A 144,179-nucleotide genomic window follows, 5' to 3' on the forward strand; every position below is an offset into this window, starting at 1 on the left:
GATGAAACTGGCTCTCATGAGGACCGCCACAGGAATGGAAGACCCAGAGTTACCTCTGCTGCAGAGAATAAGTTCATTAGAGTTACCAGCCTCAGAAATTGCATCCCAAATAAATGCTTCACAGAGTTCAAGTAACAGACACATCTCAACATCAACTGTTCAGAGGGGACTGTGTTAATCAGGCCTTCATTGTCAAATTGCTGCAAAGAAACCACTACTAAAGGACACCAATAAGAAGAAGAGACCTGCTTGGGCAAAGAAACACGAGCAATGGACATTAGACCGGTGGAAATTTGTCCTTTTGTCTGGAGTCCAAATTGGAGATTTTTGGTTCGAACCGCCTTGTCTTTGTGAGACACGTTGTGGGTGAACAAATGTGTAGTTCCCACCGTAAAGCATGGAGGAGGAGGTGTTATGATGTGGGGGTGCTTTGCTGGTTACACTGTCTGTGATTTATTTAGAAGTCAAGGCACACTAACCTGCATGGTGACCACAGCATCCTGCAGCGATACACCATCCCATCTGGTTTTTCAACAGGACAATGACCCAACACATCTCCAGGCTGTATAAGGGCTATTTTACCAAGAAGGAGAGTGATGGAGTGCTGCATCAGATGACCTGGCCTCCACAATCCCCCAACCTCAATCCAAATGAGATGGTTTGGGATGAGTCGGACGGCAGAGTGAAGGAAAAGCAGCCAACAAGTGCTCAGCATATGTGGGAACTCCTTCAAGACTGTTGGAAAAGCATTCCAGGTGAAGCTGGTTGAGAGAATGCCAAGAGTGTGCAAAGCTGTTATCAAGGCAAAGGGTGGCTATTTGAAGAATCTCAAATATAAAATATATTTTGATTTGTTTAACACATTTCAGCTGACTACATGATTCCATATGTGTTATTTCATAGTTTTGATGTCTTCACTATTATTCTACAATGTAAAAATAAAGAAAAACCCTTGAATGAGTAGGTGTGTCCAAACTTTTGACTGGTACTGTAAGTATTCAGACCCTTTACTCAGTACTTTGTTAAAGCACCTTTGGCAGCGATTACAGCCTTGTGTCATCTTGGGTATGACGCAGCAAGCTTGGCAGACCTGTATTTAGGGAGTTTCTCACATTCTTCTCTGTAGATCCTCTCAAGCTCTGTCAGGTTGGATGGGGAGAGTTGCTGCATGGAGATGTTCGATCGGGTTCACGACATTCAGAGACTTGTCCCGAAGCCACTCCTGCTTTGTCATGGCTGTGTGCTTAGGGTCGTTGTCCTGTTGGAAGGTAAACCTTCACCCCTGTCTGAGGTGCTGAGTGCTCTGGAGCAGGTTTTCATCAAGGATCTCTCTGTACTTTGCTCTGTTCATCTTTCCCTTGATCCTGACTAGTCTCCCAGTCCCTGCCACTGAAAAACATCTCCACAGCATGATGATGCCACCACCATGCTTCACCTTAGGGATGGTGCCAGGTTTCCTCCAGACGTGACGCTTGGCATTCAGGCCAAAGAGTTCAATCTTGGTTTCATCAGACCAGAGAATCTTGTTTCTCATGATCTGAGAGTCGTTAGGTGCCTTTTGGCAAACTTCATGCAGTCTGTCATGTGCCTTTTACTGAGGAATGGCTTCCTTCTGGCCACTCTACCATAAAGGCCTGATTGGATGAGTTCTGCAGAGATGGTTGTCCTTCTGGAAGGTTCTCCCATCTCCACAGAGGAACTCTAGAGCTCTGTAAGAGTGACCATTGTGTTCTTGATCATCTCCCTGACCAAGGCCCTTCCAAACTTCTTCCATTTAAGAATGATGGAGGCCACTGTGTTCTTGGGGACTTTGAATGCTGCAGAAATGTTTTGGTACCCTTCCCCAGATCTGTGCCTCAACACAATCATGTCTCGGAGCTCTATGGACAATTCCTTCGACCTCATGGCTTGGATTTTGCTCTGACATGCACTGTCAACTGTGGGACCTTATATAGACAGGTGTGTGCTTTTCCAAATCATGTCCAATCAATTGAATTGACCACAGGTGGACTCCAATAAAGTTGTAGAAACATCTCAAGGATGATCAACGGAAACAGGATGCACATAAGCTCAATTTCATAGCAAAGGGTCTGAATAATCTTGATAAACTTGTTTGAAGACAAATTTTACATAAAACAAGATTATCAAGATTATCATCAAGATTATCTTCTCAATACCTGTCAGTGTCCACAGGTTCAGAGCTACCTCTAATACTAAAGCTTTTTGCAGTAATGAAATTGATAGTGATTATGAAAAAGGCTCTTTAATCTGAATGACTACATTCTTTTTAAAATGTTTTTCCCCTTTTGGGCATAAGAAACAAGGTACTTAAAGAAGGATGTGAAAACCACAGTGAGGAAGCAAAATAGTTACAATTCCTCTCATCACATTGTAAAGTTAATTTTATAACAAAACAAATAAGAGTGTGACGAAAAACTTGATTTGATAAAAGAACGACAGAAAATAATTAAAACATCCACCACTTTCATGAATGGCTTTCAATGTGTGGTAAAATGAGCCAGTGGAGCCGTCAGTCTTACTGTCTCCTGTCTGATCTGCATAGGACAAGAAGGGCTGTGAGCAGAGCCAGGAGCACGGTGATGGGGACCAGGAGGATGGCCACAAACAGGAAAACTGGTTGAGGAAGCACCTTCTCTACTGATGAAAAACACGAGGAGCAAACATAGGGTTGTGTCAGTCATTGAGTGATACTGTAGATATGGAGTGAGAGTTAGTTCATTTCATTCCGATCTCCTTTGCATTATTGTAGCCATTTTCTGTAGCCTGTCAACTATGCCTCTGTCTATCCCTGTTCTCCTCTCCGCACAGACTATACAAATGCCTCACACCGCGTGGCTGCTGCCTCTCTAACCTGGTGGTCCCTGCACGCACGACCCACGTGGAGTTCCAGGTCTCCGGCAGCCTCTGGAACTGCCGTTCTGCGGCCAACAAGGCAGAGTTAATCTCAGCCTATGCTACCCTCCAGTACCTCGACTTCTTGGCGCTGACGGAAACATGGATTACCACTGAAAACACTGCTACTCCTACTGCTCTCTCCTCGTCTGACCATGTGTTCTCGCATACCCCGAGAGCATCTGGTCAGCGGGGTGGTGGCACAGGAATCCTCATCTCTCCCAAGTGGACATTATCTATTTTTCCCCTGACCCATCTGTCCATCTCCTCATTTGAATTCCATGCTGTCACAGTCACTAGCCCATTCAAGCTTAACATCCTTATCATTTATCGCCCTCCAGGTTCCCTTGGAGAGTTCATCAATGAGCTTGACGCCTTGATAAGTTCCTTTCCTGAGGATGGCTCCCCCTCACAGTTCTGGGTGACTTCAACCTCCCTACGTCTACCTTTGACTCATTTCTCTCTGCCTCCTTCCGGCGCGGCTCACTCTTGGATTGCGTCCTACCTGACCGGTCGCTCCTACCAAGTGGCGTGGCGAGAATTTGTCTCCGCACCACGTGCTCTCACCACTGGTGTCCCCCAGGGCTCAGTTCTAGGCCCTCTCCTATTCTCGCTATACACCAAGTCACTTGACTCTGTCATATCCTCACATGGCCTCTCCTATCATTGCTACGCAGACGACACACAACTAATCTTCTCCTTTCCCCCTTCTGATAACCAGGTGGCGAATCGCATCTCTGCATGTCTGGCAGACATATCAGTGTGGATGACGGATCACCACCTCAAGCTGAACCTCGGCAAGACGGAGCTGCTCTTCCTCCCGGGGAAGGACTGCCTGTACCATGATCTCGCCATCACGGTTGACAACTCCGTTGTGTCCTCCTCCCAGAGTGCGAAGAGCCTTGGCGTGACCCTGGACAACACCCTGTCGTTCTCCGCTAACATCAAGGCGGTGACCCGATCCTGTAGGTTCACGCTCTACAACATTCGGAGAGTACGACCCTGCCTTACACAGGAAGCGGCACAGGTCTTAATCCAGGCACTTGTCATCTCCCGTCTGGATTACTGCAACTCGCTGTTGGCTGGGCTCCCTGCCTGTGCCATTAAACCCCTACAACTCATCCAGAATGCCGCAGCCCGTCTGGTGTTCAACCTTCCCAAGTTCTCTCACGTCACCCCGCTCCTCCGCACACTCCACTGGCTTCCAGTTGAAGCTCGCATCTGCTACAAGACCATGGTGCTTGCCTACGGAGCTGTGAGGGGAACGGCACCTCCGTACCTTCAGGCTCTGATCTTTCCCTACACCCAAACGAGGGCATTGTGTTCATCCACCTCTGGCCTGCTGGCCCCACTACCTCTGCGGAAGCACAGTTCCCGCTCAACCCAGTCAAAACTGTTCGCTGCTCTGGCACCCCAATGGTGGAACAAGCTCCCTCATGACGCCAGGACAGCGGAGTCACTCACCACCTTCCGGAGACACTTGAAACCCCACCTCTTTAAGGAATACCTGGGATAGGATAAAGTAATCCTTCTACCCCCCTTACCCCACCCCAAAGAAAGAAAAAAAATAAAAGAATATATTGTAAAGTGGTTATCCCACTGGCTATAAGTTGAATGCACCAATTTGTAAGTCGCTCTGGATAAGAGCGTCTGCTAAATGACGTAAATGTAAATGTTAATGTTAAACTTCATTGCAATACACCGACCCAAATGGCTGTATACTGTATGATATACTTGAATATAGATGTGACACACTGTAACTGAAAGGTCTGTGTATGTAATGAGAAAACACTACCTGCCATCTCAAACGGCTGTTGGAAGGGCTGCCTCATTATCATGGTGGAGCCCAGGTGGATTTGACACTCATAGTTCATGCCCTTCTCCAAGGGGAGGATCACAGACAGGGTAATAGACAGTGGCATGTTGGGGTAAAGAGGATCCGTGTTCTTTTGGAATACTTTATATCCGTCTTGTTTCAAGGATAAAACAAACCGATCATCCCGGGAAACATTCACAGCACACATGAGTTTGGTGTTATTCTCAGGGTCAAGTCCAAAGAACATGGAATCTGTATTAGACATACAGAAAGACACACACACACAAACACACACATACATTTGTATCCTAACATGGTGTGGTATAGGACATGAAAAACTGCAATTAGTGGACAACATGGCAAAAGCATAGAAATTGTATCATTACCATGTATCAGCAGCTTAACGCCGCTCCCTTTCGTCCTCTTAGCTTGTCCGGCGGCCCAATAAGAAAGTTTACACTCATACTTTCCACAGCTATCCTCCCACTGGACATTCTTCAGAAGTACAGATCTGTTTGGTGAGTTGCGGTCACTGTCCAGAACCTCCACACGATCCTTGTACATTAACTCTGGGTCAGGCCACAGTCTTGTCATTTCGGTCTTACTTTCTCTACTGGTAATTTGATGCCAGTAGAGAATGGGATTCTTTGCCACCTGCTGGTCTGGAGTGTGGATGAACTGGCAGTCAAACGAGGCATCCTGAGCCAGTTTATACACAACCTCATCAGGTCTCTGGGTAACACTCTGGGCCCAGGCTCCTAAGAAAGAAAGTGTATATGGAGGCTATTCCAGAAAAATTATATTTTTAGCCTACAACATACAGTCTGAAATTATTGGCAGCCTTGATAAAGATGATCAAAAAAGACTGCATCAAATAAATAATACAAATACTGAGATTTATTGTATGCTCCAAAAACTTGAGAAATTATATTATTTTATTCTAATACAATTACTCTGAGATTTTTTTTTTTTAAACAAGTGATAAAAACAATCTAAAAAAGAAAGGTTCCAAAATCATTGTCACCTCGTTTTCCATAATTTGTGCACCGTCCCCCTGCGAGGTGTGAGAGAACAATTAACATTTAACATGTTTACCTGCCTTGTTTAATATTAATAATTAATAATTATATACTGTTCTACTAATGCTGTGTTTTTGTAAAGGGATGGTTTCTACTCCAGCTCCCTGCAGCTAGTCTAGGCATGTGATCAAGGACATGGGTTTAATTTGAGATAGGGGTATCTGGAGCTGACAATTGATTTATGAATGGTTTGGTGATAAAACCTACAGCATGTATTCCATAGAATGAGTTGGTGTTTGTGTAATGTAAGGTACCAGGGAGAGATGGCTCGGGTATGGATAATGATGAGAGGAACCTTGTCTTGGGGGCCAAACTCTGGTTTCCATGCAATAAGAACAGTCTTTATAGCAAATGCTATCTGGATGGGAGATACTCCTTTCTCATACATCAAGTCTCACCTTTTGACTTATTCCACACATCTGCTGTTTGTCATGTAGACTGGGAGGGTGTATCGTGCTATAAAATATATTGGTATTGTCTGTATGTCAGAGCTTTTCGGCCCGCGGGCCTTGTGTTTGACACGTGTGCTAGCCTATTAGCCACCTTTTGACTGACTTGTGATTGTCACGCCCTGACTCAGGGGACGCTTATATGTTGAGTCAGGGTGTGTGTATTCCTTGTTGTGTTAGTTCTATGTTGTAGAATCTAGTATGTCTATTTCTATGTTGGCCGGTGTGGTTCCCAATCAGAAGCAGCTGTCGCTCGTTGTCTCTGATTGGGGACCATACTTAGGCAGCCTATTGGCACTAGTGGGTTGTGGGATCTTGTTCCGTGTGAGGTATGTTGTTTGTGTACCTTGGACTTCACGTTTCGTTTCGTTTGTTGTTTTGTCTGTGTTTATTTGTGTAAATAAACATGTATGCATATCACGCTGCGCCTTGGTCTGACCCGTTCATCAACGAACGTGACAGAAGATCCCACCAAACGAGGACCAAGCAGTGTGCCCAGGAAGAGCGAATTGCCATGTCACAGGTGGGCAAATGGTGGTCATGGGAGGAGATATTTGCGGGGAAAGGGCCATTGGCAAAGGTAGATGCCCAGGCAGGAGAGGAGCAACGGCAGCACAGAGGAAGCCGGTCGAGGAAGAAGCCCGAGAGACAGCCCCAAGAAAAAAAAATTGGGGGGCTAAGAGGGTGGTTGGCGGAGCCTAGGGTTAGAGCAGAGCCAACTCCCCGTACTCACGCGAGAAGGCGTATGACTGGGCAAGCTCCATGTTATGCGGAGCTACGTACTGTGTCGCCAGTGCGCCGGCACAGTCCTGTACGTCCTGTGCTTGGAAGATGGGCATCCAGCCAGGACGGGGTGTGCCGGCTCAACGCTCCTGGTCTCCAGTATGCCTCCTCGGTCCCGCATATCCTGCGCCAGTTCCATGAGCTGTATCGCCAGTACGCGTGCACAGCCCAGTGCGTCCTGTGCCAGCGGCCCGCACGTGTAGTGCGAAAGTGGGCAGCCAGCCAGGACGGGTTGTGCCAGCTCTCCGCTCCAGACCTCCAGTCTGCCTTCGCAGCCCGGCCCGGCCTGTTCCTGCCCCTCGCACCAAGCCAGTGGTGCGCGTCGCCAGCCCGGCCCGGCCTGTTCCTGCCCCTCGCACCAAGCCAGTGGTGCGCGTCGCCAGCCCGGCCCGGCCTGTTCCTGCCCCTCGCACCAAGCCAGTGGTGCGCGTCGCCAGCCCGGCCCGGCCTGTTCCTGCCCCTCGCACCAATCCAGTGGTGCGCACGCCAGCCCGGCCCGGCCTGTTCCTGCCCCTCGCACCAAGGAAGTGGTGCGCGTCCCCAGCCCGGTCCGGTCCGGCCTGTTCCTGCCCCTCGCACCAAGTCAGTGGTGCGCGTCGCCAGCCCGGCCCGGCCTGTTCCTGCCCCTCGCACCAAGCCAGTAGTGCGCGTCGCCAGCCCAGCCCAGCCCGGCCTGTTCCTGCCCCTCGCACCAAGCCAGTGGTGCACGTCGCCAGCCCGGCCCGGCCTGTTCCTGCCCCTCGCACCAAGTCAGTGGTGTGCGTCCCCAGCCCGGTCCGGCCTGTTCCTGCCCCTCACACCAAGGCAGTGGTTCGCGTCGCCAGCCCGGTCCGGCCTGTTCCTGCCCCTCGCTCCAAGCCAGTGGTGCGCGTCCAGTGGTTCGCGTCTCCAGCCCAGCCCGGCCTGTTCCTGCCCCTCGCACCAAGCCAGTGGTGCGCGTCGCCAGCCCGGCCCGGCCTGTTCCTGCTCCTCGCATCAAGCCAGTGGTGCGCGTCGCCAGTCCGGCCCGGCCTGTTCCTGCTCCTCGCACCAAGCCAGTGGTGCGCGTCGCCAGCCCGGCCCGGCCTGTTCCTGCCCCTCGCACCAAGCCAGTAGTGCGCGTCGCCAGCCCAGCCCGGCCTGTTCCTGCCCCTCGCACCAAGCCAGTGGTGCACGTCGCCAGCCCGGCCCGGCCTGTTCCTGCCCTCGCACCAAGTCAGTGGTGTGCGTCCCCAGCCCGGTCCGGCCTGTTCCTGCCCCTCGCACCAAGGCAGTGGTTCGCGTCGCCAGCCCGGTCCGGCCTGTTCCTGCCCCTCGCACCAAGCCAGTGGTGCGCGTCCAGTGGTGCGCGTCTCCAGCCCAGCCCGGCCTGTTCCTGCCCCTCGCACCAAGCCAGTGGTGCGCGTCGCCAGCCCGGCCCGGCCTGTTCCTGCTCCTCGCATCAAGCCAGTGGTGCGCGTCGCCAGTCCGGCCCGGCCTGTTCCTGCTCCTCGCACCAAGCCAGTGGTGCGCGTCGCCAGCCCGGCCCGGCCCGTTCCTGCTCCTCGCATCAAGCCAGTGGTGCGTGTTCCTAGTCCGGTCCGGCCCGTGCCTGCTCCTCGCACCAGACCAGTGGTGCGTGTGTCCAGTCCGGCACGGCCGTGCCTGTTCCACCGGTGCCTGGTCCGGCACCGGTCAACTGCTCCACTCCGGAGCCAGAGCAGTCCGCTCCACCGGTGCCTGATCCAGCTCCGGTTAGCTGCTCCACTCCGGAGCCAGAGCAGTCCGCTCCACCGGTGCCTGATCCAGCTCCGTTCAGCGGCTCTACTCCGGAGCCAGAGCAGTTCGCTCCACCGTCGTCGGGTTCAGCTCCAGTCAGCGGTTCCAGTCCAGACCCAGACGTCAGCCCCTCTCCAGGTTCGGGGTCTCCCACACCAGGGGGCCACTGTGTTCTTGGTAACTGTTACGGATACAGGTATCCTGTGTCTTTTTGTGTTTTTTCTCTCCTTCTGCCCTAATCACAGGTGTCCTGTATGTTCCTGATTGGTGGTCGTTGGGGTTTCTGCTGATTGCTAAGGTGGACCAATCAGTGAACATTCCTCTGCATTGCACCACCTGTTTCTGGTTTTTCAATCACACATCCCATTGTTTAAAAGCCGGTCAGTTGTGTTTGTTGTGAGAGACTATTTCCGTATGTGAGTATGGATACTGTGGTGTCCTGTGTTTTGTTAACTCACTTAGTTGCTGGTTACTCTGTTTGGTAATTTTGTTAGAGACTATTTCCGTATGTGAGTATGGATACTGTGGTGTCCTGTGTTTTGTGTACTCACTCATTTGCTGGTTACTCTGTTTGGTAACTTTGTGTGTTTCTGGGAAAAGGGGAATTTAAGCAAGTTGCCTTTGGGCGTACATTACCCGTAGGAAGAAAATTGTCTAAAAACACTAGCTAGACCTGAGCGGACCACCCACTGTAATTTTTGCATGATTAGCAGTAGCTTAGCGGTTCTTGAGGTAGGCAAGATCAGTTTAGGGGTGTTTTACACTATTGTTTCATTTCTTGGGTCCTGCTCAGCCCTTTTTCCCAAACCTTTACCGTGTGTTCAAAAATAAACCTTTTATGTTTGACGGTAGTTTATGGTTGTCGTGTAGTTTTTGTTCTCACTGTTCCATGTCACGCTTATAATTTGCATGAATTATGTTACGGGTCTCATGTCCATCCACCCTAGACGTTTAAAGCCACGGGGTTCGTAACATAATGTGGGGGCTCGTCTGGGATCAATCTCATTGATACCCATGCTACTCATGCAAATTAGTTAGTGTCTGGTTCAGTGTTGAGCTTGGCAGCTGTAACTACCTGTTTTTTTTGTGTTCAGAATTCGTCGGCTCGTGTTGCTAGTTTAGGATGGCTACTTTTGAGTTGGATGCATTTTTGGAAAACCCTACGTGGGAGGTTTTTGAGAATTGCCGTAGAGTGGATCTACAGGCTTTGGCTGACCAATTTTCTGTACCCATATCAAGGGTTTTAGTGAAAGCCGAAGTGAGGAAAGCAGTGTTAGAGATATTGTTGAACGAGCGAGTGCTTGAGTTACCGCCGCCTGAGTCTGCTGCTCCTGTAGGGGATGTGGCTGCTGCTCCTGTAAACCCATCGATGTCTGAGGACGAGGCTAAGGCTCCAGCCACATTGCCCCGTTTTGACCCACTCTCCCCACTGACTGACAGTGATGCTAGGATGGATGTCCGCTCGACACGGCTCCAAATGGAGGCGGAAGAGCGGGCACAAATCAGGCAAGACAAGCTGGAGATGCATAAGATGGAACTAGAGGCAGAACAGGAGACGCGTAAAATGGAACAAGAGGCAGAACAGGAGACGCGTAAGATGGAACTGGAGACACGTAGGCTTGATCAAGAACTGGAGATGCGTAAAATGGAACTGGAGGCAGAAACAGCGAGGTTAGTCTCTGCTCATACTATGTCTTCTAGTGAGCCGTCCTCACCAGCTGTGGCATCTGCTACTTTAGATATTAGTAGACAGATCACCTTGGTACCTGTGTTTAGGGAGTCAGAGGTTGATTCCTATTTCAGTGTTTTTGAACGTACATTGCCCAATTCAGAGATGCTGCTGTCTCTCCCGTCAAGCCTGATTCATTTAACGGACAGTCAGATGATATTGTGAGACTATTACACAGCTTTCCATGTCTTTTTAATGATGTTCCTACATGCACAAATGTGTTAGAACATGACATTAATGTTGGAAACGCTGCACCTATCAAGCAACATGCTTATCGTGTCAACGTCTCTAAAAGAAAGATAATGAGGGATGAGGTCGGTTATTTGCTGGAGAATAACCTGGCTATGCCAAGTTCAAGTCCTTGGAGTTCTCCGTGCATTCTGGTTCCTAAACTTGATGGGACATCCAGATTATGTACGGACTATCGGAAGGTCAATGCTGTCACAGTGCCCGACTCGTTCCCGTTACCCAGACTGGATGACTGTATTGATACTGTTGGTGCTGCTACTTATGTAACCAAACTAGATCTTCTAAAAGGTTACTGGCAGGTGCCGTTAACCTCACGTGCCTCCGACATCTCTGCCTTTGTGACCCCAGATCACTTCCTACAATATGCTGTCATGGCATTTGGGATGCGGAACGCACCAGCCACTTTCCAACGCCTGGTTAACACAGTATTGGCTGGAGTTCCTAATTGTAGTGCTTACCTTGATGATCTGGTAATTTATTCAACTGAGTGGTCTGATCATGTTAACACTCTAAGGGTAGTGTGTGAACGTCTAGCAGCCGCTTCTCTAACCCTGAACTTAGCAAAGTGCGAGTTTGGGAAGGCCACTGTTACTCATCTCGGTAAACAGGTCGGCCATGGTCAGGTGCGCCCTGTAGATGCCAAGGTCTCAGCTATAAATGCATTTCCCGCACCTACCACCAGAAGAGAGCTACGCCGCTTTTTAGGGATGGTTGGCTACTACCGTAGTTTCTGTAAAAATGTATCTGCGGTAGTTGCTCCATTAACGGATTTGCTCAGTCCGGCGAGAAAATTTGTATGGTCTGAAGATTGTAGTACTGCTTTCAACACTGCTAAAGCACTCTTATGTAGTACTCCTGTTCTTGCTGCGCCAGATTTTGAAAGACCGTTTAAACTGGAGGTAGATGCAAGTGCCAGAGGTGCTGGTGCTGTTCTACTACAGCAGGACCAGAGTGGAGTGGACCATCCTGTCTGTTATTTTTCACGGAAATTTAACAAATGTCAGACAAACTATTCCACCATTGAACAAGAAGCTCTAGCTTTGTTGTTAGCTCTGCAGTACTTTGAAGTTTATGTTGGTTCCAGTGCATTACCAGTGATAGTGTATACTGACCATAACCCCTTAGTTTTTCTCTACCGGATGTACAACCAAAACCAACGCCTTATGCGTTGGGCACTTGTAGTGCAAAATTATAATTTGGAGATCCGCCACAAAAAGGGGTCGGATAATGTGTTGGCAGATGCTTTGTCTCGTGTTTAAAGATCTAGGTTGTTTTTTTTGTTATCCCGTCAGGATGCTGTTGATCTTTGAATTTTGGGTGTTGTGATGGTACGTGTGTCGCAAACCATTGTGGTTTGTTCTTTTTAAGGGTGGGAGTGTTACGGATACAGGTATCCTGTGTCTTTTTGTGTTTTTTTCTCTCCTTCTGCCCTAATCACAGGTGTCCTGTATGTTCCTGATTGGTGGTTGTTGGGGTGTCTGCTGATTGCTAAGGTGGACCAATCAGTGAACATTCCTCTGCATTGCACCACCTGTTTCTGGTTTTTCAATCACACATCCCATTGTTTAAAAGCCGGTCAGTTGTGTTTGTTGTGAGAGACTATTTCCGTATGTGAGTATGGATACTGTGGTGTCCTGTGTTTTGTGTACTCACTCATTTGCTGGTTACTCTGTTTGGTAACTTTGTGTGTTTCTGGGAAAAGGGGAATTTAAGCAAGTTGCCCTTGGGCGTACATTACCCGTAGGAAGAAAATTGTCTAAAAACACTAGATAGACCTGAGCGGACCACCCACTGTAATTTTTGTATGATTAGCAGTAGCTTAGCAGTTCTTGAGGCAGGCAAGATCAGTTTAGGGGTGTTTTACACTAGTTTCATTTCTTGGGTCCTGCTCAGCCCTTTTTCCCAAACCTTTACCGTGTGTTCAAAAATAAACCTTTTATGTTTGACGGTAGTTTATGGTTGTCGTGTAGTTTTTGTTCTCACTGTTCCATGTCACGCTTATAATTTGCATGAATTATGTTACGGTCTCATGTCCATCCACCCTAGACGTTTAAAGCCACGGGGTTCGTAACAGTAACTTCAATGCTGCAGAATATTTTTTGTACCCTTCCCCAGATCTGTGCCTCGACACAATCCTGTCTTGGAGCTCTACGGACAATTCCTTCAACCTAATGGCTTGGTTTTTGCTCTGACATGCACTGTCAACTGTGGGACCTTATATAGACAGGTGTGTGCCTTTCCAAATCATGTCCAATCAATTGAATTTACCACAGGTGGACTTCAATCAAGTTGTAGAAACATCTCAAGGATGATCAATGGAAACAGGATGCACCTGAGCTCAATTTCTAGTCTCATAGCAAAGGGTCTGAATACTTATGTAAATAAGGCATTTCTGTTTATTTTTTATAACTTTGCAAACTGTTTTCACTTTGTCATTATGGGGTATTGTGTGTAGATTCATGAGAAATACTTTTAAAATACATTTTAGAATAAGGCTGTAACGTAACAAAATGTGGAAAAAATATTTGTTATTGATCTTTATCAAGGGTGCCAATGTCTGTACCCGTAACTAGCCATGATATTTAAACATTAAAAGGCCCAGTGCAGTCAAAAACGTGATTTCGCTGTGTTTTATATATATTTCCACACTATGAGGTTGGAATAATAAGAGCTGTGTGAAAATGTCTGCCTGTTTTGGTCAGATTGAGTTTTGGCCTGCCTGGTGTGATCAAATTGGTCTTTGCTAATAAGCTTATTATTTGTATTTATTTTTCCATTTTGATTGAAAAACATCACAGTAAGTTACTTAATTGTTACCAGAAATGATTTTATATTGAGATAAAAAAACAGCTGCATTGGACCTTTAATCAATCTTGCCATAACATTTTAAATACAAATTATTTTTAAGAGTGTTTAAAAATCTCACCTGCAGCGATGAGGAGGGCAATACTCACAATGTTCCATAAATCTGTCTTTGAATTTGAGGCCATCAAAACCTTTGCCATCTTCCTTTTTACAACAATAATGATCTGAGTTTGTCAGCACAAATGAAAGTGAGCTGTGCTGAAAAGTATAATTTCCTGTAACTGTTTGTATGATAAAGTTTTCCGTCTAGATAGAACTGCCAAAGGGGGTGGAGTTGCAATCTACTGTAGAGATAGCCTGCAGAGCTCTATCATACTATCCAGGTCTGTGCCCAAACAGTTTGAGCTTCTACTTCTAAAAATCCACCTTTCCAGAAATAAGTCTCTCACTGTTGCCGCTTGCTACAGACCCCCCTCAGCCCCCAGCTGTGCCCTGGACACCATATGTGAATTGATTGCCCCCCATTTATCCTCAGAGTTTGTACTGCTTGGTGACCTAAATTGGGATATGCTTAATACCCCAGCCATCCTACAATCCAAGCTAGATGCCCTCAACCTCACGCAAATTATCAACGAACCTACCAGGTACAACCCTAAATCCGTAAACATGGGTACCCTCATAGATATCATCCTGACTAACACACCCTCTAAATACACCTCAGCTGTCTTCAACCAGGATCTCAGCGATCACTGTCTTATTGCCTGCGTCCGTAACGGGTCCGCGGTCAAACGACCACCCCTCATCACTGTCAAACGCTCCCTAAAACACTTTAGCGAGGAGGCCTTCCTAATTGACCTGGCCCAGGTATCCTGGATGGATATAGATCTCATTCCGTCAGTAGAGGATGCCTGGTTGTTCCTTAAAAGTAATTTCCTCTCAATCTTAAATAAACATGCCCCATTCAAAAATACAGAACTAAGAACCGATATAGCCCCTGGTTCTCCTCAGACTTGACTGCCCTTGACCAGCACAAAAACATCCTGTGGCGTACAGCATTAGCATCAAATAGCCCCCGCGATATGCAACTTTTCAGGGAAGTTAGGAACCAATATACACAAGCAGTCAGGAAAGCAAAGGCTAACTTTTTCAAACAGAAATTTGCTTCCTGTAGCACTAACTCCAAAAAGTTTTGGGACACTGTAAAGTCCATGGAGAATAAGAGCACTTCCTCCCAGCTGCCCACTGCACTGAGGCTAGGAAACACTATCACCACCGATAAATCTACAATAATCGAGAATTTCAACAAGCATTTTGCTACAGCTGGCCATGCTTTCCATCTGGCTACCACTAACCCGGCCACCAACTCTGCACCCTCTGCTGCAACTTGCCCATGCCCCCGCTTCTCCTTCACACAAATTCAGACAGCTGATGTTTTGAAAGCGCTGCAAAATCTGGACCCCCTACAAATCAGCTGGGCTAGACAATCTGGACCCTTTCTTTCTAAAACTAGCCGCCGAAATTGTCGCAACCCCTATTACTAGTCTGTTCAACCTCTCTTTCATAACGTCTGAGATCCCCAGAGATTGAAAGCTGCCGCGGTCATCCCCCTCTTCAAAGGGGGTGACACTCTAGATCCAAACTGCTACAGACCTATATCCATCCTGCCCTGCCTTTCGAAAGTATTCGAAAGCCAAGTTAACAAACAGATCATCGACCATTTCGAATACCACCGTACCTTCTCCGCTATGCAATCCGGTTTCCGAGCTGGTCACGGGTGCACTTCAGCCACGCTCAAGGTCCTAAACGATATTATAACCGCGATTGATAATAGACAGTACTGTGCAGCCGTCTTCATCGACCTGGCCAAGGCTTTCGACTCTGTCAACCACCGCATTCTTATTGGCAGACTAAATAGCCTTGGTTTCTCAAATGACTGCCTCGCCTGGTTCACCAACTACTTCTCAGATAGAGTTCAGTGTGTCAAATCGGAGGGCCTGTTGTCTGGACCTATGGCAGTCTCTATGGGGGTGCCACAGGGTTCAATTCTTGGGCCGACACTTTTCTCCGTGTATATCAATGATGTCGCTCTTGCTGCTGGTGACTCTCAGATCCACCTCTACGCAGACGACACCATTTTGTATACATCTGGCCCTTCATTGGACACTGTGTTAACAAACCTCCAAACGAGCTTCAATGCCATACAACAATCCTTCAGTAGCCTTCAACTGCTCTTAAACACTAGTAAAACTAAATGCATTCTTTTCAATCGAACGCTGCTAGCACCCGCCCACCCGACTAGAATCACCACTCTCGACGGGTCTGACCTAGAGTATGTGGACAACTACAAATATCTAGGTGTCTGGTTAGACTGTAAACTCAACTTCCAGACTCACATAAAGAATCTCCAATCCAAAGTTAAATCTAGAATCGGCTTCCTATTTCGCAACAAAGCCTCCTTCACTCATGCTGCCAAACATGCCCTCGTAAAACTGACTATCCTACCGATCCTTGACTTCGGCGATGTCATTTACAAAATAGCCTCCAACACTCTACTCAGCAAATTGGATGTAGTCTATCACAGTGCCATCCGTTTTGTCTCCAAAGCCCCATACACTACCCACCACTGTGACCTGTACGCTCTTGTTGGCTGGTCCTCACTACATGTCCGTCGTCAAACCCACTGGCTCCAGGCCATCTATAAATCACTGCTAGGCAAATCCCCGCCTTATCTTAGCTCATTGGTCACCATAGCAGCACCCACCCGTAGTCTGCGCTCCAGCAGGTATATCTCACTGGTCATTCCCAAAGCCAACACCTCCTTTGGCCGCCATTCCTTCCAGTTCTCTGCTGCCAATGACTGGAACGAATTGCAAAAATCTCTGAAGCTGGAGACTCTTATCTCCCTCAATAACTTTAAGCATCAGTTGTCAGAGCACCTTACCGATCACTGCACCTGTACACAGCCCATCTGAAATTAGCCCACCCAACTACCTCATCCCTATATTGTTATTTATTTTGCTCTTTTGCACCCCAGTATCTCTATTTGCACATAATCTCTTGCACATCTAGCATTCCAGTGTTAATACTATTGTAATTATTCTGCACTATAGCCTATTCATTGCCTTACCTCCATAACCTGCTACATTTGCACACACTGTATATATATTTTCTGTTGTATTTCTGACTTTATGTTTTTTTTACCCCATATGTAACTCTGTGTTGTTTTTATTGCACTACTTTGCTTTATCTTGGCCAGGTCGCAGTTGTAAATGAGAACCTGTTCTCAACTGGCTTACCTGGTTAAATAAAGGTGAAATAAAAAAATAAAATGATAAAGTTGTGTCATCTATTCTAGAGGGCTTTATAGGAAACACACCCCCTCTCCAGTTTGGCTGGTCTGTGATTCACTGACATATTTCCAGGTCAGAGGATTAAAGGGACATTTCACTCAAAAAACGATATTTTGGTATTTGTATCATTAATCCACTGTTGATACAGTCCCAAAAATATATAGTTTTTGAGTGAAATGTCCTTTTAAAGCAACCTCAGAGAGTTACACATAATAGTGAACTTTGTTTCCAGAGGACATCTGAGATGCAAAAACTAAGTGGCAGTGTGCACCCTTTCCAACTTATAGAAGTAGTAGAAGAAGAAAATTGACTACTTCAAAATGGAAATTGCCTCAGTGGCGCTGCCTGTGCGCTCACATAAGCCATAATGGGACCTACAGTACAGTGGGGGAAAAAACGTATTTAGTCAGCCACCAATTGTGCAAGTTCTCCCACTTATAAAGATGAGAGAGGCCTGTAATTTTCATCATAGGTACACGTCAACTATGACAGACAAATTGAGGAAAAAAAATCCAGAAAATCACATTGTAGGATTTTTAATGAATTTATTTGCAAATTATGGTGGAAAATAAGTATTTGGTCACCTACAAACAAGCAAGATTTCTGGCTCTCACAGACCTGTAACTTCTTCTTTAAGAGGCTCCTCTGTCCTCCACTCGTTACCTGTATTAATGGCACCTGTTTGAACTTGTTATCAGTATAAAAGACACCTGTCCACAACCTCAAACAGTCACACTCCAAACTCCACTATGGCCAAGACCAAAGAGCTGTCAAAGGACACCAGAAACAAAATTGTAGACCTGCACCAGGCTGGGAAGACTGAATCTGCAATAGGTAAGCAGCTTGGTTTGAAGAAATCAACGGTGGGAGCAATTATTAGGAAATGGAAGACATACAAGACCACTGATAATCTCCCTCGATCTGGGGCTCCACGCAAGATCTCACCCCGTGGGGTCAAAATGATCACAAGAACGGTGAGCAAAAATCCCAGAACCACACGGGGGGACCTAGTGAATGACCTGCAGAGAGCTGGGACCAAAGTAACAAAGCCTACCATCAGTAACACACTACGCCGCCAGGGACTCAATTCCTGCAGTGCCAGACGTGTCCCCCTGCTTAAGCCAGTACATGTCCAGGCCCGTCTGAAGTTTGCTAGAGTGCATTTGGATGATCCAGAAGAGGATTGGAAGAATGTCATATGGTCAGATGAAACAAAAATAGAACTTTTTGGTAAAAATTCAACTCGTCGTGTTTGGAGGACAAAGAATGCTGAGTTGCATCCAAAGAACACCATACCAACTGTGAAGCATGTGGGTGGAAACATCATGCTTTGGGGCTGTTTTTCTGCAAAGGGACCAGGACGACTGATCCGTGTAAAGGAAAGAATGAATGGGGCCATGTATCGTGAGATTTTGAGTGAAAACCTCCTTCCATCAGCAAGGGCATTGAAGATGAAACGTGGCTGGGTCTTTCAGCATGACAATGATCCCAAACACACCGCCCGGGCAACGAAGGAGTGGCTTCGTAAGAAGCATTTCAAGGTCCTGGAGTGGCCTAGCCAGTCTCCAGATCTCAACCCCATAGAAAATCTTTGGAGGGAGTTGAAAGTCTGTGTTGCCCAGCGACAGCCCCAAAACATCACTGCTCTAGAGGAGATCTGCATGGAGGAATGGGCCAAAATACCAGCAACAGTGTGTGAAAACCTTGTGAAGACTTACAGAAAACGTTTGACCTGTGTCATTGCCAACAAAGGGTATATAACAAAGTATTGAGAAACTTTTGTTATTGACCAAATACTTATTTTCCACCATAATTTTCAAATAAATTCATTAAAAATCCTACAATGTGATTTTCTGGATTTCTTTTTCTCATTTTGTCTGTCATAGTTGGCATGTACCTATGATGAAAATTACAGGCCTCTCTCATCTTTTTAAGTGGGAGAACTTGCACAATTGGTGGCTGACTAAATACATTTTTTCCCCACTGTATGTGTTTCAGGCTAGTGTATTGGGGCGGCCTGTTCTGTATTTCAGACAAAAGGAAGACAATCTTAAAGCTCACTATAGATCTATAAACAGGTTAGCCTCTATAAAGTCTTTGGATGTATTTGCAGTGTGACTATACTGTGTTCTGTGTTATTTCTTTGTCTTTTCCAATACTAACTGAATGGTGAATGAATGTATTTACAGTGTGATTATTTTGTGTTCTGTTTGTCCTGTCCTCCATACTTTCCCTCTACATACTTTCTTGTCATAATCACTGCAGCTGATAGCATAGCACATACTCAGCTTTTACTTGATGATAGTCAACGCCATCAACCAATGTAAAATAAAATACAATTTTATTGGTTGCATACACATATTTAGCAGATGTTATCGAGGGTGTAGTGAAATGTTTGTGTTCCTAGCTCCAACAGTGCAGTAATATCTAACAATTCACAACAATACACACACATCTAAAAGTAAAAGAATGGAATTAAGAAATATATCAATATTAGGACGAGCAATGTCGGAGTCCGGAGTATAAATATATACATACAGTACCAGTCAAAAGTTTGGACACACTTACTCAGTCAAGGGTTTTTCTTTATTTTTACTATTTTCTACATTGAAGAATAATAGTGAAGACATCCAAACTATGAAATAACACATATGGAATCATGTAGATTCTTCAATGTAGCCCTGCGGTTGTGGGGGGTGCAGTTGCCGCACCAGGCGGTGATACAGCCCGACAGGATGCTCTCAATGGATGGTGCATCTGTAAAAGATTGTGAGGGTCTTCGGGGCCAAGCCAAATTTCTTCAGCCTCCTGAGGTTGAAGAGGCACTGTTGTGCATTTTCACCACACTGTCTGTGTGGATGGACCATTTCAGATTGTCAGTGATGTGTACACCGAGGAACTTGCAGCGTTTTACCTTCTCCACTGCGGCCCCGTCAATGGGATGCTCCCTCTGCTGTCTCCTGAAGTCCATGATCAGCTCCTTCGTTTTGTTGACGTTGAGGGAGAGGTTATTTTCCTGGCACCACTCCACCAGGGCCCTCACCTCCTCCATGTGGCTGTCTCGTCATTGTTGGTAATCAGGCCTACTACTGTTGTGTTGTCTGCAAACTTGATAATAATAATAATATGCCATTTAGCAGACACTTTTATCCAAAGCGACTTACAGTCATGCGTGCATACCAATTTTTTTTGTGTATGGGTGGTCCTTGGCGTTACAAGCGCCGTGCCTACCAGCTGAGCTACAGAGGACCATTGAGTTGGAGGTGGAGTTGGAGGTGTGCATGGCCACGCAGTCATGGGTGAACAGGGAGTACAGGAGGGGGCTGAGCATGCACCCTTGTGGGGCCCCTGTGTTGAGGATCAGTGTAGTGGAGGTATTGTTTCCTACCTTCACCACCTGGGGGTAGCCCGTCAGGAAGTCCAGGACCCAGTTGCACAGGGCGGGGTTCAGACACAGGGCCCCTAAGCTTAATGATAAGCTTGGGGGGTACTATGGTGTTGAAGGATGAGCTGTAGTCAATGAACAGCATTCTTACATAGGTATTCCTCTTGTCCAGATGGGATAGGGCAGTGTGCAGTGCGATGGCAATTGCATCGTCTGTGGATCTATTGGGGCGGTATACAAATTGAAGTGGGTTTAGGGTGACAGGTAAGGTGGAGTTCATGATGACAAAAGTGAGTGCTACGGGTCATTTAATTCAGTTACCCTTGCTTTCTTGGGTACAGGAACAATGGTGCCTTTAGTTCTCTTATATATTGCTGACACAGACAAGTTATATTTGCATGATTTACATTATTCATTATTCATCATTAATTCATCATGAACTTTAGTTCCTGCACGTGTGTCACACCCTGGCTCTGGGACTCTATATGTTGAGCCAGGGTGTGTTTATTCTATGTGTTCTGTTTCTATGTTGGGTGATCTAGGTTGTGTATTTCTATGTTGGCCTGAGTGACTCCCAATCAGAGGCAACGAGTGTCAGCTGTTGGCTGGTTGTCTCTGATTGGGAGCCATATTTAAACTGTCTGTTTTCCTTTTGTGTTTGTGGGTTCTTGTTCCGTGTTCGGTCATTGATACCGTGGACTTCACGAGTCGTTTCTTGTTTTGTATTTTGTTGACACTTTAACTAATTAAAGTATGTTCGTTCAACACGCTGCGCATTGGTCTGTTCCCTATGACGATCGTGACAGAAGAACCCACCATGCAACGACCAAGCAGCGTGTCCAGGGGCAGCTCTTGGGCTGGACATGGGAGGAGGCGCCGGGAGAAGAGACGGTGGAGGCGCGCCGTAGAGAGGAGCAACGGCGTGATCAGGGTCGTCGTCGGGCGGTCGAGAGGCAACCCCAGAAAATTTTTAGGGGGGGGCACACGGCATGGACGACGGGGCTGACGGAGGCAAAAGAGGGGCGGATTCTGGAGGCCACCAGGTTACGGATACACCGCCCTGTACGTCCTGTGCGGATGCCTCACACAGAGTGTGTGAGGGTAGGCATTCAGCCAGGACGGGTTGTGGCCGCTCTTCACTCCAGGGCTCCTATCCGTCTCCACAGCCCGGTTCGGCCTGTCCCTGCTCCACGCACCAAGCCTACGGTGTGCGTCGCCAGCCCAGTCCGGCCAGTCCCTGCTCCACACACCAAGCCTACGGTGTGCGTCGCCAGCCCGGTCCGGCCTGTCCCTGCTCCACGCACCAAGCCTACGGTGTGCGTCGCCAGCCCAGTCCGGCCAGTCCCTGCTCCACGCACCAAGCCTACGGTGTGCGTCGACAGCCCAGCCCGGCCTGTCCCTGCTCCATGCACCAAGCCTACGGTGTGCGTCGCCAGCCCGGCCCGGCCTGTTCCTGCCACTCGCACCAAGTATACGGTGCGCGTCGCCAGCCCGGCCCGGCCTGTTCCTGCCACTCGCACCAAGTCTACGGTGCGCGTCGCCAGCCCGGCCCGGCCTGTTCCTGCCACTCGCACCAAGTATACGGTGCGCGTCGCCAGCCCGGCCCGGCCTGTTCCTGCCACTCGCACCAAGCCAGGGGTGCGCGTCGCCAGCCCGGCCCGGCCTGTTCCTGCCACTCGCACCAAGGCAGGGGTGCGCGTCGCCAGCCCGGCCCGGCCTGTTCCTGCCACTCGCACCAAGCCAGGGGTGCGAGTCGTCAGCCTGGTCCAGCCCGTTCCTGCTACTCGCACCAAGCCAGGGGTGCGAGTCGTCAGCCTGGTCCAGCCCGTTCTGGCTCCACGCACCAAGCCAGGGGTGCGAGTCGTCAGTCCGGTGAGGCCCGTTCCGGCTCCACGCACCAAGCCAGGGGTGCGAGTCGTCAGTCCGGTGAGGCCCGTTCCGGCCCACGCACCAAGCCAGGGGTGCGAGTCGTCAGTCCGGTGAGGCCCGTTCGGCTCCACGCACCAAGCCAGGGGTGCGAGTCGTCAGTCCGGTGAGGCTCGTTCGGCTCCACGCACCAAGCCAGGGGTGCGAGTCGTCAGTCCGGTGAGGCCCGTTCCGGCTCCACGCACCAATCCAGGGGTGCGAGTCGTCAGTCCGGTGAGGCCCGTTCCGGCTCCACGCACCAAGCTAGGGGTGCGTATCGTCAGCCTGGCCCGGCCCGTTGCTGCTCCACGCACCAAGCCAGGGGTGCGCATCGTCAGCCCGGTCCGGTCAGTTCCTGCCTCACGCACCAAGCCAGGGGTGCGCGTCGTCAGTTCGGCACAACCCGTGCCTGGGTCACCGGTGCCTAACCAGGTACCGGTCAATGGCTCCACTACGGAGCTGAAGCTAACCGCTCCTGCTACGTCCAGTCCAGCTCCAGCCAGCGGGGCCAGACCGGACCAGGGGCGCTATGGGGGGTTTGTTGGAGGGTGGTGGGCAAGGCCGGAGCCAGAACCGCCGCCGAGGAGGTATGCCCACCCAGCCCTCCCCTGTTTTGCTCTTATTGAGGCGCGGTCGCAGTCCGCGCCTTTAGGGGGGGGTACTGTCACACCCTGGCTCTGGGACTCTATATGTTGAGCCAGGGTGTGTTTATTCTATGTGTTCTGTTTCTATGTTGGGTGTTCTAGGTTGTGTATTTCTATGTTGGCCTGAGTGACTCCCAATCAGAGGCAACGAGTGTCAGCTGTTGGCTGGTTGTCTCTGATTGGGAGCCATATTTAAACTGTCTGTTTTCCTTTTGTGTTTGTGGGTTCTTGTTCCGTGTTCGGTCATTGATACCGTGGACTTCACGAGTCGTTTCTTGTTTTGTATTTTGTTGACACTTTAACTAATTAAAGTATGTTCGTTCAACACGCTGCGCATTGGTCTGTTCCCTATGATGATCGTGACAACGTGACTGACCAATACCTCACGAGGCCTCCTCTCTCCAAAGCTGGGACCTTGAAACTGAGATACCTTTCGGTTCTCAAAACAATCTGTCAAATTGCTTATACTGATAGTAAGGATTCCTCCCAGGCACGTTCAATCAGTCACTTGCATGAACAAAATTGGTTATTAGAAAAGCACAAACATAGAACACAGAAATTGGTTACTAGAAAAGCACAAACATACCATTTTTCAGCACATTCCCCCCTCTTATCACTCACTCTGTGATAATTATCATTACATTTTATTAATTTGGTTATTACTTAAACTATCAAAGGAGTAAGTAAACAAAATTAACACATTAAACCACAGACACTTTCAAACCCTTCCTTCTGGGTTGTAAACAAAATCAGCACATAAAACCAGACACCATCCTTTCAAACCCTTCCTTCTGGGTTGTACAATCCAACTTGTAAAACCATTGCAGTAGAATGTTTTAACTTAATACCTTCACTTCATACAGTTACACATATGCTTCATTACACAATTTCATTTATGGATTCTGGCAATGACATTTCAGCTGGAGCTTTTGTCGCGAGTGGCATGTTAATGACAGATCGGTATCTTAATGCATTTTTAGTCTAAATTACTATACATTTCACGGTGTGCAGACCTCCACAATCAACCGGATACCCCAAATAAACAATTTTGAACAAGCCTAAATCAATTACGGGCACATTGACCACCCCCTCCCTCCCGGTACTCATTCTTCTGGCGTTTCTTCATTTTCTTCTTCAGATAGTGTTTCAGTTTGTCCTCCCAATGGCACATGTTCAAAGTGGATGGCCCTTGATAATGTCCCGATTCCAATATCTGGGGAATAATCTGATTTCCCCCATTAGATGAAACTCTCACCTGAGCCGCCACCATCCTTTACGGTCCATTATGTCCATTTTCCGACCAGTACTCCAGCAGCATGAGAGAAGTTTGGACAGGTTCTCCCTCCATGCTCAATCCATAGTACTCATATCGCACTCCTGAGAGAAAAGGCATGAGAGAAAAGGCAGTTGATAGCTTTGATTGGATGCTCTGTAAAGGTTGCTGGCTCGGACTCAGGTCTCACGGTAGAAGTGGTGAATGCCATTGTCTCCATTACTTCAGCCAGAACAACAATTTAGTTTAGGGCATTTCTGATTCAGGAAATCCTGACAAACTATTTACTGTATGACAAATTATTACTACAACCAATATTCTTAATACAGATTTCTAAGAGAAATGTCAAAGAGAATAACAACACATAGTTGAAACCATTTTTGCAAATTGGCTTATACTCCCCTATCATGTTGGCGGGTCAGGGAGTTAGAGGGCTAATCCTTAGGGAGAAATCCCAACCATCCAGCAGACCCAATCTGGTAAGATTTCTATTGAAGCAAGACAAAAACAAAACAAACCAAACAGCAACAACAATACACACAAAACAAACAAAACAACAACAACAATACACTTCTTCAATTAGAATTACAACCCTTGATAACTCCATCTTTAAATAATTGTATCCTGTAAGGTAATTCAAGGAATAGTAAAATAGACTATAGACAGGTTTCCCTCATTCAGGGGCAGCGCTCTCTCTCGCGCCTTCTCGTGGTCCAAATCACACATAGGACTATTGATCAATTATAAACTTCTACCTAATTATCAGTGTTTACATATTACATTTAAATCTCACCCAATGTCTCTAGCCTTTCTAGTGATGGTGATCAGGCCTCACCGGAAAGTCAGAACAGAGGTCAGAGGTCATTCAACCCTATTAAGTGATTGTTTCTTTCCCTCCTCTTTCCCTGTACCTCAGACTCATTATTTAAAGACATTTCAAACATTTCAAACATTTTTTGTACCAGGTTTACATTGGGTTTTTCAGTACATTTCTTATCAAGAGAATGTGTGCAACCAAAACTCAGACAATAGATACTTCAGAAAATTTCATTTGTGTGCCCCTTTAAGGTGCATCCTTTCTAACCTGTGAAAAAAACACTAAAACCAAAATAAAAAGACCCCACACAATAAATCAATCACAATATTAACACCACTAACAAATGTACATAACAGGTGGGTTGTGTGTGGGTGCTGGTGTTTGTGGTAAAACGTAGGGTAAAAACAAACAAAATGGCCAGGCCTTACTTAAGCTCCCTTAACAGCCGGTTCCGGGTACCTTTATACCCAAGGCACCTGCCTCAGAAAGCATTTCAAAGGGAGAGATACAGAATCATTGGTAAACTCATCAGAAAACTTGGTAGTGGACATTCCATAAGTCATGGAAGAAAGAAAATAAACATGTACTTAGTTTTTACTCTTGCAACATCTTAATCAGTCCTAAAAATTCTTAATCTTAATCGAGATTACTGCATCTTGGGCAGGAATTCTTGATAAAACCATGCGTATACAGAATCATACTTCAGACACATCAGATGATACAGTGTCCCGTTAAGCTGAATAGGCACCTTCTAAAGTAAACAATCCCAGAGCCCCTTTCTTGTAATCTTATCATTTTGACCTGTTGCATTAGCATATGTCCTGTACTGACTGTCCGATCAACTAGTCAAAATATGAAACCTGTTGTTTAACAAATCTGCTAGGTTCTTCAAAAAGTTGGTGCTGGCTTATCAGCTCAATATTCGGTACTTGGATCTACTTCAATTTTGGACATAGTTCCACGTAATGGAAACAGATTATTGTTTTAGATGACATTATCTTCTTACTTAAATCACTGGTGCTACCCAAACAATAGAATTGAGTAATAATAATTGGAAATGGTCAAAAACGTATCTTATTCAATTATTCATACCTCTGCTCCAAATTTCCCACTGTGTACCTTACAGCCTGTTTGAGTTCAGTGAGTCCTGGTGGCCCATCTACTTGTCCACAGGAAGCTTATCTCTAACCCAAACGCCAGATGGCGGCCTCTAATTTAATATCTGTCCCAATGCTCAATCCGTCTGTTCATTATGTGACCTTGTATAGAAACCTCTGCATCTTCAAATTGACTAAAATATTGCATTATTAGAGTGCTATCTGAAAGCCACTAATATTACCATTCACTATGTTCTTTTCACTAGTCTCCATATCTGTTTCCTTCAACTAGAACTCTCAATACCCTCCCAATCACTACTACTAATACACACAAATCACTCTCAAACAATGTTCTGCTTTTACCCCTATTGCAAGGTTTAAAAACAAACAAAACACACATGAGAACTTTCTCCATATTGGAAGGCATTGTTTTCATTTTAGTCTACCCTAACAATGTTACTCTTAATATTTATTACCAATTTCTGTTGGATATTCACTTTCTGCTTCACACCTATTAAATGTCTATTATTTTGAGATTCATATTTAATGCGCCGAATTTGGATTCCGATTGGTCAGACCAGCATTGAATAGACTTTAGCATGGGTACTTCCTGTTTGAGTTTCTGCCTATAGTAAGGGAGGAGTTGCGATCTGATTTGCCGAAGGGAGGGCGGGGGAGGGCCTTGTAGCTTTGTTAAAGTCCCCAGCTACAATAAATGCGGCCTCGGGATATGTGGTTTCCAGTTTGCGCAAAGTCTCTGGAAGGAGATCCTCGCCCTGAGCTCATCTACTTTATTGTTCAGGGACTGAACATTAGCGAGTAATATACTCGAAAGTGGTGGATGGTGTGCACGCCTCCTGAGTCGGACTAGAAGTCCACTCCGAATACCTCTTCTCCGCTGGCGGCGTCTTGGAGCAGGCTCTGGTGTAAGTTCAATTCGGAACTTCATATTTTTGGTCGGAATGCTGGTGAGTTACTGCTGCTCTGATATCCAAAAGTTATTTTCGGCTGTATGTAATAACACAAAAAAACGTTCTAGGCTAATAATGTAAGAAATAACACACCCCCCAAAAAAATATACTGCAAATTTGCTTAGGAGCTAGAAGCAGAGCAGCCATGTCTATCGGCGCCATCTTGTCATTTGTATTACAAACAGAATTGTTAGTATAAATGTAATCTTGTATGTTTCTTTTTTGATTTAGGTACCCCACTACCCGGCAGTACATCGATGTGTGCACAACGCTCATTCAAAAGTACTCCTGGTTGAGAGACCAAATGGGAAGGGATAGGGTACTATGGGTCGAGACGCCACCTGGGGTAATTCTCACAAGAACCACAAGATTGCGAGAAAAAGAAATTCAACAGTTCCTCTGGCTGCCACTAGTCTTGATCAACTACAAATTATTACATCAAAATTATTTTGAGGTAAGTTTATCCATTTTTTTGTCATTTAGAAAAAGTTGTAGATATAATCCAATGAAGTTAGATCCATAAAAAAAAATATATATATATATATTTTTTTATGGATCTAACTTCATTGGATTATATCTACAACTTTTTCTAAATGACAAAAAAATGGATAAACTTACCTCAAAATAATTTTGATGTAATAATTTGTAGTTGATCAAGACTAGTGGCAGCCAGAGGAACTGTTGAATTTGTTGAATATATATATATATACACACACATGTAGGGAAGCCTTAAGATAAATCATCCACTTGTTTAGAGAGAATTTGTTTTATTGTTTTTGAGTAAAGTAGTAATATGTTAGGTGTTGGGGACAAGATGCCCCCCCTCCAATGGTTTATTATTTGTTTCTAGCTGTAATTTAGTCACTGGCTAGCCCCCAGTTAGCTAACTAGCAACCTCACTAGCAGAAAGTATGAGGTCAGAGTTAGAATAGGGGTCAGGGTTAGGGTTAGAATAGTGTTAGGTTAGGGTCAGAATAGGGGCCAGGGTTAGGATTAGAATAGGAGTTAGGTTAGGGCCAGAATAGGGGTTAAGGTTAGAATAGGGGTTAGGTTAGGGTCAGAATAGGAGTTTGGGCTAGGGTTAGATTAGGGGTCAGTTCTCCACCGTTCCTAAAATACTTTAAAAAAATATATTTTCAGATGAGCGTTTACAAGAAAATACAGTGGGGAAAAAAAGTATTTAGTCAGCCACCAATTGTGCAAGTTCTCCCACTTAAAAAGATGAGAGAGGCCTGTCATTTTCATCATAGGTACACGTCAACTATGACAGACAAAATGAGAAGAAAAAAATCCAGAAAATCACATTGTAGGATTTTTAATGAATTTATTTGCAAATTATGGTGGAAAATAAGTATTTGGTCAATAACAAAAGTTTCTCAATACTTTGTTATATACCCTTTGTTGGCAATGTCACAGGTCAAACGTTTTCTGTAAGTCTTCACAAGGTTTTCACACACTGTTGCTGGTATTTTGGCCCATTCCTCCATGCAGATCTCCTCTAGAGCAGTGATGTTTTGGGGCTGTCGCTGGGCAACACAGACTTTCAACTCCCTCCAAAGATTTTCTATGGGGTTGAGATCTGGAGACTGGCTAGGCCACTCCAGGACCTTGAAATGCTTCTTACGAAGCCACTCCTTCGTTGCCCAGGCGGTGTGTTTGGGATCATTGTCATGCTGAAAGACCCAGCCACGTTTCATCTTCAATGCCCTTGCTGATGGAAGGAGGTTTTCACTCAAAATCTCACGATACATGGCCCCATTCATTCTTTCCTTTACACGGATCAGTCGTCCTGGTCCCTTTGCAGAAAAACAGCCCCAAAGCATGATGTTTCCACCCCCATGCTTCACTGTAGGTATGGTGTTCTTTGGATGCAACTCAGCATTCTTTGTCCTCCAAACACGACGAGTTGAGTTTTTACCAAAAAGTTCTATTTTGGTTTCATCTGACCATATGACATTCTCCCAATCCTCTTCTGGATCATCCAAATGCACTCTAGCAAACTTCAGACGGGCCTGGACATGTACTGGCTTAAGCAGGGGGGACACGTCTGGCACTGCAGGATTAGAGTCCCTGGCGGCGTAGTGTGTTACTGATGGTAGGCTTTGTTACTTTGGTCCCAGCTCTCTGCAGGTCATTCACTAGGTCCCCCCCGTGTGGTTCTGGGATTTTTGCTCACCGTTCTTGTGATCATTTTGACCCCACGGGGTGAGATCTTGCGTGGAGCCCCAGATCGAGGGAGATTATCAGTGGTCTTGTATGTCTTCCATTTCCTAATAATTGCTCCCACAGTTGATTTCTTCAAACCAAGCTGCTTACCAATTGCAGATTCAGTCTTCCCAGCCTGGTGCAGGTCTACAATTGTGTTTCTGGTGTCCTTTGTCAGCTCTTTGGTCTTGGCCATAGTGGAGTTTGGAGTGTGACTGTTTGAGGTTGTGGACAGGTGTCTTTTATACTGATAACAAGTTCAAACAGGTGCCATTAATACAGGTAACGAGTGGAGGACAGAGGAGCCTCTTAAAGAAGAAGTTACAGGTCTGTGAGAGCCAGAAATCTTGCTTGTTTGTAGGTGACCAAATACTTATTTTCCGCCATAATTTGCAAATAAATTCATAAAAAATCCTACAATGTGATTTTCTGGATTTTCTTTTCTCAATTTGTCTGTCATAGTTGACGTGTACCTATGATGAAAATTAGAGGCCTCTCTCATCTTTTTAAGTGGGAGAACTTGCACAATTGGTGGCTGACTAAATACTTTTTTTCCCCACTGTATCTGATCGTGGTTGCTATGGCGAAGAGGCGCTTCGTTGTGCCCTAAATGCAATTGAAAATGGGCAGGGCATTAAGGCAGCTGCCCGTGCTTTTAATATACCACCCAAAACACTGAGGCGCCACCGAGACAAGCAGGTCAAAACCCCAGGCCACAGCCATTTAGGTGGGTTACCAGTCTTCACTGGCTCTTTTGAATGTGACCTGGTGAGTCATATCTAAAAAATGGAAAGAGCCCTTTTCGGACTTACAAAATGGGACGTCCAAAAACTTGCCTTTGACCTGGTGGCAGTGCTTAATTTGAGCCTGATACTGACAGAACAGTATCCGACACCTCTCAGATTTGACCTTGTTTGTTCCGGCACCTATTTGCCCAGCTCCGGTACCTCACGTGGCATTATTTATACAATTTGTTCACTGTTTGCGCTGTAAACATTTTTAAAAAAGCGATCAGAGTTAAATCAAGTTGCCTCCTGGTTATTTCTCCCGCCTCCCAGAAAAACCATAATGTAAAAGCGCAGTGATCCTTCTGTGCAATCATCCTAATCCTTCCACACTGATTTCAGACCTGCTCTCTTATTTGTACATATAGGTTATGGGGCGGGCCGGCGAGGTAAGTAACTGATCTTGAAACAGGTCTTGGCAGTGGTGGTCAGCTAGTGAAGAGGTCCCTATGTAATCACGCCACGTAGCCTAGGCTAGTCGTCTCTCTACTGAATTTGAAACTGTGGGAAAACCAAATCAAAAATAAATAAGAAAAGGAAATCAACTTTGAGGATGTTTTTCAAGTCCCAAAATCTTGAAAGATATGGTGAATCGAACTCGAAACGAGCCAGAGAACTGTCAGTGCCGGATGAGAGGAGTGAGAAGCAAACTAATCCTGATGCCGATGCCTTAGCTAGCAGTGCTGCTTATCCCGCCAGTTCAGCATCACCACCGACGCCTCCACTAGCTAGTAGGCCTACTAGTGAGTCAGACTCGGCGGGAGAGGCAGACGGGGAGCGGTGGGTGGGGGGGGGGGGGGGCAGTGCATCCCCCGACGAAGTGCCCGGAGCAGGTGCAATTTGGACGGAGGCTCAGTTCAAGACCAAGCAAATTTAGAACCCCTGGCTTGTAAAGCAAAATTCTAAACTGGGCCGTACAACATGCAAAAAGGTAGGGAGTTTGGGCCCAGAAAAGACTGGAGGGATGAAACTAGCAAAAGAGTGGGTGTTAATGTACCCTCTGCCTCCGACGTAAAAAAGCAACAAAGAGCCCTCAGAAAAAAAGGTTTTTGAACATGGCCAAACCAAGGCCCATTTAGTGGCAGCAAGCATTGTAGACAAGGCTAAAGAGGACACCTTAACACAGGTTGTAGTTAACACTCAAAATAAAAACATAGACACTACAGCCAGAGTCTTCCGAACAGCTTACAAGGAGGCTAAACATCACAGACCTACTCACTGTTTTGAGCAAGAAATTGACTGTCAGGAGTTAAATGGACATGACATGGGGAGAATTTTCCATTCCAATGTTGCTTGCTCCTTTCATACAGCAACATATTTCATCCGAAATGAAGCAAAAACTATTTGAAAGAATAGTACACTGCTCTCTCAAAATCAGCCTAATGCTCGATGAGGCTACTAGTTTGAATAAAAAGAGTGCCTTGATTGTATACATCAGACTTCAGCTGGCAGATATGGATGTACCAGCAAACGTTTTTGTTGATCTTGTGGAACTGGAGGATTTATCTGCTGGGGGAATTGTCCGTAATCTGTTATCTGCATTACAGGGTGTAAAGTTTACTGAGGACTTTCTCTCCAAAACCCTCATTGGAATTACGTGTGATGGAGCGTCTGTCATGCTGGGACGCAAGAGCGGAGTAGCAACAAGGCTCCAGGCTCTCTCCCTAATATAACTGTTTGGCACTGCTCGGCACACAGGCTTGAGCTCGCAGTAGGCGATGTGGTAAAAGAGATGGGAGCTATCAATCATTTAAAAATCATTATGGACAAGCTATATGAGCTTTATACCGTATCCAACAAAAACCGAATGGAGCTAAGGGAGTGCACAGAGAGTTTAGACATTCAGCTGTGCAAAATCGGCTGTAGAGTCTGTGTGGAAAAATTACCCGGCTCTTCACAAGCATTTCACCACAGCAGCTGAGAATGCCTCCCGCAACGGCGTGACCCGTCAGAGCTGTAGTGCCCTTGCCATGCGCATATCCTCGCATGTGTTTGTTAATCTAGGCCTTATGTGTGATGCACTTCAAGAACTATCTGAATTGTCACTCAAGCTCCAAAAGAGAGACTGCACAAAGGGCAGTCACCAGGGAAGCGCAATGGCATAGCAGCCAGGCCAACACACACGACTCAGCCAGAGAGGGATTCAGGAGAACTCTTTCCTAGGCTCAAACTGAATGGTGGAAGACCCAGCAACAGAGTCCTTAAACAGAGGGAGTTTTTAGAGAGCTTGGCAAGGAACATGGAGGATGGGCGGTGGACAATACAGGATACAGCCAGTTCATAGAGGAGCTGAAGGTGGCCGGAGGATTATGTAATTTAGCAGACACTCTTATCCAGAGCGACTTACAGTTAGTGAGTGCATACATTATTTGTAATACTGGCCCCCCGTGGGAATCGAACCCACAACCCTGCCGTTGCAAACGCCATGCTCTACCAACTGAGCTACATCCCTGCCGGCCATTCCCTCCCCTACCCTGGGCCAATTGTGCGCCACCCCATGGGTCTCCCGGTCGCAGCCGGCTACGACAGAGCCTGGATTCGAACCAGGATCTCTAGTGGCACAGCTAGCACTTAGATGCAGTGCCTTAGACCACTGCACCACTCGGGAGACTTAGATAGAATCTCTCTGCCAGTGGTTTGGCATTGACAGTCCATGTACAGTCAAATGGGCCAACAGGCAGTACAGGGACACTAATGGTAATGATAAAGGAGACATTCCAGATGGACTTAAAGAGCTGTTGATGGCGGTCAGCACCATCCCAATCTCCAGTGCAGAATGCGAGTGGGGATTTTCTCAAATGAATCTGCATACCTCCACCATATCAGTGCCAACCCAGTTAATACATATTGATCCCTCCAAAGCATTACACATGAATCTTAAAATAATAGACATTTAATAAATATTGAAGCAGAAAGTGAATATCCAACAGAGATTGGTAATAAAAATATAGAGTAACTTTTTGAAGGTACACTACCGGTCAAAAGTTTTAGAACACTAACTCATTCAAGGGTTTTTCTTTATTTTTACTATTTTCTACATTTTAGAATAATAGAAATGCATTCCAGGTGACTACCTCGTGAAGCTGGTTGAGAGAATACCAAAAGTGTGCAAAGCTGTCATCAAGGCAAAGGGAGGCTATTTGAAGAATCTCAAATATAAAATATATTTTGATTTGTTTAACACTTTTTTGGTTACTACATGATTCCATATGTGTTATTTCACAGTTTTGATTTCTTCAATATTATTCTACAATGTAGAAAATTGTAAAAAGAAAAGAAAAACCCTTCAATGAGTAGGTGTTCTAAAACTTTTGACTGGTAGTGTATACTAAAATGAAAACAATGTCTTCCAATATGGAGAAAGTTATCATGTTTTTTATTTTTTTTATTTTTTTTTAAACCTTGCAATAGGTGACAGAGGAGCCTGAATCAGTTGTCGGTAAGATAAAGTAATCTTATTTTAGGAAAAGTAGCAGAAGTAGTGTAAACATGGTAGCTGGGCAAAATGCCCCTTTCCTAAAATATACATTTGATTAAATAACAAAAAAGATGTCAACTGTAGCCATTTATTTTCCTTTATAGTTTGTTACCCTAAGCATGGCCATTATCCACCTAAATGTATTTTCTACAAACTTTGCTTATTTGTGTCAACAATTAGACATTCAATCTTATTAGACATTGCCACAATTAGACATTGCCACTCAATCTTATTTTTATTATTATTATTGTTAATATTACTATTATTCATAATAGAATACATTGGACAGGAAACTGTGAAGGAACATTTTATGTTTGTGCTTTTCTAATAACCAATTCGACTGGGTTCATGCAAGTGAATGATTGAGCTTGCCTGGGAGGAATCCTCACTATCAGTATAATGCAATTTGGCAGTACGCCAAGAAAATTGTTTTGAGATCCAAAAGGGGTGTCTCAGTTTGAAGGTTTCAGCTTGGAGACAAGAAGCCCTGTGAGGTATTGGTCGGTCACATGCATGAACCAAAAGTTAATGATGAATTAATCATGAATAATTAATAATGTAAATCATGCAAATATATCTTGTCTGTGTAAGCAGTACATAAGAGAACTAACGGGACTGCCCCGACGGAACTCCTGACAGACGTGTACTACTTGATGCATTAAGTTTGTAGGAACCTCTCCAGGTTGCTGATAATAAAGAAGGATTCATTGAATATTGACTTAGAGTGTCCCTGTGTTGAATTTCCACAACAAGCCTTAAAACCCTAGAAGGTTATTTGAGAAAGGTTCCTCGGGGAAAATGTTCCACCAGTGTTGCAATCTGAGGAACCCCAGGAACCTTTTCATTTTAGAGACCTCAAACTCAACTCTGGAACTCGAAGCCAGTTCTATTGCATTGTTTTAATTGTTCCCCTCATATCAGGGACTGATTTAGACCTGGGACACCAGATGTGTGCAATTAATTATCAGGTATAACAGAAAACCAGCAGGATCCGGAACTCGTAGGGCAAGAGTTGAGTACCGCTGTTTAGAGTATACGGTTTGCTCAATTAAGTTTGCTCAATACATTTTGATAACTAAAAGACTAATTGTGGGCCTTTCCAACTGTAGGCAATGAGATTTATATGTATAGACAGGAGTAAGCTAATTAGGCTATATAATTCTGGCAATTTTAATAAAAGGTACTTTAGGGGAAGCTTAGTCTATGGGGGACAGTGCTCCACTATGTATTAAATCCCTCGAAAACAACTGAATGTTATTGTGTTAGATTTGGTACCAAGCATATTTTTTTAAAGCTGTGGACAGACTTGAAATTCAAGACAAAAATAAAAAGCTATGCAACAGAGGACAGATGCAACAGACTAGGTGTGAAAGGTGCAGCAGCAGTCGAGTCATAAAGTATATTATTGCCACCAGCTAACTGACAGGAAAACCACAAACCTCACCTAACCTATTGAAAGTCACTGTCAACATCCTTTGCCCAACTGTTCTGCTGCACATAAAACTAGGATTCTGCAAAAGAGAGCATGAGCAGACATTCACCTGCTGTCCATCATATCTATCATCATCAGTATTCATCTTATTCATATTGATGTAAGGGTGCTTGCTTACTACATCAGATGGAGGCAAGGTTTTGAAAACAAATTACTCAGAATAACACACAACATTTTATTTGTGGCGCAATCTCTCAATGAATTTGCATCTGTTGATGACACTTGTCCACAGAAACTTCATTACCCATGACTCCCACAAATGTCGATTGGGTCCTTACGTAGAACGTCACATGAGAGGGAATTCAACATGGAGGACATTGGAGTAACTGTTGAAAGAATTCAGGTACGATTCATTTTGACCCGGTACATTTTAACGCCGTTTGACCGTTGTTTTTGATTATACGAAACTTAAAAAAGTATAGACAATTTAAAACGTACTATCTTTAATCTAAAGTGTTATTTGAATACATGTAATTCGTCCGTCATCCAAGTAAACGTGCCAATTCATTCACGGCACTGTAAATGCTCTGTCATGCAAGCTAACATTAGCTAGCAAGCTAGGCAACTTTAGCTAGTTAGCTAAACGTTTGCATATTGGTGTGGCTACGTAGCTATTTATGTTGTGTGTGTAGTATTGGTAAGCTTGAAGCTACAACGTCAACAAAATAACACAAAGTCAACGGCCGGCAGCTAAGGTTAGCTAGCTAGTTAACAAGTCAGATAACAACCGAATGTAACGCTAGTTAGCGAGCTAGCGAAGTAGTTAACTAGCTAGTGAGATACATTCGATTGGATATGACTGAGCCTAATGTTAACATTAGCTTTTTCTAAATGGCTTATTATTGAAATTCTTAGCCAAGACAGAATTCGGCTACCTACCGCAGTCATTTCGTATCCTACGGAACAGCACTAAAACATTGTCGTGGATTTGAATATCTGCCAATCCACGTCTCACATTTTCTATCGGTCATCACTCACCCAACATTAGGCAAGTAACAAGCTAGCTAACAACACAACAAACAACACGTTTTATTTAACCTTTATTTAACTAGGCAAGTAAGTTAATAACAAATTATTGTTTACAATGACGGCTTACCCAAAGGCCTCCTGCGGGGACGGGGGAATAAAAATATAGGACAAAACACACATCACGACTAGAGACATCACAACACTACATAAAGAGAGACCTAACAACATAGCATGGCAGCAACACATGACAACACATCATGGTAGCAACAACACATGACAACAACATGGTAGCAGCACAAAACATGGTACAAACATTATTGGGCACAGACAACAGCACCAAGGCAAGAAGGTAGAGACAACAATACATCACGCGAAGCAGCCAGAACTGTCAGTAAGAGTGTCCATGATTGAGTCTTTGAATGAAGAGATGGTGATAAAACTGTCCAGTTTGAGTGTTTTTGCAGCTCTTTCCAGTTGCTAGCTGCAGCGAACTGAAAAGAGGAGCGACCCAGGGTTGTGTGTGCTTTGAGGGCCTTTAACAGAATGTGACTGGCAGAACGGGTGTTGTATGTGGAGGATGAGGACTGCAGTAGGTATCTCGGATAGAGGGGAGTGAGGCCTAAGAGGATTTTATAAATAAGCATCAACCAGTGGGTCTTGCGACGGGTATGCAGAGATGACCAGTTTACAGAGGAGTATAGAGTGCAGTGATGTGTCCTATAAGGAGCATTGGTGGCAGATCTGATGGCCGAATGGTAAAGAGCACCCTTACCTGTCAATCTATAAATTACTTCTCCGTAATCTAGCATGGGTAGGATGATCATCTGAATCAGGTTTAGTTTGGCAGCTGTGGTGAAAGAGGAGCGATTACGATAGAGGAAACTGAGTCTAGATTGAACCTTAGCCTGCAGCTTTGATATGTGCTGAGAGAAGGACAGTGTACCGTCTAGCCATACTCCCAAGTACTTGTATGACTACCTCAAGCTCTAAACCCTCAGAGGTAGTAATTACATCGGTGGGGAGAGGGGCATTCTTCTTACCAAACAACACTAAACCACTGTGCCCAAGAACACTAAGATAACCTGCCTAAATGACTACCTACCCGTAGCACTCACGTCTGTAGCCATGAAGTGCTTTGAAAGGCTGGTCATGGCTCACATCAACACCATTATCCCAGAAACCCTAGACCCACTCAATTTGCATACCACCCCAACAGATCCACAGATGATGCAATCTCTATTGTACTCCACACCTCCCTTTCCCACCTGGACAAAAGGAACACTTACGTGAGAATGCTATTCATTGACTACAGCTCAGTGTTAAACACTATAGTGCCCTCAAAGCTCATCACTAAGCTAAGGACCCTGGGACTAAACACCTCCCTCTGCAACTGGATCCTGGACTTCCTGACGGGCCGCCCCCAGGTGGTAAGGGTAGGTAACAACACATCTGCCATGCTGATCCTCAACACAGGGGCCCCTCAGGGGTGCGTGCTCAGTCCCCTCCTGTACTCCCTGTTCACCCATGACTGCATGACCAGGCACAACTCCAACACCATCATTAAGTTTGCAGACGACACAACAGTGGTAGGCCTGATCACCGACAATGATGAGACAGCCTATAGGGAGGAGGTCAGAGACCTGGCCGTGTGGTGCCAGGATAACAACCTCCCTCAACGTGATCAAGACAAAGGAGATTATTGTGGACTACAGGGAAAAAAAGAGGACTGAGCACGCCCCCATTCTCATCGACGGGGCTGTAGTGGAACAGGTTGAGAGCTTCAAGTTCCTTGGTGTCCACATCACCAACAAACTATCATGGTCCAAACACACCAAGACAGTCGTGAAGAGGGCACGACAAAGCCTATTCCCCCTCAGGAGACTGAAAAGATTTGGCATGGGTCCTCAGATCCTCAAAAAGTTCTACAACTACACCATCGAGAGCATCCTGACTGGTTGCATCACCGCCTGGTATGGCAACTGCACGGCCTCCGACCGCATCCAGGACCTCTATACCAGGCGGTGTCAGAGGAAGGCCCTCAAAATTGTCAAAGACTCCAGCCACCCTAGTCATAGACTGTTCTCTCTGCTACCGCACGGCAAGCGGTACCAGAGCGCCAAGTCTAGGTCCAAAAGGCTTCTTAACAGCTTCTACCCCCAAGCAATAACAGCTAATCATGGCTACCCGGACAATTAGCATTGCCCCCACCCCAACCCCCTCTTTTACGCTGCTGCTACTCTGTTTATTATTTATGCATAGTCACATTAACTCTACCCACATGTACATATTACCTCAGCTACTTCGACAAACCGTTGCCCCCGCACATTGACTCTGTACCGGTACCCCCTGTATATAACCTCCCTACTGTTATTTTATTTTACTGCTGCTCTTTAATTATTTGCTCTTTTAATTGTTTTCTTAAACTGCATTGTTGGTTAAGGGCTTGTAAGTAAGCATTTCACTGTAATGTCTACACCCGTTGTATTCGGTTCATGTGGCAAATAAGATTTGATTTGACCTTTGTTTTGGAGATGTTCAGAACAAGGTTAAGGGCAGAGTAAGCTTGTTGGACACTAAGAAAGCTTTGTTGTAGAGCGTTTAACACAATCCGGGGACGTTAACACTAGCTACAGAGTTTTCACAGGTTTGGGGTTATGCTCACAACGTAGAATTTGTGTAAATGTTTGTGTTGTCTTATGTCTACACAGGACGAAGTGCCTGCCATGCTGAACTCACGACCCCAGACGGGGCTTTCTTTCCTGGCCCCAGAACCAGAAGATCTTGAAGACCTTTACAGCAGATACAAGGTATGTACTGGGAACAGCTTCTGTGTGTCTGTGCTTGACTGTTGAGGTCTATTTCTGTCAGCACAACAAGAAAAGCAATTTTAAATCGTACAGGCCCTTTCTGTGATTTCTTCAATCACAGTAAAGATGTTAACTATTACAGTGCCCAGAGAAAGTATTCACACAGACTTTTTCCACATTTTGTTGTTACAGCCTGAATTTAAAATGGATGAAATTGAGATTTTTTGGTCACTGGCCTACACCCAATACCCCATAATGTCAAAGTGGAATTATGTGTTTCGTTTTTTTATTTTTAACAAATTAATTAAAAATGAAAAGCTGAAATGTCTTGAGTCAATAAGTATTCAACCCCTTTGTTATGGCAAGCCAAAATACTTTCTGAAGTAAAGATTTGCTTAACAAGTCACATAATAAATTGCATGGACTCGCTCTCTGTGCAATAATAGTGTTTAATATGATTTCTGAATGACTACCTCATTTTTGTACCCCACAGACAAGTATCTGTAAGGTCCCTCAGTCGGACAGGGAATTTCAAACACAGATTCAACCACAAAGACCAGGGAGGTTTTACAATGCCTCACACAGAAGGGCACCTATTGGTAGATGGGAAGAAAAAATCCCTTTGACCATGGTGAAGTTATTAATTACACTTTAGATGGTGTATCAATACACCCAGGCACTACAAAGGTACAGGCGTCCTTCCTTGCTGGAGAGGAAGGAAACCGCTCAGGGATTTCACCATGAGGCCAAGGGTGACTTTAAAGTAGTTACAGAGTTGAATGGCTGTGATAGGAGAACTGAGGATGGATCAACAATGTTGTTATTACTACACAATACTAACCTAATTGACAGAGTGAAAAGAAGAACGCCTGTACAGAATACAAATATTCCAAAGCATGCATAATGTTTGCAACAAGGCACTGAAGTTATACTGCAAAAAATGTGTCAAAGCAATTCACTTTTGCCTGAATACAAAGTGTTATGTTTGGGGCAAATACATCACAGTACCACGCTGTATTTTCAAGCATAGTGGTGGCTGTATCATGTTATGGGTATGCTTTTAATCGTGAAGGACTAGAGCTAAGCACAGGCAAAATCCTAGAGGAAAACCTTGTTCAGTCTGCTTTCCACCAGACACTGGGAGATGAATTCACCTTTCAGCAGGACAATAACCTTACCCAGAAAGACTCGCTGCCTAATATGCTTCTACAAAGTATTGACTTAAGCGTGTGAATACTTATGTAAGTGTGATATTTCTGTATTTCATTTTCAATAAATTTGCGAAAATTTCTAAAAACATGTTTTCCCTTTGTCATTATGGGGCTATGTAGGTAGATTGGTGAGAAAAAACATAAATTTAATACATTTTGAATTCAGGCTGTAACACAACAAAATGTGGAACAAGTCAAGGGGTATGAATACTTTCTGAAGGCACTATATCACCATGATTCATCAATAAACATACATTCTCCATGACACCTTTCCCACCCTCCCCTTCACTATTGTAGAAGCTGCAGCAGGAGCTGGAGTTTCTGGAGGTGCAGGAGGAGTACATCAAAGATGAACAGAAGAACCTGAAGAAGGAGTTCCTCCACGCCCAGGAGGAGGTGAAGAGGATACAGAGTATCCCCCTGGTCATCGGCCAGTTCCTGGAGGCTGTGGACCAAAACACAGCCATCGTGGGCTCCACCACAGGTAGTTTTTACATTCTTGTCTGTCCTCACATAGTGTAGGTAAGCCTCTGGTAGTTGGCTCCAGAGACTGGAGACTTCCTTTAGAGTGGTAGCTTCTGACTGTACACTATAGTTTCTAGAGAACAACCGATAATCGGCTGAGTTGATATATCAGGCCGATATCGGCCCTTCTCTATCGACATTGCCGATAGTCCCGCTACATAGCAAAACTGCTGCTATGCCAGCTGCCACTCACCACCTGAGCCACGAGCACTGCACAATGCCGATGAATATCAAGCTGGGTAAATCATCAGCAGCGGAAAGCTAGCTCATCCTCCCAACAGAAAGGTGCAGTATTGAGAAACGGATGAATTAACACAGTGACCAAAATCGCAGATGAGCTTCCCTAAGACGGTTTGTGACAGTTTGTGCAGAAATTCTTCAGTTGTGTAAACCTACAGTTTCATCAGCTGTCCGGGTGGCTGGTCTCAGACGATGCCGCAGGTGAAGAAGCAGGATGTGGAGGTCCTGGGCTGGCGTCGTTACACGTGGTCTGCGGTTGTGAGGCCGGTTAGACGTACTGGCAAATTCTCTAAAACAGCGTTCAAGGCTGCTTATGGTGAAATGAACATTCAATTCTCTGGCAACAGCTCTGGTGGACATTCCTGCAGTCAGCAAGCCAATTGCACGGTCCCTCAACTTGAGACATCTGTGGCATTGTGTTGTGTGATAGAGCAAGACAACTGCACTTTTTAGTGGCCTTTTCTTTTCCCCAGCACAAGGTGCACCTGTGTAATGATCATGCTATTTTAATCTGTTTCTTGATATGCCACACTTGTCAGGTGGATAGATTATCTTGGCAAATGATAAATGCTCACTAACAGGGATATAAACACATTTGAGAGAAATAAGCTTTTTGTGTGTATGGAACATTTCTGGGATATTTTATTTCAACCCATGAAACATGGGACCAACACTTTACATGTTGCGTTTTATATTTTTGTTCAGTGTAGTTATCATAGTAGCAGTAAACAGCAGCAAGTGATATGAGCGTTGGGGAGATGTGAAAGGGAGCGGAGTTACAGCCTTGCTCTATCCAATTGTAGCAGTAGGATCAAGTTACAACCCGCCCATTTCTTGATAGATAGCTGAGCTAGCCAATTGAGTTGTTTATAATTTCAGCCTGGCAGCTGAAAAAAAATACTAGTTGACAAAAGACATACTAGTTTCATAAGCATCCGTGATCACAAATCATAACGTTACGTTGGAACCATTTGCATTGAATAGATGTTATTTTATATTCTCAAACTAACAGCAGTGCCTATATGATGTCCTTCCATACAGGCGTGACATGCTGGAGTGATGCTTCTATGCAAATGTTGTTGATCAGTAGGCTAATATACTGTAAGTCCCAAATGAAGGGCAAACAGATTGTCATCTGTAGCACCATAGACTCCACTGATCAGCCAAAACAAACTCAATAACTCAATGCATGCACACACTCCTATTGAATATGGATTCACCTGTATTGTGAGTGTGAGTATGTCTATGACATCTTAATTTACCCAGTCAAGAGATTTTCCCATTCAAATAAAATTATAATTATATTGTTATTTAGTTAGATTGGTAAAAACGAAGTCAAATCTATTGTTTGATTTTTAAATTGATGCATTAATGCGTACATGTCTGTCTTTGGGAAATATTTTGATATTGTATATCTGCCTAAAATATCATCCATCTTTCTTTCTTTAGCCCCTAAAAAAATCCATATAGGTCATTCTCTAATAGCCACACTCCCATAAGCTCCCATATTTTGCACTGTAACACCAATGCCTCATTCTTACTGTATAGGCAAAACATGTCTCTAATATTCCCTAATGACATTTCCCCCTCTTTCCCTGTGCCACCCTCTTTCTCTGATTCTCTCTCTGTCCACCCTCTTCTCTCTCTGTCCACCCTCTTCTCTCTCTGTCCACCCTCTCCTCTCCCTGGCTCAGGCTCTAACTACTATGTGCGTATCCTAAGCACCATCGACAGAGAGCTGCTGAAGCCCAATGCATCGGTGGCCCTGCACAAGCACAGCAATGCCCTGGTGGATGTGCTCCCCCCAGAGGCTGACAGCAGCATCATGATGCTTACATCAGGTACACATGCACACTATTCTACCCCCTGGTATACATATCCCTTTGTAATACATGTTGCAGTGGAACAAACATGCATTCATGCGTGCTTACATACGTTGCATGCATATTCCACTCATTGATACCTTAGTGCAGCTCCTCTCCTCTGTGTTATAATATAATAATAATATACCATTTAGCAGACGCTTTTATCCAAAGCGACTTACAGTCATGCGTGCATACATGTTTGTGTATGGGTGGTCCCGGGTATCGAACCCACTACCTTGGCGTTACAAGCGCCGTGCTCTACCAGCTGAGCTACAGAGGACCAGAGGATGTTGTTATAGCATTATTTTCCTGTATCTCTCCTTGCAGACCAAAAGCCAGATGTGATGTATGCTGACATCGGAGGGATGGATATCCAGAAGCAGGAAGTGAGGGAAGCAGTGGAGCTTCCACTCACACACTTTGAACTCTACAAACAGATTGGCATTGACCCACCAAGGGGGGTTCTGATGTACGGGCCTCCTGGCTGTGGGAAGACCATGCTGGCCAAGGCTGTGGCTCACCACACTACAGGTAGGCCATTCACCATGTTCACCATTATCTATAGGATGCACTGGTGCTAACATGATTAGGCTATATTGTCATTTTTTTGCAGCAAATAATTGTAATCATGCTACCATATCAGTATTTGGTTATTTTCTGACTCTCGGTCTCTCTCTCTGTTGCTCTCTCTCTCTCTCAGCGGCGTTCATCCGCGTGGTAGGCTCTGAGTTTGTGCAGAAGTACCTGGGCGAGGGCCCCCGCATGGTGCGTGACGTCTTCCGGCTGGCCAAGGAAAACGCCCCCGCCATCATCTTCATTGACGAGATCGATGCCATCGCTACCAAGCGTTTTGACGCACAGACCGGAGGTATGAGCCATTGTGTACCTTTTTAGAATCAGCTGCACTTCAGAATAGGCTATGTAATGGACTGGTCATTTACTAATCTCTAGTATTGCACATAGTAGCCAAACCCAGTAAGACATGCAAAATAGAGCAGATTTACAGATTGGCATTCCTGATATCAAATGTCTCCACCTGTGATCTTCAGGGTTCACACAAGGTGATTGAGGTGCTTAAAGTACTTGAATTTGGCACTCTGAAGTTCAAGTACTGGAATGCCTTGAAAATCAGAAATTTTCTCAAGTTGGTACTTGAAAAGTACTTGAATTAAAATGAGAGGAGAACAGATAATCAAATATGTTTATGAAAAATATAATAAAAATGTATTGGTCTTGCGAATTAATTTCCAGGCAGACTACAGAGTTGTATTTCCTCACGTGTTTCGCACTGTGGTTGCCAGGGGAGCTCGCTCATTCCACCCATACTGCCACTCAGCCAGGCAGGTACAGAACTGACTGATTAGGCGCAGCCAAACGTCACATCGATAGCAAAAATGGCGGGAAAATGTAGATTCAATTCTGCCTTTTGTACGTATGGAACATTTCTGGGATCTTTTATTTCAGCTCATGAAACATGGGACAACACTTTACATGTTGCGTTTTATATTTTTGTTTAGTATAGTTTACCCACTCTCTTTTGTACCACTACATCACTGGACTACATCACTGGACCCAACCAACTGACACTGTGTAAGGTGCAAAAAATGCGTCAGACTTTGACATTGCGAGCATGGGTGAATTGGCCCTGAAGAGCCACATGAAGGGGGAAAGACACAACGCTGCATCCTGCACTGGCGCCAGTTCTACATGTGACTTTTTCTCTGCAACAACCTCCAGAGCTTTTTTGCCAATCGCCTCATTCACAGAGTGCCCGCGATATTCCGCTTTATCAAGCAGCAGCCATGCTCCGGCCGTTCAAGTGCCGTTTTCCTCACACAGCCCACCCACCCGACTGGCGACACTAAAGCTGCCAGTCGGAAGCAATACTTTATTGTAGCTATTAAGTAGTAGATTCCCAAATGCCCAATAAAAACAGTCATTAAGCTGGAATTGTGTACATTTTACATTTTAGTCATTTAGCAGACGCTCTTATCCAGAGCGACTTACAGTTAGTGAGTGCATACATTTTCATACTAGCCCCCCGTGGGAAACGAACCAACAACCCTGGCATTGCAAGCGCCATGCTCTACCAATTGGTAGTAATGTGAATAGGAAATGTGTGTTCACCAGTAGGCATCTCCCAAAACTCTCCTCATCACTACTCAAATTACAAAATCATCAGTACTGACTTACCACTTATGTAGTGAAACAATGTATTATTGATGAGTGCTAAGTAATTATTACTTTTTTATGAGGTTGTGGCGATATACTGCCATCTGGCGGCAACTAGAAACAATTACATAATATGAACTGGACCTTGAAAATATATTTTAGTGCTTGAAAAAGTACTTGCCACTGTCTGTATGAACCCTGGGTCTTGTCATGCCAACACACATTTGAGCTGTTTACATTGCAATATTTCAATCAAACAATGTTAAAATCAGCCTTAACTAAGCAGGTGAAACATGTTTCCGTAAAGGCCCCCTAGTTGCTGTGAGTGTTAGATAGGATATGATTTATCCTTGGCCCAGATGGAGACACAAGGACACAACAGCTCACTGATCAGTCAGCTTCTCTAAAGCAATGGGAAAATAAATAACCTTCACATTTTGTTTTGACTGCCACCACCATAGAGTTGGTAAGTTTAAGGTCAGGGTAGTTGCAGTTAACATCAAGTTAGAGTTGGGAATCAGAAGTTGCCCACAAAACAGAACTACTTGTAAAGATGTCGGTTAATTTCATTGTTTAAAGCGTCCAGGCGAACAGATTCACAGATATCCACAATAGAGACCAACTTAATTGTGACCGTAGTATCTTGAGTGGGATTGATTATTAGGACTGAAAATAAGACCAAGCAGTTATTAGTGTGGTTGAACCCTGACATTGGTATTCCCTCATTGTATTCTCTCCTTCCCTTCCCAAACAGCTGACAGGGAGGTTCAGAGGATTCTGCTGGAGCTTCTCAACCAAATGGACGGCTTTGACCAGACCGTCAACGTCAAGGTGAGCGAAGTGTGAGAGCGCTGTGGGCTTCGTTATTGTAGGCTGCAGACCCATTAAGGCAGCTAACCTGTAACCTTGTGTGTCACAGTGAGAATACGTAAAAAATGTAGTCACACTTAAGCTAATCCTATAGTGAGTGATTTACTAATATGGGTCTCAAAACTTCCGGTTAAGCCTTTGTCATGTGACTTCCGGCCTCTCTGACCCACCTGTTTGTTCCCTCGTCAGGTGATCATGGCCACCAACAGGGCCGACACCCTGGACCCCGCCCTCCTGCGTCCTGGCCGTCTGGACAGAAAGATTGAGTTCCCCCTGCCTGACCGCCGGCAGAAACGCCTGGTCTTCTCCACCATCACCAGCAAGATGAACCTCTCTGAGGAGGTGGACCTGGAGGACTGTATCCTTATTATACCCTACTCAACAGTGTCTCATGACGTGTGTGTGTTAATTGGGGCAGGTCTGTATTGTATTCACTTTTTATCAATGTGTCTCAAGAAAAAACTAGCAGCATCATGCAATCTTTTCCTGCTCAGAACAAAGCACAGGAGCACTAATCCTATTCTGTGTCCGGTTCATTAAGTGTGCTTTAAGTTTTCATCAAATATTTACCTCCTTGAATACCGCTCTGATCTAGTGCAATAGTCTCATTAAAGGTCAAATGAACCATGACTTTAGTACTCCAACTGAATGCCTTTGTAAAGTCTAATGCACTTCCCCATACCTTTCTTTGGTTGCTAAGTAACCGAAAGAACACTACATTGTTCAGTGTCGTATGAGTTTGTATTTGCAGTTGTCCTTAACCAGTGTGTAGATGTTGCCAGACCAGACAAGATCTCCGGAGCAGACATCAACTCTATCTGCCAGGAGGTGAGTGTGACCCCGGACTGTTCGGAGGAATTCTACCATGGGAGGTCAAACTACTCAAAAGACTCAATGTCAAAGAGTAGCAAGTTATTGCGTTCGCTAACTCTTGTTCCAAAGATAACTAAATATCCTCTGTTACATCACCTGTTGTCGGTGTGAGAACTGGAAACTCTCTCTGATAGATGTGCTTATAATTCTTTCATTCCTCTCACTCAGGCTGGCATGCTGGCTGTCCGTGAAAATAGGTACATCGTCCTGGCCAAGGACTTTGAGAAGGCCTACAAGACTGTTATCAAGAAGGACGAGCAGGAGCATGAGTTCTACAAGTAGAAAGTAACCTCTTCCCCCTCTCCCTGAAAAAAGAAAAGGCATTCAGAGACAAGTTTTGTTTGATTTATGTGTGTTTGTGTCTACTACCGTGTCCATGTGTCATTTGCCAGACTCTGACTAACATTGACCTTGGACTGAATTTTGCTTAATTTACTAAAGGCCCATCGTCATCTCGACTGTGATAACAACCTTGAACACACACACACATAGTGAATGGAGTGTCTTTTGATGTGCTCTGCAGGTTCTTAAGTATGTTTGACTTGACTGTAGCTAGTATAATGGCAGAGAGTTTGTACCTGTAATGTACTCCCTGATAAAACAGTACTCTAAAAAACATTAAAGAAGTTTTCCATAAAAATTTAAGAAAAGTATGCAGTCTGTCTTTATTTTTCACGTGGACTGAAATATATTGGTTTAAAATCTATTGATGTGACAAGACAAACACTAACATGCCCAGGGTCATCTGCAGTGGTAACCATACATTTGATAGATAAACTGACTGTTGGTCATAGATCCTCTACTCTCGCTTGGCATTCCGTTCCTAGTCAGTCTAGACAGGCAGGCACCACTGATGCGGGGTCCTCCATAAGAGGGGACATGGCGGTGTCTCGCCCTCCCTCTTTCCCTCTCTCTCTCTTGGTCTGCCCACGAGTCAAAGCAGTTCAGCCTCAGGTTGAAGTTCAGCCTTACACCACAAGGGGGAGAAAGGCTTTCTGTTAGTAAATATATATCTCCAGGGAGCTTGACTGACTATCAAGGGCAAGATTGTGGTTTAGAAAGTAGAAGGCCCCTCTTATGGTATATTTACATTTACATTTTACGTCATTTAGCAGACGCTCTTATCCAGAGCGAAATATTTTTATTTTATACTGCCCCCCCCGTGGGAATCGAACCCACAACCCTGGCGTTGCAAACGCCATGCTCTATCAACTGAGCTACATCCCTGCCGGCCATTCCCTCCCCTACCCTGGACGACGCTGGGCCAATTGTGCGCCGCCCATGAATCTCCCGGTCGCGGCCGGCTGCAACAGAGCCTGGATTCGAACCAGGATCTAGTGGCACAGTTAGCACTGCGATGCAGTGCCTTAGACCACTGCGCCACTCATATCTATTGGAATGGTACCCACTTGTGTCCCAATGGGAAACTGTTGGGCAGGTGGTCAGTGATGGGGTCAAAGTAGTTGGTGTAGAGGGGCATGGTTGCAGACTCCAGGTCCTGTGACATATTGGCAAAGATTGGTCCCAGGTCATGGTTTGGTAGCATCCTTTGACCAGGGCAGAGACTGCGCCACATTGCTGACGCTACAGCATCCAGGGTGGACTGGGTCTTCCAGGGGTGGAACGGAGGAAGGTGAGGTGGAAGCTGGGACATTCTGAAGAAAGCTTTGGACAACCAAATTAAAATGCCTGTGTGATCACTAATAGGCCATAACTATTTGTGTCCATAACTGTACAGTTTCAGAGGATCAATCATCACCTTAAAGTGGCATGTAGTTATTTGTCAGATTATATAAATATATTTAGTTTAGATATGTTTGTGATCACGAAAAAGCAATTCATTTTGGTAACTGCTTCACTGCCTTTGTTTAACTCCTGCCAGTGGACCAGTAACTTTCCCTACATTGAACAACTACCCAATCCCATAATGTTGAATACTTAAGTATTGAGTGGAAAAATAATTCCTTACCTTTTAAATAAGATGTTTTGTGGTGAAATATGGCAAAAAGTCAGTACTTTGTCTTTGACCGCAATTTGTTTACACTTGATTTTCCAACTGAGAGATGAGTGATGCACCATTCTAGAATCTAGAACACATCTACTACAATATAATACTTTATTTTCTCCCAGCTTGGGTGTGCCATTTGGTATAAAATCTATATTTTATTAGAAAGTACAATTACTACATAAAAGCACAACTCTGAACGTGTACGAAAGATACAGTAGTAGGTCTAAGATAAACAAATGTAATTTGTATTACACCATTTCTGTAATTTCACTTTACCATGTCTCCTCGAGTCAAGCATGTCGTGTTTTCCTCGTTCTATGTTAAGTAAGCCATAACACAAAAGGGTCGTTATGTCACTGTGTACTCAGCGTCACCCCATTCAATTGTATTGCCAGTGCATTCATTGAATTATTGTGAAACCAAACCAGCAAGTAGTGGTGAAAATCAGGACACGCATACAACATGAAGAGGTTGGAGGAGGTGCGCTAAACAAAACCTTAGACCGTACCATTCCTTACTACATGCAACACCAAACAGCTGTGTACATCACTTCCTGTACTAGTTCTACATGTGAAGTGTGGCTGAAGAAGCTGCATTTCAACTTCGAAATGCAGTCCCAGAGCAACTGGAATTGTCAAAGTGACGTTTAGCAATACCGTTGCCTGGAATAAATGAGAAAAGGAACAATTGAGCTATCCACGAACAAGAGGAGTGGAATGGTAAACACCATTCCGTGCGTTTAGTTGGTAAGCTGGCCACAGTTTATTTATTTTTTATCTAGCTAATCATGCTAACTAGATAGCCAGCTAACGAGACGTTAACAAATCATGCCCGTGTATGAAAGAAGTTAGCTAGTCGTTAGCTAGCTAGCAAAGCAGAATGAAATGGAGTTAGTAACGTTAGTTTGCCGTCTTTTACAGCTTATTTATCCGTCACATTTGCTAGCTAGCCAGTAGCTAACGTTGGCTATCTAAAATGTTAAGTATTTATTGTGGCCGCTTCAACAATAACGTTAGTTGTTGAGGCAAGGCTCGAGCCCAGGTAAATTAGCTACGCCAGAAATGGTGGAATCTTTGGTTACATCATCATGACTCGGACAAAATCTAAAGTAAGTCATGAATTGTCTAATAATGTAAAAACACAAAACGGATCAGTATACTGAACACCATAGTGGCAGTGGATGCATGTCTCTCTCTGTCACTGTGTGTGTCTGTCTGTCTGTCTGTAGGCTACATGATATTGTCGCATCTGTTCATGTCTGTGTGAACAAGCAAGGAATTAATCTTATTCCAAAGGAATAGCTGGGTGATTTAGCAAATACGTCATTTTTGTGTCTCAGGGTTAGATTTATAAGATAAAATGTTTTTTTCCCCCTTTAAGTAAAGACTAAAATAACCTTAAACTAATTTTTTGTCAGTTTTCAATGTTTTAAAAAAATCTTCTAAAGCATTTCATGTCTGGATTTCACTGTTTTGCACTGTTTTAGTCCTGTCTCACATCCAGACTTTTGACATTCTGCTATGTATTGCACTTACAAAAGTCTTTAATTAGAAAATATTTAAAGCACCTGTTTAAAAAAAGAGTTAAAAAAATGGAAAATATATACATATTAGATGTGCATAAGCCATTGAACTTGTCTTTTTTTTTTTTTTACAAACAGTACGGTCGTCTCTAAGTATTGTCATTGCCACCATGACAAGCAAATTAAATCACTTTTTTTCAAAAGTGTGTGTACTTGGTTGTACAGCACCAGTCAAAAGTTTGGACACACCTACTCATTCCAGGGTTTTTCTTTATTTTTACTATTTTCTACATTGTAGAATAATAGTGAAGACATCAAAACTATGAAATAACAACTATGGAATCCTGTAGTAACCAAAAAAGTGTTAAACAAATCAAAACATATTTGGAATTCTTCAAATAGCCACCCTTTGCCTTGATGACAGCTTTGCACACTCTTGGCTCCTTACACATCAGTGTTGTGATGCAAAAATTCTAGCAAAATGTATAGCGCATAGAATAAAAAAGGTATTGTCGGACATTATTCATTCTAATCAGACAGGTTTTTTACATGGACGAAACATTGGCGATAATATAAGGCAAGTACTGGAAACAATAGAACACTATGAAAAATCTGGGAAACCAGGCCTGCTATTCATAGCTGACTTTGAAAAGGCATTTGATAAAGTTAGACTGGAGTTTATATATAAATGCCTGGAGCATTTCAATTTGGGAGAATCTCTTATAAAATGGGTTAAAATCATGTATAGGAACCCTAGGTGTAAAATAGTCAATGTCTATTTGTCAGACAGTTTTAAACTGTCAAGAGGAGTAAAACAAGGTTGTCCACTCCACTATCGGCATATCTATTTATTATGGCCATCGAAATGTTAGCTATTAAAATCAGATTTAACAATAATATCAAGGGCTTAAAAACAAAGGTGTCATTGTACGCTGATGATTAATGTTTTCTTTTAAATCCACAACTTGAATCCCTCCACAGATTCATAGAGGATCTAGATACATTTTCTAACCTCTCTGAATTACAACCAAATTATGATAAATGTACTATTACATATTGGATCAGTAAAAAATACAACTTTTACATTACCGTGTAGTTTACCAATAAAATGGTCTGATGGTGATGTGTGTATATACTCGGTATACATATCCCAAAATAAATAAATGATCTTACTCCAATACATTTTTGTATTGAAAGTGGGTCACCTTCTCCTTTAGTTCACCTGTGGGGCACAAAACCTCTGACATACCGGTGTGGTTAATAAACTACCTTCTCACTTTTTCTGCTAGGGTGCTCTTAATTTCTATTTCTGCCTGTTCCGGTCCTCCTAACTCGGGCATTCTATATGGTCTACCAAATCCCTCCTCCAATGGCAATAACCCTTCTTCATCTGGAGTTCTCCTGATCGTCATTAATACTATCGGTAGACCTTGTACCCCATTTCTTCCTGCTCTCCTGTGTGTTTTCCTTAACCCCTCTCTAATCATACCGTTCACATCAGTATTCTCTTTCTAGACTGTATCTAAAAAAAAGTATTTTGTCCTCTCCTTCGTATATTTATTATTTAATCCTACCATCTACTATCATCCCCCCTTTTTTGAACACGAGTCACAACGTCACTCATGCTTTCAAAAACAAAATACCAACATTGTTTATTAAACCATAATAAAAATGAAATAAAAATGACATCTGATAATACCTCAATTTACTTCTATCCCGTAAAGTAATCCAAGATTAGTACAATTGACTAGCAAAAAAAATTCAAACTCTATGTTCGTGGATTAACCCAGTTAATCTTTCTTAATCATGACCAATGTCATATATCCCTCTTTACTCTACCATTTGGGTAAAATCCCTGTTATATGTAGGAAAAGCTAAGACTGTTTGGGAAGTGAGCAACTTTTTTATCTTCATAAATTGCTCCTCCTCAGAGTTCCAAATTATTTTACCATGGGCTGCCATTGCCTTCCCATAGATAAGATCACTTAATTTACCAGTATGCAGTACATAATGGAGTACCCAAGCTCTACAGTAGTCTATTATTCCCAAAAAGCTCATAATTTGTTTTTTGTTTAACGGTTTTGGTACTTCAAGTATAGAAGAACACTTCACAACTCTTTCTGTATTTCGTCTCTGCATTTATTCCTTAACTCATCCTTCTTCATCTATTTCTGGACAGCTAGTCCCCATCTTAAATTATCCTATCCATCTTCCTATTATTACTATTTTCCTGATCTTATTACTAAATCAATGATCTAGGTAATAGCTGTTTCACATTAGATTGTGCCTTCCTCTGATTTCTGCAGCTCATTGCATTAATTTAGTTTCAAATACCAAGTTGTTGTTTATTAAAACATAATAAAAATGAAATTTAAATGACAACATTTGATAATATCTCAACTTACTTCTATCCCGTAAAAGTAATCCAAGATTAGTACAATTGACTAGCAACAGGTATCCCTCAATCAGGGAAAGCTCTCTCTCTCTTCCGTTATTTTATGGTTCAAATCATATTATTACCAAATTATAATCTTCTTCACACTTTTCACAGTATTATAAATGACCCTCAACTTGATAAAATAAATGTATCTTAATCTTAAAGTCCTCCTCTCATGCCTTTAGAATTACCAGTGTGGATGATTAATTAACACCAGAAAGTCAAGAGTTCAGAGGCCATTGAAATCATTCAACCAACTATTCCATCCCATAGTATAGTAAACATTACCATCATTCTAAATACAGTGGGGAAAACAAGTATTTAGTCAGCCACCAATTGTGCATGTTCTCCCACTTAAAAAGATGAGGCCTGTAATTTTCATCATAGGTACACGTCAACTATGACAGACAAATTGAGATTTTTTTTTCTCCAGAAAATCACATTGTAGGATTTTTAATGAATTTATTTGCAAATTATGGTGGAAAATAAGTATTTGGTCACCTACAAACAAGCAAGATTTCTGGCTCTCACAGACCTGTAACTTCTTCTTTAAGAGGCTCCTCTGTCCTCCACTCGTTACCTGTATTAATGGCACCTGTTTGAACTTGTTATCAGTATAAAAGACACCTGTCCACAACCTCAAACAGTCACACTCCAAACTCCACTATGGCCAAGACCAAAGAGCTGTCAAAGGACACCAGAAACAAAATTGTAGACCTGCACCAGGCTGGGAAGACTGAATCTGCAATAGGTAAGCAGCTTGGTTTGAAGAAATCAACTGTGGGAGCAATTATTAGGAAATGGAAGACATACAAGACCACTGATAATCTCCCTCGATCTGGGGCTCCACGCAAGATCTCACCCCGTGGGATCAAAAGGATCACAAGAACGGTGAGCAAAAATCCCAGAACCACACGGGGGGACCTAGTGAATGACCTGCAGAGAGCTGGGACCAAAGTAACAAAGCCAACCATAAGTAACACACTACGCCGCCAGGGACTCAAATCCTGCAGTGCCAGACGTGTCCCCCTGCTTAAGCCAGTACATGTCCAGGCCCGTCTGAAGTGCATTTGGATGATCCAGAAGAGGATTGGGAGAATGTCATATGGTCAGATGAAACCAAAATAGAACTTTTTGGTAAAAACTCAACTCGTCGTGTTTGGAGGACAAAGAATGCTGAGTTGCATCCAAAGAACACCATACCTACTGTGAAGCATGGGGGTGGAAACATCATGCTTTGGGGCTGTTTTTGTGCAAAGGGACCAGGACGACTGATCCGTGTAAAGGAAAGAATGAATGGGGCCATGTATCGTTAGATTTTGAGTGAAAACCTCCTTCCATCAGCAAGGGCATTGAAGATGAAACGTGGCTGGGTCTTTCAGCATGACAATGATCCCATACACACCGCCCGGGCAACGAAGGAGTGGCTTCGTAAGAAGCATTTAAAGGTCCTGGAGTGGCCTAGCCAGTCTCCAGATTTCAACCCCATAGAAAATCTTTGGAGGGAGTTGAAAGTCTGTGTTGCCCAGCGACAGCCCCAAAACATCACTGCTCTAGAGGAGATCTGCATGGAGGAATGGGCCAAAATACCAGCAACAGTGTGTGAAAACCTTGTGAAGACTTACAGAAAACGTTTGACCTGTGTCATTGCCAACAAAGGGTATATAACAAAGTATTGAGAAACTTTTGTTATTGACCAAATACTTATTTTCCACCATAATTTGCAAATAAATTCATAAAAAATCCTACAATGTGATTTTCTGGATTTTTTTCTTCTCATTTTGTCTGTCATAGTTTACCTGTACCTATGATGAAAATGACAGGCCTCTCTAATCTTTTTAAGTGGGAGAACTTGCACAATTGGTGGCTGACTAAATACTTTTTTCCCCCACTGTATTTCATAAATGTTACTTATCCCAAGTGTTCATTAAGTCCTCATGACATTTATTCTCATAAGAAATAATGTATACCCTAAACTCAGTAAAAAAAAAAAACAGGAAAAACTCCATAGAAATTCACTGTGTGCTCTTTTAAGACCCATCACCTATGAACTGTTGAAAACCCCCTAAATTCAACATAGCAACCCTTTATAAACATCATACTAGGTGTGTTGTTTTTTATTTGAAAAACCCAATTGAAAAACAACAACCAAAAATAGCCAGGCCCCACTTAATTTGGTAGCTCACTTTTACGACCTAAATACTGCCTAACTTCACTACTGCTCCCCCTAGCCCTGGGCAACATTCCAATGAGATAAGCTAATCTCTTTCTCCTGGTTATACATTTTGTTAACCTTCAATTACCATCAGTAATCTAAAGATGGTAAGTACACACAAAACATGATACAGATATCCCCAGTCCTAACTCATCAATAATCGTTTGTATCAATCTAATTCCTCATAACTAATCTCACAATGATTATTGAACCCCTAAATCTGCTCCATGTGATCTCATCTCAAATGATCCATTATCAATTATTTTACCAACACCATAGGAAAATCTGTCTCCCCTGCTATTGTTCCTTTCGCCCCTGTAAATGTCATATTTCATTCATTAGCCAATACAATCACATACTCCGTGTAAGTAAGACATTATATTTTATTCCAGGCATCCCCTTAACATAATGCTATAGGAGACTTCCATCAATCCTGGAAGACACTATATAATACCACGTTTCATTAAGTTCACTACACCTTCTAATATAACCCTATAACACCTTTCTATTAATTTTATCATCGCAACCTGTTGCATTGATGTTTTAAAAAATATAAACCTATTGTTTAATAACTTTATACTTATAACCTAAGTTTATTCAATCCATCATCCTAATAGTCACAACTATATCCCATTGTTCAACGTACCATAACCAGATTATCGTTTTAGAAATCACCAATTATTTTCATACACCACTGGTGTTACCCAACCTATACAATAAAGTAATAACCATTAGACTTTGTCAAATAAATTCTTTTCATTCAACTATTCAAACTTCTGCTCGATACAGTCAAGCAAGTACAACTCTTTTACCCGGGAACTAGAACCATAAATTATTTTCCTTTGTCCTCAACTTAAATAATTTTCATAGCTCTATCGCAATTTCAGTTTGCTATTCAATTTCTTTAACTGTTCTCTCTGATTAGGCCCTAATTAATAAAACAAATACTTGCTATCGTTGATAAGTATACATTTAGTTATATTCCTATCATTTGAAATATGTACTGTCTCTCACCCCTTCCCCCCCTCCCTGCTCCTTCCTACACAACGGGGGAGGTGCGGGGACCTGCCCTAATCATCTTCCTTCTTAGGAAATCATGTCATTCGTACTTGTAACATACACTGCTCAAAAAAATAAAGGGAACACTTAAACAACACATCCTATCTCTGAATGAATGAAATAATCTTATTAAATACTTTTTTCTTTACATAGTTGAATGTGCTGACAACAAAATCACACACAAATTATCAATGGAAATCAAATTATCAACCCATGGAGATCTGGATTTGGAGTCACCCTCAAAATTAAAGTGGAAAACCACACTACAGGCTGATCCAACTTTGATGTAATGTCCTTAAAACAAGTCAAAATGAGGCTCAGTAGTGTGTGTGGCCTCCACATGCCTGTATGACCTCTCTACAACGCCTGGGCATGCTCCTGATGAGGTGGCGGATGGTCTCCTGAGGGATCTCCTCCCAGACCTGGACTAAAACATCTGCCAACTCCTGGACAGTCTGTGGTGCAACGTGGCGTTGGTGGATGGAGCGAGACATGATGTCCCAGATGTGCTCAATTGGATTCAGGTCTGGGGAACGGGCGGGCCAGTCCATAGCATCAATGCCTTCCTCTTGCAGGAACTGCTGACACACTCCAGCCACATGAGGTCTAGCATTGTCTTGCATTAGGAGGAACCCAGGGCCAACCGCACCAGCATATGGTCTCACAAGGGGTCTGAGGATCTCATCTCGGTACCTAATGGCAGTCAGGCTACCTCTGGCGAGTACATGGAGCACACGGCCCCCCAAAGAAATGCCACCCCACACCATGACTTACCCACCGCCAAACCGGTCATGCTGGAGGATGTTGCAGGCAGCAGAACGTTCTCCACGGCGTCTCCAGACTCTGTCACGTCTGTCACATGTGCTCAGTGTGAACCTGCTTTCATCTGTGAAGAGCACAGGGCGCCAGTGGCGAATTTGACAATCTTTGTGTTCTCTGGCAAATGCCAGACGTCCTGCACGGTGTTGGGCTGTAAGCACAACCCCCACCTGTGGACGTTGGGCCCTCATACCACCCTCATGGAGTCTGTTTCTAACCATTTGCGCAGACACATGCACATTTGTGGCCTGCTGGAGGTCATTTTGCAGGGCTCTGGCAGTGCTCCTCCTGCTCCTCCTTGCACAAAGGTGGAGGTACCAGTCCTGCTGCTGGGTTGTTGCCCTCCTACGGCCTCCTCCACGTCTCCTGATGTACTGGCCTGTCTCCTGGTAGCGCCTCCATGCTCTGGACACTACGCTGACAGACACAGCAAACCTTCTTGCCACAGCTCGCATTGATGTGCCATCCTGGTTGAGCTGCACTACCTGAGCCACTTGTGTGGGTTGTAGATTCCGTCTCATGCTACCACTAGAGTGAAAGCACCGCCAGCATTCAAAAGTGACCAAAACATCAGCCAGGAAGCATAGGAACTGAGAAGTGGTCTGTGGTCACCACCTGCAAAACCACTTCTTTATTGGGGGTGTCTTGCTAATTGCCTATAATTTCCACCTGTTGTCTATTCCATTTGCACAACAGCATGTGAAGTGTTTTGTCAATCAGTGTTGCTTCCTAAGTGGACAGTTTGATTTCACAGAAGTGTGATTGACTTGGAGTTACATTGTGTTGTTTAAGTGTTCCCTTAATTTTTTTGAGCAGTGTATTTTCATAGACCTTTCTAGAATACTTCTAAAGCTATCTAATTCAACTTTTCACATTTCTCAATCCACGTAGTAATCTAGGTCCATAGCCCCAATGCGAAAGCTTTACCCACTGTCTCTACCTGGGTTCGAACCAGGGACCCTCTACATACATTGCCAGTCACTCCACAAAATCCGCGATCCTTTCAAAGCAACTACTTCCAGTTCATAGAGCAAGTGACGTCACCAAATGAAAACCGCACTAGCTCTCACCTCATTCAGCAACACAAAAACTACCTCTCCCTGCACCTATTCCTGTTGAATAAGTGAGTCTTTCTATTTAACCCAAACCACGCTGCAAATCTTCCATTCATCATCACCAAACCAAATACTCAATAGTATCCGGTTACCACCCATACCAGCCGTTGAATTCACTCATACATACAGATTTCACCTTATGCCATTGAAATGCCCAATAAACCATAATAGTTCAATGAAACCCTCTTGGCTCTCTACTATATTATACATTACTTCTATAACCACATTAGTTATGGTCCGATTACCCATTAAACCTTATCACATAATCAAACAATGGCACAACCTTAAACTCATATGGGGCGGCAGGTAGCTTAGTGACTAAGAGCGCCGTGCCAGCAACCGAGAGGTCACCGGTTCCAGTCCCCGAGCCGACCAAGTGAAAAATCTGTTGATGTGCCCCCGAGCAAGGCACCCAACCCCTGTAAATCGCTCTGGACAAGAGCGTCTGCTAAATGACTTGTAAATGTAAATATTCTCTACTTTCTCACCCATGACGTACGTCTACGTTTGGGTGAGAAAGTTCATACGTATACAGTGGGGAAAAAAAGTATTTAGTCAGCCACCAATTGTGCAAGTTCTCCCACTTAAAAAGATGAGAGAGGCCTGTAATTTTCATCATAGGTACACGTCAACTATGACAGACAAAATTAGGAGAAAAAAATCCAGAAAATCACATTGTAGGATTTTTTATGAATTTATTTGCAAATTATGGTGGAAAATAAGTATTTGGTCAATAACAAAAGTTTCTCAATACTTTGTTATATACCCTTTGTTGGCAATGACACAGGTCAAACGTTTTCTGTAAGTCTTCACAAGGTTTTCACACACTGTTGCTGGTATTTTGGCCCATTCCTCCATGCAGATCTCCTCTAGAGCAGTGATGTTTTGGGGCTGTCGCTGGGCAATACGGACTTTCAACTCCCCTCCAAAGATTTTCTATGGGGTTGAGATCTGAAGACTGGCTAGGCCACTCCAGGACCTTGAAATGCTTCTTACGAAGCCACTCCTTCGTTGCCCGGGCGGTGTGTTTGGGATCATTGTCATGCTGAAAGACCCAGCCACGTTTCATCTTCAATGCCCTTGCTGATGGAAGGAGGTTTTCACTCAAAATCTCACGATACATGGCCCCATTCATTCTTTCCTTTACACGGATCAGTCGTCCTGGTCCCTTTGCACAAAAACAGCCCCAAAGCATGATGTTTCCACCCCCATGCTTCACAGTAGGTATGGTGTTCTTTGGATGCAACTCAGCATTCTTTGTCCTCCAAACACGACGAGTTGAGTTTTTACCAAAAAGTTATATTTTGGTTTCATCTGACCATATGACATTCTCCCAATCCTCTTCTGGATCATCCAAATGCACTCTAGCAAACTTCAGACGGGCCTGGACATGTACTGGCTTAAGCAGGGGGACACGTCTGTCACTGCAGGATTTGAGTCCCTGGCGGCGTAGTGTGTTACTGATGGTAGGCTTTGTTACTTTGGTCCCAGCTCTCTGCAGGTCATTCACTAGGTCCCCCCCGTGTGGTTCTGGGATTTTTGCTCACCGTTCTTGTGATCATTTTGACCCCACGGGGTGAGATCTTGCGTGGAGCCCCAGACCGAGGGAGATTATCAGTGGTCTTGTATGTCTTCCATTTCCTAATAATTGCTCCCACAGTTGATTTCTTCAAACCAAGCTGCTTACCTATTGCAGATTCAGTCTTCCCAGCCTGGTGCAGGTCTACAATTTTGTTTCTGGTGTCCTTTGACAGCTCTTTGGTCTTGGCCATAGTGGAGTTTGGAGTGTGACTGTTTGAGGTTGTGGACAGGTGTCTTTTATACTGATAACAAGTTCAAGCAGGTGCCATTAATACAGGTAACGAGTGGAGGACAGAGGAGCCTCTTAAAGAAGAAGTTACAGGTCTGTGAGAGCCAGAAATCTTGCTTGTTTGTAGGTGACCAAATACTTATTTTCCACCATAATTTGCAAATAAATTCATAAAAAATCCTACAATGTGATTTTCTAGATTTTTTTCTCCTCAATTTGTCTGTCATAGTTGATGTATACCTATGATGAAAATTACAGGCCTCTCATCTTTTTAAGTGGGAGAAGTTGCACAATTGGTGGCTGACTAAATACTTTTTTTCCCCACTGTATATGTATGTATGTATGTATGTGTATGCATGTGTATGTATGTGTATATATGTATATGTGTGTGTCTGTATATGTTTGTGTGTATGTATAGTGTGTGTGTATATATATATATATATGCGAAAAAATTATATGTGGGATTGGAAGTGATTCAGATAGATTGTAACTTCTATCAATGTAACTATCTGCAGTATTAAAGCTGATTTACCCCCTTAAAAAAATTAAATAATTTAATGGTAGTTTTCATCAGTTTTATATGAAATTTCATTTCCACCACACTGCCATTACCACAATGCTAAGTTATTACCATCACGGTAAGGTGTATTATATTACAATTCATATTGAAAATTTTCCCCATATGTGAACCTTAAATGCTTGTTATTAAGATAATTCCAAAATTAATGTAAAATATTAAAATGTTGACGTGGTAAATACATGTTTCTGAGTATCATCGAGGCATATACAGTGAGGGAAAAAAATATTTGATCCCCTGCTGAATTTGTACGTTTGCCCACTGACAAAGACATGATCAGTCTATAATTTTAATGGTAGGTTTATTTGAACAGTGAGAGACAGAATAACAACAACAAAATCCAGAAAAACGCATGTCAAAAATGTTATAAATTGATTTGCATTTTAATGAGCTAAATAAGTATTTGACCCCTCTGCAAAACATGACTTTGTACTTGGTGGCAAAACCCTTGGCAATCACAGAGTTCAGACATTTCTTGTAGTTGGCCACCAGGTTTGCACACATCTCAGGAGGGATTATGTTCCACTCCTTTGCAGATCTTCTCCAAGTCATTAAGGTTTCGAGACTGACGTTTGGCAACTCGAACCTTCAGCTCTCTCCACAGATTTTCTATGGGATTAAGGTCTGGAGACTGGCTAGGCCACTCCAGGACCTTAATGTGCTTCTTCTTGAGCCACTCCTTTGTTGCCTTGGCCGTGTGTTTTGGGTCATTGTCATGCTGGAATACCCATCCACAACCCATTTTCAATGCCCTGGCTGAGGGAAGAAGGTTCTCACCCAAGATTTGACGGTACATGGCCCCGTCCATCGTCCCTTTGATGCGGTGAAGTTGTCCTGTCCCCTTAGCAGAAAAACACCCCCAAAGCATAATGTTTCCACCTCCATGTTTGACGGTGGGGATGGTGTTCTTGGGGTCATAGGCAGCATTCCTCCTCCAAACACGGCGAGTTGAGTTGATGCCAAAGAGCTCGATTTTGGTCTCATCTGACCACAACACTTTCACCCAGTTCTCCTCTGAATCATTTAGATGTTCATTGGCAAACTTCAGACGGCCCTGTATATGTGCTTTCTTGAGCAGGGGGACCTTGCGGGCGCTGCAGGATTTCAGTCCTTCACGGCGTAGTGTGTTACCAATTGTTTTCTTGGTGACTATGGTCCCAGCTGCCTTGAGATCATTGACAAGATCCTCCTGTGTAGTTCTGGGCTGATTCCTCACCGTTCTCATTGATCATTGCAACTCCACGAGGTGAGATCTTGCATGGAGCCCAAGGCCGAGGGAGATTGACAGTTCTTTTGTGTTTCTTCCATTTGCGAATAATCGCACCAACTGTTGTCACCTTCTCACCAAGCTGCTTGGCGATGGTCTTGTAGCCCATTCCAGCCTTGTGTAGGTCTACAATCTTGTCCCTGACATCCTTGGAGAGCTCTTTGGTCTTGGCCATGGTGGAGAGTTTGGAATCTGATTGATTGATTGCTTCTGTGGACAGGTGTCTTTTATACAGGTAACACACTGAGATTAGGAGCACTCCCTTTAAGAGTGTGCTCCTAATCTCAGTTTGTTACCTGTATAAAAGACACCTGTCCACAGAAGCAATCTGGGAGCCAGAAATCTTTCTGATTGAGAGGGGGTCAAATACTTATTTCCCTCATTAAAATGCAATTCAATTTATAACATTTTTGACATGCGTTTTTCTGGATTTGTTTTCTGTCTCTCACTGTTCAAATTAACCTCCCATATAATTATAGACTGATCATTTCTTTGTCAGTGGGCAAACGTACACAATCAGCAGGGGATCAAATACCTTTTTCCCTCACTGTATGGACATTTTAGACATGACGATGAATACATATAATCAAAACTTCCAAATAGTAAAAAAACTAACACTTTTTTGGGGGGATGTTGTATAAAATACCTTAGGCAAAATGTCTATAATTTCCTTTTCAATTAAAATAGCACATTTTATGACGTGGTGGTAATTACATTTCTCCTCGGGTATTTGTAGAAACCGATAAAAAATCTTCATATTCTTAAATAGTCTCAGCCACTATTACTGTTTCCAGACAGTGAAGAAAATATTCAGATATAAAAAGCAGTTTCAAGAGGTTTAATTTTCAAAAACATTTAACGTCCAAAAGTGCCCCTATTTGCAAAATCAACCAGCTATGATGGAAAACTTGTATACTCAAGGTTTAGGAGTATCCTGTGTACAGTTCCTGAACCAGCCCCTTTGCAAACAGTGGTTTGTGCAATCAAGTTCAGAATGTGGTCTCTCTTGTGTTTTCTATATTTGCCCAGCCAAGGCCGTTTGCCATCTTTTGAAGGTGTACACCTGTTCTGTAATCAGTGCTGTGGAAAGCATAATTTGAGCTGGGCAAACCTTCCTCCCTACTCTCCTTTCTGTTTAAATAGTTACCAGAGTGAGAAAAATAGCCACAAAAGCCCCGTCACAGGAGCTGTCAGGTTGACTGAGTAGATACTGATTCTAACGTTAGACCAGCGGAGGGGACTGTACTGCAGGACTCCACGGTGTTCATGGGATAAGAACAGCCAGATCCTATCTTCTATCACAGTGTTTCCCAAACTTGGTCCTGGGCCCCCTCCTGGGTGCACGTTTTGGTTTTTGCCCTAGCACTACACAGCTGATTCAAATAACCAACTTATCACGCATTGATTATTTAAATCAGCTGTGTAGTGCTAGGGCAAAAACCAAAATGTGCACCCGGGGGGCGGGCCCAGGACCGAGTTTGTAAAACCCTGTTCTGGTGCGTTCAGTTCGCTTGAACGTTTGCTGCGTTGCGTAACTGTTTGTACTGAACGACACGTTTCCCCAGAACGTTCTTGAACAGACTTTGAGGTACGTTTGGTGGGTGTGGCTTGAAGCAATGACTGACGTATTTAAAGGGCAGTGGTCATGCTGACAGCGTTCCCGAACCCACAACCCAACCCCTCCCTGTTTTTCAACTGGTCGTTCAGGACAGCACCATTTACAATCAATTGAACGTTCCAGAACGTAAAAACGTACTGAACTCAACCCTGGTCTGTGTGTCTCTCCATTTGTGGAAGAGACTGCGATGACATGTTTCACCTATTTGGGCTTTGATGCATACAGTTTGATGCTAAACATGCAAAAACAGGATTTTAACAACATACTTACAACAGTTAGCAAAGTACTGTTTACACAAGCAGCCAACCAGTGATGTGTGAACATTCATTTGCTACCCTTCAACAGGTATTTGACATTTTTAAAGGGATACTTCAGGAATCTGGCAATGAAGCACTGTATCTACTTCCCCATAGTCAGATGAACTCATGGATACCATTTTTATGTCTCTGCATCCAGTATGAAGGAAGTTGGAGGTTGTTTTGCGAGCCAATGTTAACTAGCGTTAACGCAATGACAAAGTCTATGATATCTACTAGTATACTAACAGTTACCATAGACTTCCAGTCATTGCGCTAACGCTAGTTAGCAATTGTGCTTTCCAACTGCACTAAGAGACATAGAAATGGTATCCACAAGTTCATCTGACTCTGGGGAAGTAGATAAAGGGCTTCATTGCCAAAATCAATCCTGAAGTATCCCTTTAAGGTCTGAAGTGCACTTGCCCATCAGCCAAGTAAGGAGTAGGCTATTGGTTGCCTGTCAGATATGATCACTTACATGCAGAAATGCGATAAATTCTGTATTTTATGTGACCATAGTGTGTGGTTGTTTTCAGTATAAACGGTCACCTGCCCAATGGAACAACCTGACTGCTCAGTTCACTTGCCCCAGGTGATAAGGCAACCCGTTATGTCAATCCCTGTTGATACTTGTGGCTGTTTTCAGTAGTGTTAGCCTTCCTATTTGCCGGCTCCATTGCTGACCCTTCTCCCTTTCTGTCCAATCAGGGCAAGACATTACAACATTTCCCCCAACACAATCTAACAATGATGTTGACCCTGTCCCAGGCTGCCGTCTCTTTGTTTTCTGCCCAGTACTCTGGAATGATAGTAGTGGTGGAAAGGCAACACCTTCGCCATTCATGTGTCTGCGTGACTCTTAGTGCCCTTTTTGTTATATGTTTACGTGGTTATCCTCTGTTTTTCTGGTTGGTCCCTATGGTTGTCATTGCTTAGCTACTGAGCCGTGCAGTTTGTTATCATGGTTGCAATGAGGGCTGTCCCAGAGGTGTGTGTGTGTGGGTGGGTGCTCGAGCCACAAATGAACTCTGCACTATGGAAACTACTCAAAGCTAGTAACTACCCAAGCAGCAGCAGACTGTAAAGGAGAACCAGCAGAACCTGTAGGGGTGTTTCTTTCTCTTCAGCCTGTCCCAGTGGACTCAGACCTGAGGGAGCAGCTAAAGCGACATGTACCAGCTGCACTGACAATGAATGGCCAGTGAAGCCTATCTTCAGTGTATAGAACTGAATGGTTCTGAATAGAGTGCAAGGATTTGATGGCCTTTTCCTCCAAAGCTGTGTTAGAGCGGATTTGCAGACTATAGAGATCACAAGGTTAAAGCTGGAGAGCACAGTCTTCCACAGCCGACAGATGCTGACGGATGAATGGATGGATGGATATAGTACGCATTCCTCTAATCAGCTGAACATGGCATCTCTCCAGTCCCTCATCCTTCTCCTCTTCGTGTCTGGCATCCCGCTCTGCTCCGGCGGGTTAAGGCTTTGATTCACAGGCGGCAGACTCTTAACGCAAGGCCTATAAACTGTTTCTACCCCGTCTTCTTCCTCCCACTCCTACACTTCCACTGCTGCTCTGCAGCTATCCTTTGGGACAGATGCACACCAGATGTTTTCAAGTACTTGGCTACATATTTCCACTTTCCTCCACTCTCTTCTTCTCTCCTATTGCTCTGCCTGTCTTTGCCTTTTGCTGTGGGGGGGGGGCGTCGTCGTCCCATATTTCGCAGCAGTCTGTTGCGCTGGCTGGCTGACTGCTCCCCTCCCCAGGACGGCCTGTCTCCCAGTGGGTCCCCTGTGCCTGGCCGACTGACTGGTCGGCTGCCTGGCTATGGGCAGCGCATGCGTGGGAGCCTGATAATGATCTATATATACTTTTCACATACTTCTCGCTCTCTCTGCCCCCCTTCCACCTCCCCATTTCTCTCTCTTTCTCCTCTCTTCCCTCGGCTCCCTCGCTGGCTACTATTCTCGCATCCATTCTAGTGTGTGCGAGTATGCATGTGGACATACAGTATGCATGTAATATTGATGGCTCCAGGCAGAAAAGGATTGTCCCATATCTGGCCTGTTATCTTCCATAGCTCTGCCATCACTCAGTCTAAAGCATGTGCTGCTGTACAGTACCGTCTAAGGAAGAGGAGGAGGGGATACGTGAGGAGGTAGAAGAACACTGGAGGGAAGATGTTTGTTTTGGCTGACTCGGGCCTGCATGAGCTAGTAATGCCAGTTCTACCTCTGACTTTCAAATGTCGAGACTCGAGAGAGGGAATGTAGCTTAGATTGAACGCTGGTGAGAGGGGAAACAAAAACTTGTCCATAGCATAGGGCCTACTCTGCTTCCTCTCCCTCCCCTCTCCTCTTGTCATTCTCAGATTCCCTCACATAGCATCACATAGCCTGAGGAACAGGGGCATCTAAATCAAGTCACTGGCTCTTTTTATATTCATGCTAAGAAGGCAAGGCCCTGGCTTTGTCAAGGGAGGTGCCAGCTGCCAAGTTGTCCTGCTACACTATATCCCATTTCAAGTCACAGTACACCCCCGAGCGCTTTACCGGGCAGGGATGATACTGTACACACCCTGTTGATCAGCCGATTTATTCATGTAAACACCTGTGAAACTGCATTGGACAGAAGGTAGTATAGAATGCATTTATACCATAGTAAAGGAATGGTATCATGTTTTGTTCTAAGGATTTAGCCACTATGCCTATATGGTGGCCGTCTATATGATGCTGCTGGCCTCACTCATTAGAGAGGAAATTAGAGGACGGACTGAAGTTCAACTTTCCATCTGCTCAAATTTCCAGTTGCAAAACAAATAACTCATCAAAAGCAAATGCGTTTTTTCCTTCTTCCTCTCCTCACTCTTTCCCTCTTTTTAGCTCTCTTCTTCCTGTCAAGTATCTCCTCATTTTACCGACTCCTTTCGTGCTCTCACCCTCTCGCACTTGATTTATCCCTCCCTCTTGTCTTTCCATTTCTCTTTCTCTGTGTTTAAAGAACTTGTATCCTCTGTGAGTGTGAGGCGGATTGACTGGGGATTAAGAAGTATTGAAGCTGAAAAGGCGGGGTAAGGGAGATTTCTGTTAACTGATGTGCTCACATTTGCAGATCCCTCACACATACATATCAGGGTTTCCGTTATGAAAATTATTGGTTGAGGTTGGGGGATTGTGGAGGCCAGGTCAGCTGATGCAGCACTCCATCACTCTCCTTGGTAAAATAGCCCTTACACAGCCTGGAGGTGTGTTGGGTCATTGTCCTGTTGAAAAGGAAATGATAGTCCCACTAAGCTCAAACCAGATGGGATGGCGTATCGCTGCAGAATGCTGTGGTAGCCATGCTGGTTAAGTGTGCCTTGAATTCTAAAGAAATCACAGACATTGTCACCAGCAAAGCACCCCCACACCATAACACCACCTCCTCCATGCTTTATGGTGGGAAATACACATGCGGATATAATCCGTTCACCCACACCGCGTCTTACAAAGACACGCCAGTTGGAACCAACAATCTCCAATTTGGACTCCAGACCAAAGGACAAATTTCCACCGGTCTAATGTCCATGGCTCGTGTTTCTTGGCCCAAGCAAGTCTCTTCTTATTGGTGTCCCTTTAGTAGTGGTTTCTTTGGAGCAATTCGACCATGAAGGCCTGATTCACACAGTCTCCTCTGAACAGTTGATGTTGAGATGTCTGTTACTTGAAATCTGTGAAGCATTCATTTCTGAGGCTGGTAACTCTAATGAACTAATCCTCTGCAGCAGAGGTAACTCTGGATCTTCCATTCCTATGGTGGTCCTCATGAGAGCCAGTTTCATCATAGCGCTTGATGGTTTTTGCGACTGCACTTGAAGAAACTTTCAAAGTTATTGAAATGTTCCGTATTGACTGACCTTCATGTCTTAAAGTAATGATGAACTGTCATTTCTCTTTGCTTATTTTAGTTGTTCTTGCCATAATATGGACTTGGTCTTTTACCGAATAGGGCTATCTTCTGTATACCCCCCTACCTTCTCACAACACAACTGATTGGCTCAAACGCATTAAGAAGGAAATAAATTCCACAAATTAACATTTAAGAAGGCACACCTGTTAATTGAAATGTATTCCAGGTGACTACCTCATGAAGCTGGTTGAGAGAATGCCAAGAGTATGCAAAGCTGTCATCAAGGCAAAGGGTGGCTGTTTGAAGAATCTCAAATATAAAATACACTTTTTTTGGTTACTACATGATTCCATATGTGTTATTTCATAGTTTTGATGTCTTCACTATTATTCTACAATGTAGAAAATAGTAAAAAAAAAAAAAAGAAAAACCCTTGAATGAGTAGGTGTTCTAAAACTTTGGACCGGTAGTGTGAAGCACTTTTTAATCGTGGGCCAAAAACTATTTTTAACAGACAATTACATTTAGAAATGTTGTGCAGTGATTGGGCTTGTAAAAGTGCTAGCTGACAGATTTTCCGATAAAAGGCTGTGTCTGTATGCCATGCGTGTGATACATAACGAATATACGCGCCAATTTAATTCCACAAAATTATGCAAATTGACCCATTGACCGATAAGCATGACTGGTCAAATGTATTTCCATCAACTGGTATTTCCATCAATGAATAGGCTAAAAAGCATTTATTTTCTTCTCCTGGACAATTGACCGGTGCCAATTTATTTATCAGCGTTTAAATTTTTTTAATGGCCAAAAGCTGGCTATTACTGGCTAACAGAAACCCTGATGCATATATTATTATTATTATTATTATTATTATTATTATAATAATAATAATAATAATAATAATACTAATAATATTATTTATTATTATTATTATACACACACTCTCATCCTGTTTTCTGCAACGCTGTATCTCTCTACCATTCTGCCAATCCCTGGGCTCCATGTGGGATTTGGATTAGAGTCTTTAAAGACATCTTTAATGAGCACTAATTTATCCGTGAGTGCTGACGTGTTGGGTACTTTACAACAGATAGCCAGCGCAAGGATGGAGGATTACTTGAACACATGTAGCAGGACCGTTTAACGACCCACGATCGTGCCATGGTCAGTCTGACGGGTCGAGGTCTGAGTGGTAGTAGGACGTTTTCCTAGAGATAGAAAGCAGTGGTCGTTCTATCTTGATTCTCTGAATCGCTTTAGCTCCTCTGAGCTCGTGTTTCTTTCTGCTCCTCGGTTACTGCCAGTGGTGTGTTGTCTGCGAAGGTGTCCGTATTGGAGCCCCCATTATGCCTGATTCCTCCTGGCTCTCTCCAGCTGGGCTGTTTAGCTGAAAACAAACAAGCTGTTTGTTCCGGCTGTGCATCATTTATGTGGTAAACAGTTAGTCTAATTGGGAAAGATGCAAGCAGCAACAATGGATTGTTATAGGATATCAATCGTAACAACTTCTTAACCACCTACTTCTCTCTTGTTGTCTTTCAGAGCTCCATTCTCGTGATTGGTCCGAGCCTCTGTCCGTCTGGCCCAGTGGACCCCTCCCCCTTGGAAGCATCTCTCAGCCCAGAGTGTGCCAGTCAGAATGGGACAATAGCCGCAGTCGCCATCGGACCTCCCCCTTCCTCTATTTGCTCTCTGTCTGCCCCTTCCCCACACCCTTCCCCTAACACACACACAGCCAGCCCCTGACCACTCCTCCTCCCACTGTACTGGTTACGAAACCATAGTCCTCTGTAAAGGATAGGGTCCTATACAGCTGCCTACGCTCCCTTTGTTGTTGGTGGCTGTTTGTGTGGAGGGCCCCCATGAGAGTAGCAGCTAGGTAACAGAAGGCAGCACAATAACACCCAGTCAGCCGTTTACAGGAAACAAACGAGCTGTGGTGGTGGTTGGGACACTGATGGAATTCTAGTAGCATGATGTTGGGCTGCCATAGCCACCACACACCATCGATGAACCAGAGGGCCACCAGCAGACTTTGGAGATCGACACATCTCGACTTGTGGTGGGACAAGAGGTTGAAATAGACACAATAAAGATATATATTTTTTCCCCCATATTTTTTTTTAACCTAATTTTTTTGGGTTTCTGCAGTGATCAGCTGAACCAAAGTGCCTTCACGGTTTCTCACTGTCCTTTTCCTATAAACTTGATCTAACTTCATATCACACTCCAATATCTGAAAACTATTTCAACATATTTTAAGGATTTTGCACTACACCTCCATATCCATTGTCTGTTGTACTTATCATATCATACACAGTTGCACAGTACTGACAGTGCACACTTGTTTACAGTAAAAACATACACCTCCATACATACTGTTGAAAATCCCACCCCATATTCTACCCAGCCACAAAGTAAGCATTTTCTCACAGCGTTCCTCTAGTGTAGGTCGCTAGGACTAACGAAGCCAAACAAATCACCAAACCGCTCTCCAAGTTCCTTGTTGCGAAGCAGAGATGGCGATGTGGCTACAGTCAAAATGGCGCTACCTGTTCATGTTCCTGGGTGTCCAGCTCGTCGTCATGGCTCTGCTGTCCCGCGACGGCTACCACAAGCGAATGTCGTACTTCATACGGATTTTCCGCAAGCCGGAGACACCAGCGTTGGGGACGTCTGGTGCCGACTCGCCCCACTCACGCAACAACACGGGCAGTGACGTCTACGCCAACTTGTCCCTCCTTGTCAAGGCCCACGGCCGGGTCGAGGACATGCCCCACTGCCCCAAGACGTCTCCCCTGATAGGTGAGTTCACCCATAGAAATAGAAGTCCTAGCAGCCCGATTCTATTTATATGAGTTCACCAGCCGCCGTCTTCAGTTACCCAGCCCTCCCCGTATCTCTTACTTCATTCCCTCTTCAGACTGAAACTGAAGAGGGAATGTTTTTTACAATTTACGCCAGAACAATACTTTCTTGAAAAAGAAAGTGGCTGAGATACTTGATTGGTGTGCCAGGAAACGAAATGTGGGCAGTAGGAAAGCCTCGGTAGGTTTGTTGTGCAAGGGAATTTCCAAATAATTCCACACATGCAACTGTCCTTGCTTGTTAGTTGGCTACTGATCTGACTAGGTTGGATGGGTAGTGGGCTTGCAAAATTTCGGTAGTAGAAATCCTGGTTGGAGAATTCTGTATTTCCTGCTTATTCTGTTCTGATTCCGGGAGTCCTCCAACCAGGATTTCTGGGAAAGTTACCAGAATTTTGAGTAGACATGATATGGTGGAACCTTGGCTTCACCTATACAGTCAGGAATTGATCAATGTTCAATGATGGCCCCTAGTAAGGGAAGGAAGGATGTGTTTTGACTTTGAGATCATTCAAACTGATCCGAGACTTGGTGGCGGCTGACCCAACAGGAGTGTTTGTTGTACGCTTCGACTAGAGGGACTGAATATACTTGTGTTCAAATGAAGGTCAGTTTACCTTGTGTCCAACTTCCTAATTTTTTACCTTCTAATTTGGATAGCCACACTGAAACCAAGAGATTTGCCTACAGCAAAGGCTCCTACAATGTTTTGCTGTGCCCTTTTATATTCTACAGGTATTTGTTTGCAGTGGTTACTGACTTTGTGAAGTGACAAACTTCAAAGCACATAGGCTACATAGCCTAGACCTACGCTCCCCTACGTATTTATTTGGACACTGAAGCTAAAACCTTTTAATTTGGCTCTATACTGCAGCATAACATGTTTTATATGAGACGACAAAACAGAATGGATATAGGGGAAATGGATAAAAGGGGCAACACTGCATTCTGTACTGTCGTAAAACATTTGATCTCAAATCCCAAAAACCCTGTTAGAACGAGCATGCTAGCATGGACAACATACTGATTTTGAATTATTTGGTGTGTGTGTTATGATATTGGTCTAGCAATAAAATGCTGTTATGACATCTGGCTTCTTCTCACCCTGTTTCTCTTTTCAGGTGGACCGATCCACGTCAACTTTCCTTCCGGGCTGACACTGGCCCAAGTGGTGAGGAAGAATCCATTGGTGGTCCGCGGGGGGCGCTACAGGCCCCCTGACTGTGAGGCGCAGCACCGCACCGCCATAATCATTCCCCACAGAAACCGGGAGCACCACCTGAAGTTCCTCCTCTATTACCTTCACCCGTTCCTACAGCGACAACAGCTCAACTACGGCATCTACGTTATCCACCAGGTGAGATGCATACGTCCAGGCGTGCGCACACACACACACACACACACAGTTTCAAAAGGTTACATTTTAAAGGGGCAATCTGCAGTTGCTACATACATTTTTGGACGTATAAATGAATATGTACCCATTGATTCTTGAAGAATATAACTTATAAATGCCTCATAAGCTTAGTTCAACTGTCGTACCCCATCAGAACCCAAAATATAAGCTTGTTTTACTCCAATGTTTGTAAACAAAGTAAATGTAACAAACACTGTCTAGCCTCTAAACATGGTTAAAACTATAATGTTGATATCATGAATGGTCAGTCCGTGCATTCATGGCTCTATGAATTTGAGTGGTTGCACATTTCCCCAGCCCCATCCCTCAGTCTTTTACCGAAACAGGGTCCTTTTTGTTTCAACTGCTGATTGCCGCTTTAAAGGCAACATTCATGTTATCAATTGATTGAGCAATCTGTAACATAGCCTACCAGTATGAAAATGTTCTTTACACTTCGTACAATTTACCAAAAAACCATGGAATCACACACAGCCTTGTGGTTGAAAGATGCTGACTGAAGGTTTAACAGAGTTTAATCATTTTAACAACTTGTAGCAATCCCTTAATTTACACTTGAAACAAGCACTTTCGCACCTTCACACTGTTAGTCAAGTTGTCACTGCCTGCTTGTTGTTTACCTGTAACATATGAATGCTAAGCTACCAAGTTAGCATCTCAAAATAAACCTGGCTCTAAACCATTTATTCATGACTCTGCATGCGTGCAGTATTTTTGCATAACCAGTGCCAGATTGCACTCAGCTCAAACAAGATAATGCAGGCTAGCAGCAGAGCAAGCATCTGCATGTCTTCAGCTGTGGTTGGTTGTCATAGTTACACACACACTGAACCACAGGGACAAATACTGCTCATGCTATTGACCTCAGTGACGCTCTCAAATTTCGTATCTTGCCATGGATTAGGTGTAATCGTCCAGAGATGTTTTAAACCCTAATTTTAGTTTATAGTAGCGAATATTATTTGACCATTTTGAGTGTATGCTGTGATATTGTATCGATTTTACAGATGATCAGTTGTACTGTAAATAATCAAACTATTGATTTCATTGTATGTAGACTACACAATTCATTTTCATATTGAATAGTTGCAGGTGACTAGGGTCTGGTTTCAATGGACTCTTCTGGCATAGAGGAACTAGTAATTCGATAAGGCTGGAAAAAAATATTTCTGGACACTTGCCCAACAAATCATGAGGCAGACATGGCAGAACGCTGTATCGCATTAGTGGATACTTTCACTGCTCTCAGGGCAGGTCTGCCGGTTTTGACTAGCGGAAGTAACTTTTCATAGCAGGTTAGGAGAATTAATGTAGCAGGTTAGGAGAATTGGGTTACGGTTAGGAAAAGGACTAGGGTTAGCTGAAATTGTCCCCGACACGACTCGAAAATATGTAGCTACAACCATCCCTGAGAACAGTCTTGGTTTCCACTAATGCGATCCACATTGTGATTCAAAACCAAAGTTTGCAGGCAAAACCTTTCCAGTGGTTTTAATAATGGTAGTTGATGCAAACTAGCCACTTGCGAAATGCACTCATTAAAAATTACCTCTGATTTCCATCTTGCTAGCTACTATTTTGTATTTTATTCAAGCAGATAAAGTAGTGACCTAGGCAGTGACGTATTTCCTCTATGCCAAAAGAGGCCATAATTGAAACCAGACCCTAGTCACTGTGTTGCCTAGGGTCAGGTTTTCGAGACTACTAACGGAGAGTAAACTGTATAAAAATGAAGTTGCATACTCCATATATTTAATGGGTAAACCCAATTACCCATTATTGTTGTATGGACACTATGTCATTGTGTTGTCATGTATGGAACCAACATCAGTGTTTACCCTATATTCATTTAGCAGCGGGGGCCCAAATATGATATATACACTACATGGCCAAAAGTATGTGGAGACCCCTTCAAATTAGTGGATTTGGCTATTTCAGCCACAGCCTTGCTGACAGGTGTATAAAATCAAGCACACATAGACAAACATTGGCAGTAGAATGGCTCGTACTGAAGAGCTCAGTGACTTTCAACATGGCACCGTCATAGGATGCCACCTTTCCATCAAGTCAGTTCGTTAAATGTCTTCCCTGCTAGAACTGCCCCGCTCAACTGTAAGTGCTGTTATTTTGAAGTGGAAACGTCTAGGAGCAACAACGTCTCAGCCGCAAAGTGGTAGGCCACACAAGCTCACAGAACGGGACCACCGAGTGCTGAAGCGCGTAGCGCGTAATAATCGTCTGCCCTTGGTTGCAACACTCACTACCGAGTTCCACACTGCCTCTGAAAGCAACATCCGCACAATAACTGTTTGTTGGGAGCTTCATGAAATGGGTTTCCATGGCCGAGCAGCTGCACACAAGCCTAAGATCACCATGTGCAATGCCAAGTATCGGCTGGAGTGGTGTAAAGCTTGCCGCCATTGGACTCTAGAGCAGTAGAAACACGTTCTCTGGAGTGATGAATCACGCTTCACCATCTGGCAGTCCGACGGACGAATCTGGGTTTGGCGGATGCCAGGAGAACGCTACCTGCCCAAATGCATAGTGCCAACTGTAAAGTTTGGTGGAGGAGGAATAATGGTCTGGGGCTGTTTTTCATGGTTTGTGCTAGGCCCCTTAGTTTCAGTGACGGGAAATCTTAACCTACAGCATACAATGACATTCTAGATGATTCTGTGCTTCCAACTTCGTGGGGAAGGCCCTTTCCTGTTTCAGCATGACAATGCCCCTGTGCACAAAGCGAGGTCCATACAGAAATGGTTTGTCGAGATCAGTGTGGAAGAACTTGACTGGCCTGCACAGAGCCCTGACCTCAACCCCATCGAACACCTTTGGGATGAATTGGAATGTCGACTGCAAGCCAGGCCTAATCGCCCAACATCAGTGCCCGACCTCACTAATGCTCTTGTGGCTAAATGGAAGTCCCCTCAGCAATGTTCCAACATCTAGTGGAAAGCCTTCCCAGAAGAGTGGAGGCTGTTATAGCAGCAAAGGAGGGACCAACTCCATATTAATGCCCATGATTTTGGAATGATGTTCGACACGCAGGTGTCCACATACTTTTTGCCATGTAGTGGATATCTTTATCTATCTCCTATCTATCGTTCTGCTGAGACGCGCTTTTAAATGGAGAGTCATTAGCTCAATGACTGGAAGTCTATGGGAACAGCTAGCATGTCATTGCGCTACCGCTTGCAGCAATGCACCCCGCTACCCTTGCCACCGCTGCTAAAAAAAATCCTAGGGGAAATACTGAACGTTCATATTGTTGTAATTTCTATGGAAACCATGTCAATATTGAATATTTGCAGGTTGTTGCTGACATAAGGGTCTCTAAAGGCCAAATACCTCTGTGGGTTGGTAACTACACGTTTAACCATGTCTGTACTCTTTAGGCTGGTAACTACACGTTTAACCGGGCCAAGCTGATGAACGTTGGGTTCCGGGAGGCCATGCGGGAGGAGGACTGGGACTGCCTGTTCTTCCATGATGTGGACCTCATCCCTGAGGACGACCGCAACACCTACATGTGCGACACCAACCCCAAGCACGCCGCCATCGCCATGGACAAGTTTGGATACAAGTCAGTCCATTCTCTTTTTTTTGCTTCTTTTTCCCCTCTTTTCACCATAAGTCTCATTGGATTTTCACAAGTTTATTTAACACAAAATGTATTACATTTTAGTTGTCAGTGAAGACTCTAGTTTTTTCATTATGCGTGGCTTCACTCATTTCTGATTTCATCTGAATTCACTTGTTCCCTATCTGATCCTTCATTTTTATTTTAATCCTCTGTAATTCTCCTAGGCTACCATACAAGATGTATTTCGGAGGGGTGTCAGCGTTGTCGCCATTGCACTACCTGAAGATGAACGGCTTCCCTAACAACTACTGGGGCTGGGGAGGAGAGGACGATGACATTGGAGTCAGGTGAGAGGGGGTCCTAGGGGTTGGGGGTGGAATATTGAGCCAGTTCATTGAGCTATGGACCCATTGTGGTTTGTTCTGTCTAACAAAATGATACAATTTAAAGAGACACTGAATAATCCTATTATTTATAATAGATAATAACCCAATTAAAATTATTCTCTCTCTTTCCCTCTCTCCCATTCTCAGAGTATCCCTAGGAGGGATGATCATCTCTCGTCCATCGGTGAAGGTGGGCCGCTACAAGATGATCAAACACAAGCTGGACAAGGGAAACGACGTGAACCCCAGGAGGTATGGTACAGGACTGACACGTCAGTAGGGTGACACGTTCAGATTCTTTAAAATAGAATGTGCTGCCTATCTGTACATTTAATTTCCATCTGCTACCTCTGAATGTTGCCCTCTATCGAATAACACCTAGGTCTGTTGAATAAACCCCCAGTCCATCACTAAACTCCCCTCTCCCTCCCTTCCCCTAGGTTCAACATGCTGGCCAAGACGCGTCAGACGTGGAAGCTGGATGGCATGAACACAGTGGAGTACGAGGTGCTGTCACGTGACCACTTCCCCCTCTACACCAACATCACTGTGCACATCGGCACCGAGGCCGGCCTGCACGCCACGCCGCCGTCCCCCAAGATCCCTGCCAAAGCCCCAGCCAAGCCGCCGGTCGAAGCCCCCGCAAAATCTCCAGCCAAGCTCCAACAGGAACAACAGAACCAACCCACGAACCACTGACTTGGACCACCTTTACCCACCCTCCCGCCGCTGACTCTCCCCTCCTAACTTATGCCTGAGAGCAGGGATGTGGCAGAGGGGCCCTGGGCCCTTAAAGCGCTGCTTTCTTTGCCTTCACTCTTCAACTGAACCTCATATCAATGCCTACACTGGGGGAGGTGGGTGGCTCCCCCTAGTGGACTAGAGGCCATTATACACACATGCCTTTTCCTTCTGTTCCTTCCTCTGATCTGATCAGCATTATCAATAGCATAGCAGAGACTCTGAACTGAAGACCAATGCTCTCCACTGCCTAGATAGAATCTGTGGGCCGAGGCTTTGTCTGTCTGAATGAATTACTGTAGCATTCTCCACCCTAGGTCTGATTCTCGAGCTTCTCCAGCTGTATCTCACCACTCCACTGACTTTAACTCCTATGAAAAGGACTTATGGTAGAGAAGAGGAAAAGGACTGACTCTATGAGTTTATATATCTGCAGCGCCAGGGTCGCTGCCGAAAACCCCCGTTGCCTTAGAAAACCTGTCTTGTTCTATTTGTCCTTTTAGTAGAACTTCAGGTCGAGAGCTATGAATGGAACCGGTTTCTAGTGATAGCAAGACTAGGGGATAGAATAGATAAATGAAAAACCTATTTAAGCCACTGATAATGCAATAGCATAGGGGTCTTTCCGCCAATTAGGTGCCTTTTTGAGTAGTGTAACTTGGTAAATTCAATATTTGTGCACAATTCCTACTTAATATATCAAAGGGACGCACGCAAAAGGCACTATTTTCGGAACGACCCATATGTAACTCTGATTTTACAGTTTAATATTATATGAAGTGAAGCTGCTACCCTGAATATTGACCAGGAACAGTGCTGTTTGCAATTAGCATGGTAGTCACCCCCTGGGCCCGTATTCATAAAGCATCTGAGTAGGAGTGCAGATCTAGGATCAGGTTCTCCGTGTTCATATAATAAAATTAATTATGACCTTAAAGGCAACAATGATCCTAGATCAGAACCCCTAGTCTGAGGCACTTGCACAATACAGGCCCTGAATATCAGGCTGATATTGAAGGATTTTCTCACAGTAGGTTCACAGTTCTGCAACAGCTTTTTGGTATGGTTGGGTTTCATCTTATCTATACAATCACAATGTGTGTTTTCTCCAGTTATCATCTCCTTAAATCTCTAGATAGCATTGATGTGGGGTTGCATTTTGCCTTTGTCAAATAGAATAGGTGCAAGTGAAATGATCAATGCACTGCCTTCAGGTGGGCTGGCTATATTCACATCAGAATGTTGGTTTGTCTTTGCCATTGTGTTTTATGTTTTTGTTTATTACCTTATGGAGCTTTTTATGTTGGTTTCCTGTGATTGTCAATGTAGCTTTAAACCGAGGGATTCAAGTCCTAGTGGGCTCTCCATAGTTAGAGACTTGGGATCTATCTCCATACTCTAAATTGTCTGAAAGGTTTGAAAAGCAGGAGAGCTGAAAAGCAGGAACTTTGTCCATGGATGACCAGAAACCACTATAATTTAATTAATTAGGTCTATAAACGGAATCAGGCACTGATTAGTGATGTGGAAACTAGTGCCAGTTGACTGTGTGTAGTACACTTATTGGTTGTACTGATTCTGCTGAAGCACTGATTTAAAGATTGATATAGGTATACTGGGTTAGCATTTCCCCACTAGCACAAATAACATTTTTCATATGGTGAATGAATAGCTAAAATATGTCACCCCATAGAATTCCCCAGTGCCATGTCCTCCTCACTGCATAGCTTGTCCCCTGACTTTCCTCTTTGCACGCTGTCTGGACCCCCTGACCAATATGATTGTTTACACTAGATCCCTCCTGGGAATTGAACCTCTGTGTGTGCATCACATAGAGGACTCAGGCCTCTTGGCTGAAACCAAAGATGGCTTAGAGAGAAAGCATTGGATGCCTGATAGCTGTGCTGGTGGTTGCGTGCTGGCATAGGGATAGATGGGCTTCCACTGACTGCAGGTATGCTGAGGTTTGTGTGTTTTTATGTGTGTGCAACTATCTGATCTTGGAATCTCTTGGATGACCTGCTTCACTATGTAGGCTATGTCTTTACCTTTTCTACTCCATATGAAGCCTAATTATGCATGACACACAGACCCTGTATTAGATGAGTGGAATGTACAGAGAACCACACACAGACCACTATGACATGACTTCACATTTGAGTTTCCTGAAGCATGCTACAGTGTATGCTTGTGTAGTGATTCGTAAGACGTATGCTATGCACCATGTACTGTACAGTATGTACCTTCTAACACTTCATGCAGTGGTTTATTATATCATGATATCGTGTTATCATGTCTACAGTGGGGAAAAAAAGTATTTAGTCAGCCACCAATTGTGCAAGTTCTCCCACTTAAAAAGATGAGAGATGCCTGTAATTTTCATCATAGGTACACGTCAACTATGACAGACAAAATGAGATTTTTTTTTCTCCAGAAAATCACATTGTAGGATTTTTAATGAATTTATTTGCAAATTATGGTGGAAAATAAGTATTTGGTCACCTACAAACAAGCAAGATTTCTGGCTCTCACAGACCTGTAACTTCTTCTTTAGGAGGCTCCTCTGTCCTCTACTCGTTACCTGTATTAATGGCACCTGTTTGAACTTGTTATCAGTATAAAAGACACCTGTCCACAACCTCAAACAGTCACACTCCAAACTCCACTATGGCCAAGACCAAAGAGCTGTCAAAGGACACCAGAAACAAAATTGTAGACCTGCACCAGGCTGGGAAGACCGAATCTGCAATAGGTAAGCAGCTTGGTTTGAAGAAATCAACTGTGGGAGCAATTATTAGGAAATGGAAGACATACAAGACCACTGATAATCTCCCTCAATCTGGGGCTCCACGCAAGATCTCACCCCGTGGGGTCAAAATGATCACAAGAACGGTGAGCAAAAATCCCAGAACCACACGGGGGGACCTAGTGAATGACCTGCAGAGAGCTGGGACCAAAGTAACAAAGCCTACCATCAGTAACACACTACGCCGCCAGGGACTCAAATCCTGCAGTGCCAGACGTGTCCCCCTGCTTAAGCCAGTACATGTGCAGGCCCGTCTGAAGTTTGCTAGAGTGCATTTGGATGATCCAGAAGAGGATTGGGAGAATGTCATATGGTCAGATGAAACCAAAATATAACTTTTTGGTAAAAACTCAACTTGTCGTGTTTGGAGGACAAAGAATGCTGAGTTGCATCCAAACAACACCATACCTACTGTGAAGCATGGGGGTGGAAACATCATGCTTTGGGGCTGTTTTTCTGCAAAGGGACCAGGACGACTGATCCGTGTAAAGGAAAGAATGAATGGGGCCATGTATCGTGAGATTTTGAGTGAAAACCTCCTTCCATCAGGAAGGGCATTGAAGATGAAACGTGGCTGGGTCTTTCAGCATGACAATGATCCCAAACACACCGCCCGGGCAACGAAGGAGTGGCTTCGTAAGAAGCATTTAAAGGTCCTGGAGTGGCCTAGCCAGTCTCCAGATCTCAACCCCATAGAAAATCTTTGGAGGGAGTTGAAAGTCCGTGTTGCCCAGCGACAGCCCCAAAACATCACTGCTCTAGAGGAGATCTGCATGGAGGAATGGGCCAAAATACCAGCAACAGTGTGTGAAAACCTTGTGAAGACTTACAGAAAACGTTTGACCTGTGTCATTGCCAACAAAGGGTATATAACAAAGTATTGAGAAACTTTTGTTATTGACCAAATACTTATTTTCCACCATAATTTGCAAATAAATTCATAAAAAATCCTACAATGTGATTTTCTGGATTTTTTTTTCTCATTTTGTCTGTCGTAGTTGACGTGTACCTATGATGAAAATTACAGGCCTCTCATCTTTTTAAGTGGGAGAACTTGTACAATTGGTGGCTGACTAAATACTTTTTTCCCCCACTGTATTTGTGCTGTTTAGTTTGCTTCAGTCGATGTATAACTTGACTTTCACTCCATTATGATGTGGATATGCTGTCCAGGGTGACTGCGCCAGGAGATGGAGCTCACCGCAGGGCAGGGAAAATGTAACAAGGACAATGTGATTTAATTTCTCCTCTCTCAATGAAGTCTGCACAGTCCAGAGTGGCCTTATACAATGATTAATAAACAAAAAGATTAGTCAAACACCTGTGTTGAAGTTCCTTCTGACTGGGTAAAGTGGATGAACTGTGAGTGGGATACCCTTTCTGTCGCTGAACACGGCTCTGGTTGACAGTCTTGCAAGAGGCCATTTTGTACACTGTTGTAAAGTAGTCTGGCTGACACCAGCTCTCGGTCATAGCTCTTCGCTGTGTAGTCACGTGGGTCGCATCAGCCAGTCTAGTTGTAAAGAGGATATAACACAGTATCTATTTTATTCTTAAGAGTAAGAAGTAATGAACAGCTTCTCTTTGTAGAGAAGATGCTTTATGTCATCTTGACTGGGTTGAGCCATGACTGATGGAATCGTTGCCTTACCTTGGTCTACCTTTGGATGGGGAGATGGTGAGTTCTTGACCTCAGGCTTGGGAGAAGCTGCACGCTCCCATCTTGATGGAGAAAGTGAGTGTTGTACAGGTGCTTAAGGGCGTGGCTATGGGTCTTTTACCTCAGTGTGAGGAAAGGGTGTCTTTGTTGCTCCCGGTGTTGCCGGCACTGCCACCTCCCCCTACCCTTTGTATCTCTTGAATGACCCCGGCCATGGTGGCCCGCACTATGGGGTTGCTCTGCACCATCCTACAGACAGCGTTATAGTATTGTTGGCCTTGGTAATTAGAACAACACTGATATGTTAAAGGCCCAATGCGGCCGTTTTTATCTCAATATCAAATCATTTCTGGGTAACAATTAAGTAACTTCACTGAGATTGTTTTCAATTAAAATAGTCAAAAAGAAACAAAAATAGCTTCTTAGCAAAGAGCAATTTCTCAAGCAAGAATTTTGCTAGGACTGTCTGGGAGTGGGAGGAGGGAGAACTTAAAACTAGCTGTTATTGGTCTATTAACTAATTTACCACCTAGTGATGTCACCATGCAGGCCAAAACTCCATCCCACCAAAACGGGCTGAGATTTCAGGCGGTCTTGTCAAACAGCTCTTATGCTAAAAAGGCATTATCATCATTTTCACAATTTCACAGTATTATTCCAACCTTACAGTGTGGAAATATAAAACACAGAAAAAAACACGTTTTTGACTGTACTACTTTTAAATGCCTGATGTTATGAACACAAAGTAGAAATAATGTGGCAATATAGAATGAACACACGTACAGATGAGGTAAAAAAGCACTTATGTAGAAACCGTGTGAAGAACAAAAACAGACACTGATAATCAATGACACCTAGTCTAATACAACAAGGACACAACAATGCAAAACTCAATCATATTGGCTTTCACTTCAAGAAAATCAGTTATTACACTTCTTGTATAAGAAAGTCATCAAATGGAGTAAATACATTTCCCTTAATATCATTGTATAATAAAATCCAGTCAAAATGTCCTTACCTCTACCTGGATAGCTAAAAAATAGCAGCTCTAACTGAACAGCGTTGCATATATCCAGATTATATACCTGTCCTCTCACTTACCCAAACAGTAGCCACACTTTTTTTCTCCTAAAATGTAACCAAATACCTAGATAGACATTGACAAGGTCACGGGTGCTGATACAAAGGGTGGCTCAGAATGTCTCTGTTCAAGCCAATCCCTAGCTTCTGCCACTTGTCAATAATTATCCACCACTACTCACTGTTCTAATCTAGGGGGGGTCCTATGGGGTAAGGGCAAGGGGTTGGTTTGAGACTCGCACCCTGTCTGAATTAACCGGAAAGTTCCCACCCCTAGACACCTCTTTTAGATCTGAAATGATTATTTGATGTGTATACGATATGGTCATAGCTCCAGGAAGGTGGCGTTTCCCACCTTGTTAGATATCCATTCATAGGGAAAAGGTCTGCTTCTGGTCAGGGGTCTGTAAGGACTGAATGGGTGCACAGTAGATTGTATGCACACACGTACACACACACTGTGGTTCGATCAACAAAAAACAACAGCTAAACATTTAAATAGATTAATTGATTATCTTATGGCATGAATATGTCATGTTCCTTCTTCCTTCTCCAAGATGATGAATGAGGATGAATTATCTTTCACCAATCATCTTGACCTCAGGATTTGAGATCAATGAGACTCTAGAGTAAAATTATCAATGATTAATCAAGATCGATCAATCAAGATCAATGAGCATCTAGAGTAAAATGAGCAGGACGAAACAAAGGAGCAATAAGTCATGTAACACAAACTGAAACGAACAGTAACATCCCTCCCCAGGTTCAACATGCTGGCCAAGACGCGTCAGACGTGGAAGCTGGTAATTTGTTTTTCAACAGGACAATGACCCAACACACCTCCAGGCTGTGTAAGGACTATTTTACCAAGAAGGAGAGTGATGGATGCTGCATCAGATGACCTGGCTTCCACAATCCCCTGACCTCAACTATATTGAGATGGTTTGGGATGAGTTGGATCGCAGAGTGAAGCAAAAGAAGCCAACAAGTGCTCAGCATATGTGGGAACTCCTTCAAGACTGTTGGAAAAGCATTCCAGGTGAAGCTGGTTGAGAGAATGCCAAGAGTGTGCAAAGCTGTCATCAAGGCAAACGGTGGCTATTAGAAGAATATCAAATAGAAAATATATTTGTTTAACACTGTTTTGGTTACTACATTATTCAATATGTGTTATTTCATAGTTTTGATGTCTTCACTAGTATTCTACAATGTAGAAACTAGTAAAAATAAAGAAAAACCCATGAATGAGTAGGTGTTCTAAAACTTTTGACGTGTAGTGAATATATACACTAAATTACCAAAAGTATATATACAGCTGCTCGTCGAACATCTCAATCCATAATCATGGGCATTAATATGGAGTTGGTCCCCCTTTTGCTGATATAACAGCCTCCACTCTTCTTTGAAGGCTTTCCACTAGATGTTGGAACATTGCTGCGAGGACTTGCTTCCATTCAGCCACGAGCATTAGTGAGGTCGGGCACTGATGTTGGGCAATGAGACCTGGCTCGCAGTCAGCGTTCAATTCATCCCAGAGGTGTTTGATGGAGCTGAGGTCAGGGCTCTGTGCAGGCCAGTCAAGTTCTTCCACACCGATCTCGACAAACCATTTTTGTATGGATCTCGCTTTGTGCACGGGGGCATTGTCATGCTGAAACAGGAAAGGGCCTTCACCAAACTGTTGCCACAAATTTGGAAGCACAGAATCGTCTAGAATGTCATTGTATGCTGTAGGTTAAGATTTCCCTTCACTGGAACTAAGGAGCCTGACCCATGAAAAACAGCCCCAGACCATTACTCCTCCTCCACCAAACTGTACAGTTGGCACTATGCATTGGGGCAGGTAGCGTTCTCCTTGCATCCGCAAAACCTAGATTAGTCCGTCGGACTGCCAGATGGTGAAGCGTTATTCATCACTGCAGAGAAAGCGTTTCCACTGCTCCAGAGTCCAATGGCGGCAAGCTTTACGCCACTCCAGCTGACGCTTGGCATTGTGCATGGTGATCTTAGGCTTGTGTGTGGCTGTTTGGCTATGGAAACCCTTTTCATGAAGCTCCCGACGAACAGTTATTGCGCTGATGTTGCTTCCAGTGACAGTTTGGAACTTGGTAGTGAGTGTTGCAACCGAGGACAGACAATTTGTATGCTCTACGCGCTTCAGGACTCAGCGATCCCGTTCTGTGAGCTTGTGTGGCCTACCACTTCACGGCTGAGCCATTGTTGCTCCTATACGTTTCCACTTAACAGCACTTACAGTTGACTGGGGCAGCTTTAGCAGGGCAGAATTTTGAACAACTGACTTGTTGGAAAGGTGGCACGTTTAAAGTCACTGAGCTCTTCAGTAAGGCCATTATACTGCCAATGTTTGTCTATTGCATGGCTATGTGTTCGATTTTATTCACCTGTCAGCAACGGGTGTGGCTGAAATAGCCGAATCCATTAATTTGAAGGGGTGTCCACATACTTCAAAAAGTATTCAGACCCCTTGACTTTTTCCACATTTTGTTACATTACAGCCTTATTCTAAAATGGATTGAATAAATAAATGACAAAGCGAAAACAGATTTTTTGCCACAAAAAAAAACTAATCAAAAACAGGAATACCTTATTCACATAAGTATTCAGCCCCTTTGCTATGAGACTCAAAATTGAGCTCAGGTGCATCCTGTTTCCATTGATCATCCTTGAGATGTTTCTACAACTTGATTGGAGTCCACCTGTGGTACATTCAGTTGATTGGACATGATTTGGAAAGGCACACACAGATCTATATAAGGTCCCACAGTTGAAAGTTAATGTCAGAGCAAAAACCAAGCCATGAGGTCGAAGGAATTGTCCGTAGAGCTCCAAGACAGGATTATGTCGAGGCACAATCTGGGGAAGGGTACCAAAAAATGTCTGCAGCATTGAAGGTCCCCAAGAACACAGTGGCCTCCATCATTCTTAAATGACCAAGACTCTTCCTAGAATTGACCGGCCGGCCAAACTCAGCAATCGGGGGAGAAGGGCCTTGGTCAGGGAGGTGACCAAGAAACCGATGGTCACTGACAGAGCTCTAGAGTTTCTCTGTGGAGATGGGAGAACCTTCCAGAAGGATAACCATCTCTGCAGCACTCCACCAATCAGGCCTTTATGGTAGAGTGGCCAGACGGAAGCCACTCCTCAGTAAGGCACATGACAGCCCGCTTGGAGTTTGCCAGAAGTCACCTAAAGACTCTCTGACCATGAGAAACAAGATTTTCCAGTCTGATGAAACCAAGATTAAACTCTTTGGCCTGAATGCCAAGCATCACGTCTGGAGGAAACCTGACAAAAGGAATACCTATGTAAGAATGCTGTTCATTGACTACAGCTCAGCATTCAACACCATAGTCCCCTTCAAGCTCATCACCAAGCTCAGGATCCTGGCTGCGCACGACTACAACACCATCATCAAGTTTGCTGATGACACAAAAGTGGTTGGACTGATCACCGACTACGATGAGGCAGCCTATAGGGAGGAAGTCAGAGACCTAGCAATGTGGTGCCAGGACAACAACCTCTCCCTCAATGTCAGCAAGACAAAGGTGCTGATTGTGGATTACACGAAACAGAGGGGTGAGCATGGCCTCATCCACATCGATGGGGCTGTAGTGGAGTGGGTTGAGAGCTTCAAGTTCCTCGGTGTCCACATCACTAAGGAATTAACGTGGTCCACACACTCCCACACTGTTTTGAAGAGGGCACAGTGTCTCTTCCCCTTCAGGAGGCTGAACAGATTTGGCATGGGCCCACAGATCCTCAAAATTGTACAACTGAACCATTGAGTGTATCTTGATTGTCTGCATCACTGCTTGGTACGGCAACTGCAAGGCACCCGACTGGAAGGCGCTACAGAGGGCAGTGAGTACGGCCCAGTACTTCACTGGGGCCGAGCTCCCTGCCATCCAGGACCTCTATACCAGGCGGTGTCAGAGGAAGGCACAAAAAATTGTCAAAGACTCCAGCCACCCAAGCCATAGACTGTTCTGTCTGCTACCACACGCTAAGTGGTACCAGTACACCAAGTGTGGAACCAACAGGACCCTGAACAGCTTCAACCCCCAAACCCAAAGACTGCTAAACAAGACTGCTTAATAGCTAATCAAATGGCTACCCGGACTACCTGCATTGACCCTTTTTTGCACTAACTCTCTTGCACTGATTCTATGCACACAATCACACATACTGACACCCCAACACACACAACCACACACTACATACGCCCACACACACATAACATGCGCACACATGCATACTGATGCCACACACACACACACACACACACTCACACACTCACATACACACACACGATGCTGCTACTGTTTATTATGTATCCTGATGTCTAGTCACTTCCCACTGGGCACAGACGTTAATTCAATGTCTATTCCAAGTTGGTTCAACGTAATTTCATTTAAATTACTTGGAAACAATGTTGATTCAACCATGTACATAGCTACCTCAATTATCTCGTACCCCTGCACATTGAATGTTATTCTTCACCTGTTGTTGATGAAGCATGTGACAAATACGATTTGTGCACATTTGCACTGAGGCTGTCCTGCACGCCACGCCACCGCCCCCCCAAGATCTAAAGCCCCCGCTAAACCTCGAGCCACGCCCCAATAGGAACACCCACAGAACCACTGAGTTGGACCACCTTTACCCACACCACTCCCATCCACCACCCTCCCGCCGCTGACTCTCCCCTCCTAACTTATGCCTGAGAGCAGGGATGTGGCAGAGGGGCCCTGGGCCCTTACAGCACTCCTCTCTTTGCCTTCACTCTTCAACTGAACCTCATAGCAATGCCTACAATAGTGAGTAGTGGGGTGGCTTGCCCTGCTGGACTAGAGGCCATCACATATACACACTTTAGTGATGTGTGGGTTAGCTGTTTGTTCACCTGCACTCGCCACCAATTGCTGACCCTAACCTGCTAATATAGAAAATGTGCTGTAGGCTACAGTCAGAGACAGCAGAACAAATTTTTTGATAGGAGGTGTAGGAATGTTATTGCTTGATTTAGATATCTTTCTGCTTATAATTTCCAAAATTTTGGGAGGCTATTTGTTCGTCAACTTGTCTATAATTAGATACATGCATCTTCTCTTCTGTCATTATTTTTTGCCCTAGTGTCAAGGTAGATGTAGGTGGGTGTGGTGGTGGAATCAGGCGCAGGACGCAGAACGTTAGTCCAAAAGACTTTAGTAGAGCACAACAAAACAATCACGAAATAAATGCCCAGAGGCAAAACTCCGCACGTAGGCGAATAACAATGAGCGCACAAACAGGTGCGCAAAACACTCCAAACAAATGGAGAAAATGCTCAACCGAGCTAACAGTGGAAATACAGCCTACCGGCACGACAGTAAAACAATCACACACAACACTAGACAAACACAACGAGAACTTAAAGGACACTAATTACACTAAACGATAACAGGTGTACAACAATCAGACAAAAGCAAACGAACATAGAAACATGCAACGGTGGCAGCTAGTATTCCGGAGACGACGAACGCCGAAGCCTGCCCGAGCAAGGGAGAGAGGCAGCCTCGGCCGAAACCGTGACACCTAGAAGACTAAATAAACATTTTCTCACCAAAATAATGTCATAAATCGATAGAATGAATCCTTCAATATACACTGAACAAAAATATAAACTCAACATGTAAAGTGTTGGTCCCATTTTTCATGAGCTGAAAAAAAAATCCCAGAAATTTTCCATACGCACAAAAAGCTTATTTCGCTTAAATTTCATGCACAAATGTGTTTATTTGCACCCGTGCCAAGTCATGTAAAATCAATATATTATGGCCTAATGAATTTATTTCAACTGACTGATTTCCTTATATAAACTGTAACTCAGTAAAATCTTTGAAATTGTTATATGTTGCGTTTATATTTTTGTTCAGTATAGTTGACATCAGTAAAGTTTTCTCAAGGAGCAAAGACTAGAGACCGGGGAGAAAATGCAATAAATAAAAAAGATGGCTTTTCTCTGCACATTTTCCAAATGACATCAGTTTGACCGGTTGTAAGGAAATAGAAAGCTTTGAAAACGACCCAACATGTTTCTGATAAGATTTCAGTTCAGCTTGGATGCGTATTTTATGTTGTTTAAATACTATCAGCCTTTATGATGCTGATAAAGATAGCACCTCTACAGACAGTATCTAACTGTGTATTAGCATAGTCCGCCACAGTGGACGCATCATAATACCCATAAAACCTAGCGGTCAAACACTCAAATGGTTCCAATACTTTTTTCACCATTCATTTTTCACATAGTGAATTTTACAAACACTTCAAACTAAGGATGTGTTTGGTGTAGGCTTAACTTGGCTTGATGTTTTGATAACAGTGAGTTTTATAAAAATATATTTGCCTCAATTTACTAATTAGCAACAGAGAAGACCTCAGCAAGACTACAAATTCCTGCAGGAAGCTCCTGCACGTCATCTCTAGCCGACACTGTCAGCTACCGTTTACCAGTGCGATCAGAGACCTGTGCCCAATTCATGATGAATCCATGTGCTGTATTGAAATGAATGTAATAAAGTGTTGAACTTCTTCTGTCCCCTTTCTCTATCTTAGCTAGCCACTGACTACATTTTACCTAAATAGTTAGCAGAGATGTAGATCAAAAAATCATCTTGTATTACTTAGCCTAGATAATTGTTTGTACAGTATGTTTACTTTGGTGTCTATTTCAGACCTTATGACATTTTTCAAGGATGCGCATAAGAGCATTAAAAGGGGAGAAGACCACTAGAAGTCTGGCCATGTGGAGAAATGCAGCTATAGTGAGGGGCAGCAGCATATCACCCTACATCCCACTGCTGGTTTACCTCTGAAGCTAAGCAGGGTTGGTCCTGAATGGGAGACCAGATGCTGCTGGAAGTGATGTTGGAGGGCCAGTAGGAGGCACTCTTTCCTCTGGTCTAAAAATAATATCCCAATACCCCAGGGCAGTGATTGAGGATATTGCCCTGTGTAGGGTGAATGTCTTTCGGATGGGACATAAACGGGTGTCCTGACTTTCTGTGCTCAATAAAGATCCCATGGCACTTATCGTAGAGAGTTTTCACCTATATTTTTTGTAGCTGTCTATTTACCACCACAAAACGATGCTGGCACTGAGACCGCACTCAACGAGCTGTATAGGGCCATAAGCAAACAAGAAAATGCTCATCCAGAGGCAGTGTTCCTAGTGGCCGGTGACTTTAATGCAGGAAAACTGAAATCCATTTTACCTCATTCCTACCAGCATGTCACCTGTGCATTAGAAGAAAAAAAAAACGAACCTTTACTCCACACACAGAGGCGCATACAAAGCTCTTCCTTGCCCTTCATTTGGCAAATCTGACCATAACTACACTGAAGAAAAATATAAACACAAGATTTTACTGAGTTACAGCTCATATAAGAAAATGAGTCAATTGAAATACATTTATTAGGCCCTAATCTATGGATTTAACATGACTGGGAATACAGACATGCATCTGTTTGTCACAGATAACTTTTTTAAAAATGTAGGAGCGTGGATCAGTTAACCAGTCAGTATCTGGTGTGACCATCATTTGCCTCTTGCATTACGACAAATTTCCTTCGCATAGAGTTGATCATGCTGCTGATTGTGGCCTGTGGAATGTTATTCCACTCCTCTTCAATGGCTGTGCGAAGTTACTGGATATTGGCAGGAACTGGAACACGCTGTCGTACAAGTCGATCCAGAGTATCCCAAACATGCTCAATGGGTGACATGTCTGGTGAGTATGCAGGCAATGGAAGAACTGGGACATTTTCAGCTTCCAGGAATTGTGTACAGATCCTTCCGAGATGGGGCCGTGCATTATCATGCTGAAACATGAGGTGATGGCGGCGGATGAATGGCATGACAATGGGCCTCACGATCTCGTCACAGTATCTCTGTGCATTCAAATTGCCATCGATAAAATGCAATTGTGTTCGTTGTCCGTAGCTTATGCCTGCCCATACCATAACCCCACCGCCACCATGGGGCACTCTGTTCACAACGTTGACATCAGAAACCGCTCGTCCACATGACGCCATACATGCTGTCTGCAATCTGCCCAGTACAGTTGAAACCGGTATTCATCTGTGAAGAGCACACTTCTCCAGCGTGCCAATGGCCATCGAAGGTGAGCATTTGCCCACTGAAGTCGGTTTCGACACCGAACTACTGTCAGGTCATGTCCCCCTGATGAAGACGACGAGCACGCAGATGAGCTTCCCTGAGACGGTTTATGACAGTTTGTGCAGAAATTCTTCGGTTGTGCAAACTCACAGTTTTATCATCTGTCCGGGTAGCTGGTCACAGACGATACTGCAGGTGAAGAAGCCCGATGTGGAAGTCCTGGGCTGGCGTGGTTACACGTGGTCTGCGGTTGTGAGGCCTGTTGGACGTTCTGCCAAATGCTCTAAAGCGACGTTGGAGGTGGCTTATGGAAGAGAAATTAACATTAGATTCTCTGTCAATAGCTCTGGTGGACATTCCTGCAGTCAGCATGCCAATTGCACGCTCCCTCAATCCTTGAGACATCTGTGGCCTTGTGTTGTGTGACAAAACTGCACATTTTAGAGTGGCCTTTTCTTGTCCCCAGCACAAGGTGCACCTGTGTGATGATCATACTGTTTAATCAGCTACTTGATATGCGACACCTGTCAGGTGGATTGATTATCTTGGCAAATGAGAAATGATCACTAACAGGGACGTAAACAAATTTGTGCACAACATTTGAGAGAAATACGTTTTTTGTTCGTATGGAACATTTCTGGGATCTTTTATTTCAGCTCATGAAACATGGGACCAACACTTTACATGTTGCGTTCATATTTATGTTCAGTATATATCCTCCTGATTCCTTCTTACAAGCAAAAACTCAAACAGAAAATACCATTGACGCGCTCAGTACGGATGTGGTCCAATGAAGCAGATGCTAAGCTACAGGACTGTTTCGCTAGCACAGACTGGAATATGTATCGGGATTCAACCAATAACATTGAGGAGTTTACCACATCAGTCACTGGCTTCATTAATAAGTGCATTGACGACGTCGTCCCCACAGTGACCGTAGGTAAATACCCCAACAATAAGCAATGGATAGCAGGCAATGTCCGCACCGAGCTAAAGGCTAAAGCTGCTGCTTTCAAGGAGTGGGACACTAATCTGGATGCTTATAAGAAATCCCACTACGCCCTCTGACAAACCATCATACAGGCAAAGCGTCAATACAGAACTAAGATCGAATCCTACTACACCGACTCTGACACTCGTCGGATGTGGCAGGGCTTGCAAACTATCATGGATTACAAAGGGAAACCCAGCTGAGAGCTGCCCAGTGACGCAAGCCTACCAGACAAGCTAAATTCCTTCTATGCTCGCTTCGAGGCAAACAACACTGAACCATGCGTGAGAGCACCAGCTGTTCTGGACGATTGTGTGATTACACTCTCCGTAGCCGATATTGGTAAGACCTCTACACAGGTTAGCATTCACAAGAATGCAGGGCCAGACGGAATACCAGGATGCATACTCAAAGCATGCGCTGACCAGCTCGCAAGTGTCTTCACTGACATTTTCAACCTCTCCCTGTCCCAGTCTGTAATACCTACATGTTTCAAGCAGGCCACCATAGTCCCTGTGCTTAAGGACGCCATGGTAACCTGTCTAAATGACTACCGCCCCGTAGCACTCACATCTGTAGCCATTAAATGCTTTGAAAGGCTGGTCATGACTCACAGCAACACCATCATCCCAGAAACCTTGGACCACTGTAATTAACATACCGCCCAAATAGATCCACAAATGACGCAATCTCTACTGCACTCCACACTACCCTTTCCCACCTGGACAAAACAAATCCACGTGAGAATGCCGTTCATTGACTACAGCTCAGCATTCAGCAGCATCGTGCCCTCCAAGCTCATCACTAAGCTAAGGTCCTTGGGACTGAACACCTCAGTCTGCAACTGGATCAGCTTCTACCCCCAAGCCATACGACTGCTAAATAGTTAACCAAATAGCATTGACCCTTTTTGCAATAACTCTTTTTGACTCTATGCACACACACTCACACATACTTACACTGACACTTCAATACATACACACACACACTCACTCACACATAACACGTACACACACACTTCCACACTATATTATGTTGCCTAGTCACTTTACCCCTACCTACACCTACATACGTAAAAATGTATGCACACATGACTGTAAGTCGCTTTGGATAAAAGCGTCTGCTAAATGGCGTATTATTATATTATATACAGCGCATTCGGAAAGTATTCAGAACCCTTGACTTTTTTCACATTTTGTTACGTTACAGCCTTATTCTAAAATGTATTAAATTGTCTACACACAATACCCCATAATGACAAAGCAAAAACAGGTTTTTAGAACATTTAGAAAATGTATTAAAAATAAAAAATATCACATTTGCATAAGTATTCCGATCCTTTACTCAGTACTTTGTTGAAGCACCTTTGGCAGCGATTACAGCCTTGAGTCTTCTTGGGTATTATGCTACAAGCTTGGCACACCTGTATTTGGGGAGTTTCTCCCATTCTTCTCTGCAGATCCTCTCAAGCTCTGTCAGGTTGGATGGGGAGTGTCGCTGCACAGCTATTTTCAGGTCTCTCCAGAGATGTTCGATCGGGTTCAAGTCCGGGCTCTGGCTGGGCCACTCAAGGACATTCAGAGACTTGTCTCGAAGCCACCCCTGTGTTGTCTTGGCTGTGTGCTTAGGGTCGTTGTACTGTTGGAAGGAGAACCTTCGCCCCAGTCTAAGGTCCTGAGCGCTCTGGAGCAGGTTTTCATCAAGGATCTCTCTGTACTTTGCTCCGTTCATCTTTCCCTCAATCCTGACTAGTCTCCCAGTCCCTGCCACTGAAAAACATCCCCACAGCATGATGCTGCCACCCCCATGCTTCACCGTAGGGAGGGTGCAAGGTTTCCTCCAGACGTGACGCTTGGCACTCAGGCCAAAGAGTTCAATCTTGGTTTCATCAGACCAGAGAATCTTGTTTCTCATGGTCTGAGAGTCCTTTAGGTGCCTTTTGGGCTGTCATGTGCCTTTTACCGAGGAGTGGCTTCCGTCTGGCCACTCTACCATAAAGGCCTGATTGGTGGAGTGCTGCAGAGATGGTTGTCCTTCTGGAAGGTTGTCCCATCTCCACAGGGGAACTCCAGAGCTCTATCAGAGTGACCATCGGGTCCTTGGTCACCTCCCTGACCAAGGCCCTTCTCCCCTGATTGCTTAGTTTGGCCGGGCAGCCAGCTCTAGGAAGAGTCTTGGTGGTTAAAAACTTCTTCCATTTAAGAATGATGGAGGGCACTGTGTTCTTGGGGACATTCAATGCTGCAGAAATGTTTTGTTACCCTTCCCCAGATCTGTGCCTTGACACAATCCTGTCTCGGAGCTCTATGGACAATTCCTTAAACCTCATGGCTTGGTTTTTGCTCTGACATGCACTGTCAACTGTGTGACCTTATATAGACAGGTGTGTGCCTTTCCAAATCATGTTCAATCAATTGAATTTACCACAGGTGGACTCCAATCAAGTTGTAGAAACATCTCAAGGATGATCAATGGAAACTGGATGCACCTGAGCTCAATTTCGAGTCTCATAGCAAAGGGTCTGAATACCTATGTACGTAAAGTAGTTCTGTTTTTTATTAGTAATACATTTTGCAAAAAAATCTAAAAACCTGTTTTCGTTTTGTCATTATGGGGTATTGTGTGTAGATGACTGAGGGAAAAATTTAATTTAATCAATTTTAGAATAAGACTGTAACGTAACAAAATGTGGAAAAAGTCAAGAGGTCTGAATACTTTCCAAATGCACTGTATATGTACATATCTACCTCAATTTCCTCGTACCCCTGTACATCGACTACGAACTGGTACCCCATGTATATAGCCAAGCTATCATTGCTCATTGTGTATTTATTCCTCGTCTTACTGTCTACTTTCTATTATTATTATTTCTCAGAGGAAGGGGAGGACCATCCTCCTCAGTGAATTTCAGATGTTTTTTTATAGTGGAATATTAAAAAAGGTATCCTTTTTAGATATAACTTTACTAAATATATTCACATCACCAAATAATTGATTAAAACACTCTGTTTTAGAATGAAAGTCTACAGTAGCCTCAGCAGCACTCTCTGGGGTAGCACCATGGTGTAGCCGGAGGACAGCTAGTTTCCGTCCTCCTCTGGGTACATTGACTTCAATACAAAAACTAGGAGGCTCATGGTTTTACCCCCTTCCAATGACTTACACAGTAATTATGACAACTTCCGGAGGACGTTCTCCAACCTATCAGAGCTCTTACAGCATGAACTGACATGTCCACCCAATCAAAGGATCAGATAATTAATCTAGTACTGAAAGCATAAGCTACAGCTAGCTAGCATGGCAGTGCATAAAATGTGGTGAGTAGTTGACTTAGAGAAAGATAAAAGTTCAACAGTTTTTAACAAAATAATTTCGTCAAAAATGAAGGAAAAGCAAGAGAGAGAGAGCTATATTTCGTAGAATTTTTTTCTCACTTTTACTTCCCTGGCTAGTGAATGCAGCTAGCTAATTTAGCCTACTCAAACACCTGTGTCAAACAGAGAGGGATGCTATGTTAGCTAGCTGGCTATTGCTATCCAACACTGGAACTCTTCCAAGTCAAGGCAAGCTTTTGGTTTTATTAATGTTTTGCCACCGGGCCCACTGGTGTAACAGCTAAACTGCTTGCTGTACTGCATGGTTTAAGTGGGTTTACTAATGCGTTAGTTCTAGTAGCTATGTTGACTATGACATTAGCTAACACGGTGACACAACGATGTAGGCTGTGTGTAGTGGTTAGCGGTTATGGTATGAAGGTTTAACTTGGAAAGAGTATTTCGCCTGGTCACAGACAGCTGTTGTGTTGTTTAATGAAGTCCAAAAGTGAAGGGAAAAGGTGAGAGGAGGAGAGTGCATAGATGCGAGATAGAATTATACAACGAACAAAGTGATCATGCCGTTTGTATGTGGCTTCTATATAAGTGAACTGTGTTTGCGGGTGATCAGGGGTGTATTATTTCCACCGATTCTGTTGAGAAACGTTTCTTAAATGGAAGCAAATGGCAAAAAATGGGAATAAAAATACCTGAATTTGTCCATTAGAAACTCTTGTTTGAAACTGTTTGGACTAATGATTACACCCTCGATCAGCTAGATGCACGCAAGAGTGTGCAAGGTGGTATTGAATGTGTCACTTTCTGTCACCGTGAATACTCAAAAATGTCTCTCGACCTACGCTGTAAACTTTCATTCGTACGCTAGGTTGTAGCAACCTCATGATGGCAATAGAGAAAATGTGAGTATCATGTAGTAGCCTAAACCTATCGATGTTACATTGAACTGGGTGAATGGAATATGAATGACAGTCATCCAATACGCTGTAATAGAAATAAGGCCATGCTCATTTAAAAAAATGTCCACCCTGATCTAAAACGGCACGACCGCCACTGATATGCACCATGTACATTTTAACAGTTCATGCAGTGGCTTATTATCATATCATGATATTGTATTAACATGTCTGTATGTGTGCTCTTCAGTTTGCTTCAGTTTATGTATAACTTGACTTTCACTTCATTGTGATGTGGATATACTGTCCAGGGTGCCTGCACCAGAAGATAGAGCTCACCGCAGTGCAGTGAAAATGTAACAAAGACAATGTGATACTGTATTTCTGATTTAATTTCTCCTCTCTCAATGAAGTCAGCACAGTCTAGAGTGGCCTAAATATGATGATTAATAAAAATAAATAAAAAGATTAGTCAAACACCTGTGTTGAAGTTCCTTCTGACTGGGTAAAGTGGATACCTTTTCTGTAGCTGAACACAGCTCTGGTTGACAAAGTCTTGCAAGAGGCCATTTTGTACACTATATTGTTGTAAAGACGATATAACAGAGCATCTATTTGTGAAAAATGACTTTAATTCTTAAGTGTAAGCAAAATGTAAGATCTTCTTGACTTAGATGATACAAAACAAATGTTTTTGACTATGTTCACAGTCAAATGTATGATGTCAAGTTAAAGATACAACTGATTTGCAAGAGGGATGAGATTTCCAAAACAACAAGGGTTCAAAAACATTCACAGATATTTATTTGACTCCAGCTGCCTCTACAAACTGGCACCTAATCAGATGTGTAACATTGTAGCAACACATTAAAGTGACATAGTCCTTCAACATCATTCCTGAATCCGTACTCAACCTTAGGTTTCCTTCTTAATAGTGCAATAAAACGTTTCTTGTTGATATATATATATATATACAGTGGGGGAAAAAAGTATTTAGTCAACCACCAATTGTGCAAGTTCTCCCACTTAAAAAGATGAGAGAGGCCTGTCATTTTCATCATAGGTACACGTCAACTATGACAGACAAATTGAGATTTTTTTTCTCCAGAAAATCACATTGTAGGATTTTTTATGAATTTATTTGCAAATTATGGTGGAAAATAAGTATTTGGTCACCTACAAACAAGCAAGATTTCTGGCTCTCACAGACCTGTAACTTCTTCTTTAAGAGGCTCCTCTGTCCTCCACTCGTTACCTGTATTAATGGCACCTGTTTGAACTTGTTATCAGTATAAAAGACACCTGTCCACAACCTCAAACAGTCACACTCCAAACTCCACTATGGCCAAGACCAAAGAGCTGTGTAAGGACATCAGGCTGGGAAGAAATCAAAATTGTAGACTTGCACCAGGCTGGGAAGACTGAATCTGCAATAGGTAAGCAGCTTGGTTTGAAGAAATCAACTGTGGGAGCAATTATTAGGAAATGGAAGACATACAAGACCACTGATAATCTACCTCGATCTGGGGCTCCACGCAAGATCTCACCCCGTGGGGTCAAAATGATCACAAGAACGGTGAGCAAAAATCCCAGAACCACACGGGGGGACCTAGTGAATGACCTGCAGAGAGCTGGGACCAAAGTAACAAAGCCTACCATCAGTAACACACTACGCCGCCAGGGACTCAAATCCTGCAGTGCCAGACGTGTCCCCCTGCTTAAGCCAGTACATGTCCAGGCCTGTCTGAAGTTTGCTAGAGTGCATTTGGATGATCCAGAAGAGGATTGGGAGAATGTCATATGGTCAGATGAAGCCAAAATAGAACTTTTTTGGTAAAAACTCAACTCGTCGTGTTTGGAGGACAAAGAATGCTGAGTTGCATCCAAACAACACCATACCTACTGTGAAGCATGGGGGTGGAAACATCATGCTTTGGGGCTGTTTTTCTGCAAAGGGACCAGGACGACTGATCCGTGTAAAGGAAAGAATGAATGGGGCCATGTATCGTGAGATTTTGAGTGAAAACCTCCTTCCATCAGCAAGGGCATTGAAGATGAAATGTGGCTGGGTCTTTCAGCATGACAATGATCCCAAACACACCGCCCGGGCAACGAAGGAGTGGCTTCGTAAGAAGCATTTCAAGGTCCTGGAGTGGCCTAGCCAGTCTCCAGATCTCAACCCCATAGAAAATCTTTGGAGGGGGTTCAAAGTCTGTGTTGCCCAGCGACAGCCCCAAAACATCACTGCTCTAGAGGAGATCTGCATGGAGGAATGGGCCAAAATACCAGCAACAGTGTGTGAAAACCTTGGGAAGACTTACAGAAAACGTTTGACCTGTGTCATTGCCAACAAAGGGTATATAACAAAGTATTGAGAAACTTTTGTTATTGACCAAATACTTATTTTCCACCATAATTTGCAAATAAATTCATAAAAAATCCTACAATGTGATTTTCTGGATTCTTTTTCTCATTTTGTCTGTCATAGTTGACGTGTACCTATGATGAAAATGACAGGCCTCTCTCATCTTTTTAAGTGGGAGAACTTGCACAATTGGTGGCTGACTAAATACTTTTTTCCCCCACTGTATATGCAGTATATACATTTTGTCTACCGTAGTAAATATTGTGTCACTTTATTTATTTCATCATAGTATAGTTTCACTGGACATTAGAATTATTCCATTAGTTTATCCCCCTTCCCAAATATACTCTTCCCCCTCTCCATAAACATGTCAGACTTTTACAATGAAGGATGGAAGGGGAGTGACCCACCCTCTGGAGAAGCAGAGTCAAATCAACTCTCAACTATTTCACAACCTCTCAATAACCTTCTTACGACTTGTTGTTAAACAACACATCCTCAAACTTGACTATCCTTCCTCCTTCAGTCTCCACCTCCTTTTGCTCCCAAGTCTCCACTTCCCCATTCCTTTGCTCATAGCGGCGGATTCGCACCTTGCCCGTTGTGGGGAGTGGGCATGGGAGACCCTTCGACGCCTCTTTGTAGAGAAGCTGTTTCATGACATCTTGATTGGGTTGAGCTATGCCTGATGGAACCAGTGCATTACCCTGGTCTACCTTTGGATGGGGAGACGGTGAGTTTTTGACTTCAGGCTTTGGAGAGGCTGCCCGCTCCCATCTTGATGGGGAAGGTGACTGTTGTACAGGTTGTGGTTGCAGTGTCGTCTTGACCTCAGTCTTGACCTCAATCTTTGGCAAGGCTGCACGCTCCCATCTCGATGGAGAAGGCGCTCGAACAGGAGCTCGCACTAGCGTCTTGACTTCAGGCTTTGGAGAGGCTGCCCGCTCCCATCTTGATGGGGAAGGTGACCGTTGTACAGGTTGTGGTTGCAGTGTCGTCTTGACCACAGTCTTGACCTCAGTCTTTGGCAAGGCTGCACGCTCCCATCTCGATGGAGAAGGCGCTCGAACAGGAGATCCCACTAGCGTCTTGGCCTCAGGCCTTGGTAAAGCATTGCGCCCAAATCTCGATGGAGACGGTGAACGCTGTACAGGAGTTTGAGGACTTAGTGTTGTCTTGACCTCAGGCTTTGAAAAAGCTGCACGCTCAAATCTCGATGGAGAAAGTGAGTGCTGTACAGGAGCTTGAGGACGTGGCAAGGTGTCTTTTACCTCAGTGTGAGGAAAGGGTGTCAGAAGATGTCTTCTTTGTTTCTCCCCGGTGTTGCCACCTCCACCTGCCCTTAGTATCTCCGGCATGATCCCGGCCATGGTGGCTCGCACTGTGGGGTCGCTCTGCACCATCCTACAGACAGCATTACAGTACTGCTGGCCTTGGAGTCTGAGGGTCTCATGGATCTTAGTCGGACAGACGCTGGGGGTGTGCAGCCTGACTCTGGCATAAAGTTCAGCAATGATTTTACCCATAGCCCACACGTCTGAGCGCTGATCTCGCTGGCCCCTCCTCTGCAGGACCTCAGGGGGAGAGTAGGCCTCGTTGCCCATATCCATGGCAGAATTTAGGCCATTGCGGAAGAATTTGGCCAGTCCCATATCAATGATCACAGCTCGGTGAGTGTCATGCTCTACCTGGAAGAGATCATTTGAGAGGGGTGGAGTAATTTCGTTTTATATCTAGTCTATTTATTTACAGTGATAATGTTCTTTATTCCCAACAACAGATGAACAACTGCTTCTAAAGTCTTGCATCATTAATGAAGAACATCAGAACAACAAAAACAACATTATTGCCTTTCTCACCATGATGTTGTCAGGCTTGAGGTCCTGATGGACGATATCTTTGCTGTGTAGGTGAAGTAGTCCTTCACACATGCCTGTGATGATGGTGGCCTTTATAGATGGAGTCAACTGTGGGGGAACAAAGGCTTTGATTATCAACTGATGAGCTAAATTGCACATAGAAATATTTTTTAATTTTGGGAAGGCCCCCTGAAAATCCTGTAGGCCTAGATACTTATTTAGCAGATATTTCAGATAGAAACGTTTTACTATGTGAACTTTCATCAACACTGTCGCATGCATGTTTGGTGGAAGAGGTGGGATCCATAGACCTACCTGTATTTTAGATTTTTGTGATTTGAAGATGGTTGTCTCCAGTTCCTCTCCAAAGATGAACTCCATGGGGATGATCCACTTAGAGTCCTTGAGTGTTGGATTACCCAGAAGCTTCACTATGTTAGGGTGAATTGCCTTACTGGAGTCCCAGGTCACAGATAGAGTGTGAAATAAAATGGAGAGAATGAGTTATGAGGGCATTGGAGTCTACAGACAGCACAACTAAGCACTTCTGTAGTGACCTTCATCAGCACCCTCATCAACACCATATCTCTGATATCATCACCATTTAGCAACATACCATGATAGCACATTATCTGTCATACTCACTTGTATACTTGACACTCTCTCTCCAGGTCTCTCCTATTGATTAAGTGTTGTGGCACCTTCTTGATTGCAGCCCAGGTGTCATTGTACTTCTCCCTGTATATCTTCCCAAAGCAGCCAGCAGCAAGAGTATTGGTGGAATACGCCATCTAGGGGGTTTGGTGAGGAGTGGGCAGTGGGGTCAAGGTCCAATAGAAATGTGAAACATTGTGACCAAAAACGACTAAAGCGTTCACCACCTATTGTAAGGGTAAGTAACGATAAGTACACCCTACAGAGTCACTTCTCTCAAAGTTACAAAGACAAAGAGAGAATTCCAAAGAAGATGATAATCATGTGGGTGAGAAGGGTGTGTCTGTTGACTACAAACTAAAGCAAACAGTGCTGCAACTGTAGAACAGAGGAATTCTACAGACAGTTTCTCACATAGTAAGGTGGAAATTCTGTTGAAAATCTAACCTGGTATTCTAATCCATTCAAAGCCAACCAACTCTGAGGCATTCCCAAATCCTTGATAGCACAGTAGCCTATTTATGCCAGCACAGTCAAATAATGTCAAACTCTACACAGGAACAAAAAAGTCACATGCTGTGTTATGTGTCACCCATTTGTCATTCATTGTCATAGTATCAATATATATTAGACATAGAGACACAGCAAGATACAGAGCAAGTGTCACAGCAAGAAAAAGCAAGAGTAGGAATTTGAGATAATGTGTATAAAATCGAGCACACCGCCATGCAATCTCCATAGACAAACACTGACAGTGGAATGGCCTTAATGAAGAGCTCAGAGACTTTCAATGTGGCACCGTCATAGGATGCCACTTTTCCAACGAGTCATTTTGTCAAATGTCTGCCCTGCTAGAGCAGCCCCGGTCAACTGTAAGTGCTGATATTGTGACGTGGAAACGTCTGGGAGCAACAACAGCTCAGCCGCAAAGTGGTAGGCCACACAAGCTCACAGAACGGGACCGCCAAGTCCTGAAGTTGGTAGCACGTAAAAAATGTCTGTCCTCGGTTGCAACACTCACTACCGAGTTCCAAACTTCCTCTGGAAGCAACATCAGCACAATAACTGTTTGTCGGGAGCTTCATGAAATGGGTTTCAATGGCCAAGCAGTCACACACAAGCCTAAGATCATCATGCGCAATGCCAAGCGTCGGCTGGAGTGGAAACGAGCTCTCTGGAGTGATGATTCACGCTTCACCATCTGGCAATCCGACGGACGAATCTAGGTATGGTAGATTTACATTTACATTTTAGTCATTTAGCAGACGCTCTTATCCAGAGCAACTTACAGTTAGTGAGTGCATACATTATTTTTTTTCATACCCCCCGTGGGAATCGAACCCACAACCCTGGCGTTGCAAACGCCATGCTCTACCAACTGAGCTACATCCCTGCCGGCCATTCCCTCCCCTACCCTGGACGACGCTGGGCCAATTGTGCACCGCCCCAGGAGAACGCTACCTGCCCGAATGCATAGTGCCAAATGTAAAGTTTTATGGAGGAGAAATAATGCTCTGGGGCTGTTTTTCATGGTTCGGGCTAGGCCCCTTAGTTCCAGTGAAGGGAAATCTTAACACTACAGCATACAATGACATTCTAGATGATTCTGTGCTTCCAACTTTGTGGCAACAGTTTGGGGAAGGCCCTTTCCTGTTTCAGCATGACAATGCCCCCTTGCACAAAGCGAGGTCCATACAGAAATGGTTTGTCGAGATCATTGTGGAAGAACTTGACTGGCATGCACAAAGCCCTGACCTCAACCCCATCGAAAACCTTTGGGATGAATTGGAACGCCGACTGCGAGCCAGGCCTAATCGCCCAACATCAGTGCCCGACCTCACTAATGCTCTTGTGGCTGAATGGCAGCAAGTCCCCGCAGCAATGTTTCAATATCTAGTGGAAAGCCTTCCCAGAAGAGTGGAGGGTGTTAATGCCCATACATACTTTTGATCATGTAGTGTACCTTTCAATGACCATTTGTGGCCTGCCATCAGATATAATGTGGCCCCTACTTCTGTTCTTAACACTACAATGATTTAAAAAGATTTGATGTTGGGAATGACAACATATTACAATAATGAATTCAGAGCTTATGCTATTCAAACAAAGAGGGAATTGTTGAACTATGAGCATGCAGAATATGAAAATGCCATTTCTTTCCAGCAATGTGCAGCTTTCCTGACATTGGCTTAACAGAACTGGCCACATTTGGCAAATTACATTGACACCTCTAGAATAGAGCAATAACTTTTGCAATCCTCTTTACATTACATACATTTCATTCAGTGGAGGCTGCTGAGTGGAAGACGGCTCATAATAATGGCTTGAACAGAGTGAATGGAATGGCATCAAACCATGTGTTTGATGTACTTGATACCATTCCCCTATTTTGCTCCAGACATTACCACGAGCCCATCCTCCCCAATTAAGGTGCCACCAACCTCCTGTGATTTCATTGGATACTGATACAACACACAAAATCTCCTTTGTTCTATTTTAGAAAAGCAAAGTTTATTAACTTCATGCTTGTTATGCATGTGAAGTTAATCAAATACAGTTAATATAATCTTAAAGGCAGTGTAGCACCTATTTCTCAATGCCAGAAACACATATATAAGAGTAATTTAGAGCACCCCTAAAAAACATTCCCAAATTGCAAACTCTTAAATCAGTTGTTCTAATATTGTAATGTTGTTCTAAAATATGTATTTGAGGTTTTCTCCAAACCAGCTCTAACTTCGGAAACAATCCTACAAAGCCCTGCTGTCAGCGTCACACAATGAATAAAACACTTCTAAAAAGTGGAATACATTTGTGAAAATGAGGCGGGGGAATTGGCCTTCTACTCTTCAATCTGCGGGGTACATTTAATCCCTGAGAATTTCTACAGCTGTCAACAATGGAAGGAGGGTTTAAGCAAGAAGTTGCTTCTCAAAGTGGATGCTGTCCCAACGTGGCTTCTAAAGCATCTAAAACAGCCAGCAGCACCAGCAGAGACATTGAGCATTATCACTGGCATGGAAGTGAACCAGGTAAGTGAAAGAGCTAGCTAGCTATAGAGCTACCGAATTTAGCTCACGTCTTCCATCTAAATAACACTCATAAAACTAACGAAATATATACATGTCTGCCAGCTCTTGGTAGCTAACTGTTGCTGCTGTCATGGATATTGTACAAGCATATGGGAAAGAGTAGTTTTCAAGTTGTTTGTGGGGCTGCGCGTTGTGGTAATTCGGTCGTTATGTGGCTCTGGGGGAGCCCCACCCAATGGGGAGCCAGGCTCAGCCAATCAGAATGAGTCATCGTCGCCCCCCCCCCCCCGACGATCCCACAGGTGAAGAAGCCGGATGTGGAGGTCCTGGTCTGGCGTGGTTACACGCGGTCTGCGGTTGTGAGGCCGGTTGGACGTTCTGCCAAATTCTCTGAAACGACGTTGGAGGCAGCAGCTTATGGTAGAGAAATGAACATTACATTCTCTGGCAACAGCTATGGTGGACATTCCTGCAGTCAGCATGCCAATTGCACACTCCCTTAAAACTTGAGACATCTGTAGCATTGTGTTGTGTGAAAAAACAGCACATTTTAGAGTGGCCTTTTATTGTCCCCAGCACATGGTGCACCTGTGTAATGACCATGCTGTTTAATCAGCTTCTTGATATACCACACCTGTCAGGTGGATGGATTATCTTGGCAAAGGAGAAATGTTCACTAACAGAGATATAAACACATTTGTGCACAACATTTATGAGAAATACACTTTTTGTGCGTATGTAAAATTTCTGGAATTGTTTATTTCAGCTCATGAAACATGGGACCAACACTTTACATGTTGCTTTATATTTTTGTTCAGTGGTAGCTAAGTTTGTCACTGGTATGGGCAGTAAATATCCTAAACTAGCCAGTTAGACAGTGATATCTGCAAGCTAAAACCCGGGGAGAACAGGAGGAGAGAATTCACTTTCTGTTTCATCTGCTGTTGGCTTGCTAGCATTCACTCAAATGTTTTTCCACATTATTGCTGAAATAAGATTTTGATTATATAAAGATTGTAATTCTGTCAATATGTTGTGAATATTGTAGAAAAATCCTCACTGCCGTTTTCCATACTAAAAAATGAAACGCCACTTGGTACGCACCAGGTTACCATGTACAGTAGGCTACAGCCAATATGTTCCTCCAATGTGTGAGTCATAAAAATTCCAATCTTGCGTTCGGGGCTTTCCAGCAGTCTTCAGGGTTTTTATATGCTTGGTGTATAAATTGTACAATTGTAAACTAACAAAGAATGTTTCTAGTTAAAACCCATGTAGCTATATTAGTTAAATTAATATACAGCACCATGTACATCAAATCAAATTTATTGTCATATTTTAGCTTGCAGACAGTGATATCTGCAAGCTAAAACCCGGGGAGAACGGGAGGAGAGAATTCACTTTCTGTTTCATCTGCTGTTGGCTTGCTAGCATTCACTCAAATGTTTTTCCACATTATTGCTGAAATAAGATTTTGATTATATAAAGATTGTAATTCTGTCAATATGTTGTGAATATTGTAGAAAAATCCTCACTGCCGTTTTCCATACTAAAAATGAAACGCCACTTGGTACGCACCAGGTTACCATGTACAGTAGGCAACATGTTCCTTCACTGTGTGAGTCATAAAAATTACAATCTTGCACTCTGAGCTTTCCAGCAGTCTTACTGGTTTTTATATGCGAGTTGCATAAATTGTACAATTGTAAACTAACAAATTTCTCAAGATAGAACCCATTTATATTAGTTAAATTAATATACAGCACCGACTACATAAATGTCTGATAAGGTCCATTATCTGCTACCTGGACTTTAAAATCAAATCCTATTAAATGATCCTTACCTCTGTCAGTTTAGTTCAGGAATGGCTGCTGTCTTGCTGTGTCAGGTGTAAACATAAGAGAACACAGCTGTGTGTGTGTTTTGTTTTTTTACCTCTCCTCTGTCCCACCCCTAAAGTAGTCAGGCCCTACTGACAGAGAATGTGGTCGGTCTGTCATACATAGAGAAGGTGTTCCAAGCGCATGTGCATACTATTGTTGTATAACATTTGTTATAGTACTATTGTTAGGGTAAGTACAAGTTACAAAGACAAAGAGTGTGTCTGTTGACTAGAAAAAACTGCAACTGTAGAACAGAGGAATTCTGTTAAAAATCTAACCTGGTATTCTAATCCATTCAAAACCAACCAACTCTAACTGAGACATTCCCAGATCCCTGATAACACAGTACCCTATTTATGCCAGCACAGTCAAATGTTGTCAAACTCTCCTCAGGCACAAACAAGTCACATGCTGTGTTATGTGTCATCCATTTGTCTTTCACTGGCAGAGTATCAATATAGATTAGACACAGAGAGAGAGCAAGATACAGAGCAATAGTCACAGCAAGAAAAAGCAAGAGTAGGAATTCGAAATGTAAAAGTGAGAGATGATGAATAGGAACAAAGCTGTCTGAGGGACGGACATTAGTATATCAAGAGAGGTAGATACCTTTCAGTGACCATTTGTGGCCTGCCATCAGATATAATGTGGCCCCTACTTCTGTTCCTAACACTAAAATTATTTGAAAAGATTTTACGTTGGGAATGGCAACACATTACAATAATCAATTCAGGGGGGATTTGGCAGGGGGGTGGAGCATCGCAAGTTTAAGACCATGCTTAGCTATTCTCTCTCTTACGTCTGGTCTTAACAAGAGATGGTCACGGTGGTTTTATACGGTTGTCCTTGATTTATTTGGCGTGGCCATGGCCAAACAGTAGCCTGTGTTGAGTTTGGACATTTGTTAATTTATGATCTAGCCAGGTCATTACAATATAATCTTAAAGGCAGTGTAGCACCTATTTCTTAATCCCAAAAAAGCATAAATAAGAGTAACTTGATAACACTGATAAAACTAACCAAATGTCAAAATATCTGCCAGCTGTTGGTAGCTAACTGCTGATGCTGTCATAGATAGTACAAGCCTATGGGAAATAGTTGTTTTCAAGGTGTTTGTGGGGGTAATTCAGGCGTTCTGTGGCTCTGGGGGAGTTTTCTGTACGGCTTGCCGAGTGCGGACTAAACTGAAATGCAATGCTTTGGCCATGGATCAGATCGCGGATTGGGTAGCATTTTGGAGAAGCCCCAGAGCCGTGCTTTCTTTGGAGGGGTCGATTGTGGATTTTGATCCATGGACAAGTTGCTTCTTGTTGAAGAGGCAGCAGATAACGTTAGCTTGCTATAGCTAGCTATCCACTTCCTCCATTTCTAAATGAATTTGTGGCTATTTCTTTCTAAATGCCAAAGTAAATGAGCTAGATTTTGTTTGTGTACTGCCATATGTCGATAACATAGCTAAGTCTGTCACTGGTATGGGCTAGTAAATATCCTAGACCTAGACAGTGATAGCTGCAAGCTAAAACTGGGGGGAGAGGGAGGAGAGAATTCACTTTCTGTTTAATCTACTGCTGGCTTGATAATGTTCACTCAAATATGTCTTTCCACATGTTATTAATTAAATGTTTATTATATAAGTATTGTAATTGTGTCAATATGTTGTGAATATTTTAGAAAAATCCTCACAGCCGTTTTCCATACAAAAAAGTGAAACGCCACTTGTTGCGCACCAGGTTACCATGTACAGCAGGCTCCAGCCAATATGTTCCTCCAATGTGTGAGTCATAAAAATTCCAATCTTGCGTTCGGGGCTTTCCAGCAGTCTTCAGGGTTTTTATATGCTTGGTGTATAAATTGTACAATTGTAATGTCAAGGCGTGCTGAAGGTGGGTGTGGTGTAGGAATCATGCGCAGGACACAGAGGCTCAGTCCAAAGGCTTTAGTGCAATAAATATATATCCAACCGAAGCAAAATAAGCCCGAAGGCAAAATGCACGACGCACACAGGCGACAAAACGAATGACGCACAAACATGTGCAAACAACCCTCTCAAACACTGGAGGGAAAATGTAGCTCCAAAACACGAAACAGTAGTACAATCACACACAACGACAAGCACACACAACGAGAACTAAATAGGGCACTAACGAGGACTAACAAGACACAGGTGTACAACATCCAGACAAAACCAATCGAACATGAAACATAGATCGGTGGCAGCTAGTACTCCGGGGACGACGACCGCCGAAGCCTGCCCGAACCAGGAGGAGGAGCAGCCTCGGCCGAAACCGTGACAGTACCCCCCTTGACGCGCGGCTCCAGCCGTGCGCCGACCCGGCCTCAGGGACGACCAGGAGGACGCGGAGCAGGGCACGCGGGATGGTCCCGGTGGAACTCCGACAGGAGAGATGGGTCTAGGATGTCCCTCCGCGGCACCCAGCACCGCTCCTCCGGGCCGTACCCCTCCCACTCCACGAGATACTGAAGACCCCCATCCGGCGTCTAGAGTCCAAGATGGACCGAACGGTGTACGCCGGAGCCCCCTCGATGTCCAGTGGGGGGCGGAGGAGTCTCCCTATCTCATTGTCCTGGAGTGGACCAGCTACCACCGGCCTGAGAAGAGACACATGGAACGAGGGGTTAATATTCCTATACTCAACAGGTAGATGTAATCTATAACATACCTCGTTCAATCTTCTCAGGACTTTAAAGGGGCCCCACAAACCGCCGACCCAGCTTCCGGCAGGGCAGGCGGAGGGGTAGGTTTCTGGTAGAGAGCCAGACTCGATCTCCGGGTGCGTACACCGGCCCCTCACTGCGGTGGAGATCGGCGCTCGCCTTGTGACGAAGGACGGCCCGCTGCAGGTGGACGTGGGCAGCGTTCCACGTCTCTTCCGAGCGCCTCATCCAATCATCCACCGCAGGGGCCTCGATCTGGCTCTGCTGCCAAGGTGCCAGAACCGGCTGGTACCTAACACACATTGGAAGGGGGTTAGGTTAGTAGAGGAGTGGCGGAGAGAGTTCTGGGCCATCTCGGCCCAGGGAATGTACCGTGCCCACTCCTCCGGCCGGTCCTGGCAATACGACCTCAGAAACCTACCCACATCCTGGTTGACACGTTCTACCTGCCCGTTACTCTCGGGTGGTACCCTGAGGTAAGGCTAACCGAGACCCCCCAAACGCTCCATGAACGCTCTCCAAACACGAGAGGTAAACTGGGGACCTCGATCAGACACTATATCCTCGGGTACCTCGTAATGCCGGAAGACATGGGTAAATAGGGCCTCAGCTGTCTGTAGGGCAGTAGGAAGACCCGCCATAGGGAGAAGACGACAGGCCTTAGAGAACCGGTCCACAACGACCAGGATGGTGGTATTCCCCTGAGAGAGGGGAAGGTCTGTCACAAAATCCACCGAGAGGTGGGACCATGGTCGTTGTGGAACGGGCAGGGGTTGTAACTTACCCCTGGGCAGATGTCGGGGCGCCTTACACTGGGCACACACCGAGCAGGAGGAGACATAAACCCTCACATCCCTAGCCAAAGTGGGCCACCAGTATTTAGTGCTGAGGCAATGCACCGTCCGGCCGATACCCGGATGTCCAGAGGAGGGTGACGTGTGATCCCAGTAAATGAGTCGATCCCGAATCTCACGCGGAACGTACTTCCGACCCTCAGGACACTGTGGAGGGCTGGGGTCGGTATGCAACGCTCGCTCGATTTCGGCATCGACCTCCCACACCACCGGTGCCACTAGGCAAGACTCCGGTAGTATGGGAGTGGGCTCAACGGACCTCTCCTCCGTGTCATACCGCCGGGACAGCGCATCTGCCTTACCATTCTGGGACCCAGGGATGTACGTGATTTTAAATACGAACCTGGTGAGAAACATACTCCATCGAGCCTGGCGAGGGTTCAGTCTCCTCGCTGCCCGGATGTACTCCAGGTTCCGATGGTCAGTCAAAATGAGGAAAGGGTGTTGAGCCCCCTCAAGCCAATGCCTCCACACCTTAAGGGCTTGAACTACAGCTAACAGCTCCCTGTCCCCAACGTCATAGTTACGCTCCGCCGGGCTGAGCTTCTTACTGTAAAAGGCACAGGGGCGGAGTTTAGGTGGCGTGCCGGACCGTTGAGAGAGAACGGCCCCTATACCAGCCTCAGACGCGTCTACCTCGACCTGAAAGGGTAATGCGGGATCCGGATGCGCTAGCACCGAGCCGACGTAAACAGGTCCTTCAGTCTCCTAAAGGCCCTGTCCGCATCGGCTGACCACTGCAGGCGCACCGGACCCCCCTTCAGAAGGGACGTGATGGGAGCTGCCACCTGTCCAAAACCCCGGATAAACCTCCGGTAGTAATTCGCAAAGCCCAAAAACTACTGCACCTCTTTTACAGTAGTTGGGGTTTGCCAATTACGCACAGCGGACACACGATCCACCTCCATTCTCACCCCTGACGCGGACAACCGATAACCCAAAAAGGAGACCGACTCTGGAAAAACAGACATTTCTCTGCCTTGACATATAGGTCGTGCTCCAACAGCCTCCTCAATACACGCCGCACCAGAGTTATATGCTCGGCTCGGGTAGACGAGTACACCAGAATGTCATCAATGTATACGACCACCCCTTGTCCCTGCATATCCCGGAAAATGTTATCTACGAAGGATTGGAAGACTGATGGAGCATTCATCAACCCATATGGCATGACGAGATATTCGAAATGACCAGACGCGGTACTAAACGCTGTCTTCCATTCGTCACCCTCCCTAATGCGCACCAAGTTATACGCGCTCCTGAGATCCAGTTTTGTGAAAAACCGCGCTCCATGCAATGACTCCGTCATGGTCGCAATCAGAGGGAGTGGATAACTGTATTTCACAGTAATCTGATTGAGACCACGGTAATCAATGCACGGGCGCAACCCTCCATCTCTCTTTTTCACAAAAAAGAAGCTCGAGGAGGCGGGAGAAGTGGAGGGCCGAATGTATCCCTGTCTCAAAGATTCGGCTATATAAGTCTCCATAGCTTTCCTCTCCTCTTGAGACAAAGGATACACATGGCTCCGTGGGAGCGCTGCTCCTGCCTGGAGATCAATCGCACAATCCCCCTGTCTATGAGGAGGCAACTGCGTCGCCCTAGTTTTACTAAACACGAGTGCTAAATCCCCATATTCAGGCGGAAGGTGCAGTGCGGGCACTTGGTTTGGACTTTCCACCGAAGTCGCCCCCACGGAAACACCCAGACATCGCCCCTCGCACTGAGCAGACCACCCATCGAGAGCCCTCTGTTGCCACGAAATAGCAGGGTTATGGGTGCTTAACCAGGAATCCCCAGCACCACTGGGTACGCAGGAGAGTCGATCAGATACAACTGTATAGTCTCCTCATGACCCCCCTGCGCACACATCCGGAGTGGCGCTGTGATCTCCTGATCAACCCCGACCCCAACGGACGGCTGTCTAAGGCATGAACGGGAAAAGGTTGGTCAACAGGTAGGAGAGGGATCCCTAACTCAAAACAAAACTTACGATCAACAAAATTCCCAGCTGCGCCTGAATCTACTAGCGCCTTATGCTGGGAATGAGGTGCAACCTGTGGAAAACAAACAGGTATACAAAAGTGTGCAACAGAAAGCTCTGGGTAAGTGGGACGTCTACTCACCTGGGAGGCCCCCCAGTGCGTGACCTGTTGTCGTTACTCCCCGGAGAACCCTCCCCAGCACCTGGCCGTAGTGTGCCCTCCACGACCGCTCTTGGTGCAGGAGACAGGCCCCTCGGGCTCTTCCTACTCCGTTCTCTAGCGCCGGCACCCCCGAGCTCCATAGGGCTCGGCTCGGAGGTGCCGGAGGCGGAATGGACGGACTCCCTCGGGACGTCCACGGGTGGCCAGCAGGGTGTCCAGACGGATGGACATATCGACCAACTGGTCGAAGGTAAGATGGGTATCCCTGCAGGCCAACTCACGTTGAACGTCCTCTCGTAGGCTACATCGAAAATGGTCGGTGAGAGCCCGTTCATTCCACCCTGCATCCGCCGCTAGAGTCCGGTACTCTAGAGCGAACACCTGAGCGCTCCTCCTCCCCTGTCTCAAATGGACCAGACGCTCCCCCGCCGCTTTGCCCTCAGGTGGATGGTCGAACACGGCCTTGAAGCGGCGGGAGAACTCGGCGTAGGTAATGGTGTTGGCGTCCATCCTCCTCCACTCGGCGTTAGCCCACTCCAACGCCTTGCCCGTGAGACAGGAGATGAGGGCGGAAACGCTCTCGTATCCCGAGGGCACCGGGTGTACAGTGGCCAGGTAGAGCTCTACCTGCAGGAGGAACCCCTGACACCCGGCAGCTGTTCCGTCATACGCCCTCGGGAGCGAGAGCCGAATCCCCCTGGGTTCCGAACCTGGGACTGGTGGACCGACCGATGGGATGGACAGGGTAGGTGGAGGTGTGGGTACACTGCTGGCCTCCCATCGGGTGCATGATGTTGATTACCTCCTGTAGAGCGGTCTCCAGGTGTCGGATCTGGTCCTCTTGCCCACGGAGATGCTCTCGAGCGACACAGGCGTCACTGCCGATCCTGCTGATTCCATTATAATGGTGTGTGATTCTGTCAAGGCGTGCTGAAGGTGGGTGTGGTGTAGGAATCATGCGCAGGACACAGAGGCTCAGTCCAAAGGCTTTAGTGCAATAAATATATATCCAACCGAAGCAAAATAAGCCCGAAGGCAAAATGCACGACGCACACAGGCGACAAACGAATGACGCACAAACATGTGCAAACAACCCTCTCAAACACTGGAGGGAAAATGTAGCTCCAAAACACGAAACAGTAGTACAATCACACACAACGACAAGCACACACAACGAGAACTAAATAGGGCACTAACGAGGACTAACAAGACACAGGTGTACAACATCCAGACAAAACCAATCGAACATGAAACATAGATCGGTGGCAGCTAGTACTCCGGGGACGACGACCGCCGAAGCCTGCCCGAACCAGGAGGAGGAGCAGCCTCGGCCGAAACCGTGACATGTAAACTAACAAAGAATGTTTCTAGTTAAAACCCATGTAGCTATATTAGTTACATTAATATACAGCACCATGTACATCAAATCAAATCAAATGTTATCTGTCACATAGACGTGTTTAGCAGATGTTATAGCGGGTGTAGCGAAATGCTTGTGCTTCTAGCTCCGACAGTGCAGTAATATCTAACAAGTAATATTTAACAATTTCACAACATATACCCAATACACACAAAAAAAGTAAGGAATGGGATTTAAGAATATATACATATATGGACAAGCAATGACAGAGCGGCATGGACTAAGATACAGAAGAATATTATAGAATAGAATGCAGTATATACATATGAGATGAGTAGTGCAAGATATGTAAACATTATTAAAGTGACTAGTGTTCCATTTCTTAAAGTGGCCAGTGATTTCAATAGGCAGCAGCAGCCTCTAATGTGCTAGTGATGGCTATTTAACAGTCTGATGGCCTTGAGATATAAGCTGTTTTTCATTCTCTCGGTCCCAGCTTTGATGCACCTGTACTGACCTCGCCTTCTGGATGATAACGGGGTGAACAGGCAGTGGCTCGGGTGGTTGATGTCCTTGATGATCTTTTTGGCCTTCCTGTGACATCGGGTGCTGTAGGTGTCCTGGAGGGCATATGTTTGACCCCGGTAATGCGTTTGGCAGACCGCACCACCCTCTGGAGAGCCCTGCAGTTGCGGGCGGTGCAGTTGCCGTACCAGGCGGTGATAGAGTCCGACAGGATGCTCTCAATTGTGCATCTGTAAAAGTTTGTGAGGGTTTTAGGTGCCAAGCCAAATTTCTTCAGCCTCCTGAGCCTCTGTTGTACCTTCTTCACCACACTGTCTGCGTGGGTGGACCATTTCAGTTTGTCAGTGATGTGTACGCCAAGGTGGAAGCTTTCCACCTTCTCCACTACGGTCCCGTCGATGTGGATAGGGGGGTGCACCCTCTGCTGTTTCCTGAAGTCCACGATCATTTCCTTTGTTTTGTTGACGTTGAGTGAGAGGTTATTTTCCTGGCACCACACTCCCAGAGCCCTCACCTCCTCCCTGTAGGCTGTCTCGTCATTGTTGGTAATCAAGACTACTACTGTTGTGTCGTCTGCAAACTTGATGATTGAGTTGGAGGCGTGCTTGGCCACGCAGTCATGGGTGAACAGGGAGTACAGGAGGGGGCTGAGCACGCACCCTTGTGGGTGTTGAGGATCAGTGAAGTGGAGATGTTGTTTCCTACCTTCACCACCTGGGATTGGCCCATCAAGAAGTCCAGGACCCAGTTGCACAGGGCGGAGTTCAGACCCAGGGCCTCAAGCTTAATGATGAGCTTGGAGGGTACTATGATGGGTTATGTCACATTTGACGTTGGTGATTATGTCACACAGTTATGCCACATTTATGAACCCTTTATAAAGCATGGCATAGGATTATAGATGCTTTGTAACGCATTTATGTAGTGCTTATGAAGGATTTATGAAGGATTTATGAAGCCTTCATAAGCTGAACATATTTTAAAGCAGGACCAAAAATGTATACTGTCATAACATACTTTATATGGGCAAATAAAACTCATAGAATAAAAATGAAAGTTTTACATCTTCCTAAGTCAGAGGGTGGTTTTAACCTTCCAGACCTGGAATTGTATCAACTCACCACCCAGGGCTTTTACTTGCGACATATAGTTAAATGCACTAAAGAGGAACAATGGGTACATGTTGAAGATGCGCATGCTCATCCCTAGAATCTTTTTACATGTCTATGTTCTAAGGATAAAGCTAAGAACATTAACAACTTCATAGTTATGAACACTATAACAATATGGAAGAAAATGAAACGTATTCTATAAGAACCAATATCACTCCCTAAAAACACATCCCCATGGCACAGTCCTTGGATAACTTTTCAGAATTTACTGATGAATTGGTTTACTGTAAATTACTTAGTAATAGGAAATGCATTTATTTCCATGACAGAATTAAAAAGGAATTTTGGACTGACCAATGTAGATATTTTCTAATACACGCAACTTAAAAGTTTAATATCAAGAAATTTCGATTTGAAATCTTTTGGACATCAGAGTAATCTTGAGGGAACCCTATTTGAGTCAGAAAAGGATATTCATATGATAGGTAAGATATACAAAACCATGCAGAGAGCCTATCCAACTGACAATCTCTTAGAAAAAAATAGAAACTACTGGAACCAAGACATAAAAATAATTGATATTGGCCCAAGATGGAGGGAATGTCAGACAGAACTAACAAAATTCCAGTTAACAAACATTTTGACATAGAATTTATTACACAAGAAAAAATCCGCAAATTCTACAGCACAATGGCAGAGTCATGTCTTAAGTGTAAAACTAACAATGATCAATAATCCATTACTTTTGGGAATGCTACAAAATTCTGAAGTTATGGGCGGAGTTAGAAAGGTGGCTGTCAGAAGTATTACAATGTAAATTTACATTTAATCCATATGTCTGTATATTTTAAGACATGGCATATGAGGGTGCAGTGAGATACCCGATGGGTTGGACAATACCTTTCTCGTCAATCATCTTGAAAAAAACATATACTTCAAAAATGGAAATCATTAACACAATGAAAAGGTCAAATGCTTTATTATCTAAAATGTTGAATGTGCGTGGGCAACGGAGAGAAACAAAATGGTGCAGTTTGAGGCCATGTGGCGGAGAGTGATACGGGCGCTGAAGATGGGGGTGTGAGCAAGTGGGTCTGTGCAGGGCTGATGATGTGGCTGGTTGTGTGCGCCTGTATGTTGTCGTTTGCATGTGGATGTTTTGTATTGTTAAAAAAGTATTATAATATAATAAATAAAGAACAATTGTACCAGTCAAATACCTAGGGATAACCACCGACATGGCTATGGGTAGGATAATGATACAGTGCGATGGAGTGAGGAGAGGGAATATACTCTACATTATAAACTGGGTGGTTCGAGCCCTGAATGCTGATTGGCTGATAGCCTTGGTATATCAGATTGTATACCACGGGTATGACGAAACATACTGTTCTAATTATGTTGGTAACCAGTTTATAATAGCAATAAGGTACCTCGGGGGTTTGTTTTGTATTGCCACTATACCATGGTTAAGGGCTGTATCCAGGCACTCCGTGTTGCGTCGTGCTTAATAACAGCCCTTAGCCGTGGTATATTAGCCATATACCACTCCCCCTCTGACCTTATTGCTTAATTATACCGTCAATGGGGCATATTGTGTATAGTATAGGGTAATCTGAGTTGTTATGCAGTGGTTATGAATAGTAGTCCATGACAAGGTTAGAGCCGACTCAAATCTGACACGATATAATCTACTGTACGTGCAGTTGAGCTATGGTATGGAAAGGCCATGGATTCAAATGGGACATGATCAGCTTAATTTTTTTAGGGGACAAAAATGTCACATGATTTAGTTAGTGACCAGCTAAAGCTGCATAATACATACACAGCTGGGTTCTGTTCTTCACCAAATTAGGGGTATCTTTATCTTTTGGTATCCTTCCATAACAGTGTTATAAGATGACATAACACCTTAAGACTGTAATGAGTCTTCTAGTTTTCTGCAGCCTAACAGACAGCCTAACTTGGGAAGGGACCAAAAATTACAAATATGTTTTTAGATTTAAAAGTACAAAGTAGGCTAGACATATTTGTTTTACACATAAACCTAATAGCTAATCGGCAAATTATGATTTTGTAGTTGAATTGATAGTAGACTTAACTTCATTTAGTAACTTTATTTAAACTAAACTGGCTTATGAAAAGTATTCACAAGTACATTTATTTGCAATTCATTTAGATCTATTTTAAAAAAGATGCGCAATTGTTTGCAAGTGGTTGGTTTTTTATTACATTTTTGATCTCATGAAAGGAAAGTCAATAGTTTTTCTGTAAGCTATATAAACCTAAATATCCCTGTTCTCTTAGAAAAAAGGTGCTATACCTACAGTGGGGAGAACAAGTATTTGATACACTGCCGATTTTGCAGGTTTTCCTACTTACAAAGCATGTAGAGGTCTGTCATTTTTATCATAGGTACACTTCAACTGTGAGAGACGGAAAATCACATTGTATGATTTTTAAGTAATTAATTTGCATTTTATTGCATGACATAGGTATTTGATCACCTACCAACCAGTAAGAATTTCGGCTCTCACAGACCTGTTAGTTTTTCTTTAAGAAGCCCTCCTTTTCTCCACTCAATACCTGTATTAACTGCACCTGTTTGAACTCGTTACCTCTATAAAAGACACCTGTCCACACACTCAATCAAACAGACTCCAACCTCTCCACAATGGCCAAGACCAGAGAGCTGTGTAAGGTCATCAGGGATAGAATTGTAGACCTGCACAAGGCTGGGATGGGCTACAGGACAATAGGCAAGCAGCTTGGGGAGAAGGCAACAACTGTTGGCGCAATTATTAGAAAATGGAAGAAGTTCAAGAAGACGGTCAATCACCCTCGGTCTGGGGCTCCATGCAAGATCTCACCTCGTGGGGCATCAATGATCATGAGGAAGGTGAGGGATCAGCCCAGAACTACACGGCAGGACCTTGTCAATGACATGAAGAGATCTGGGACCACAGTCTCAAAGAAAACCATTAGTAACACACTACGCCGTCATGGATAAAAATCCTGGAGCGCACGCAAGGTCCCCCTGCTCAAGCCAGCGCATGTCCAGGCCCGTCTGAAGTTTGCCAATGACCATCTGGATGATCTAGAGGAGGAATGGGAAAAGGTCATGGGGTCTGAGGAGATAAAAATAGAGCTTTTTGGTCTAAACTCCACTCGCCGTGTTTGGAGGAAGAAGAAGGATGAGTACAACCCCAAGAACACCATCCCAACCGTGAAGCATGGAGGTGGAAACATCATTCTTTGGGGATGCTTTTCTGCAAAGGGGACAGGATGACTGCACCATATTGAGGGGAGGATGGATGGGGCCATGTATCGCAAGATCTTGGCCAACAACCTCCTTCCCTCAGTAAGAGCATTGAAGATGGGTTGTGGCTGGGTCTTCCAGCATGACAAAGACCCGAAACACACAGCCAGGGCAACTAAGGAGTGGCTCCGTAAGAAGCATCTCAAGATCCTGGAGTGGCCTAGCCAGTCTCCAGACCTGAACCCAATAGAAAATCTTTGGAGGGAGCTGAAAGTCCGTATTGCCCAGCGACATCCCCGAAACCTGAAGGATCTGGAGAAGGTCTGTGTGGAGGAGTGGGCCAAAATCCCTGCTGCAGTGTGTGCAAACCTGGTCAAGACCTACAGGAAACGTATGATCTCTGTAATTGCAAACAAAGGTTTCTGTACCAAATATTAAGTTCTGCTTTTCTGATGTATCAAATACTTACAGTGGGGAAAAAAAGTATTTAGTCAGCCACCAATTGTGCAAGTTCTCCCACTTAAAAAGATGAGAGAGGCCTGTCATTTTCATCATAGGTACATGTCAACTATGACAGACAAATTGAGGAAAATGTAGGATTTTTAATGAATTTATTTGCAAATTATGGTGGAAAATAAGTATTTGGTCACCTACAAACAAGCAAGATTTCTGGCTCTCACAGACCTGTAACTTCTTCTTTAAGAGGCTCCTCTGTCCTCCACTCGTTACCTGTATTAATGGCACCTGTTTGAACTTGTTATCAGTATAAAAGACACCTGTCCACAACCTCAAACAGTCACACTCCAAACTCCACTATGGCCAAGACCAAAGAGCTGTCAAAGGACACCAGAAACAAAATTGTAGACCTGCACCAGGCTGGGAAGACTGAATCTGCAATAGGTAAGCAGCTTGGTTTGAAGAAATCAATTGTGGGAGCAATTATTAGGAAATGGAAGACATACAAGACCACTGATAATCTCCCTCGATCTGGGGCTCCACGCAAGATCTCACCCCGTGGGGTCAAAATGATCACAAGAACGGTGAGCAAAAATCCCAGAACCACACGGGGGACCTAGTGAATGACCTGCAGAGAGCTGGGACCAAAGTAACAAAGCCTACCATCAGTAACACACTACGCCGCCAGGGACTCAAATCCTGCAGTGCCAGACGTGTCCCCCTGCTTAAGCCAGTACATGTCCAGGCCCGTCTGAAGTTTGCTAGAGTGCATTTGGATGATCCGGAAGAGGATTGGGAGAATGTCATATGGTCAGATGAAACCAAAATATAACTTTTTGGTAAAAACTCAACTCGTCGTGTTTGGAGGACAAAGAATGCTGAGTTGCATCCAAAGAACACCATACCTACTGTGAAGCATGGGGGTGGAAACATCATGCTTTGGGGCTGTTTTTCTGCAAAGGGACCAGGACGACTGATCCGTGTAAAGGAAAGAATGAATGGGGCCATGTATCGTGAGATTTTGAGTGAAAACCTCCTTCCATCAGCAAGGGCATTGAAGATGAAACGTGGCTGGGTCTTTCAGCATGACAATGATCCCAAACACACCGCCCGGGCAACGAAGGAGTGGCTTCGTAAAAAGCATTTCAAGGTCCTGGTGTGGCCTAGCCAGTCACCAGATCTCAGCCCCATAGAAAATCTTTGGAGGGAGTTGAAAGTCCGTATTGCCCAGCGACAGCCCCAAAACATCACTGCTCTAGAGGAGATCTGCATGGAGGAATGGGCCAAAATACCAGCAACAGTGTGTGAAAACCTTTTGAAGACTTACAGAAAATGTTTGACCTGTGTCATTGCCAACGTTTCATCTTCAATGCCCTTGCTGATGGAAGGAGGTTTTCACTCAAAATCTCACGATACATGGCCCCATTCATTCTTTCCTTTACACGGATCAGTCGTCCTGATCTCTTTGCAGAAATACAGCCCCAAAGCATGATGTTTCCACCCCCATGCTTCACAGTAGGTATGGTGTTCTTTGGATGCAACTCAGCATTCTTTGTCCTCCAAACACGACGAGTTGAGTTTTTACCAAAAAGTTATATTTTGGTTTCATCTGACCATATGACATTCTCCCAATCCTCTTCTGGATCATCCAAATGCACTCTAGCAAACTTCAGACGGGCCTGGACATGTACTGGCTTAAGCAGGGGGACACGTCTGGCACTGCAGGATTTGAGTCCCTGGCGGCGTAGTGTGTTACTGATGGTAGGCTTTGTTGCTTTGGTCCCAGCTCTCTGCAGGTCATACACTAGGTCCCCCCGTGTGGTTCTGGGATTTTTGCTCACCGTTCTTGTGATCATTTTGACCCCACGGGGTGAGATCTTGCGTGGAGCCCCAGATCGAGGGAGATTATCAGTGGTCTTGTATGTCTTCCATTTCCTAATAATTGCTCCCACAATTGATTTCTTCAAACCAAGCTGCTTACCTATTGCAGATTCAGTCTTCCCAGCCTGGTGCAGGTCTACAATTTTGTTTCTGGTGTCCTTTGACAGCTCTTTGGTCTTGGCCATAGTGGAGTTTGGAGTGTGACTGTTTGAGGTTGTGGACAGATGTCTTTTATACTGATAACAAGTTCAAACAGGTGCCATTAATACAGGTAACGAGTGGAGGACAGAGGAGCCTCTTAAAGAAGTGTCACACCCTGGCTCTGGGACTCTATATGTTGAGCCAGGGTGTGTTCATTCTATGTGTTCTATTTCTATGTTGGGGGTTCTAGGTTGTGTATTTCTATGTTTGCCTGAGTGACTCCCAATCAGAGGCAACGAGTGTCAGCTGTTGGCTGGTTGTCTCTGATTGGGAGCCATATTTATACTGTCTGTTTTCCTTTTGTGTTTGTGGGTTCTTGTTCCTTGTCGGTCATTGTTACCGTGGACTTCACGAGTCGTTTATTGTTTTGTTGTTTCGTGTGTGCACTTTAATTTAATAAAGTAAACATGTTCGTTCATCACGCTGCGCATTGGTCTCTCCCTGACGATCGTGACAGAAGAACCCACCATAAAAGGACCAAGCAGCGTGTCCAGGAGCAGGCAGACTGGACATGGGAGGAAGCGCCGGGTAAGGAGATGGAGAGGTTGGCGATGGCCCAGGTGGGCAAATCGTGGTCCTGGGAGGACATGCTCGGGGGCAAGGGACCTTGGGCTAGGATTAAGGACCTGGCGAGAGAGGAGCAGCGGCGTCAGCAGTGCCATCGTCGGACGGACGAGAGGCAACCCAAACATTTTTTTAGGGGGGGGCACACGGCATGGGCGGCTGGGCAGCAGGAGGCTGCCACAGGGCGATTTGGAGAGGAGGCCACCGGGTTAGGGGGGCCAGAAGGCAGGTTGGCGGAGCCTGGATGGAGAGCGGAACCAACTTCCCGTACTCAGGCATGGCAGCATGGGACGGGGCAGGTTCCGCGGTATGCGGAGCGGCGTACTGTGCCACGAGTGGTCCGGTATAGTCCTGTACGTCCTGTGTGAGCACCCCGCACGTGTCGTGCGAAGGGGGGTATGCAGCCAGGACGGAGTGTGCCGGCTCAACGCTCGTGGTCTCCAATGCCTCTCCCGCGGTCCCGGATATCCTGCTCCAGTGTCACGTGCTGTTATGCCAGTACGGGTACACAGCCCTGTACGTCCTGTGCGGATGCCTCACACAGAGTGTGTGAGGGTAGGCATTCAGCCAGGACGGGTTGTGGCCGCTCTTCACTCCAGGTCTCCTATCCGTCTCCACAGCCCGGTTCGGCCTGTCCCTGCTCCACGCACCAAGCCTACGGTGTGCGTCGCCAGCCCAGCCCGGCCTGTCCCTGCTCCACGCACCAAGCCTACGGTGTGCGTCGCCAGCCCAGCCCGGCCTGTCCCTGCTCCACGCACCAAGCCTACGGGGTGCGTCGCCAGCCCAGCCCGGCCTGTCCCTGCTCCACGCACCAAGCCCTACGGGGTGCGTCGCCAGCCCAGCCCGGCCTGTCCCTGCTCCACGCACCAAGTCTACGGTGCGCGTCGCCAGCCCGGCCCGGCCTGTTCCTGCCACTCGCATCAAGCCTACGGTGTGCGTCGCCAGCCCGGCCCGGCCTGTCCCTGCTCCACGCACCAAGCCTACGGGGTGCGTCGCCAGCCCAGCCCGGCCTGTCCCTGCTCCACGCACCAAGTCTACGGTGCGCGTGCGCCAGCCCGGCCCGGCCTGTTCCTGCCACTCGCATCAAGCCTACGGTGTGCGTCGCCGGCCCGGCCTGTTCCTGCCACTCGCACCAAGCCTACGGTGCGCGTCGCCAGCCCGGCCCGGCCTGTTCCTGCCACTCGCACCAAGCCAGGGGTGCGAGTCGCCAGCCCGGCCCGGCCTGTTCCTGCCACTCGCACCAAGCCAGGGGTGCGAGTCGTCAGCCTGGTCCAGAACGTTCCTGCTACTCGCAGCAAGCCAGGGGTGCGAGTCGTCAGCCTGGTCCAGCCCGTTCCTGCTACTCGCACCAAGCCAGGGGTGCGAGTCGTCAGCCCTGTAAAGCCCGTTCCGGCTCCACGCACCAAGCCAGGGGTGCGCATCGTCAGCCCGGTCCGGCCCGTTGCTGCTCCACGCACCAAGCCAGGGGTGCGAGTCGTCCAGTCGGTGAGGCCCGTTCGGCCCACGCACCAAGCCAGGGGTGCGTATCGTCAGCCCGGTCCGGCCCGTTGCTGCTCCACGCACCAAGCCAGGGAGTGCGCATCGTCAGCCTCGGTCCGGTCCGTTCCTGCCTCACGCACCAAGCCAGGGGTGCGGCGTCGTCAGTCCGGCACAACCCGTGCCTGGGTCATCGGTGCCAAATCAGGTACCGCTCAACTGCTCCACAACGGAGCTGAAGCTGGAGCCGTTCCTGCTACGTTCAGGTCAGCTCCAGCCAGCGGGGCCAGACCGGACCAGGGGCGCTATGGGGGATTATTGGAGGGTGGTGGGCAAGGCCGGAGCCAGAACCGCCGCCGAGGAGGTATGCCCACCCAGCCCTCCCTGTTTTGCTCTTATTGAGGCGCGGTCGCAGTCCGCGTCTTTAGGGGTACTGTCACACCCTGGCTCTGGGACTCTATATGTTGAGCCAGGGTGTGTTCATTCTATGTGTTCTATTTCTATGTTGGGGGTTCTAGGTTGTGTATTTCTATGTTTGCCTGAGTGACTCCCAATCAGAGGCAACGAGTGTCAGCTGTTGGCTGGTTGTCTCTGATTGGGAGCCATATTTATACTGTCTGTTTTCCTTTTGTGTTTGTGGGTTCTTGTTCCTTGTCGGTCATTGTTACCGTGGACTTCACGAGTCGTTTATTGTTTTGTTGTTTCGTGTGTGCACTTTAATTTAATAAAGTAAACATGTTCGTTCATCACGCTGCGCATTGGTCTCTCCCTGACGATCGTGACAAGAAGAAGTTACAGGTCTGTGAGAGCCAGAAATCTTGCTTGTTTGTAGGTGACCAAATACTTATTTTCCACCATAATTTGCAAATAAATTCATTAAAAATCCTACATTTTCCTCAATTTGTCTGTCATAGTTGACATGTACCTATGATGAAAATTACAGGCCTCTCTCATCTTTTTAAGTGGGAGAACTTGCACAATTGGTGGCTGACTAAATACTTTTCCCCCCACTGTATGCTTGGGGTATTTGTCCATTTGGAAGACCAATTTGCGACCAAGCTTTAACTTCCTGACTGATGTCTTGAGATGTTGCTTCAACGTATCCACATAATTTTCCTTCCTCATGATGCCATCTATTTTGTGAAGTGCACCAGTCCTTCCTGCAGCAAATCACCCCCACAGCATGGTGCTGCCACCCCTGTGCTTCCCGTTTGGGATGGTGTTCTTCGGCTTTCAAGCATCCCCCTTTTTCCTCCAAACATAACGATGGTCATTATGGCGAAAACAGTTCTATTTTTGTTTCATCAGACCAGAGGACATTTCTCTAAAAAGTAAGATCTTTGTCCCCATGTGCAGTTGCAAACCGTAGTCTGGCTTTTTTATGGCAGTTTTGGAGCATTGGATTCTTCCTTGCTGAGCAGCCTTTCAGGTTATGTCGATATAGGACTCGTTTTACTGTGGATATAGATACTTTTGTACCTGTTTCCTCCAGCATCTTCACAAGGTCCTTTGCTGTTGTTCTGGGATTGATTTGCATTTTTCGCACCAAAGTACATTCATCTCTAGGAGACAGAACGCGTCTCCTTCCTGAGTGGTATGACGGCTGCGTGGTCCCATGGTGTTTATACTTACTTACTATTGTTTGTACAGATGAATGTGGTACCTTCAGGCGTTTGGAAATTGCTCCCAAGGATGAACCAGACTTGTGGAGGTCTACACATTTTTTCCTGAGGTCTTGGCTGATTTCTTTAGATTTTCCCATGATGTCAAGCAAAGAGGCACTGAGTTTGAAAGTAGGCCTTAAAATACATCCACAGGTACACCTCCAATTGACTCAAATTATGTCAATTAGCCTATCAGAAGCTTCTAAAGCCATTACATAACTTTCTGGAATTTTCCAAGCTGTTTAAAGGCACAGTCAACTTAGTGTATGTAAACTTCTGACCCACTGGAATTGTGATACAGTAATTATAAGTGACATAATCTGTCTGTAAACAATTGTTGGAAAAATTACTTGTGTCATGCACAAAGTAGATGTCCTAACCGACTTGCCAAACTATAGTTTGTTAAACAGAAATTTGTGGAGTGGTTGAAAAACAAGTTTTAATGACTCCAACCTAAGTGTATGTAAACTTCCGACTTCAACTGTATATATCCTAACATCACTTTGTCGGGCAAAGACTCAACATCAAAACTCGAAAGAACAGACAATGACTCTTCTGTTTCTCCACTCACGCCAGCCTGTCTGCGTCTCACCAAACGACGAGCATCACAAACACCAGGAATATTCCCTTTCAGTTGGTCAACTTTTACATTTACTGCTACCCCAGTAATCGCTCCTTTCAATGGCTCCCTTTTCTTGAGCGCAAAACAATTCACATCTCTTTCCCCAATTAGTTTAACGCGGAGCGCCTGCTCCTTCTGACGATCAGAAACACAAACAATTATCAAAAGACCACTTCTGTTTACCCTCACCGATTCCACAGCAACCAACTATTTTTTCACCCACCCTGAAACCACAAATGGATCAGCCAAAAGACAAGGTTACACCTTTTCCAAAAACTTCACTCCTACTGTCACAGACTCATCTTCATCCTGACCCTCAGTGCAATCCTCGGGCTCCAAGAACTTCACCACACCTACCACCTACCACCTCCGATACTTCGCCCTCATTCACTTCCATTTCTCCTCCTGTCTTCAGCTCACTCTGCTTAAACTTTCTACCATTCTTCTTTAACAAAACTTCTCCCTTTTCTCCGCCATTTTTTACCGACTCAATCTCACCCTCTTCCTCCCTCTCTCTCTTAGACCTCCTCTGCCTCTCTTTTTCCCTCCATTCCTCCTCCGTATTCCAAGTATAACTCTTCTTATGATAATACTGCACTTCTCCTGACATACATATTGTTCTTGCCTTCTCAAGGGCCGCCATTTAACCGGCTGTCACAGTCTCCGTACAATCAGCACGAACCCCTCGGGATGTAGCGCTCAACAGTGTATCCCACAGAGCGCGTCTTGATGTTCTTCTTTATCAATAGCTATTTCGACGCTTTTCCATTTAAATTAAGTGTGCTCTTCCAACCACCATCCACCATCACCCGTTTCGCTCTGTGTCACCCGGTACTCTCTCTCTCCTCTTCGCTCTCTCAAATTCAGTCGAACCAAACACACAAAATGTATCATTCCCCGGCAGCTCTTGTTGTTCTAGCTAGCGTGACTTATTCTTCTGATTGACTGACCTTCATGTCTTAAAGTAATGATGGACTGTCATTTCTCTTTGCTTATTTGAGCTGTTCTTGCCATAATATGGACTTGGTCTTTTACCAAATAGTGCTATCTTCTGTACCTTGTCACAACACAACTGATTGGCTCAAACGCATTAAGAAGGAAAGAAATTCCACAAATTAACTTTTAAGAAGGCACACCTGTTAATTGCAATGCATTCCAGGTGACTAGCTCATTGTCACGGCCGTCTTGAAAGGAAGCGGACCAAAGCGCAGCGTTTGTGGCGAACATGACTTTAATAGATGACGCACAAAATACAAAACAAAAGACGACTCATGAAGTCCACGGTTAACTAACCGAAACGGAACAAAAACCCACAACCCTCATGAGAACACAAATAGTTTAAATATGGCTCCCAATCAGAGATAACGAGCCGACAGCTGACACTCGTTACCTCCGATTGGGAGTCACACGACACCACAATTAACTCACCCAAAACACAACCAACCGAATACACCCTATACAACAAACCCCACAACAAAACCCAACAAAACAAATACACCCTGGCTCAAATACAAAAGTCCCGGAGCCAGAGTGTCACAGTACCCCCCCCTAAAGGTGCGCACTCCGGGCGCACCAGCATACAGTCTAGGGGAGGGTCTGGGTGGGCGTCTGTCCACGGTGGCGGTTCTGGCCCTGGTCGTGGTCCCCACCCCACCTTAGTCACCACCCGCTTCCCTAGCCTCCTCCACATGACCACCCTCCAACTTACCCCACCTGGATTTAGGGGCAGCACCGGGCTAAGGGACAGCACCTGGCTAAGGGGCAGCACCGGACTAAGAGGCAGCACCAGGATAAGGGGCAGCACCGGGCTACGGGACAGCACCTGGCTAAGGGGCAGCACCGGACTCAATGGCGGATCCTGGCTGGCTGGCTCTGGCGGATCCTGGCTGGACGGCTCTGGCGGATCCTGGCTGGCTGACGGATCTGGCTGCTCATGGCTGGCTGACGGATCTGGCTGCTCATGGCTGGCTGACGGATCTGGCTGCTCATGGCTGGCTGACGGATCTGGCTGCTCATGGCTGGCGGAAGGCTCTGGCTGATCCTGTCTGGCGGAAGGCTCTGGCTGATCCTGTCTGGTGGAAGGCTCTGGCTGATCCTGTCTGGCGGAAGGCTCTAGCGGCTCCGGTCTGGCGGACGGCTCTGAAGGCTCATGGCAGACGGGCGGCTTAGCAGGCTCAGTACAGATGGCCAGTTCAAGCGCCTTAGGGCAGACGGGCAGTTCAGACCCCGTTGGGCAGACGGCAGACTCTGGCCGTCTGAGGCGCACCGTAGGCCTGGTGCGTGGTGCCGGAACTGGAGGTACCGGGCTGAGGACACGCATCTCAGGGCTAGTGCGGGGAGAAGCAACAGGGCATGCTGGACCCTGGGGACGCACATAAGGCCTAGTGCGGAGAGCAGGAACAGGACGCACAGGACTCGGGGGACACACAGGAGGCTTGGTGCGTGGTGTAGGCACTGGTGGGAAAAGGCTGGAGACACGCACCATACAGCTAGTGCGTGGAGGAGACACAGGGCTCTGCAGACTTACAGGAAGCCTAGTGCGTGGTGTAGGCACTGGTGGTACTGGGCTGGAGCGGGGAGGTGGCGCCGGAAATACCGGACCGTGCAGGCTTACTGGCCCCCTTGAGCACTGAGCCTGCCCAACCTTACCCGGGTTGATGCTCCCCGTCGCCCGACCAGTACGGGAGGTGGAATAACCCGCACCGGCCTATGTGGGCGAACCGGGAACACCATGCGTAAGGCTGGTGCCATGTACGCCGGCCCGAGAAGACGCACTGGTAGCCGGATGCGTTGGGCCGGCTTCATGACATCTGGCTCAATGCTCACTCTAACCCGGCCGATACGTGGAGCTGAAATGTACCGAACCGGGCTATGCCTGCGTACAGGAGACACCATGCGCTCTACTGCGTAACACGGTGTCTGCCCGTACTCTCGCTCTCCACGGTCAGTCCAGGGAGTAGGCGCAGGTCTCCTACCTGACTTCGCCACACTCCCTTTTAGCCCCCCCCCAAGAAATTTTTGGGTAGTACCCACGGGCTTCCAGCCTCGACTCCGTGCTGCCTCCTCATACCACCTCCTCTCGGCTTTAGCTGCCTCCAGCTCTTCACGAGGGCGGCGATATTCTCCCGGTTGTGCCCAAGGACCCCTTCCATCCAGTATCTCCTCCCATGTCCATGAATCCTTGATAGGCGTCCATGAATCCTGTTGCCGCTTGACACGCTGCTTGGTCCTTTTATGGTGGGTTTTTCTGTCACGATCGTCTATAAAAGGAGCAGACCAATACGCAGCGCGTTGAGTGAACATGATGACTTTAATAAAGAAAGCACGTAACTACAAAACAAAAGACGATAGTGAAGTCCAACAGTGACAAAATACTGAACCTGGAACAAAAACCCACAATGCCCACAGGAAAACAATCAGAATAAATATGGCTCCCAATCAGAGATAACGAGCCGACAGCTGACACTCGTTACCTCCGATTGGGAGTCACTGACCAAACACGGAAACAAAACCAAAACCAAACACAACAAATGAACACACCCTATACCCAACACACCCAAATGAATACACCCTGGCTCAAACAACACAGTCCCGGAGCCAGAGCGTGACACTCATGAAGCTGGTTGAGAGAATGCCAAGAGTGTGCAAAGCTATCATCAAGGCAAAGGGTGGCTATTTGAAGAATCTCAAATATAAAATATATTTTGATTTGTTTAACACTTTTCTGGTCACTACATGATTCCATATGTGTTATTTCATAGCTTTGATGTCTTCACTATTATTCTATTATGTAGAAAATTGTAAAAATAAAGAAAAACCCTTGAATGAGTATGTGTGTCCAAACTTTTGACTGGTACTGTATATACACACTATATACTCACTCACTAGACTATATATACAGACTATATACACACTCACTAGACTATATCTACACACTAAATAGACTATATATACACAGTATATACACACTCACTAGACTATATATATACACACTCACTATAATATATATATACACACTCACTAGACTACAGTGAGGGAAAAAAGTATTTGATCCCCTGCTGATTTTGTACATTTGCCCACTGACAAAGACATGATCAGTCTATAATATTAATGGTAGGTTTATTTGTACAGTGAGAGACAGAATAACAACAAGTACTAAGTGACTTAGTACTTGGTGGCAAAACCCTTGTTGGCAATCACAGAGGTCAGACGTTTCTTGTAGTTGGCCACCAGGTTTGCACACATCTCAGGAGGGATTTTGTCCCACTCCACTTTGCAGATCTTCTCCAAGTCATTAAGGTTTCGAGGCTGACGTTTGGCACTTGAACCTTCAGCTCCCTCCACAGATTTTCTATGGGATTAAGGTCTGGAGACTGGCTAGGCCACTCCAGGACCTTAATGTGCTTCTTCTTGAGCCACTCCTTTGTTGCCTTGGCCGTGTGTTTTGGGTCATTGTCATGCTGGAATACCCATCCACGACCCATTTTCAATGCCCTGGCTGAGGGAAGGAGGTTCTCACCCAAGATTTGACGGTACATGGCCCCGTCCATCGTCCCTTTGATGCGGTGAAGTTGTCCTGTCCCCTTAGCAGAAAAACACCCCCAAAGCACAATGTTTCCATCTCCATGTTTGACGGTGGGGATGGTGTTCTTGGGGTCATAGGCAGCATTCCTCCTCCTCCAAACACGGCGAGTTGAGTTGATGCCAAAGAGCTCCATTTTGGTCTCATCTGACCACAACACTTTCACTCAGTTCTCCTCTGAATCATTCATATGTTAATTGGCAAACTTCAGACGGCCCTGTATATGTGCTTTCTTGAGCAGGGGGACCTTGCGGGCGCTGCAGGATTTCAGTCCTTCACGGCGTAGTGTGTTACCAATAGTTTTCTTGGTGACTATGGTCCCAGCTGCCTTGAGATCATTGACAAGATCCTCCCGTGTAGTTCTGGGCTGATTCCTCACTGTTCTCATGATCATTGCAACTCCACGAGGTGAGATCTTGCATAGCGCCCCAGGCCGAGGGAGATTGACAGTTATTTTGTGTTTCTTCCATTTGCGAATAATTGCACCAACTGTTGTCACCTTCTCACCAAGCTGCTTGGCGATGGTCTTGTACCCCATTCCAGCCTTGTGTAGGTCTACAATCTTGTCCCTGCATCCTTGGAGAGCTCTTTGGTCTTGGCCATGGTGGAGAGTTTGGAATCTGATTGATTGATTGCTTCTGTGGACAGGTGTCTTTTATACAGGTAACAAGCTGAGATTAGGAGCACTCCCTTCAAGAGTGTGCTCATAATCTCAGCTCGTTACCTGTATAAAACACACCTGGGAGCCAGAAATCTTTCTGATTGAGAGGGGGTCAAATACTTATTTCCCTCATTAAAATGCAAATCAATTCATAACATTTTTTACATGTGTTTTTCTGGATTTTTGTTGTTGTTATTCTGTCTCTCACTGTTCAAATAAACCTACCATTAACATTATAGACTGATAATTTCTTTGTCAGTGGGCAAACGTACAAAATCAGCAGGGGATCAAATACTTTTTTCTCTCACTGTATATATACACACTATATGCACACTCACTAGACTATATATACACACTATAAACACACTCACTAGACTATAGATACACACTATATACACACTCACTAGACTATATATACACACTCAATAGACTATATATACAGACTATATACACACTCGCTAGACTATATATACACACTAACTAGACTATATATACACAGTATATACACACTCACTAGACTATATATATATACACACTCACTAGACTATATATACACACTATATACACACTCACTAGACTATATATACACATTATATACACACTCACTAGACTATATATACACACTATATACACACTCACTAGACTATATATGCACACCCACTAGACTATATATACACACTATATACACACTCACTAGACTATATATACACACTATATACACACTCACTAGACTATATATACAAACTTACTAGACTATATATACACACTCACTAGACTATATATACACACCCACTAGACTATATATACACATTCACTAGACTATATATACACACTATATACACACACTTTAGACTATATATACAGTTGAAGTCGGATGTTTACATACACTTAGGTTGGAGTCATTAAAACTTGTTTTTCAACCACACAAATTTCTTGTTAAAAAACTAACGTTTTGGCAAGTCGGTTAGGACATCTACTTTGTGCATGACACAAGTAATTTTTCCAACAATTGTTTACAGACAGATTATTTCACTTATAATTCACAGTATCACAATTCCACTGGGTCAGAATTTTACATACACTAAGTTGACTGTGCCTTTAAACAGCTTTTAAAATTCCAGAAAATGATGTCATGGCTTTAGAAGCTTCTGATAGGCTAATTGACATCATTTGAGTCAATTGGAGGTGTACCTGTGGATGTATTTCAAGGCCTACCTTCAAACTCAGTGCTTCTTTGCTTGACATCATGGGAAAATCAAAAGAAATCAGCCAAGACCTCAGAAAAAAATGGTGGACCTCCACAAGTCTGGTTCATCCTTGGGAGCAATTTCCAAACGCCTGAAGGTACCACGTTCATCTGTACAAACAATAGTAAGCAAGTATAAACCCCATGGGACCACGCAGCCGTCATACCGCTCAGGAAGGAGATGCGTTCTGTCTCCTAGAGATTAATGTACTTTGGTGCGAAAAGTGCAAATCAATCCCAGAACAACAGCAAAGGACCTTGTGAAGATGCTGGAGGAAACAGGTACAAAAGTATCTATATCCACAGTAAAACAAGTCCTATATTGAAATAACCTGAAAGGCCACTCAGCAAGGAAGAAGCCACTGCTCTAAATCCTCCATAAAAAAGCCAGACTACAGTTTTAACTGCACATGGGGACAAAGATTGTACTCTTTGGAGAAATGTCCTCTGGTCTGATGAAACAAAAGTAGAACTGTTTGGCCATAATGACCATTGTTATGTTTGGAGGAAAAAGGGGGAGCTTGCAAGCCGAAGAAAACCATCCCAACCGTGAAGCACGGGGGTGGCAGCATCTTGCTGTGGGGGTGCTTTGCTGCAGGAGCTTGCTGTGGGGGTGCTTTGCTGCAGGAGGGACTGGTGCACTTCACAAAATAGATGGCATCATGAGGAAGGAAAATTATGTGGATATATTGAAGCAACATCTCAAGACATCAGTCAGGAAGTTAAAGCTTGGTCGCAAATGGGTCTTCCCAATGGACAATGACCCCAAGCATACTTCCAACATTTTGGCAAAATGGCTTAAGGACAACAAAGTCAAGGTATTGGAGTGGCCATCACAAAGCCCTGACCTCAATCCTATAGAAAATGTGTGGGCAGAACTGAAAAAGCGTGTGCGAGCAAGGAGGCCTACAAACCTGACTCAGATACACCAACTCTGTCAGGAGGAATGGGCCAAAATTCACCCAACTTATTGTGGGAAGCTTGTGGAAGGCTACCCGAAACGTTTGACCGATGTTAAACAATTTAAAGGCAATGCTACCAAATACTAATTGAGTGTATGTAAACTTCTGACCCACTGGGAATGTGATGAAAGAAATAAAAGCTGAAATAAATCATTCTCTCTACTATTATTCTGACATTTCACATTCTTAAAATAAAGTGGTGAGCCTAACTCACCTAAAACTAAAATTATGTTAGCACAGCTGAAAACTGTTGTGCTGATTAAAGAAGCAATAAAACTGGCCTTCTTGAGACTAGTGGAATATCTGGAGCATTAGCAATTGTGGGTTCGATTACAGGCTCAAAATGGCCAGAAACAAATAACTTTCTTCTGAAACTCGTCAGTCTATTCTTGTTCTGAGAAATGAAGGCTATTCCATGCGGGAAATTGTCAAGAAACTGAAGATTTCGTACAACGCTGTGTACTACTCCCTTCACAGAACAGCACAAACTGACTCTAACCAGAATAGAAAGAGGAGTGAGAGGCCCCGGTGCACAACTGAGCAAGAGGACAAATACATTAGTGTCTAGTTTGAGAAGCAGACACCTCACAGGTCCTCAACTGGCAGCTTCATTAAATAGTACCCGCAAAACACTAGTCTCAACGTCAACAGTGAAGAGGCAACTCCGGGATGCTGACCTAGGCAGAGTTGCAAAGAAAAAGCCATATCTCAGACTGGCCAATTAAAATGTTATAATAAAATGGGCAAAAGAACACAGAGAGTGGACTTTTTCTTTGCAACTCTGCCTAGAAGGTCAGCATCCCGGAGTCGCATCTTCACTTTTGATGTTGAGACTTGGTGTTTTTAATGATAAACACCCCCCCAAAATCCATTTTAATTCAAGGCAACAAAATAGGAAAAATGCCAAGGGCGGTGAATAATTTCGCAAGCCACTGTATATACTTATTATGGACACAGTATGCTTTACATTAGTTATCTTGTTGTTATTAGTTGTTGTTAGTTGTTATTAGTCCCATCCTTCCGCTCCATTCAACACCTCCCATCTATTTCTTAACACCATATTGGATTTCTATTTGCCATATATCTTTCAAATGTACTGTGATGTTTCACAAAAGTTCTGAACCTTTCTATTCTCATTGTATCTACAGATTGTAGATTGTAAAAGTATTATTATATTATTGATCGATTGACAATCACTTTTCAGATCACCCAGTAGTGCTATCTGCAGGGTTAGCTCCAGGTAAATATTGCAATCCTTCAGCCATTCCTGGACCTGTGACCAAAAACAAGTTACAAATGGACAGTACCAAAACAAATTATCTAATGATGCTGTCTGTCATGATCGTCGTAAGTAACGGACCAAGGCGCAGCGTGATATGCGTACATCTTTTAATGCGTACTTTTCAACAATAACAAAACAACAAAACGATACGTGAAGTCCTAAGGTTAACAAAACACAAACCTCTCCGGAACAAGATCCCACAATACAAAAGTGCCAACAGGCTGCCTAAGTATGGTTCCCAATCAGAGACAACAAGCAACAGCTGCCTCTGATTGGGAACCACCCTGGCCAACATAGAAATACGTGAACTAGAACACCCATAGACAACTAAACATAACAAGTCCACACCCTGGCTCAACATTTAAGAGTCCCCAGAGCCAGGACGTGACAGTACCCCCCCCCCAAAGGCGCAGACTGCGACCACGCCAACCAAACACAACAGGGGAGGGGCCGGGTGGGCATTCCGCCTCGGAGGCGGATCCGGCTCCGGGCGTGACCACCACTCTCTCACTACCCCCCCGTAGCGCCCCTGGTCTGGTCTGGCCCCGCTGGCCGGAGCTGGACTGGACACCGGTGGAGCGGATTGCTCAGGCTCCGTGCCGGACTGACAACGTGCACCACTGGCTTGGTGTGGGGAGCAGGAACGGGCCGGACCGGGCTGACGACGCGCACCACTGGCTTGGTGCGGGGAGCAGGAACGGGCCGGACCGGGCTGACGACGCCGCACCACTGGCTTGGTGCGGGAGCAGGAACAGGCCGGACCGGGCTGGCGCAGCGCACCACTGGCTTGAGTGCGGGGAGCAGGAATGGGCCGGACCGGGCTGACGACGCGCACCACTGGCTTGGTGCGGGGAGCAGGAACAGGCCGGACCGGGCTGGCAACGCGCACCACAGGCTTGGTGCGGGAAACAGGAACAGGCCGGACCGGGCTGGCGACGCGCACCACAGGCTTGGTGCGGGGGACAGGAACAGGCCGGACCGGGCTGGCAACGCGCACCACATGCTTGGTGCGGGAAACAGGAACAGGCCGGACCGGGCTGGCGACGCACACCACAGGCTTGGTGCGAGGGACAGGAACAGGCCGGACCGGGCTGGTGACGCGCACCACAGGCTTGGTGCGGGGAGCAGGAACAGGCCGGACCGGGCTGGCGACGCGCACCACAGGCTTGGTGCGGGGAGCAGGGACGGGTTGGGCCGTACTGGGAACACGCACCACTAACTTAGTGCGGGGAGCAGGAACAGGTTGGGCCGTACTGGGAACACGCACCACTAACTTAGTGCGGGGAGCAGGAACGGGTTGGGCCGTACTGGGAACACGCACCACTAACTTAGTGTGGGGAGCAGGAACGGGTTGGGCCGTACTGGGAACACGCACCACTAACTTAGTGCGGGGAGCAGGAACGGGTTGGGCCGTACTGGGAACACGCACCACTAACTTAGTGCGGGGAGCAGGAACGGGTCGGGCCGGACTGGGAACACGCACCACTGGCCTTTTGCGGGAATCAGGAACGGGCCGGACCGGACTTGGTGCGAGGAGCGGGACTGGGTTTCCTCATAAACCTCCGCTCCCTCTGCTGCCTACTCAGTTCCTCTCGCCGTGCCTCCACACTCTCCTTCTCCCTCCTGACCAATGGCCCCCGTAACCTGGTGGCCTCCTCTCCTAGTCCACAAACTCGCCCTGTAGCTGCCTCCAGCAGCCCCGTCGTCCATGCTGTGTGCCCCCCCCCAAAAAATGTTGGGGGTTGCCTCTCGCCTGTCCGACGACGGCCCGGTTGGCGCCGCTTCTCCTCTCCTGCCTGGGCATCCTCCCGGTAGCGGACGGCCTCCTCCTCGGTAATCTTCCCCCAACCGAGGAGGACATCCACTAGCGTTACCTCCGGCGTTTGCTCCTGGACACGCTTCTTGGTCCTTTATTGGTGGGATCTTATAATAATATAATATGCCATTTAGCAGACGCTTTTATCCAAAGCGACTTACAGTCATGCGTGCATACATTTATTTTTTTGTGTATGGGTGGTCCCGGGGATCGAACCCACTACCTTGGCGTTACAAGCACCGTGCTCTACCAGCTGAGCTACAGAGGACCACTTCTGTCACGATCGTCGTAAGTAACGGACCAAGGCGCAGCGTGATATGCGTACATCTTTTAATGCGTACTTTTCAACAATAACAAAACAACAAAACGATTCGTGAAGTCCTAAGGTTAACAAAACACAAACCTCTCCGGAACAAGATCCCACAATACAAAAGTGCCAACAGGCTGCCTAAGTATGGTTCCCAATCAGAGACAACAAGCAACAGCTGCCTCTGATTGGGAACCACCTAGCCAACATAGAAATACGTGAACTAGAACACCCATAGACAACTAAACATAACAAGTCCACACCCTGGCTCAACATTTAAGAGTCCCCAGAGCCAGGACGTGACAGTACCCCCCAAAGGCGCAGACTGCGACCACGCCAACCAAACACAACAGGGGAGGGGCCGGGTGGGCATTCCGCCTCGGAGGCGGATCCGGCTCGGGCGTGACCACCACTCTCTCACTACCCCCGTAGCGCCCCTGGTCTGGTCTGGCCCCGCTGGCCGGAGCTGGACTGGACACCGGTGGAGCGGATTGCTCAGGCTCCGTGCCGGACTGACAACGTGCACCACTGGCTTGGTGTGGGGAGCAGGAACGGGCCGGACCGGGCTGACGACGCGCACCACTGGCTTGGTGCGGGGAGCAGGAACGGGCCGGACCGGGCTGACGACGCGCACCACTGGCTTGGTGCGGGGAGCAGGAACAGGCCGGACCGGGCTGGCGACGCGCACCACTGGCTTGGTGCGGGGAGCAGGAATGGGCCGGACCGGGCTGACGACGCGCACCACTGGCTTGGTGCGGGGAGCAGGAACAGGCCGGACCGGGCTGGCAACGCGCACCACAGGCTTGGTGCGGGAAACAGGAACAGGCCGGACCGGGCTGGCGACGCCGCACCACAGGCTTGGTGCGGGGGACAGGAACAGGCCGGACCGGGCTGGCAACGCGCACCACATGCTTGGTGCGGGAAACAGGAACAGGCCGGACCGGGCTGGCGACGCACACCACAGGCTTGGTGCGAGGGACAGGAACAGGCCGGACCGGGCTGGTGGCGCGCACCACAGGCTTGGTGCGGGGAGCAGGAACAGGCCGGACCGGGCTGGCGACGCGCACCACAGGCTTGGTGCGGGGAGCAGGGACGGGTTGGGCCGTACTGGGAACACGCACCACTAACTTAGTGCGGGGAGCAGGAACAGGTTGGGCCGTACTGGGAACACGCACCACTAACTTAGTGCGGGGAGCAGGAGCGGGTTGGGCCGTACTGGGAACACGCACCACTAACTTAGTGTGGGGAGCAGGAACGGGTTGGGCCGTTACTGGGAACACGCACCACTAACTTAGTGCGGGGAGCAGGAACGGGTTGGGCCGTACTGGGAACACGCACCACTAACTTAGTGCGGGGGAGCAGGAACGGGTCGGGCCGGACTGGGAACACGCACCACTGGCCTGTTGGGAATCAGGAACGGGCCGGACCGGACTTGGTGCGGAGGCGGGACTGGGTTTCCTCATAAACCTCCGCTCCCTCTGCTGCCTACTCAGTTCCTCTCGCCGTGCCTCCACACTCTCCTTCTCCTCTCTGACCAATGGCCCCCGTAACCTGGTGGCCTCCTCTCCTAGTCCACAAACTCGCCCTGTAGCTGCCTCCAGCAGCCCCGTCGTCCATGCCGTGTGCCCCCCCAAAAAAATGTTGGGGGTTGCCTCTCGCCTGTCCGATGACGGCCCGGTTGGCGCCGCTTCTCCTCTCCTGCCTGGGCATCCTCCCGGTAGCGGACGGCCTCCTCCTCGGTAATCTTCCCCCAACCGAGGAGGACATCCACTAGCGTTACCTCCGGCGTTTGCTCCTGGACACGCTGCTTGGTCCTTTATTGGTGGGATCTTATAATAATATAATATGCCATTTAGCAGACGCTTTTATCCAAAGCGACTTACAGTCATGCGTGCATACATTTATTTTTTTTGTGTATGGGTGGTCCCGGGGATCGAACCCACTACCTTGGCGTTACAAGCACCGTGCTCTACCAGCTGAGCTACAGAGGACCACTTCTGTCACGATCGTCGTAAGTAACGGACCAAGGCGCAGCGTGATATGCGTACATCTTTTAATGCGTACTTTTCAACAATAACAAAACAACAAAACGATTCGTGAAGTCCTAAGGTTAACAAAACACAAACCTCTCCGGAACAAGATCCCACAATACAAAAGTGCCAACAGGCTGCCTAAGTATGGTTCCCAATCAGAGACAACAAGCAACAGCTGCCTCTGATTGGGAACCACCCTGGCCAACATAGAAATACGTGAACTAGAACACCCATAGACAACTAAACATAACAAGTCCACACCCTGGCTCAACATTTAAGAGTCCCCAGAGCCAGGGCGTGACACTGTCTCTTCGCAGCAAAATCTGCAGAGCTGGGAAGATTGTATCACCCATATAAATAACATTCTATTGGTAGCAAGAATTTTGTATAATAATTTTAATAGAAAAATTTAAGTTTTGAATCCGGCGTTGTTCTGCATATCAGTTCATAAACAATTTGCCATGGAATCGATATGTCAAAAATCTCTTCCCAACTATTTTGCAATCTATAATGGACGGCTGTCAATGCTTTGGTCCTTAAATGAAACTGGTATACTTTTTTATTTATCCCAATTTTCTTTAACCAATTATGGTCTTTAAATACTTTTTTCCCCCTTCCACTTTCTTCTTCAATTTTTGCGGTAATGCTGCAATTATTTGGTTGTAATTTTGGGTAGAGCAGACATTTCCATATGTTTTTGTTAGCTGCATGTGTGACATAACTCCACCAGTCCTACCTATGATATCATTTACGAAGATTATACTTTTTTTTTTATTATTCAAAAAAGTATGTTTATTTGAATTTAACCACAATATTTGTTGCATTATTTGTTCTGTCGTTTCTGGAGGATTAAATTGAAATTGCAACCAACTTTCTATGGCTTGTTTTAGAAATAGGGATATTTGGGAGATTATTTCCTTTCCAAATAACTGAAAGTGAGATGTTGTAATCTGAATAAAGGGAAAAAGGCCATTCTTGAACACGGGGTGAGACAATCTTACTAATTTGCTAGAAAACCAGTTTGTATTTAAGTATAACTTTTGTATGACTGATGCATTTAGTGATAGGTCTAATGCTTTAATATTTAATCATTTCTGTCCTCCGAATTCATATTCATTATATAAATAGGCCCGTTTAATTTTGTCTGGTTTGCCGTTCCAAATAAAATGGAATATTTTTTTCTCCATATAATTGAAATAACTGTTTGCTAGGCGTAGGCAAGACCATTAGCAAATAGGTACACTGGGATAATGCTAAAGAGTTAATCAGGGTGATTTTTCCACAAATAGACAGGTATTTACCATTCCATGGTAGCAAGATCTTATATATTTTTGTCAACTTTCTATAAAAATGTATTGGGGTGAGATCATTTATTTCATTTGGGATATGTATTCCAAGTATATCCACATCACCATGAGACCATTTTATTGGTAAACTACACGGTAATGTAAAAATTGTATTTTTTTGTGATCCAATACGTAACATAGTACATTTATCATAATTTGGTTGTAATCCAGAGAGGTTAGAAAATGTATCTATATCCTCTATGAGGCTGTGGAGTGATTCAAGTTGTGGATTTAAAAGAAAACATGAATCATCAGCGTACAATGATACCTTTGTTTTTAAGCCCTGGATTTCTAATCCCTTGATATTATTGTTGGATCTGATTTCAATAGCTAACATTTCGATGGCCATAATAAATAGATATGCCAATAGTGGACAACCTTGTTTTACTCCTCTTGACAGTTTAAAACTTTCAAAAGTGTCCTATACAATAAGCGGATTTGCTGTACCAATGTTATGTCAGAAAACTTCAAAGTTAAAAACAAGTTATCATCCAATAGGCTTTGATTAAATTTCCAATATCCTCGCCCATGTGGAAATTCAGTAAGAGTAATGTATATGCCAATTATATGATGGTCCGACCTCATTCTGTCCCCTATCAACACTTTAAAACTTTTGGTGCCAACGAGAATGACATAAGAAAGAAGTCAGGACGACTAGCTTGATTGAGTCTCCGCCATGTATATCTCACTAGGTCAGGATATGTAAGCCTCCATATATCCACTAGTTGTAATGTATCCATGACATTCATGATTTCCTTAAGAGCATGAGGGTGATAGTTTGTAGTGTGATTTCCTTTACGGTCCATTTAGCTATTTAAAACAGTATAATAATCTCCCACCATAATAATAGAGTCTTGAATTGCTTGCAGGGTTGATCATTTATTATATATATTGTTAAAGAAGCGTGGATCATCATTATTTTTATTAAGGTTAATGAGCCATATCTGTTTATTTATTTTTATTTAACCTTTATTTAACTAGGCAAGTCAGTTAAGAACAAATTCTTATTTACAATGACGGCCTACACCGGCCAAACCCGGACGACGCTGGGCCAATTGTGCGCCGCCCTATGGGACTCCCAATCACGGCCGGTTGTGATACAGCCTGGAATCGAACCAGGGGGTCTGTAGTGACGCCTCAAGCCCTGAGATGCAGTGCCTAAGACCACTGCGCCACTCATATTTAAAATCATCCATCTACCTTGCGGATCTGTTTGGACAATTTGCACATTCGGATCAAAATTACTGTTAATAATATCATCACCCCTTTTGAGTTTCTTTGTCCATGGGAGAAGTATATTTCGCCCCACCAGTCCTTTTCCATGAAACTTCATCTAGAATTGTTTAATGAGTTTCCTGTAAACAATAGATATTATATTCCTTCTCTTTGAGCCATGTAAATATTGTTCTGCTTTTGTTATTATCTGCTAAGCCATTACAATTATAACTGGCTATACTTATTTCACCACTTACCATAATGAGATACGAGTTTCAAATCTATTTATCATAATGTATGTTTGTAAATTTACCAATAAAAAGTACCATAGTGATTGAGTGTCCATATAGCTGTACCATGATATTTGCATTGCTACTAAGTAACCCTCCAATTGTTCTCCACTATTCACCCCGCTAAAGCCCCTCCCCATCCCAAGTTGGGTTGTCATCCCAGTGATCGGCATACCACCCCCGTCCCTCCGGATCCCTATGTCCCCCCGAGAGGCCAGGACCCATCCTTCGAAAACAGCACACAGTGCCATCCACAAAACAAAGCAGGTCAACCGCCAAAAGCATTTCCAATGCTCTCACCTCAATTTGCTTTATGTATATATATACAGTGGGGAAAAAAAGTATTTAGTCAGCCACCAATTGTGCAAGTTCTCCCACTTAAAAAGATGAGAGAGGCCTGTAATTTTCATCATAGGTACACGTCAACTATGACCGACAAAATGAGAAACAAAATTCCAGAAAATCACATTGTAGGATTTTTTTATGAATTTATTTGCAAATTATGGTGGAAAATAAGTATTTGGTCAATAACAAAAGTTTCTCAATACTTTGTTATATACCCTTTGTTGGCAATGACACAGGTCAAACGTTTTCTGTAAGTCTTCCCAAGGTTTTCACACACTGTTGCTGGTATTTTGGCCCATTCCTCCATGCAGATCTCCTCTAGAGCAGTGATGTTTTGGGGCTGTCGCTGGGCAACACGGACTTTCAACTCCCTCCAAAGATTTTCTATGGGGTTGAAATCTGGAGACTGGCTAGGCCACTCCAGGATCTTGAAATGCTTCTTACGAAGCCACTCCTTCGTTGCCCGGGCGGTGTGTTTGGGATCATTGTCATGCTGAAAGACCCAGCCACGTTTCATCTTCAATGCCCTTGCTGATGGAAGGAGGTTTTCACTCAAAATCTCATGATACATGGCCCCATTCATTCTTTCCTTTACACGGATCAGACGTCCTGGTCCCTTTGCAGAAAAACAGCCCCAAAGCATGATGTTTCCACCCCCATGCTTCACAGTAGGTATGGTGTTCTTTGGATGCAACTCAGCATTCTTTGTCCTCCAAACACGACGAGTTGAGTTTTTACCAAAAAGTTATATTTTGGTTTCATCTGACCATATGACATTCTCCCAATCCTCTTCTGGATCATCCAAATGCACTCTAGCAAGTTCAAACAGGTGCCATTAATACAGGTAACGAGTGGAGGACAGAGGAGCCTCTTAAAGAAGAAGTTACAGGTCTGAGAGCCAGAAATCTTGCTTGTTTGTAGGTGACCAAATACTTATTTTCCACCATAATTTGCAAATAAATTCATTAAAAAATCCTACAAGTGATTTTCTGGATTTTTTTTCCTCAATTTGTCTGTCATAGTTGACGTGTACCTATGATGAAAATTACAGGCCTCTCTCATCTTTTAAGTGGAGAACTTCACAATTGGTGGCTGACTAAATACTTTTTTCCCCTACTATACAGTGGGGGAAAAAAAGTATTTAGTCAGCCACCAATTGTGCAAGTTCTCCCACTTAAAAAGATGAGAGAGGCCTGTATTTCATCATAGGTACACGTCAACTATGACAGACAAATTAAGAAAAAAATCCAGAAAATCACACTGTAGGATTTTAATGAATTGATTTGCAGATTATGGTGGAAAATAAGTGTTTGGTCACCTACAAACAAGCAAGATTTCTGGCTCTCACAGACCTGTAACTTCTTCTTTAAGAGGCTCCTCTGTCTCCACTCGTTACCTGTATTAATAGCACCTGTTTGAACTTGTTATCAGTATAAAAGACACCTGTCCACAACCTCAAACAGTCACACTCCAAACTCCACTATGGCCAAGACCAAAGAGCTGTCAAAGGACACCAGAAACAAAATTGTAGACCTGCACCAGGCTGGGAAGACTGAATCTGCAATAGGTGAGCAGCTTGGTTTGAAGAAATCAACTGTGGGAGCAATTATTAGGAAATGGAAGACATACAAATCCACTGATAATCTCCCTCGATCTGGGGCTCCACGCAAGATCTCACCCCGTGGGGATCAAAATGATCACAAGAACGGTGAGCAAAAATCCCAGAACCACACAGGGGACCTAGTGAATGACCTGCAGAGAGCTGGGACCAAAGTAACAAAGCCTACCATCAGTAACACACTACGCCGCCAGGGACTCAAATCCTGCAGTTCCAGACGTGTCCCCCTGCTTAAGCCAGTACATGTCCAGGCCCGTCTGAAGTTTGCTAGAGTGCATTTGGATGATCCAGAAGAGGATTGGGAGAATGTCATATGGTCAGATGAAACCAAAATAGAACTTTTTTGGTAAAAACTCAACTCGTCGTGTTTGGAGGACAAAGAATGCTGAGTTGCATCCAAAGAACACCATACCTACTGTGAAGCATGGGGGTGTAAACATCATGCTTTGGGGCTGTTTTTCTGCAAAGGGACCAGGGACGACTGATCCGTGTAAAGGAAAGAATGAATGGGGCCATGTATCGTGAGATTTTTGAGTGAAAACCTCCTTCCATCAGCAAGGGCATTGAAGATGAAACGTGGCTGGGTCTTTTCAGCATGACAATGATCCCAAACACACTGCCCGGGCAACGAAGGAGTGGCTTCGTAAGAAGCATTTCAAGGTCCTGGAGTGGCCTAGCCAGTCTCCAGATCTCAACCCCATAGAAAATATTTGAGGGAGTTGAAAGTCCGTGTTGCCCAGCAACAGCCCCAAAACATCACTGCTCTAGAGGAGATCTGCATGGAGGAATGGGCCAAAATAGTGTGTGAAAACCTTGTGAAGACTTACAGAAAACGTTTGACCTGTGTCATTGCCAACAAAGGGTATATAACAAAGTATTGAGAAACTTTTGTTATTGACCAAATACTTATTTTCACCATAATTTGCAAATAAAATCATAAAAAATCCTACAATGTGATTTTCTGGATTTTTTTTCTCATTTTGTCTGTCATAGTTGACGTGTACCTATGATGAAAATTAAAGGCCTCTCTCATCTTTTTAAGTGGGAGAACTTGCACAATTGGTGGCTGACTAAATACTTTTTTTCCCCACTGTATATATATACAGTGGGGAGAACAAGTATTTGATACACTGCCGATTTTGCAGGTTTTCCTACTTACAAAGCATGTAGGGGTCTGTAATTTTTATCATAGGTCCACTTCAACTGTGAGAGACGGAATCTAAAACAAAAATCCAGAAAATCACATTGTATGATTTTTAAGTAATTCATTTGCATTTTATTGCATGACATAAGTATTTGATCACCTACCAACCAGTAAGAATTCCGGCTCTCACAGACCTGTTAGTTTTTCTTTAAGAAGCCCTCCTGTTCTCCACTCATTATCTGTATTAACTGTACCTGTTTGAACTCGTTACCTGTATAAAAGACACCTGTCCACACACTCAATCAAACAGACTCCAACCTCTCCACAATGGCCAAGACCAGAGAGCTGTGTAAGGACATCAGGGATAAAATTGTAGACCTGCACAAGGCTGGGATGGGCTACAGGACAATAGGCAAGCAGCTTGGTGAGAAGGCAACAACTGTTGGCGCAATTATTAGAAAATGGAAGAAGTTCAAGATGACGGTCAATCACCCTCGGTCTGGGGCTCCATGCAAGATCTCACCTCGTGGGGCATCAATGATCATGAGGAAGGTGAGGGATCAGCCGAGAACTACACGGCAGGACCTGGTCAATGACCTGAAGAGAGCTGGGACCACAGTCTCAAAGAAAACCATTAGTAACACACTACACCGTCATGGATTAAAATCCTGCAGTGCACGCAAGGTCCCCCTGATCAAGCCAGCGCATGTCCAGGCCCGTCTGAAGTTTGCCAATGACCATCTGGATGATCCAGAGGAGGAATAGGAGAAGGTCATGTGGTCTAATGAGACAAAAATAGAGCTTTTTGGTCTAAACTCCACTCGCCGTGTTTGGAGGAAGAAGAAGGATGAGTACAACCCCAAGAACACCATCCCAACCGTGAAGCATGGAGATGGAAACATCATTCTTTGGGGATTCTTTTCTGCAAAGGGGACAGGACGACTGCACCGTATTGAGGGGAGGATGGATGGGGCCATGTATCGCAAGATCTTGGCCAACAACCTCCTTCCCTCAGTAAGAGCATTGAAGATGGGTCGTGGCTGGGTCTTCCAGCATGACAACGACCCGAAACACACAGCCAGGGCAACTAAGGAGTGGCTCCGTAAGAAGCATCTCAAGGTCCTGGAGTGGCCTAGCCAGTCTCCAGACCTGAACCCAATAGAAAATCTTTGGAGCGAGCTGAAAGTCTGTATTGCCCAGCGACAGCCACGAAACCTGAAGGATCTGGAGAAGGTCTGTATGGAGGAGTGGGCCAAAATCCCTGCTGCAGTGTGTGCAAACCTGGTCAAGACCTACAGGAAACGTATGATCTCTTAATTGCAAACAAAGGTTTCTGTACCAAATATTAAGTTCTGCTTTTCTGATGTATCAAATACTTATGTCATGCAATAAAATGCAAATTAATTACTTAAAAATCATAAAATGTGATTTTCTGGATTTTTGAAGTGTACCTATGATAAAAATTACAGACCTCTACATGCTTTGTAAGTAGGAATCGGCAAAATCGGCAGTGTATCAAATACTTGTTCTCCCCACTGTTTATATATATATATATACAGTGGGAGAACAAGTATTTGATACACTGCCGATTTTGTACGCTTTGCCCACTGACAAAGACATGATCAGGTTTATTTGAACAGTGAGAGACAGAATAACAACCAAA

The 144,179-nt window shown here is 44.9% G+C and overlaps 4 protein-coding genes and 1 long non-coding RNA gene across 5 annotated transcripts; 2 read left to right on the plus strand and 3 right to left on the minus strand.

The window, feature by feature from the left end:
• Positions 1-2,139: 2,139 nt before the first annotated feature.
• LOC121563281 lies at positions 2,140-13,820 on the minus strand. Its single transcript, XM_045214979.1, has 4 exons — positions 13,682-13,820; positions 5,116-5,487; positions 4,709-4,981; positions 2,140-2,658 (listed from the first exon to the last, which is right to left on the minus strand). Exons 1-4 carry the CDS (start codon positions 13,758-13,760, stop codon positions 2,537-2,539), a joined length of 846 nt encoding a protein of 281 aa, XP_045070914.1. The 5' UTR covers positions 13,761-13,820; the 3' UTR covers positions 2,140-2,536.
• A 21,392-nt stretch (positions 13,821-35,212) lies between these two features.
• LOC121560951 (26S proteasome regulatory subunit 6B) lies at positions 35,213-47,139 on the plus strand. The gene is made up of 10 exons (XM_041873710.2): positions 35,213-35,305; positions 38,640-38,738; positions 40,247-40,433; positions 42,409-42,555; positions 42,907-43,110; positions 43,280-43,447; positions 45,506-45,582; positions 45,811-45,979; positions 46,394-46,449; positions 46,663-47,139. Exons 1-10 carry the CDS (start codon positions 35,222-35,224, stop codon positions 46,774-46,776), a joined length of 1,305 nt encoding a protein of 434 aa, XP_041729644.2. The 5' UTR covers positions 35,213-35,221; the 3' UTR covers positions 46,777-47,139.
• An 84-nt stretch (positions 47,140-47,223) lies between these two features.
• LOC123484516 lies at positions 47,224-48,555 on the minus strand. Its single transcript, XR_006658562.1, has 3 exons — positions 48,464-48,555; positions 47,904-48,159; positions 47,224-47,461 (listed from the first exon to the last, which is right to left on the minus strand). It is a non-coding gene; the product is annotated as an uncharacterized LOC123484516 (long non-coding RNA).
• Positions 48,556-49,025: 470 nt separating this feature from the next.
• LOC121560952 (beta-1,4-galactosyltransferase 3-like) lies at positions 49,026-78,474 on the plus strand. The gene is made up of 7 exons (XM_045214977.1): positions 49,026-49,248; positions 68,681-69,943; positions 71,127-71,362; positions 74,818-75,005; positions 75,230-75,352; positions 75,539-75,643; positions 75,832-78,474. The coding sequence occupies exons 2-7, from the start codon at positions 69,658-69,660 to the stop codon at positions 76,088-76,090; spliced, it is 1,197 nt and encodes a 398-aa protein (XP_045070912.1). The 5' UTR covers positions 49,026-49,248; positions 68,681-69,657; the 3' UTR covers positions 76,091-78,474.
• Positions 78,475-97,660: 19,186 nt separating this feature from the next.
• LOC121560953 (serine/threonine-protein kinase pkn6-like) lies at positions 97,661-104,897 on the minus strand. The gene is made up of 5 exons (XM_041873711.2): positions 104,833-104,897; positions 99,949-100,094; positions 99,619-99,757; positions 99,304-99,411; positions 97,661-99,132 (listed from the first exon to the last, which is right to left on the minus strand). Exons 2-5 carry the CDS (start codon positions 100,092-100,094, stop codon positions 97,915-97,917), a joined length of 1,611 nt encoding a protein of 536 aa, XP_041729645.1. The 5' UTR covers positions 104,833-104,897; the 3' UTR covers positions 97,661-97,914.
• Positions 104,898-144,179: the final 39,282 nt, after the last annotated feature.

The sequence above is a fragment of the Coregonus clupeaformis genome, unplaced genomic scaffold (genome assembly GCF_020615455.1).
Source record: "Coregonus clupeaformis isolate EN_2021a unplaced genomic scaffold, ASM2061545v1 scaf0347, whole genome shotgun sequence".
Classification (NCBI taxonomy): Eukaryota; Metazoa; Chordata; class Actinopteri; order Salmoniformes; family Salmonidae; genus Coregonus; species Coregonus clupeaformis.

Bases quoted from the DNA above. Each gene is read 5' to 3' on its own strand.
- LOC121560952 (XM_045214977.1), top strand. From the start codon at position 69,658: ATGGCGATGTGGCTACAGTCAAAATGGCGCTACCTGTTCATGTTCCTG. The intron at 71,363-74,817 runs GTGAGATGCATA...TGTACTCTTTAG, and splicing joins GCATCTACGTTATCCACCAG to GCTGGTAACTACACGTTTAA. The intron at 75,644-75,831 runs GTATGGTACAGG...CCCTTCCCCTAG, and splicing joins AACGACGTGAACCCCAGGAG to GTTCAACATGCTGGCCAAGA.
- LOC121560953 (XM_041873711.2), bottom strand. From the start codon at position 100,094: ATGGCGTATTCCACCAATACTCTTGCTGCTGGCTGCTTTGGGAAGATA. The intron at 99,758-99,948 runs GTGAGTATGACA...CTGGGACTCCAG, and splicing joins AGAGAGTGTCAAGTATACAA to TAAGGCAATTCACCCTAACA. The intron at 99,133-99,303 runs GTGAGAAAGGCA...GATCTCTTCCAG, and splicing joins TCAAGCCTGACAACATCATG to GTAGAGCATGACACTCACCG.
- LOC121563281 (XM_045214979.1), bottom strand. From the start codon at position 13,760: ATGGCAAAGGTTTTGATGGCCTCAAATTCAAAGACAGATTTATGGAAC. The intron at 5,488-13,681 runs GTGAGATTTTTA...TTTCTTTCTTAG, and splicing joins TGCCCTCCTCATCGCTGCAG to GAGCCTGGGCCCAGAGTGTT. The intron at 2,659-4,708 runs GTAGTGTTTTCT...GTTTTTCATCAG, and splicing joins ACAGCCGTTTGAGATGGCAG to TAGAGAAGGTGCTTCCTCAA.
- LOC121560951 (XM_041873710.2), top strand. From the start codon at position 35,222: ATGTCGATTGGGTCCTTACGTAGAACGTCACATGAGAGGGAATTCAAC. The intron at 45,980-46,393 runs GTATCCTTATTA...ACCAGTGTGTAG, and splicing joins GGAGGTGGACCTGGAGGACT to ATGTTGCCAGACCAGACAAG. The intron at 46,450-46,662 runs GTGAGTGTGACC...CCTCTCACTCAG, and splicing joins TCAACTCTATCTGCCAGGAG to GCTGGCATGCTGGCTGTCCG.